The sequence below is a fragment of the Manihot esculenta genome, chromosome 7 (assembly GCF_001659605.2).
Source record: "Manihot esculenta cultivar AM560-2 chromosome 7, M.esculenta_v8, whole genome shotgun sequence".
Lineage (NCBI taxonomy): Eukaryota > Viridiplantae > Streptophyta > Magnoliopsida > Malpighiales > Euphorbiaceae > Manihot > Manihot esculenta.
This window is the reverse complement of record NC_035167.2, coordinates 30971101-31086301: the sequence shown is the minus strand read 5'-3', so window position 1 is coordinate 31086301 and position 115201 is coordinate 30971101. Positions and strand designations below refer to the sequence as shown.

General features: G+C 30.5%; 9 protein-coding genes across 20 annotated transcripts; 2 read left to right on the top strand and 7 right to left on the bottom strand.

Annotated features, from left to right (window-relative positions):
* Positions 1–17005: 17005 nt before the first annotated feature.
* On the bottom strand, positions 17006–24717 carry LOC110619466 (probable adenylate kinase 6, chloroplastic). 2 transcript variants are annotated; one of them, XR_006351270.1, is made up of 5 exons: positions 24202–24717; positions 23847–23987; positions 23082–23354; positions 17867–17984; positions 17442–17572 (listed from the first exon to the last, which is right to left on the bottom strand). XR_006351270.1 is itself a non-coding variant. In XM_021762937.2 (4 exons), exons 1-4 carry the CDS (start codon positions 24505–24507, stop codon positions 17429–17431), a joined length of 864 nt encoding a protein of 287 aa, XP_021618629.1. In that variant the 5' UTR covers positions 24508–24700; the 3' UTR covers positions 17006–17428. The 2 variants fall into 2 exon arrangements, 1 of the variants encoding a protein (XP_021618629.1); XM_021762937.2 differs by lacking the exon at positions 17867–17984 and having other exon boundaries at positions 17006–17572; positions 24202–24700.
* Positions 24718–27063: 2346 nt separating this feature from the next.
* LOC110619542 (protein TONNEAU 1a) lies at positions 27064–35158 on the bottom strand. Its single transcript, XM_021763054.2, has 8 exons — positions 34926–35158; positions 34008–34140; positions 32886–32974; positions 32652–32774; positions 28728–28855; positions 28571–28593; positions 28332–28488; positions 27064–27383 (listed from the first exon to the last, which is right to left on the bottom strand). The coding sequence occupies exons 1-8, from the start codon at positions 35010–35012 to the stop codon at positions 27332–27334; spliced, it is 792 nt and encodes a 263-aa protein (XP_021618746.1). The 5' UTR covers positions 35013–35158; the 3' UTR covers positions 27064–27331.
* Positions 35159–40744: 5586 nt separating this feature from the next.
* On the bottom strand, positions 40745–42054 carry LOC110618614 (chlorophyll a-b binding protein 6, chloroplastic). The gene is made up of 4 exons (XM_021761790.2): positions 41755–42054; positions 41556–41658; positions 41181–41469; positions 40745–40976 (listed from the first exon to the last, which is right to left on the bottom strand). Exons 1-4 carry the CDS (start codon positions 41940–41942, stop codon positions 40825–40827), a joined length of 732 nt encoding a protein of 243 aa, XP_021617482.1. The 5' UTR covers positions 41943–42054; the 3' UTR covers positions 40745–40824.
* Positions 42055–50698: 8644 nt separating this feature from the next.
* On the top strand, positions 50699–73271 carry LOC110619575 (uncharacterized protein slr1919). Of its 10 annotated transcripts, none has more exons than XM_043958485.1 (16): positions 50711–52237; positions 53892–54067; positions 55348–55513; positions 55696–55748; positions 56712–56855; positions 56988–57092; positions 57216–57341; positions 66923–67123; positions 67299–67432; positions 67690–67852; positions 68058–68123; positions 68799–68892; positions 70856–70968; positions 71503–71573; positions 71950–72106; positions 72373–73271. In XM_043958485.1, exons 1-16 carry the CDS (start codon positions 51913–51915, stop codon positions 72811–72813), a joined length of 2535 nt encoding a protein of 844 aa, XP_043814420.1. In that variant the 5' UTR covers positions 50711–51912; the 3' UTR covers positions 72814–73271. The 10 variants fall into 10 exon arrangements, 6 of the variants coding, with proteins under 6 accessions (XP_043814423.1, XP_043814424.1, XP_043814421.1 ...); XM_021763087.2 differs by having other exon boundaries at positions 50713–52237; positions 67326–67432; XM_043958487.1 differs by having other exon boundaries at positions 52092–52237; positions 53573–54067.
* Positions 73272–74022: 751 nt separating this feature from the next.
* On the top strand, positions 74023–80789 carry LOC110619677 (rhomboid-like protein 19). The gene is made up of 8 exons (XM_021763215.2): positions 74023–74234; positions 74473–74597; positions 78051–78111; positions 78237–78403; positions 78712–78817; positions 78922–79124; positions 79225–79362; positions 80455–80789. Exons 1-8 carry the CDS (start codon positions 74211–74213, stop codon positions 80558–80560), a joined length of 930 nt encoding a protein of 309 aa, XP_021618907.1. The 5' UTR covers positions 74023–74210; the 3' UTR covers positions 80561–80789.
* A 1727-nt stretch (positions 80790–82516) lies between these two features.
* Positions 82517–85535, bottom strand: LOC110618395 (probable ubiquitin-conjugating enzyme E2 C). The gene is made up of 6 exons (XM_021761516.2): positions 85071–85535; positions 84812–84839; positions 84040–84270; positions 83594–83657; positions 83457–83516; positions 82517–82843 (listed from the first exon to the last, which is right to left on the bottom strand). Exons 1-6 carry the CDS (start codon positions 85199–85201, stop codon positions 82788–82790), a joined length of 570 nt encoding a protein of 189 aa, XP_021617208.1. The 5' UTR covers positions 85202–85535; the 3' UTR covers positions 82517–82787.
* Positions 85536–89909: 4374 nt separating this feature from the next.
* Positions 89910–93689, bottom strand: LOC110619604 (MLO-like protein 12). Of its 2 annotated transcripts, XM_021763112.2 has the most exons (15): positions 93357–93685; positions 93149–93206; positions 92814–93052; positions 92552–92668; positions 92400–92460; positions 92230–92318; positions 92062–92136; positions 91871–91965; positions 91722–91771; positions 91589–91629; positions 91321–91494; positions 91190–91225; positions 91006–91073; positions 90845–90905; positions 89910–90669 (listed from the first exon to the last, which is right to left on the bottom strand). In XM_021763112.2, exons 1-15 carry the CDS (start codon positions 93477–93479, stop codon positions 90229–90231), a joined length of 1728 nt encoding a protein of 575 aa, XP_021618804.1. In that variant the 5' UTR covers positions 93480–93685; the 3' UTR covers positions 89910–90228. The 2 variants fall into 2 exon arrangements, with proteins under 2 accessions (XP_021618804.1, XP_043813912.1); XM_043957977.1 differs by lacking the exon at positions 91190–91225 and having other exon boundaries at positions 93357–93689.
* A 9698-nt stretch (positions 93690–103387) lies between these two features.
* Positions 103388–105081, bottom strand: LOC110618748 (tetraspanin-6). Its single transcript, XM_021761983.2, has 3 exons — positions 104453–105081; positions 104049–104365; positions 103388–103739 (listed from the first exon to the last, which is right to left on the bottom strand). The coding sequence occupies exons 1-3, from the start codon at positions 104942–104944 to the stop codon at positions 103700–103702; spliced, it is 849 nt and encodes a 282-aa protein (XP_021617675.1). The 5' UTR covers positions 104945–105081; the 3' UTR covers positions 103388–103699.
* A 2668-nt stretch (positions 105082–107749) lies between these two features.
* Positions 107750–112307, bottom strand: LOC110619614 (serine carboxypeptidase-like 28). The gene is made up of 9 exons (XM_021763127.2): positions 111847–112307; positions 111681–111776; positions 111487–111579; positions 111316–111401; positions 110964–111212; positions 110037–110164; positions 109728–109823; positions 109526–109634; positions 107750–108108 (listed from the first exon to the last, which is right to left on the bottom strand). Exons 1-9 carry the CDS (start codon positions 112229–112231, stop codon positions 107959–107961), a joined length of 1392 nt encoding a protein of 463 aa, XP_021618819.1. The 5' UTR covers positions 112232–112307; the 3' UTR covers positions 107750–107958.
* Between the last annotated feature and the right edge of the window lie 2894 nt (positions 112308–115201).

Sequence of the window (115201 nt, the reverse complement as noted above, 5' to 3'; positions counted from 1 at the left end):
CTCATAAGAAAACTATAGAAAAATAGACTTTCATTGCTGCCCAACTTATTTCACTAATGATAATATCCAGGGGCGGAGGGAGGGTACAGCAAGGGGCACGTGCCGTACCGGCGACCGAAAAATGCTTTGAAGGGAATGAAGGTGCCGCAGCGGCGCAGCTTGTGGTACCGCAGCGGCGCAGCTGGTGGTGCCGCAGTAGTGCGCAGCGGTGCCCTACCAAAGGGAAGCTCCTCCCTCCGCCCCTGATAATATCTACCATCATCATCACAAATCAACGGAAAAAAATATCTTCATCAATGCCACATCACCTAAAAGTTCCCCTTTGACAACGAGAACGACAAACAAATCCAACTTGTCATTGCCAACTTATCTTTTAAGTTTCATTCACTAATTTTTGAACGTAGATAGTGTTATTATAATTTTTTTTTTAAAATAAATAATAATTTTGAGATAATTAAAAAAAGAAAAATAAAAGAAAATTATGAGAAAGTTAATATATAAATTTCTAATACCACATCATAGTGATTTTAATGTTTTCAAATTAAAATTTAAGTAATTTTTATCATACAACTTGAAGTTAAAATTGGAGAAAAATGAATGAAAATAACTCAATTTAGAGACCCTTCGAAAGTTGGCATGAATCCAACGGCCACCAGCTGCCCCACACAATCGACGCTAAAGAAGCCTGTCCACATAAGTATCACGTTACAATGCAACAAAAGGAGGGCCTCCCATGGTATGACTCAACTAGTCACCATCACTATTTGTGAAAAGGTCCTTGGGATGGTAAGCAAGATTGTTAGAAACAGACCGAGGTTAACTAATGGAATTAAGTGGAAAATTAGGGACTTGATGTTAATTAGGATTCAAAGAAGACTAAAATACTTTTAAAAAAATTATATTTATATTTTAAAAAAATTCATTAATTAATTTTTCATTATTAGATTATATTAAAATTAAATTAACTTTTTATTATAGAAAAACTCATTAATTAATTTTTTATTATAGAAAAACTCATTAAAATTAAATTAACTTTTCATTATTACATCATATTAAAATTAACATATATATATATATATTTTCAAAATTTTAAAAAATTAATAATTTAATCTCTAGATTTTAAGTTTATTAAAATAAAAAAATAAATAAAACCCTTGAATTTTAAAAATTAAAAATTATATATGTTAATTTTGATTAGTTCGCTTTTTGGCACATATATATTAAACCATGGTATTATTTTATTTTTATGAACTAATAAAATGCCTATCATTTATTATAAAATAAATTATCTATAATTTTTTATTAAAAGATGAACAGATTTGATAATTAACATTTTTTTTACTAATTTTATACGAATTTTTTTGAACCATCAAAATATTTAAATTTATTTTTTACTTTTAAATAAAAGATATAATATTTTTTATATAGATTTATGAGTTTAAGCAAAAAAACAATATAATTTGATATTATTGATTAATATTTTTTTATAGATTTATTTTTTGAAAATATAGACAAAATTGCTCTTAAATGCAAAATTATGGGTTTGATGGGCCTAAAACTCAACTTTATCATAGTTTGGTCATCATGCACAAGTTTAAACCTGAATAAAGTCATTTTTTTTTTTAAAAAAAATCTAATTTCTCTTATTTATTTTATTCTAATAGTAAAGATGAAATTATTTATAAATGAATTTCACTAGTCTCCAAATTTAAATTTTATGAATTGTAAGTCAGAATTTTAATAAATAATTACTAATTATTTATATTAATGCATAGTTAACAAAAAATAATTTTAACACATTTTATATTATTTTATTATATATAAACATATTTTGTGAAAGGGAAATATAAAAACTTTCCAAAGACATACGGATAATTGATATTACTGAAATACAAGTATTTAAATTCACACTGAATTAAAATTGAATCAAAAAGTTGAAAACTTAAGTGAATGTCAAAAAAAAAAATCAAACTCAAATTAACACTGAATAATCAAATCAAATTAATTAAAAAATTTAAATATATTTAATATCCATTTATTTAAAAAATATATATGTTATAAGTTTTCTAACATTTAAGATATTCAGAATAATCGGTTAATATAATATATTTTTTAATTAAAAAAATAAAAAATTATTTTTAAATGAAATTTCTACCTCTTTTCAAAAAAAGATATTATTTTCTGAATTTGTTAATATTCAATTTTCTGAATTTGTTAATATTATTATGTATGAATTTCTTACTCTTTTAGTCTCATAATTTTTTTCATTTTATTTTACACATATATTAAGAGAGATTATTTTTTTATTAGTTTTTTAATTATATACATTTTAAATATATTAAATTTTATTAAATATTAAAAGATACTTTAAATACTCAATTACAAAAAATAATGAGAGAGATTATTTTGAAAATAAAATTATAATAGTTAATTTATATATTAATTATATATAAAAAGTAAAATAAACAATAAATTTAAAATAATTAAAAAAATAAATAAAAATTATAAAATAGAGGCATTGAACACGCAACTGTTGTCAGTGATACGCTAAGCATGGTTAGCCTGTACGGTAAAACTTCTTTTTAAAAAAAAATTAAATAAAAATAAATTATTTTAATATGTAATGTTTTGAAAAAAATATAAAAAAATATTTTTACATAATAAATTATTTTTCACAAATAAAAAAACACTAATTGAATTTAATTTTAGTAGAAAATTAAAATTCAATCAATTTGAAACACTCTTACCAATAATTATAGCGCCAACTTTCAATCAACGATCCCACCAATCATAATTAGATAAATTTTTATCCCATTGGGATAAACTCCTTCTGCATGTGAAATGATTTGATTTGTGACTCACTCATAATTGATGATCCATACTCTAAAATCGAATACATAAATAAAAATTATATATATATATATATATATATATATATTATTTTTTTCATTAATAATTAACTATTGTAATCGTTATCGCTTTTTCTACCTTTTTTTTTTGTTAATATAATACTTGTATAGTCTACTAAAAAAAGAAATCGAATGAGTTTGTTTTCAATTGTTTTTATGTCTTTCTTATTAATGGAGGGAGTTGCTTTACTTGGACAACTTCTTCAATCATAATCTATATAATATTTTTCACCATCCATGATTTTATGTGAGATGTAGTCTAAATATGAATTTTTTGTATGGTGCTGAGATCTTTGCTTTAGCATTTAGTTAGTTGTTCTTGAATACGTTGATGGTCAATGAGATTGATATCAAATATCTTATATGCTCTTGAATAGTTGTTTCTTTCCTACTATAGACTATAAATGTTATGGGCCGAATTTACAATCAGCAATGGTTTAGGTTTTAGAACCTGACAGGATTTAATAGGAAGAATTATGCTTTTTCGAGTTTTAGCTATTGGTGAAGTTTTGTTGTCAGATTCATATACTAAGGCATTTAGTGGAGATGCATATTTTTATTTTGTTCAGTATTTTTTTAGAGTTTTACATTTTTTAGACATATGATGGATAGATAGAGGTATCCAAAGGATTGTTGTTTTCTAGTATTTTTCTTCTTATAGAGTCGGTGTGTTTACTTCCACCGGTGAGTTTTAAATCCCACCAATCATAAGTAAATGAATTTTCATCCCATTGGGATAAACCCCTTCTATCCGTGAAATGATTTGATTTGTGACCCACCCATGGTTGATGACTCATACTCTAAAATCAGATATATAAATAAAAATTATGTATATATACATATATTATTTATTTATTAATAATTAATTATTATAATTGTTATCCCTTCTTCTTAGTATATGTTGAGAGTTTTTCTTTTTTGTTAATATGATATTTGTATAGTCTACTAAAAACAAGAGATTGAGATAAATGAAAGGACATTTAAGAGTTTGTTTTCAATTGTTTTTATATCTTTTGATTAGTAGAGGAAGTTGCTTTACTTCGGCGACTCCTTCAACTATGATCTACGTAATCTTTTTCACCATCCATGATTCTCGGTGAGGTATAATTCAGATATAAATTCTTTGCATGGTACTAAAATCTTTGCTTTAGCATTTTAGCTAGTTGTTCTTGGAGATGTTGATGGTCAATGAGATTGACATCAAATTGCTTATATGCTTTTGAATAGCTGCTTCATGCCTACTATAGACTACAAATGTCATGGGCCAAATTTACCATCAGCAGTGGTTTATGTTTTTTAGTATGACAGAATTTAATGGAAAGAATTGTGCTTTTTTGGGTTTTGGCTATTGGTGAGGTTTTGTTGTCAAGTTCATATACTGAGGCATTTGGTGGAGATGCATATTTTTATTTTATGCGGTATTTTTTTAGAGTTTTGCATTTTTTATATATGTTATGGATAGAGATATCCAAACGATTGTTGTTTTCTAGCATTTTTCTTCTTATAGAGTTTGTGTGTTTACTTCCACCGGTGAGTTTTAGATGGCTTAGATTTGGGTTGGATGACCAAATGACTTGTTAGGCTTGTTAATTGTGAGATTGAGTTTTTAATCGATTGTATTTTTAGCCCTTTATAAGAGACTTTTGACACAGAAATATAAAATAAATAAATAAATCTACATCATTAGTTGGGAGAAGAAATCTTTCTAGATAAAATTACCATGCAATCACGTTTCAAAAACGCTTTAAGAATCCCTTAAATGCAATAAGACTTATTGCATTTTTAGATAAGTTGCATACAAAAGATAAAAAAAAAAAAAATTAATCAAGACTTATTGAAGTCAAACTCGATAAGCCTCAAGATATTCTCTCTCCTCTAATAATCCTCTCTTCTCTAGCTACGAGACAATTCTAAAAGGAAAGAACCTTCAATGATTTACCAAATTTAATTATTTTTTATTTTTATTTTTTATATGCAATAGTGTTTTAAATACACAATAAATCTTATCAGATTGTATAATAATTTACTCTAATTTGAGAAAATCTTTTTCTCCATATTTGTTTTTTTATCACATTTCTGCGTGTTAAAAAAATCTTTTATGAGGCTACTGAACAAGTAAACAATTTGCATAGTAAAAGAATATAGAACTTTTTATTATAAGCTATAAATATATAGTTAAACATTTTACTATTATTACTAACGTAGAAATTAACTAATATTTTTTAATTTGTAAAATTCAGTCATTTCATATATGTATTTTAATTTTATTAAATTAAAACAATTTCTGTTTTCAATCGAAAGTTTCTTCACCCATATTTAAAAAATTTAGGAAATATATGTGTTTGAAAATTTTTGAAAAAAAAGTCAAAAATAAATCATCTCTAAAGGTATTTTAATTATTTTTTCCAATAATTAATGGAAACCTGAACAAATTTTCTGTTTGGGAGAATTAAATATAATAATTAAATAATTAATAATTTTAAAAATTGAGAAACATATAATTAAAAAAAAAAATCCAATTTTACATCAATAACAACTTAGCCAAAGTTGAGCCGCGAAAATAACCCAAGCAACATTATGCTGCCTTTTTTTAATCCGAATGAATTTTTTAATTTATTAATAATGAAAAGCTTATGCTTGATTTGAAATTTTATAATTTCAAAAATAATTTTACTGAATAAGTAAAGTTATCCCAGTAGTAACAGTTCTAATTAAGGGGTTATGAATTAGTTCAGATCTATAAAATTCAACTAATTCAATCCAATTAAAATCAATAAATTTAGTTAAATAATTAGATTTAATTGGTTTAAATATTTTATTTAATTTATATTTTTTTATTGATTAACCAATAAATAATCATTTTATATCTAATTATATATTTTAATTCTAACTTTATCTTCTCTTCCTTAATTTTTGTATTTGGTTTGAATATAATACTAATTATATTTTTTATATTTTTATTATTATTAGAAATATAATATATTAATTTAATTATTTTTATTTTTTAATTTTTAAAAATTAAAATTAATCATATTTTTGCATATTTTATAGACATTATTTTATTTTTTACAATTGTTTTAGTTGGAATAATTTTTTAATTTCTGCAAAATTAAAATTAGTTACATTTTCAAAAAAAATTAAAATAATGTACATAATTTTTTTTAATTTTTATAAAATTAAAATTAATCATATTTCTAAAAAAAAAATTAAAAGAAGTTATGTTTCTAAAAAAGTGTTAAAATAATATCCAAAATATATCTTATTTTTTAATTTTATAAAATTAAAATTAGTCACATTTCTAAAAAAATTAAAATAATATGTAAAATTATTTTAATTATTTTAATTTAAAAAAAAAATCAAAATTAAAGTTATAATTTTTATTCTAAAGTTATTTTTTTTAGTTTATATTAACAAATTTACATTGAGACTTAAATGATTTTTTATTGTATTTTATAAGTAATATAATATTAATTAGTAAAATTTATTTTAATAATTAATGGGATATGGGATTATTAGATGGTTTGAATAGTTAACCAATGAATAAAATATATATATAGATTGGATTGAGTTATTACAAAATAAAGTAATTATATGTTATAATAAATAAAAATGATTTGAATTCAAATTTAATTCTAATAAACCATTCAACACCCCTAATTTTAATATTTAAATCCGTCCATCAAATGTTTTATTAGTCAAATTTGAGCGGATCAGTAGTAACGGAAGCTGCATAATTCATGATTATTCATTGGCAAAAATCTCTTTTTGCCCATATTTTTTCATAAATTGTCATTTTATCCCTTTATTTTTATTTTTTTACCTCTTCAACTTTATAAAAGTGATATTTATTAATTTTTAAATTTTTAATTAGCAAGTCTTACGGATGCATGTGACTTCATGCGAGTGTTGAATTATTTAAATGATGACATGGATTAAAAATAAAAAAATTATATATATACACATACAACCGTTAAAATTAAATATTTAAATGTCTTTCACCAGAAAACACGACAACTACAACTCTAAAAAAATTTAGTTTTTTTATTACGTTCATCTCTAAGACATTTATCACCACTTCTTTATCTTCTATATTTTTCGCCTTCACCCTTTTTTCTTGCCCTTTCTGCTTCACATTCTACGATAAATGTCTCTCTTGCTCCAATTGCTCCTCTATCGCTCACTTGAAATGTGTCCTCTCTCATTAATAATGTCAAAATGGACTCGAATCCGCATACGGCTTGAGATAGCCAGAATTTTGTTATGTGAACAAAAATTTTGAGATCTGTTTTCAAAATTTTTTTTTTTATCCGATCCCTTTTAGGATCGAGTCCGTACAAACTGTACTACTGACTTTAAAAATACTAAAATAATATCATTTTATTTTTTATAAATAAAAATTAAAACGTGGATGATAATAAAAGACTGAATAGAGAAAATGTGTTAATTTTTAAATAAAATTTAAATATTGTTGATTTGATAAAAGATTATATTAATTGATGTTTTCTTATTTTATATAATTTTTAGTAAGTTTATTTTATTATTTGTATAATTTTAATAGGTTTTGTTTATATTTTAGTTTAATTATATGTTAGTATTTTTTTTTTACTTTAGAGTTTTAAATGGAGAAAGTCATTAAATTATGATTTTTTTTTTTACTTTTTTACGTGAATTTCTATAAATATGCGATGCATGATGGATAATTATAGTATATGATTGGATTTACAGAATAAAAAATATAAAATTGAAATTTATTTATTGATTATAGTGTTTTTTTTATTTGTTTATTATGGTTGGTATGAAACTTTTGTAAATTAAGTTGATAGTGTCAATTTAATTAAATTTTTTAGTCCCATTACAATTATTTTAAAAAATAAGAACATTTTCGTATTTGTTCATGTACGTCCAATTGAGTCTAAATATTAAAATTCATTTTTTAACGGGCTTTTTAATAACTTATAGTGCTTATTAATTTAGATTTTCATACTCCGCATTTGGCACGAATAATTTTTAAAAAAAATTCAAATGAATTATTACAAGATTATTTATGATTTTATCTACCTACACAATAAAAAAATTTCGAGTTAAAAAATTTTAAATTATTTTATTTTAAATTAAAATTTTATTTAAAAAATTTAATTAAATTAAATTTTATAAGATTTTTTTATTTTAAACACATAATAAATTTTTATTTTTCAACATTTTCAGGAACATTCACTCTCAAATCTCCTTTTACCTTTTCATCTTACATTACTCATCAAAAGTTTATTAGAAAGAGTATTTGGGATTGCGTATCTATAAAGCTTGTATTTTGTGGATTCAAAATTCTACGACTGGATTTGGCATAGGATTAAAAGAAGCCAAGCAACTCCATGTCAAAGGTGCTAAAAACCCTTTCTTGCCACTCTTGTTACTCAGATTCAACGAACTATTTCTTATTTTATAGAAAACAAAAATCCACATAAAAAGATAATCGAAAAGAAATTAAATGAGAATGATAAATTTTGTTTAAAAGAAAATTGGGTTGGATATAAAATGCATTATAACAAATTTCAATTTAAATATTATTTTATCGTTGAATTACTGTTGAAGTTTAAAATATTATTATTTGATACTCTATAATCTAGAAAATATGATTTACAATAATTGTGTAAAGTCGGTTGGAGATAAAAATATTCTCTAACCGCCCTTCTACTATAATGTCATATGTCTTTGTCATTCAGATTATGTGTAAAAGTCACTCTCCATATTAGACGACCATTTAATTTCTTTCAACACGCATGCGGATAGAGCTGCGAGGTGACTGGGCCTGCTCCCTACTTCTTGTCACGTCACTGAATTAAACTTGGGTCTGCTCCCTACCTCTTGTCATATCACCAGACTAAACTTTTTTCAGATGGATCCGCACGTATAGCGGTCTGGTTTGCTTTTCATCACTGAGTTGGACGCGCTGCATAGGCTGATTTGCTTTGGAAAAGGCCGGGTAAGCCTTGAATCTGCATTTTTTTTCTAAGATCTGTCCTTACTCCAGGCAGTCATCATTATTGAATCTAGTCATAGAAGGTTTGAAATCATTAATAAGTTAGAATTGGTCATACAGTAGTCTTTTCTTTGATATTCCAGTTAATTCTTTTAAAATTATGTATAAATAAAAAATAATTAAATTAAATTAATTTTTTATGAAAATTTTAATTATAAACAAAGGATAAGGATAAATTATTTTTATATTCAAATTAATCTTTAAAAACACACAAAAATAACTTTTAATCTCGAATATAATTTAAAATAATTTATCGGTAATGAGAATTTTTGTTCCAATACAGTAATTAAGCAATATAGTAAGTTATATATTTTTTAATTATATTTTTATTTTAGTAAGGAAAAAAAAAAGAAGAGGACGAACAAATTTAGAGAACACATTTTTTAATTTGGCACCACGTCAATCCACTTGTACTGATGCCACTTTTAGAATTATTTGCAGGTGTACGGTACCACACAATAATTTGAAAATTATTCTATGTATTTCTGCATATATTTTTCAAGAAAAGTATAAAAAAATATTTTATAATTTTTTTTATTTTTTATTTTAAAATTTATAATTTAATTTATATTAAAATAATATTTATAGTATCATATCGTTAATAAATAATGATAATTTATAATTGCTGTAAAAATTATTGAAATAAAAATTATATCATAATAAATTAAATTATAAATTCTGAAATAGATAAAGTGTAATTATAAAATATTTTTTATATATTTTTTAATTAATAATTATATTTAATTTATCACATTAATATTTATTAACATATTTATAAAATTATCACTATTTATTAATAATGTGATATTATAAATATTATTTTAATATAAATTAAATTATAAATTTAAAAATAAATAAAATTACATAATAATTTTTTATATTTCTTCCTATCTTTTATTAGTAACCTGAATTTATATGAATTTAACACTGAAAGGAAGTTTTAAAAAGTAAAATAATGATTTCTAAAATAATGATTATGTTTGAAAGGAAGGTTTTTTTAAAAAACTAATACTTTTTAAGGGTTTAGAATTTATAAAAATATCACTTTTTAAAATTAAATTAGAATGTGTTTGTACACTCACATATTTAATCTGATAATAAGTATATTTAAATAAATCTGATAAGTGTCAGATTCTCCTCCTCTAATCCACAATCTCCATTTAAAAAAAAAAAAAAGAATATGTTTGTAAAAGTGTTTATAAACTCTAATATTAATTTTCAGATATATATTAAAATTGTTTTGAACTGAAATTCAAATTTAATATCTCTCGGCTCTGAAAATATTATAAGGCTGAATTTATTTGAAATTTTATATATTTAAAAAAAATATTGTGTTAAATTAATTTAAGAAAATGGTATCGAATTATTCATCTCAATTTTTTTTTGTTAGTTTAAAAAAAATTGAATTAAGCATGAATATATATTTGAATATGCGAAATATGTAGATATAAATGCTGATTAAGCAATGATGGGAACAAGTGAGATGTTTCTTTTTTGGTAAAAGAGAAGGGAAGGAAAAATGCTAGTTGTGAGGTGGTGATTTTTTTAACTTTTTCCAAATTAACCTTTGCATCTTATGCCTCCTCTTGTGGCTTTGGTTTCAAGTTTTATTCTCCAAACTTTGTTTTTTTTGTTTTCCAACCAATTACTTTCATCCTAAAAGCCAAGATTCCTCTCACCTTTTCTTCTTTGAATCTTACATAACAGCTAGCACAGCTCTATCCACTTTGCTTTTTTTAGCCACCCTCACTCTCCATCCTTCCTAAATTCCTTCATTCTTTTGCATCATATTGATGTTATATTTCCATTTTGACTTGCCTTGGAAAGTCTTCTCTCCGTCTTCAAATTTTTAATTAATTTTTTAGTTATAGTTAAAATATTTTATCACTACAAATATATCATTTAACAGTATGTTTTATATATAATTAAAAATTTAAAAATAATATTAACGAGTGTTGAGATAAATAGTTTAATATTTTTTTTTAAATGAGACAGCGAGTTTAATTTTTACAAATAAAATAAAAAATACTCTTTCCATTCTAATTAAAAGAGCATATTTATTTTTAAAAAATAAAAAATAATTTTTTAAAAATACTCTACCTTGTTGCAACTAGAAATGAAAATAATTAATTCAGCATATTATTTTTCTACCATTTTCTCCCTATTATTTTTTTTTTCATTCATCTCTATGGCCAAATTAATTTATTAGTATTTATTAATAAAATTATTTTATTTAAACAAATTATTTAAATAATTCAATAAAAAGGTTAATAATCTGTCGTTATTTTTAGCTAATTATGAGCTTTACTCTCTTATTTCTAATGGTGAAAGTGATTTTTTGAAAATTTAAAATAATTAATTTTTAATAACAAAAATATCATGCTATTTGATTGTAGAATTTATTAAATAGAAATTATTAATAAGTTGCAAATCTATTATAATATTATAAAATGGTTTTTTGAAATAAAATTAAAATAAAATAGTTTTATTACAATAAATTATAATTGAGTGATAAAAATAAAACTATCAAAGGAGAAGGATTTTGGCCATCCCACATCGATTCTTCAATTTTCGGTGATGGCTTGAATCCCCCAATTATAAGTTTTGTTAATAACAGTCTGATTTTGTAGTCAAAATTTTCAAAAATGAAATTACTATTGGTGAATTAATTTTTGTATATTCAAAAAATATAATAAATAATTTTAAAAATTTAACTAAGACCCATCACGATAAGTTTTAACATGGTTACTGTTAATTTCTCAAAACTCTATAACTTAAATTACTCTTTTATTTATAATAATATAATAAATTTATAAGTATAAAAAAAATTGGTTCTTAATCTTTATTTTGATATAAAATTTTATATATTCCAAGCTAAAGAATAAAATGTAAATATCTATAGAAATATTAAAATTTTAAAATAAAATTATTAATGAAACATTTATTTCTATATAGAATATTAAGTAAAATGAGATTAGACAGTTAAAATAATTATTTTAATAATAATTGGATTTAAAATAAAATCAAATAAAAATAGAATTAAATAGAATAAATTTTAATCGAATTTTGAAACCGTGTCTTAACCAACACCAAGTCTAGTAAAAGTAAGCCAAAAAATAAATAAATAAATAAATTTACCTATAAATTATATAATAGGATCAGAAATGCTGAAAATTTATATTTTTCTTTATAAAATTTATACATAAATTATGATTAAAAATTTAAGTAAATTCAAATAAAATAAAATAAATCGAGAATAATATAACTGGTAATTTAAAATTATCATAAATGATAATTTTATTTAAATTTTTAATAATAATATAAAAATAAACTTAAATTTAAAAAATGAAGTTTGATATTTTTAATTATAATTTAGAGATAAATTTAATTATTTAAACAATTAAAGTAAGCTCAATGGCCAACTCAACCGCAATAATAGAAGCAGTGAAAACCGATGAAAAATATAAAGTTTTAAATGCTAAGGCAAACTATAATTATTATAAAAAAAAAATCCATGAGGCACCTTTTGCTGTAAATGTATGATATTTTATTTAAATATTTTATTTATTTTATAATTTTTTATTTTTTATATTTATTTTAAAATTATTATTATTATTTTTAAATGATAGTAATATATAAATTAATTAATATAATATTATTTTATTTTAAAAAAAATTAAAATATCTTTAATATTTAATAAAATTTAATATAATATATTTAAAAGGTGTATAACTGAAAGTAAATAAAAAATTATATTTTTTAATATATATAAAAAAATAAAGTAAATAAAAATTATTATAATATTTTAATGTCATGTGTTAGTACATTTAAAAGAGTTTTATAATATTTTACATCAAATATTTACGTATTTTTAACAATTAATTATTAAATTTTCAGGTATTTTATTGAACTTTTAATAAAAATTTCTTATATTATTTTTATTTTATTTATTAACGTTCATGTTTCACATATACATATATCTTTTAATTATACATAGTAAGGTCGATTAATAAATTTAAATTTTTTTAAAAATAAAATATAATTATATATAATACTTGTGAATAATTTTTTTATATCATATGATAACATTTTGTATAATTAATTTGAATAATATCCATTATTTTAACAAAAATTCCGTCTAGAGTATATTAATAAAAAAATATTTTTTAAATTTTATTATATTAATATTTTATTTCTCTTTTAATGATATAATTTAGAAAAAAAATTAATATTTAGTTTCTATAATATGAAAAAATATATTAGTTGGTCTATTAATTTTAAAAAATATATTAAAATATTTTTTATATTTTAAAAAGTCTACTAATTAGTTTCTCTTATTAATTTTAATCATTATTTAATTTTTATAATTTTAAAAAACTCATCTCTTAAATTTTTAAAAAATTCATTAATTAATCTCTTTTATATTAATGACATTTTAGATTTTTTTATAATACTCCAAGTTAAAATTAATGAAAACACTAATTAGTAAATTTTTTAAAATATAATAAAAATTTTAATATATTTTTTAAAATTAAAAAAACGATTAATAAATTTTTTTCATAATATATAAACTAAATCATAAATTTCTCTTCAATTTAATTTAAAATTAACAAATATTATAACTTATGCAAATAAAATTAACAAATGATATATTCTCATAACTAATTGAATTTAATTTTATACACTTTATTTTTTAAAATATATTAAAAAATATATTTTTTATTAATTTTAATTATATTCATTTTAAATATATATTAAATTTTATTAAATATTAAAAAATATTTTATTTTTTTTAAATAAGACATAATTAAATAGAGATATAATAATTAATTTATATATTATTATAGTCTAAGAAAAAAAGTTGACAATAATTTTGAAACAATAAAAAAAATGAATAAAAATTATAAAATGGAAAAATAATTTTTTTTCATCCTATTTTTTTAAGATAAAAATATATATAGACCGAATATATATTTATATCTTTATACCAGTTGAATTATCCTTTTAAATAAATGAATTAAAATCATATCATAATAATCAAATATTAATTAACTATATTACTGATAATTTATAAAATGATGTAATATTAATCTAAATAATAAATATAATAGAAACGAAATAATTAAGGTTATACTTTGCTGAGGAAGTAAGTTTTATTTGTAAATTTAAAACCCATTTACACCTTGTTTGTTTGGAATGATTAATTTCATGGGATTTCATTGAATTTTTTTAAATTTAATTTTTGTGTTTGACAAGATTTATAATTTAAGAATTCAATTCTTTTAATTTTTTTGTAAGAATTAATTTTATACTAAAAATAAATAAATTAATTTTAATTAAATTTTAAAAAAATAATTTAAATTAAGAATATTAATTTCAAAATTATTTAATTACCCATTAAAACTCATTTCATTTCTTTATCATTCCCATTCTCCTCTTTTTGTTATTTTTCTCTTTTTTCATCCACTTTTCTCTTATACCCAACACTCCAAAAAGAAATCACAACTTTTCCATTTCTAGATTAAAACATTAAAGGTAATAAAATAAATATTTAACTTAAAAGATAATTAAAGGTAATAAAATAAATAAATTAGTTTCAAATCATTTTTAATTTATTCTAAATAAACAAATTTTATTTTTTTCAAATTTATTTTAAACAAGAAAATTTTTTTAGAAATGAATTGAATTCCATTAATCGAATTCAATTCATTTCTTGTAAGAATTATATTCTAAATGAGTATAAGGATAAATTTATAAAAGAATTGTATATAAATTAAAAATGTATTATTATGAGTTTAAATAATTCAAATGAGAGTCTCCATAAGTGATTAAAAAAATTTAAATGAATTACTGTAAAATTATTCATAATTTCATTTTCATACATAATAAAAAATTTTTAAGTTAAAAAAATTTTAAATTTTCATATTTAAAAAAAAATAAAAAAAATTAAATTTTTATAAAACTTTTTATTTTAAAAGGAGGAATATAGGAAATTTTTTAATGAATAAGACAGAAATATGAAAATTTTTAATTAAAAAATTTACTATATAATAATTTTTAATTTAAAAAATATATTAAAATATTTTAAAATTAAAATTCAGTAATTAACCATTCAATTCATTTTATTATTTAATCTCTGTATTATAAAAAAATTCATTAATCAATCTTTTAATTTTATAAAATATCTACTTTAATAGTATATTAAATTATTATGTAATATTTAACGTTTAAAATTAATAAAATATTAAATATTAAATTTTTAAAATTTAAAAAATATTTTAATATATTTTTATAAAATCAATATACTAAGTGATAAGTTTATATGATGAGTTTGTAATGCTGATCTACATAATAATTTTCCTATGAATTATTTATTTTAAAAAAGTTGACCGATGTTTTCTGGGCAGATGATTCTGACCGATACGTACGAAAAAAAGTTCAAACTTAATAATGCATGCTAGATTCCAAGCGTGGTATAATGCTTTGTAGGAGGGAAAAAAAACAAACAAACAAATAAACACTAACCTTTTGTCCGGTAATGGGTGAAAGCGATGAGTTGAAGAAGAAGCCGATGACATGCTGAAAAGAAATTCAAAATTATTTTAGGTCCAATTCGAGTTGCTATTCGGCCCAGTTCAAAATTTTTTGAAACCAACGATATGTATATAATACATTATTAGTTTCTAAAGTAAAAACGACGCAAAAAAATCTATTTTAATAGTATTTGTCATAGTTAAATAAATCCTTAACTTGTCCTTAAAATTCTGTAAAATAGATCAAATATACCTTAGATGTATATATATACTCTTCAAAATTTAAAATGGGACATATAAGCTTTCAACTTTTTAAAATAGAGAAAAAAAATACGTTATCAATTGCTTCAATTTAATCCGGGTAAAGCCATGCACAAATTTTTTCTAAGCATAAGGTTGTCATAAATTATTTTATTACTTGATATATAATATTATGATGAAGATTTTGATCTAAAATAAAATAAAAAAATAATTGACTCGTTATTGAATGATTCAAATTTTGTTTTTTTGAGTTTACTAACTTTTTTATAATTTAATATGACCTGAAATATGATATATTATTCTATTGATAAATTAGTTAATAATATAAATTAATAGAGAACAATGTGATAAAATATGAAAAAAAATTAAATTAGAAATAAAGGTAAAATGACATATTTTAAAAATTTAAAAAACTTTATTTACCATTTTTTAGAATTTAAATAACTTATAAGAGCAAATTTAATCTATAACTAAAATTTAAAAGTTTTATTTAAAGGGCTTTTTTGGACAAAAAGAGTTTTAAGAATTTATCTAATTATTGACGAATATTTTAAAGGCTAAAATACACATTTTAGATAAAAACACACAAATAAATAATAAAAGAAACCAACCCAATATCAATTGCTAAAAACATAAAAAAGAAATCAGACCAATTCTGCCAGTTCCGACCCAAGGTCCGCCGTTTGAAATCAAACTATGGCCAAATCTACTTTTCTAGTAGACTTAATTCATGACGGCTCAAAATACAACTTATAGATCTATTTATATCTCTTTCATAATCGTCAGCAATTTGCTACTCTAAATTTGGGCTGGCATCCGATCAACTGAACGAAATCAAGAATCTAGATTGAATAATTTGTATTATATTTAAAACTTGCATGAGAATGATATAAAAGAAGAAGAATACATTAACCTAAACAACTAAAACAAAGTGGTAAAGTTCATCTGTAGCACATAAGCAAAATCCATAATGGTCAAACATAAATGGCTTAGTAATCAATCTCACAGAAAAATAAGTAGAACTCCATACAAGCACGACATGTCGAGTAATCATTCCTAAAAGGGTATTTAACTTTTGTTTTTGAAAAAAAAAAAAACAATCATAAATGAATGAAACATAAAAATATTTAGAATGTGTTTGCACAAGTGCAAGGAAAAGAATGACAAAACTGTTTAAGGTGGGACTAAATGCGTGCATATCCAAAGATTTTTTTTTTTAATTTTTAAAAAAAGAAAGAAAGAAAGAAAAACTACTTTGTTTCCCATGATGTAAACGTTTTCATTTTATTTGCTTTTCCAGTTTGGAATTTCCAAGACCAAAGAATCCTGAAACGAAATTACATAATCAAATAATACAACAAAATTGAATGGCAATGACAGTTGGCCACAATATCATTATTATGGACTAAACCAACTGTCATCAAATAATACTGTCAACGGTAAAATTGAAGGGCACTGACAGTTTGCCACGACATAATAACCTCGGAATAAACCATTAATCGAAAAATAATATAATCAAAAAGAGTGCAGCGTCTCCCTGCTCTCTAAACAATATCACAGCTTCTAATTGATTTAGACTATGCTTATTGTGCAGACCTCTTTTGCCTTTGATTTTAATAATATCACATCCCTCACTTGAAAAGAATGACCTAACTTACCTTGTAAATATGCTAAAGAACTATTGGAACTCATGCGGCTGCAGATTGTTTAATTTCATGGTCTTCAAGATTCAGAGCTTCTAGCAGCTTTGGCCAAGATTCTGGGATTCCTCCAGGAAGATTGAACTCCAATAACTTCCCACGTTTGTGGTAGAACTCTTCAACAGGTCGACTCTGCACAAACAAAATATTTTGCAAACAGGTCACCAAATGAACCAAAAATTGCAATGCTACTTCACTGACAAAATGGTTAAAGTATTCATTTCTTGATAATGTCAGGTAGAACCACAGTTTGCTTTGTGGTCCAACAGGATGCTGATTGCTTCATGGTCAGAAAGGTTAATGGTCTACCATGATGCGTTGTCGACGATAAATTCAAGGAAGCAATTCGGATAAGAACGTCTATATATTATTACCAGTTAAACAAGAAAAGTGTAGAAGATAAGAGAAGGAATAGAAAAAACATACATCTCAAACTAATGAGGTAAGTTATAGATTAATAGCCAACTGAAACATCCAGAAATCCAAAAATAAAACACGGCATGCATTGGGATGACTAAACTAGCATTTACATTGAGCAAGACACCTGCAAATAAATTTCAAAAATTAGTAACCAACTCATTTGAATTGGATATTCCCAAGAACACCATTTCAGCATCTCAAGGGCACATAGGAATCACAATGGATTCAGGGAAAAATGTAAATTAATGTGGCAATATAAATACATTAAAGTTTGCATTTTTCACATGTAAATTATCATTAAATGTTATATGAAAATGTGTAAGATTTTGAATAATACCAGTTAAAATTTGAGGAAGGAAAAAAAAAAATCAAAATAATGAATGATATATCTTCAAAGATAAATAAATTTATGTTGAAGTTTGTACTAATAAAAAAAAAATTCTCTTTAAAAAAATTTCCAGGAAAAATACGAGCAGGGTGGCCTGAATCCATCTCTTCCACTGCCTGCAGTATTTCCTTGCAGGGTCCAAGGCAGAGCAGATAAACCAGGTGACTTACAATCGTCATCTCTAGCAAGTAAATGCCCAATTCATAACCATTTGCTAAGTCAAACAAATTTGGAATGTATATTACCCAATAGAAGAGAATTATGCAAACAATAACAATGACCACTATAAATCAGCAATTACAAGAATATATTAACAATATGGCCACAGGCTAAACTAGAACAAAGCAATTATTTGAGCAATATATGGGGTAATTTTTACCAATAGTACCTCAACTTTGAGAGTTGTTTCAATTTTGTCCCTCAATTTTAATTTGTTACCAAAATAACCCCTCAACATTAATTTTGTTTTAAAAAATACCCGCAACAGCAATAACAGATTTACAAGTTAAAAAGTATAAATTATGCCTTTTTCCCTTCTCTCAAACATGCTGAGAAATCAACATTCTGCTTCCTTCCCTTCTCTTCCTCATATTTATAATCAAATATTTTAGTTCATTAATAAAATTATTACTTATATATTTTCATTTATTATTTGTAACAGCTGATTTTTTTTTTAAATAGAACTTCTACAAAATATTTAGTATTGTTTTATTAATATGTTACTTATATTATTAATTTTAATTTAATTACATATGTTATACTATTAGTTTACTGTTTTGATTAAAATACTTCATGTAATCTTATAATTTGCAACAACCCCCAACATTCATCACCCTCTCCCCTTTTTGTGTTCTATCAGACCTTCCACAATATAGTTACAACAGTGCCACCCCCTCGCCGCGTCTGGTTGAGGTAAGGCACGCTTCATAGGGGCAACTAGGTGCCAAGCAAGGGGTGCCAAAGACGCTGCCTTTTTTTGTTTTAAATGCTTTTAAAAGCAAAATAAAAACCCTAGCCTCTCTTTATCAGCTTCAGCAGAAACCAAAAGCCCCAAAGACTATCTTCTTCCTCTCTCTTGCTCTCCTAATAGCATTCACCTGGTATGTCTCTGTTAGCAGACCCTTGCTAATATACAAGAGATTCACACACTGAGAAAGAAAAACATTAAAATATAAGACCAAGTCAAAATCACCAATGCGGTTGAGAAAAACTAGCTCCATATGCTGTTACTACCCATGATATTTTACTTGCTAGTAGTGTTGTCTCCTATGTGTTGATGGTGCTGTTAATGGTTAATAGTGCTATTAGTAGTGGTGTTAGTATTTTGTTTTATTTTCTTCTACTTTCTTTAATTGTAGGAGGGTGATTCTCCATGTTCTGATCGTGCTAATAACTTCCTTATTTATAAGAAGACGTTATCTATTCCCTTTGTATTTAAGTTCAGTTGAGATAATAAAGCAGACATGATTAATTTGCCAAAAGTCAATCGAGTACTTAACTCGAGATTTTCAAGTTCTCTCTTAACGAGCTTGTACAACCTTTATCATAGGTCAAAAAAGAAACAAGTTGTTTCTTTCTTCTTCATCCATTGATCCACCTTCTCCCATAACTCGATCCCATTTCTAAGGACCCTAACATTCGGTATTATGCTAGGAGTTATGGGAGATTCAATCCAACACCAACTCAATAGAATTTTAGCCTTGTTTCTTAAAGAACAGACTGTCAAGAAATCCCCTACAGGAGGAACTCAATACAAAATCGAGAAATCTCACAAGAGCTGTTGCTAGTGCCAAACAGTCTGCATCCATCTCAGATGACAATACCCAAAGTCGAGCTTCTTCAAAATTAAAAGGGGCAACCAATTTAATTTGTGCAGCATTTGATCCTTCCAATAGTGCTCCTATAGTCCCTAAATTTGCTATATTGGATTTTCCACGATTCAATGGGCAAGAAGATCCTCTGGTTTGGTTAACTCGTTGTGAGCATTTTTTTCATCATTAACAAATGGGAAACGATGAGAAGGATCCATCTTGAGAAACTACCATTCAATTGAAACGACGATTCCTGCTCTCGTGCTTGAGAATAAGCATGTCAACATGGGAGAGAGTAATGTTAGTGGACCCTTGCTAATATACAAGAGATTCACACACGGAGAAAGAAAAATATTGAAATATAATACCAAGTCAAAGTCACTAATGCAGTTGAGAAAAACTAGCTCCATATGCTGTTACTACCCACGATCCTACTTGCTAGTAGTGTTGTCTTCTATGTGTTGATGGTGCTGTTAGTAGTTAACGGTGCTATTAGTAGTGGTGTTAGTGTTTTGCTTTGTTTTGTTCCACTTTCCTTAATTGTAGGAGGGTGATCCTCTATATTCTGATCATGCTAATAACTTTCTTTATTTATAGGAAGAGGTTATCTCTTTGTATTTAAGTTCAATTGAGATAATAAAAGAGACATGATTAATTTGTCAAAAATTGTTGAGTACTTAAGTCAAGAGATTTTCAAGTTTCTCTTGATAAGCTTGCACAACCTTCATCATAGGTCAAAAAAGAAACAACCACTTTCTTCTTCATCCATTGATTCACCTCGTCCCATAACTCGATCTCATTTCTAAGGACCTTAACAATCTCTCTTTTGCCTTCTCCCCCTCCCCTTTTTTCTCTCCACTTCTGCTTCCTTTCCCTTTCTCTTCCCCTCTTTCTCCCTGTATGACCTGGTGCAACAACAAATTTTTTAAAAAAATTCTTCTTCCATTCTCTTATTCCTAGAACCACATTATGGCAACATGTTTCTATTTTACTTACTACGTATGAGTGTACAAATGTGTATGTGCATATATATTTGTGTGTGAGTGCGTGTGTGTGTGTAAATTTAGGCTACGGAAAACTCAATCTAGAAAGGCCCTCACCTGGCCTCGCTTGAGGCCATAAGATACCCTATTGCCTTAATGTTAGCCTCTCACCTTAATAGAACTGCCCATATTAAATGATTTCACTAAAATTTTACATATGGAGTGCAGCTCATTATGGTAAGATCCTAAATGGATTGGGAAAAAAAATGCTCTAATAAGAAGAAATCTAATAAATAGTTGGGCAATCTATATGTCTATGGAATATGGATCTAAATGTGCACATTCAAATTACCATATCCATAATCACTAGCATAAATAGCTTCAATTTTGACGAGCCTCCATGCGTCATATATATGCACCATAACAATAATCATATCCATATTTATTTGAATCAATAACACTTTTTCCCTATCATTGGGATGTATCACAATCATAAGTGTAGTTTAATTGCTCTCCCTTTAAATAAACCTTCACTTTGTACATTTTATTTGATGATTCTCGAATCAAGAAATAAAGATGAAAATTTGAGGATTTGTATAGATGAGAAATTTGAGAGAAAGAGGTCCTTGGAGAATAGGAGAAGTGGAAACTATGGAGAAACTAGACAAAATAGAATGTGAAGTTGTATTTGCACAAAAGAAGAAGGGGAGAATTACTATGTAGTCCCTCTATTTTTTTAAAAGCACACTAAATTGTTCGTCTTTTCAAATTGTTAACTAATTAATCTCTCCCATTAATTGTAGGAACTAATCAATGTTATAAAGGCGAGAGGCGATGCTAAGGCGATAGGGTCCCTTATGTCGTTAGGCGAGAGAAAATGTGACACCTTTTTGAAGTGAGACGCCATACTTATATGTATACATATATGGTACAAATTCCCTCTTAATTAGTTAATTAGTTAATTAGTTAACATAATTATAAGGATATATATTCCTAATTAGTTAGCTGAACAATAGGTATATTTGTATATAAATATGTAATCTTTTTCAATATTGGAATATACTTGAATATTGGACATCAATTATATAGATGTTATATTATTTCTTTCCTAATTAGTTAAGATATATATATATCTATATCTATATCCCCATAATTATGCTAAGTAATTAGGGATATAAGGATGTACATCTCTAACTAATCAGCCTAATTATAGGATATAAATGCCTAATTAATTAGCATAATTATGGAGATACATCCTCCAATTAGTACCTAAAATTTAGTTCTCCAACCAGCTGCTTCAAAAAGAAGTATGGATTACAATTTAGTTTTTAAAAAGAAAGGGAAAAAAGCCATGCAAGTTATTTCAAGAGGCGACGCTTGCCTAGCACCTCGCATGGCGCAAACACTAGAAATAATAATTATTATTTTAAAATTACAAGGATAAAATAGTTAAGTTTTGAAATTATAGGGAAGAAACAATTGTCGCTTTTAAAATTATAGCAACTAAGGAGTTATATTTTAAAATTACAGATACTAATTAAAAATAAGCGCATTTTAGTTATCTTTACATAGCATTAACTGTTCAAGTAAATGGAAGGACTAAATAGTTACCGCATTGAACTGAAACTGACTAATAGTAAGGGGTTCTAAAAATATAGGGACTATTAAGTGTATTTTTAAAAATAGAGGAACTAAATAGCTAGTTACACTAGACCACAAGGACTAAATAGTTAATTTCTCTAAAAGAAAAAGAAGATTCTCCACTTACAATGGTTGTTGCCATACCATGAGGACCATTAACAATCCCAAAATTTATACCCATTACTCTTCCTTCTTCACTTAATGGTTAGTGTTTCTATTGTCTTCTTCTCACAACTAATGTCACATAATGGATCTTTAAGGTGCTATGCAAAAGGTTATAGTAAAGTGTCTAGCATAGAACTTAAATATTATAAGTGGCTGATAACTTATCTATCATAAAGGTTGGCCAACACATATTTGATTTTATTACTGTTAATTAAACGTTGAAGCAGAAATACCATTTCATCGTAAACACGAAGTCGCTCCTTAACAACTTCTTCTGTATCATCAGATCGCTGGATAAGTTTTGAAGCACAATGAGGAGGAGGAAGAAGCGGAGCCATATACATTCCAGGTTTCCCATTCTCACCCTTGATGTCAATGCTAGCGACATTGTAATTTCCTCCACATTCACTACATATCCTTCTTCCAAGGCATTTTGCAAGTAATGCTTCTTCCTGAATCTTTAGGTTAACCACCACGTCAATATCTGTTACTCCTTCCAATATTTCCTGGAGTATAACCAGAATATAAACATCAGACTGAAGCAGTGGAAACATGAAAATGTCCAAAGAGGAAAGGGGGAAAAAAGAAGAATCACATGATAAGTAAAATATGTTTTACAGTGTATGCCAACAAGCAAATAATAATAATCAATCATAGATGTTTTTCTTTTGTCAAGTATCAATATCAGTAAGTCTTTTCCTCACTCCTCTCCCAAGTCCCACCTGTTCCCAAACTAAGAAAGCACCAAATCTACACAACACTTATTTTATTAACCTATGATAAACCTCCAATTCATTTTAGTCACAGTAAACAAGCGTGATAAATAGCCAATATATTATCACGAATAAACAATCAAATGCAGGTAAAGTCTTGGTTCTGCAGCTCGCCAATTCAATGCTTATAACAATAGTGTTAATAATCTGATCATAATAAAACATTCCCAGCTCAGGAATTACGTTTGACTATTTCAAAAACAACAGATCATATGAACTGCTCACCGCTTGTCTGACAGTTCGAGGAAAACCATCCAAAATAAAACCAGATTCGCCCTTGGCTTCTCCGGCTTCAAGACGCTTGGACAGTAAATTTATAATAATTTCATCTGAAACTAATTGCCCTTGGTTCACAATCTCCTTCAGCTGCAAGATACAGCCACAAACAAACAAAATTAAAGATGCTCAAATTTTGAGCTTTCCAACTAATCAAAGCTAGTCCTTACCGCGACAATCTTTACTTAAACAGACACAAAAAGACATCATAATGCTACAATTTCTATATCCAACCATGAAAACGCAATTAAATTGTCTAGAACTCAATCCAAAAGCAACGAAATTGAAGACTTAAATCCAGTACCAGAGAAGCAAGAGGACCAGAGGAATTGAGTTCCTCGCGAACAAGATCACCGGTGGCGATGTGAGGGACGCCGAGAAGATTGGAGAGGCGAGAAGCATAAGTACCTTTACCAACGCCAGGGCAACCGAGGAAAACCCACTGGACATTTCTATCCCTGGGATCCGGACGAAGAGGCAGAGACTTTCTCTGAGCGAAAAAGGGAGCAGATTTGAGGTCAGCTTGGGAATTTAAAGAAGCAGAAGAGAAGGTACGAGATAGAAGAGAAGAAAACGACATCGTTCTGGTTGCTCTTAAAGAAACTGCCATGGCTGAGGAGGAGGAATGATTGGAATGGGGGAGTGTGGAGGCTTCTTTCCTTCAAGAGAGGGTAGAGACTAAGGGAGAAGGAGATCACGTGATTACAATTAAGGAAAGGCAAGACGTTGAATTAAGCCACGAGGTGAAGTTAGGGTTTTTTTTTAGTATTCCTAGGGACGGACAAAGACAAACACGTGACGTTAGCTAAGGAGACGGGAGTTTGGGCTTCCCCGACTGAAATTTCCAATTGGCATTTTGTCCAAATGTGTAAGCAAGAAACGAAGTGTACTCTTTTTCCCTTTTTCTTTAAGAAAATAAATAAATAAAATAAAGTTACGTTTGCTTTCAAAAATATTTTTTATTATTTAATTTTAATTTAAAAAATAAAATATATTTGAAGTTTTATTTGAATTTTTAAAATATAAAAATACTTTTTATTAAAAAAAATTATTTTTTTAAAAATTATTTTTTTTATAAATTAATATTTTAAATATCTTAAATACTAAAAAATATAAAAAATATTTTTCTTGAAAATTATTTTTCATGAACGGAAACTAAGTTGAAAAAACAAAATCCGCACATTCCAACAATTGGTGGTCGGTATTACTCCGGTCTCTCATGAATTCTATCATACCATCGAATACATGTCCATCGTTTCCATGGATCTCACTTCGATCTACTATCATTTCTTCAAGATTTGCCAAACTATAGTTCTGGTGCTTGGAGATTCTATTTGTTAGTTATTTAAAGAGGAGATATTTTCAATGATCTTCTGGCTTTCTTCCCTTGGCAGTTGGTAGCCCTATGGACTGACAGTGCTTCTTTATCTCTCTTCTGTTTAGTGCGAAGGTCCTCTTCAATTCGGATTATTCATCCGATAGACCTAGGGTTTGTTATAAGCTGAAGAAGTTTTTACCTTTTGAGCCAAGTTTCTTTGAGCTCTGGTTCAGAACTTGAGGTTGGGCTTTTCTTACTTAGGCCTAATTAGACTCGAGTTTAATTCATTTTGAGAATAAATCAAGACTTAAAACAATTTAAGTTCAGACAACCCAACCCATTCCTACCATGAATAATGGGCACTACACTCTTAAGTTCAACATTTTTATAGTCCAAGTTTAAAACAAAGCCATCAAATATATCCACTAACCCAGAGTATATAACTGCATTATGAAAAATTCTTAATTTCATGCTAGGTGAATAAATTATTTTATATACTCAACAAATTAAAAATTAAAAAACAAGTAAAAATATGTGATATTTTCTGGTAGATTCTACAATTTTTTTAATGATAGTTATTATCTGAACAGATATATACATCATAGTATAGACAAACATATACCTTAATCGCTTCACAAAATTACAACACCCAGTTGTTATTGTCTATAATTAAGCCACCACAAGAAGCAAAGTTGTTCATGTTCCCCGAATTGCCACATCCAAATACAATTTGACCTCTCAAATTATAAAGAGAGAAACCTTTCTAAGTTTTCTTCTTTTCTAAGGCCGGCCAGTCCTCCTTTCCTGCCGAATTTTGCAGCTGTAAGAGCTTTTTCTAGACAGGAATGACTCCTTACATTGAGATTGTATATATGCTTTTATATTATTTTTATTGTTTTTTGCAGGCTGAGTTTCGTTGTGTGGGAGATCGGGAATCCTATTTTCTATATGGGTAAATTATGAAAGAGTTATATTTTATTGATAGTTTAACTCTTGGGATCAAGCATCATGCTTGCATGCTGCAAATGGTAACCCTTAAGGCTTTTGGTCGCCATAGATCTCTGGCTATTATGCTCTTCTGGTTGATTTGAAGCTTGTGGTTGCTGCTTCTCCGACCTCCATGGTTGAGCTCTCTTTCAACTTTGCTTGTGTTTCTTTTTCGATTGTGTTGGATTTGTTTACCCCTTTTAGAAGTTCTGTTGGGTTTAGTCAATAGGTATATTTGCAAGGAGGATTTCCAAAGCTTCAAGGAATGATTTCTTCCCCAAGCCACGGGGGTTCCTAGTCCAATGACATTCTTGAAGTGTTTCTTTGTTTTTGGTCGGGTCCTTCAATCGGGTAATATGAGTTTTAAGGATCCAGTTCTATTTGGCTGATTTCTTTGTTCTGGAGGTGGTTTGCAGTTTGGACAGGAATCTTGTAATATTAGGATCTGCCCATGTATTCCCCCATTATAATGACATCTATCTTTGAAAAAAAAAATCAATTTAATCCAATGTACCTTCTCTTAAATAGCTTGACTAACATCTAAGAATCCTCTGCACTTGCAAACAAGAATCCTTATTTTTGATAAATTATCTTTAATATAACTCATCCTTAGTTTTATAACACTTAAAAAATCATAACAATTAAACACAAATTAATTTTACAATTTATAAAAAAATTAAAAAAAAATTAAATTAATTGTTAACTGTATTGGTCAACAATATTGTAATCGATTTTTCTTATTTTCGATAAATTATCATTAATATAACTAATTTATATTTAATTTTTATATTTTTTTATAAATTCAGCTGTTTAACTGTTCAAGGGGTTACTCCTCCATTTTAATATAGAGGCATCAGTACATATTCAGCCAAAAGTTGATTATATAAATAGATGGAGCAAAGCTTATCAAATATTAAAATGGATTCCACAAGGGAAACAAAGGAAGCTCATGCAAAACACTAAATCACCTCACAATATATTTTTTTGAGGGGACGAAAGGAAATAGGAAAAAAAAAAGACTTACATAAAATCACTACCCTCTTTTCCTGATAATAGAACATTGGATAGATCAGAAAAAAAAAATAAATAAAAAATTCACATGGACCTATAGGTGCAGGATGCCATTCAGCTAAACACGGTCACCCCTGCCATCATCATCACTCATTCCATCCCCAGCATGCCTGCAACATAATCCAACACAGGGATTTAGGAGGCTAACCCATACAATGAACATCAACTATGAGATTACTCCACTGAATCAAATCTTGAACAGATAAGCAGAACTCAAAAGCAGCTATATAGCCTCCGTTATGTTTTTCATGAAAAATATTTTGTGGAAAAGGTTTTTCATTGAAAATATTTTTCAATAAAATAATTTATTTTTCATTACTAAATTTTAATTTAAAAAATAAAATATATTAACAAATTTATATAAAGAAATCTTAATAAAATATTTGAAGTGCGAAAGATGACTACAGAAGTAATTTTCTTTTGACCGTTAATTAATTTCTTTTAGTGTCCAAAACGTCAAAAAATACGAAAAATGTTTTACTGAAAAATATATTTTCCGTGAAACGAAGGAAAAATATAAAAAATCAAATTCCAGAAAGTTGTAAGACCTAGAAAGGGTAGGCATACCTTTGCCCCCAATTGTTAGTACAGAACCAAAATCTTATTAGCTATGAAAATTATCTATATAACACAGCAGAGAGAGGGAAAGAAATGGAGATGAAGGGGATAGAAAGGGGGGAAAGGCAACTTAAATATAAAAATGTACAAATTAGCAAGAACGGATCACAAAACAAAGATGAGCAAGAAAATAGGAGAAAAATGATAAGCGTGGTTGATGAATGCTAGGCTTTGAAATACCTCATTTTGTTGGCAGAATAAAAAGGCATAGACTAGGTGCTATTGATACTCTTTTCAATAGTATCAACTAAGCTCAGGGAAATAAAGCATAAAAAATTCCACCATATGAAGTAGTCTTTTCCCCTGGTACTACCAGATTTTACAACTCCTTGATGAAAGGCCATTTCCTTATCCCCCAGGTTATACTCATTACAACACATACAAAAGTTGCAATTCCAACAAGGGAGGAATTTTGATTCCCCAGGGATGAGAAAACTTACCGCCAAGATGTAGTTAGATTGCGAGCCTTCCTATCCAACTGAAGGTTTTCCAGTGCAGCTGAGGCTCGTATTACATCTTCCGGGAGTTCATCACTGTCATATCTCCAATTGTATTCATCTTTCCTGTAACCAGACATGGAGGATCCTGCTCTCCTATCTAGATAATATAGATTACGGCATCAGACAAAGGATCAAGAAACAAGGATATAGAAGGAAAATGACACAGACTAATAACTCACCAGATGTCTGAGAAGAAGCTGGCCTGGCAAAAACATGCCATAAAACAAAAATAAACATTACTGGCTCAAAGGAAGAGAAATGGCAGAGAGTTTATTCAAAGAAAGCTAACAGAGAAGAAAAAATGGGAAAAATTCGCAAGTAGGATAGGACCACCACCTTCCTAATGGAGGTAAACCACCAGCAAGAGAAGATGAAGAGGGTCTTCGGACGCTCCTTGAATCTAAACTAGACAAGGACTCGGCTTCTGATACTCTCCTTCCGGCACCCCTTCCTTGGGATAAATTCTGTCAAAATAGGTTCTACAGAATGAGTAATAGTTCTTCTAGAATAACTTCAGAAAAATAATAAATGGGAAAAAAATATCACGAACAAGGAAAGGCTACTGAAATTTTTGGATAAGGCTTGGGACAACATTGGTATAGGAACAACACCCACCGGAAGCAAACGGGTATTGTATTTAATTGAAATAAAAAATCAAGAACTATGAACATGCAATCCAAGCCTGCTTAGGTAAAAGTTAAAACGAGAATATTAACAATAAGAGATGCAATTATAAGCTGGAGGAAACTTCCTACTATAAGATATAGAAAAGAAACAAAACAGAAGGAAAACTCTTTGGAAAGCTCCAGATATAAGCACCATAGAGAAGCAACTTCCCTAAACTGAATTAGCTTCAAAAATAAATAATGATACATGAAACTCTTGTATTTTGCTCCAACCAAACAACAATGACAAAATTGATCCCAAAAAAAGGGGAAAAAAAAACTTGAATTTTGCTCCAACCACGCACACAAACTGCCTCAAGTATGCGATATCTCAATGGCATCTTCCCTCTTTCTCTCTACCAGAACCACAGGAATGAATGAACAAATAATTGTTCAGAGTTTCCCAATACTTGTATATAATTGTCCAGAGTTTCCCAATACTTGTATATCTTTGGCTGTAATTTTCAGTCTCTCCTTTTCTTCTGTTTATATTCTCTTCAGTAATCCATCCTCTGCTCAGAGCATCCAAACCATTCAAAGAAGTCCTTTTTACACTAAGATGTCATGGATTCTTCAAATAACATTTAAAAGAAAAAAAAGAAAAATCAACTGATCCTCAGCCCTGTAGCTCATTTGCTTTATAACCAGATAAAGCATTTTTAACTCACCAATATATTATTTTATATTACCAGTTGGCAGTTATACATTTCATTCTGCTTGAGACGTGCTCCCACCTTCGACCATTGTAGAAAGCATTAGAAAGCATGGTGTATACTGTCTTTAGTTAAATGAATCACAATAACTAGAGAACCCTACTAATACACATGGCAAGCATATGAATAAAGGAATTTATCAATGATTAGCTTCTGATTTTGCAAGTCATGATGTGATAGAGAGAAGAAGTCTAATAAAATCAACTTTTGGAAACCTATTGCAAGACCTTTACAATTTTTAAATATTTAAGCTAGGATGTTGTATTCCCTCTGTTGTTCAGGAGAACTAGATGATACTAGAATGCACAACTGCACATTAAGGTCACCACTGTCAAAAATGCTGAGGCTACATGCATCTTGCAGCCATTTCAGTCCCAAGTCTGCAGACAACGAAAGTGATCACCACATCCATGTAAGATGTGGCAAAAAGCAAAAGAGCACTCATCCATGTTATTTTAGTATTAGGGAAAGGATGTATGTGCACGGTTCTTGAGAGTCCTGAACCAAACAGTATCAAACTGAACCGAAGAACCGTATCGAACTGAACCGAAACTCAAAAAAACTAATGGTGTAGGAACTGAATCGTATTTAGCTATGATTCTCGTTAAGAACTGCACCTAAGAACTGAATCTATATATATGTTTTTTAAATAATTTATAGTGATATTTTGATTTTATTATAGTTTCAATAATATGTTTTATATATTATATAATTTTAATAAAATTATTGCAACATTATTTAATTATTAAATATTTCTTATCATTTTATTAATAGATTATAATTTAACTAATTTAATAATTTTAACTAATTTAATAATTTATAGTGATATTATTTATAGTCATGATTCTAATATATAGTTCCAATAATTTAATAATAATAATATAAAGATTATAGTTTAACTAAGTTAACTAATTTAATAATTATTTTTAACTAATTTAATAATTTGTAGTGATATAATATTTTTAATATATAGTTCCAATAATATGTTTTATATATTATATAATTTCAATAAAATTACACACATATAATTGCAATATTATTTAATTATTAAATATTTCTTATCATTTTATTAATAGATTATAATTTAATTTTAACTAATTTAATAGACCAATAGATTATAGTTTGCCACTTTATTAATAGGTTTATAATGATATAATTTAACTAATTTAATCAATTAATTATAGTTCATTCTATATTAATAGATTATATACATACACTTCCTCTATATTAATAGAATTATACTAATAGAATATAAAAACTCACTTAATTGGAGTTCGGTTCTTGTGAAAAAATTGCAACAAAGCTTTTGGAAGCTCTATTGGGAGTTCTTTTTTTTCCTTCTCCTTTTTTTCAAGGGTTTGAAATAGCGAAAACTATATTATGTTTGGTTATTTAGTGCCTTCATATATTTTAGATGGAAATACTATATGATATTGTGGATATTTAATATTATTTTGATATTGGAATATGATTTTTGTTAATTTAATATAAATAATATTAGTACTAAGTTAAAAGTACTTAATTGTTTTGGTGAAATTTAAATTTTATTATAGGAACCGAGAACTTTACCGGAACCGTAATAAAACCGAAATAAGAATCAATACTAGAATCGAACCGGAATCGAAAACATATAGACTGTATCAAATTTCGATTCTGATTTCGATTTAAAAAAAATTCAAAGAGCCGACTTCCAGTTTCGATTCCTACAAGCAACCGTCCCGAAACCAAAACCGCACACCCCTAATTAGGAGTGTGCAGTTCCAATTCGGAGTTTCCCTAAGAATCAGAACCAAACTGAAGTCAATACGCTTCTGGTCTGGTTCTTTGTAGTTTCAATTTCAATTTGCTACAATTTCTGGTTTGGTTCTTTGTAGTTTCAATTTCAATTTGCTACGATTCTCAATTCTTCAGCTCCAGTTCGATTTTTTTTTTTGTTCCGGTTCTCAGCTCTTAAAGCAAATTTATGCAATTTTTTCATGAAAATTCATATTTGAATTACTGTTTAAGTTTTAAAGTTAGTTATTAATACAAATTATATTATTAACATAATACACATTTAAATTATTTATAATTTATATAAAGTGTATGTGTATATATATAGATAAAATATAACATAAAAATAATAATATATCATTACATTTTTATTATCTTTTTATCATATAATATTTAATTATAGGACATATATGTAACAAATGATTAAATATATTATACATATTGTAATACAATTGTAATTATGAATGATAAAATGATTTAATATTTTCATAGCTAAAGTTATTAAGAAAAGGTAGATGAATAAAAGATCACAATAGCATGTAAATTCTTTACAATTATAACATGTATATACATTATGATATTAGTTGATAAAAATAGATATAATTACATTTATAATACATAACATACCTAAAAAATTATAAAAAAAACATCATATAAAATCAATTTTCAGTTCCAATACAGTATGAGTCAGTTTCAATTTGGTTCTTAGTGAAGAATCAGAACTGTAAAATAAGTCTGATTTGGTACGGTGCTTAACAGTTCGGTACAATTCTTGGTGAGATTCGGGACCCCTAAGAACCGTGCACAATATTCATAAACATGGTCCCAATTTCTCAAAGGTCTTACCAAAACATCTTTATAGAACTTAATAGAACGCTACAAAACCACAAGTTTACGCATTAATGATTACAACAAACTTAGATATTGTAAAGAAAATTAATAATAATTTCTCATCACACGAGAATTTTCATTGTTCAATATTAATAAGAAATCAAACTGCATCAGGTTGCAATTATGATTGGTCTGGATAAAATATTGATGGACTTCTTTTTCCCTAGCAAATTCAGCCTGAAAAGTTTGGCATCCAATAGAAGACTTTATGAACAAACCTCAAACTTCAAGAATCCTTCAAGAACATCCAAAAGTAAAGGACCACTATCACCATTTCTGTTAAGATCATATCCATTCTTGCTACTAAATTCCTTCAACTCGGATTTCCAAAAATCCTTTTGCTGCAATGCAAAAATAAGAAAAATAATTTAACACTCACAAAAGAGAAAAAGTAGAATTAAAAATGGTGTTAAGAAATCTTGCAATAATACATTGAAAAATTGCTTGATTACCAAATTGCACTCTGGAAGATAAACTTTATGCGTATGATTTAATTGTGCCCAGTCCAAATATTCACATACTAGTGCAGTTAGCAACCTCCCTGAATTTGGAAAGAAAAATCAAAACATGATGTGTGATAATTAGTAACTTCACTGCATTTGAAAAGAAAGATGAAAATATAATGTATGAAAAATGATAGGATTTCTTGTTAGACCAGACAAGAACACAAACAGATGTTTAAATTAGAAAATGAATTATCAATCTTTAAATAACATGGTAAAATTTGTATAAGGTTGCCACTTTGATGAATGCAAAGCAAGAAAGTCCATAGCTCCTAGTGGACAATTTAATGGTTTATAAATATCAGCATCAATACAATATAGAAGACCACCACTTTTAACTTCTAAAATTACAGCAACTCAAGGAGCTATGGACTTTCTTGCTTTGCATTCATCAAAGTGGCAACCTTATACAAATTTTACCATGTTATTTAAAGATTGATAATTCATTTTCTAATTTAAACATCTGTTTGTGTTCTTGTCTGGTCTAACAAGAAATCCTATCATTTTTCATGGTAAAATTTGTATAAGGTTGCCACTTTGATGAATGCAAAGCAAGAAAGTCCATAGCTCCTAGTGGACAATTTAATGGTTTATAAATATCAGCATCAATACAATATAGAAGACCACCACTTTTAACTTCTAAAATTACAGCAACTCAAGGAGCTTAAATCTCCTGATACAGAGAAATTCTAAATGCAAATTTTGTTCTACCAGGAAAATTTGTTTACAAAAACACCATGCAACTTTCCTTCAGACATTGCATCAGCCCTCACATACCCAACACACAATTGGCTTAACAAATACAACAATAACATCAAGGATTACAGCTCAGGAAACCACCTGCAGGAATTCCCATTACAAATAAAAAGGACATAGTGGCCAAAAAGCTTTCTGAACATATAACTTTATTCCAGAGGAACCACATCCTTATAGCTGATACAAATAGTTTGGGATTGAGGCCTCTTTGGTTGAGTTTTTAGAAAAAAAAAATCCCATGGTAGAAAATGAAAAGTTTCAGTGCACCCAAATTTTTGAATCAAAGATATTAAAGGCTGAAATTGAAGGAGCAACCTGAAGGAGAAGCATGAAGCTGCTTTGCACGTTCATTGCAGCTCCCCAATAATGCAGGAGGTAAGCCCTCATCCTTTTCAATTACTCTATCCTCCTCTTCAATTGCCTCAAATACACTTGCCCTGAGTTCAGCCTGGGAGCCAAGAAGAAACCAAGAAATGAAAAGAGAAATATGCACAAAAAATAAAAAGATACTAAGAAGTATAAACTACAAAATACGGAAGACAAAAGCACCATTAGTCATAAACCAAATATCAGTTTACATGCCAAATTACATTTTCTCTATTCCACACAATAACTACACCTCCGAGAAAAAGCAACAGAAAATTGCTTCCTGAAATGCTCACGGAACAATAACCTCAACCCGAAATCCACATTCATTCAATTTTAAAACAGGAAATTAAAAAAAGATTGCGCGTTGGTTCCGCACAATCACGCACAGAAATTTAAAATTGGAGCCTTACATGCGTCCAGAACAACTTTTGGACAAAGCACAAAACCCTAGCAACAACCTACAATCATTATATTTCATAAAATTAATCATTCTCCTTGTCCTAACCAAAATAAGCAAGAGCAATAATCATGATCCAAAATACAACAAAAACAAGATCTACAATACATCAATACCAAAACGATTAAACACGCAGAGGAAAAAATGATAAAAACAAAAGAATCTTCGATGTTATTTCATGGCACGAGATCCGAGTCAAGGGCCTCCATTGTAATCATACTTGCAATTGACGACAAAAGAAGAAATTCAAGTGGTCCTGCCCCCCGAACCAATTGGCTAAGGAGAGAAGAATTGGCCGTACCTCAAATCGTTACTCATTTATTGGATCATACAAGTTTCTCAGCAACCAAACATAGATGTAGAAAAGGAAATGGAAGATTGATTTGTATTTCGAAGGAAAATTTTACCCGGATCTTAGCGAGGACGCCCTTCTTCTCCAGGGTTCGAGTGACAAGAGTCTTGAGGTCCATCATTTCTCTGGTGTAATCGTCCATTTTCGAGTTCCTTTCTTCTCTCCTCACTCTCTCTCGTTTTGTGATTTTCTGTTCTTTTTTTTTTCTTTGAAAATTTTGATTTTCGGGTGATAACAAGGGGAGATGATGAAACAGAAAAGTTGCTGAGGCACGGGTAAGAAATGGACGCTCTGTCAATTACTATTACATCCTAATTTTTTTTTTAAGAAAGTAATAATTTCTCACCATTTTAAAATAATTCAATTAAAATCTATGTATTTTGAAAAAAAAATTAATTATTTAGTTTTTCTATTAAAAATCCTTAATTAAATTTTTATAATTTTAATTATATATTATTTAATTTTTATAATTTTATAATCAAAGATCTAACTACAGTACATTTATAATTATATTCGAAAACTCTCAAAATTCAATTAAATATATTTATATATATGTAAGTGCAATATTATAAATTATATAAAATTAATTATAACGTATTTTATTTTATAAAAATATAATTTAAAAAAATTATATTATCAAAATGATAGAATAATTTTATTTATTTATAGAATTAACTAAACTATAAACAAATTAATATTTTAATTTAAATAATTAAAAGACTCGTGTTTTGCTTGACACATACTAGTAAAACCCAAGCTTCTTATCTCTGATTAAGGCCCGGAAAAAATAATGTTGCTCATGAAAATGAGTAAATGAAAGTGAAGATCATATAACAACACTTCACATTTTGATTATTTTTCATGTAATTGAAAGGTTGCCAAATAAATTTGGGCTTCTATATAATTTTTATATATGGCTATTGATTCGGCCGAAAGGAGAATTGTGTTGTAATCGGCTAAACTAAATAATGCGATTGAAAAAATAATTATGGTGTGATTGACTAAACCTGTAAAAAAGAGAATGTGAGGTGGTTGACATCTACGACAGCCACTCTGATGCTTAAGTCCGTAAACTGAATAATAGGATAAATGTAAAACTTGAGAGTAGTTATGTAAGAGAATTGATACTTTTGTCTATGTGATTATTGTCTTTAATACTCTAAGAGGACGGAGTTAAATATAATATTTTCTAATAATCCGATGATAATGTGACCGATTATTTGATAAGGGATCTCGCCAGTTTAATTGGTCGATGATCTCGTGATTACAAGCATAACGAGAGTCTGTTGGATTGTGTTTGCTAACGGTAATTTTATGTGAAAATTCGATTTCTTCAGAGAAAAGCGAGTTTTAATGGAGAACCGAGTATAGAAGTGTTCGAGTCTTCTTTTCCTTGAGTGGGACTGTCTTATAAGATGCTTTCTTCTTCTCTAAATATCATTTTTGCTCACAACTGTAATATAATATAATTGAATAACTATATACTAATTTTTCAATGTTTGAATATTAAATTATTTTTAAATATATGAAATATTACCATATTTTTTATTTTTTAAAAATAGTTTTTACTTTTTTTAATCAAACATTCTTTTATTAATCAAACTATATCCGGGGAAATTTTAATCAAATCAAATTCATACTAAGCCGAGCCATTAGACTTCCTCAAAATATTCATCCTAAGACCTGAAGTGTTAAGTAAAAATCCTGAAAAAACATCATAGTCTAAAACATTACATAAAAAACTAGGAGGCATATGCTAAATAGTGAAATTAACGTGTAATCTAGCTACCCTCTTAAATAGTGAGACTGGCATGTAACCTAGCTACCCTGTGAAGGTAGTGAGCAGCTAAATTAACTTGTCGCCTAATCCAAGATAAAGACCGAAAGGACTTTTGAGTTAACAAAGATCTACAATCATTTATAATTTGTTCAAATTCTGACCAATCAACATCCGCAACAACTTTTGCATCAAATTTCACATACACATTTGTGAGATGGTTTTTCTAGATCCAAAAAAGAAACTCTCTAAGAGCTAAGGCTTCTGCAAGTTTAATGGGAAGGATACACCCATAGAAATCGGTCATACCCATAAGAAAAGAGTATCTAACATGTCTAATAATTGCAGCATAAGTTGAACAATCACTGTGATTATGGATACTAGCATCAACATTACATTTTAGCATGCATTGCATAGGAGAATCCCAGTTCTTAGTGATGATACTCCTATTTGCAAGCACTATTGGTTCCTGAGAGTGCACATTCTTCCAATCACCTAAAATTTGAAGGCGCGATGATACAATCATATATGCAGTAGATGTCTTATTATGCGATACTAACTAATTTCGTCGAGATCAAATACTCCAAAGAACTACACAAATTTTTTCCATAAGGTTCTAATAAACAGATTTCCAAAGATGGTGCAAATAAGCCTTCACCTTATCATACCTACTCGGACTAATCGGTAACTCCAAAATATCCAATCATTTTTGTGCATGAAGGCAATGAAGAAAAATATGCGCTGAATCTCATTTTCTGAATAGTAAGGGCAAAAGGCAGAGATATTAACAGATTTCTGTTGCCATTTGAGTTTTGTGAGTAGGATATCTCTAAGGAGTCTCCACATGAAATTTTTAAATTTTGGAGGCATGTGTAACTTACAGAACTTACTCCAATCCCCAAATATGTCATTGCAAGCAATCTGAGTTATCATTAACGACCTGGAAACCGGACCGCTACCGGCGCTAGGATTCAGATCGACTTAAGGTCGCCAGAACCCGTAGCAAGCCTAACATACATCCTGTCATACCTAATAAATCCCATACATGATTATACATTTTCATAAAAACTTTAAACTTTTTCATATACCAAGCTTGACCTGTGCATGCACCATAACTTTATACATACAAACCCCATACTAAAGCCCTCATCAAATGCTCTAGTTGGGTCAACATTACATACATCAAGCTTGGTTCAACATATGTCATCATTAAAACATTTACATAAAGATCATGTACAACAGGGATTTTAACCATACATTAGGGCCAAGCACAATACTAATCCTCATTACAGTACTTTACATTATATCATTTTACATATCATGTCCACTACTAGACTATTACATAACATAGCCTTTACCCTTGCTGACTTCCTGAGCTATCTCTGGCCCTACAACCTAGGGGTTAGGGGAAAAGGGGTGAGCTACTAAAGCTCAGTGAGCAGAACCATAAAAACAGTTTATAAACATATGCCATCATAAAATGCATCACATCACGGATGGACTTGTTACCAATAACCCTCTACATAGTCCAATTGTGCCAGAGGCGTAGTGCAGGCCACACCTGGTCTTTCTCTTACATATACATATCATAACATATTCAATCGTGCCGGGGGCGTAGTGTAGGCCACACCCAGACTTTCTCTTACATATTGCCAGGGGCATAGTGCAGGTCACACCTGGACTTCCACATCATAATATATCATATCATATCGAGGGTTAGTGGGTCATCCAATATCCATCCACATCAACAGCAATTTATGCAATGCATCATATTCGTGAATTCTAATGCAAGCAACCTATTACATAACATGGCATTCGTGATGCATGAACATGCTCAAAAAGTTTGATTACTTTAAAACAAGAGATTTGTTCAGTTCTACTCACCTCTGGCTGACTCTGAAACAGCTAACACTGCTGGCCTCCTCGGTTTCTCGGGTTTGAACCTACACCGGTGGACTCAAATGAGGGACCAAACAAACTCTAACATGACTCTAAACATCTCCTCAAAAACCCCCTAAAACACCATAAAACATGCATAGAAAACAGGCAAAGGAAGGTTGGGCAGGGGACTTTCGGCGGCAGATTCGGCGGCCGAAGGTCCCTCCAGATCCGAAAGTCAGGCACTTTCGGGGGCAGGTTCGGCAGCCGAAACTCCCTCCAGATTCGAAAGTCACTAACCTTCGGGGGCAGGTTCGGCGGCCGAAACTCCCCTCCAGAGCCGAAAGTCCAACTTTCGGGGGCGAGTTTAGGCGGCCTAAAACTGCCTCCACAGGCAGGTTCGGCGGCCGAATATGGCTTCGGCGGCCGAACATTGCTTCGGCGGCCGAACCTGGGTTCTCCAGAATGGCAGAACCTGATTCGCCTCTCTCATCTAGCCTCCCAAAACCCTCTAAACTCATACTCAACACCCAAAAGCATGCATAAACACATCATCAAGCATATAGGGGCATAAAACTAGCCTAAACCCCAACAAACATCAACATATCATCACTTTAAGCATAAAGGGTACATAAACCCTAACATTTTACATCTACTCTAAACATGCATCAATACCCCTTAACCCTTCACAAAACTTAATTAAAATACAAAAGAAGGCAAGGATCTACACTTACCTCTTGAAGATCGAGAGGAGATGTGATCCAAACTTGGAGATTGGGAGAAATCGAGCTCCGGGGGTCTCCAAGCTTCAAGACTTTGATTTTGAGCTTAAAAACTTCAAAACAAGATAAAACCTTGTCAAAAACTTGAAAGATTTGAAGGAAAACATAAAATCAACCACGGGAGGGTGAAATCTCACCTATGCCTGAAAATAGAGAGAGAAAACTCGCCCATTTTCGGACAAGGGACCTTTTATAGGTGGCTGGCCAGACCACCTTCGGGGGCCAAAGGTGCTTCCGCAAGGGCCCAATGTTCGGCGGCCGAACCTGGGTTTTCCTTCCTTGGTCTTTTCTTTCAAAACTCCATTTATTTCTTCATTTAAACCATAAAAACATATAAAAATATTTTAGAAAACTTTTATTTTACCCTTCTAGAAGGCTCCGACATCCTAGAATTCCGAATTCCAACATTTTGCCGGAAGGTAGGAATTCCAATGCCGGAGTCTAGGCGGGTATTACAAAAATGTACAACAACATGATAACCAAGACGAAAAGTTCTTTTATAAGGTCAAAATTCCATTTCCTCCCATCCTCCATGATCAAACCAGACAGTGTGAGATCCTCTATGCCTTCAATACTTGGAGTTTCTAAATAAAAGTGTCGATCTTCAATCAATCATGAGTTTTTCCAAACTCTTATGTCCTGATTGTTCCCTACTCTCCATCTTAACTCTTTAGTCAGCAAATTCTTGAATTGCAGTAAGTTTTTCCAAACAAAACTAAGATTACTCCCTTCTTTTGCACACAAAAAATTTCTCTTAAAAAATATTTAGCTTTAAAAATTCTACTAAGAAAAATATATGGATCGGAGATAGGTTTTCAACCCTGCCAGCCAAGCAATGCAAGATTAAAGTGGTGAAGATTTCGAAAATTCATCCTTCCGTATTCTTTTTCAAGACCCATAGATTTCCATGAAAACTAGTGCATGTGCCTTTTGCTAGCCTCCTTTGTCCTCTACCAAAAGGAATTCATCATTTTTTTTATGCTCATCACACATCGAAACAGGATAGCAAATACACTCATGTAGTATGAAGGAATAACCTGTGTCATTGATTTTAAAAGAATCTCTTCACCTGCACTAAAGAGAAACCTATCTTGCCAATTATTTAATCGTCTCCAAAGCCTTTTCCTTGAGAAAAGAAAAAACCTGCTTTCTATTCCATCCTATAAGAGATGAGAGCCCCAGATATCTTCCATGATTGAAAGAAAAGGTGACCCCCTTACTCATCTTGAATCACAGTTTAACCTCAATGGTGACGATGGGGCTAAAAAAGATTTCAGATTTATGAAAATTAATGGCTTGACCGGACGCGTACTCATAAACATGCAAAATATATTCGCCAGGGTACTTAATGATGTTGCAAATTCTGCATTGTCATTTTAATTCACAGCACACTTACTAGAAAAGAAAAGACTTCAAATTCTACAGAGGCCAAAGATATGAGATGGAAATTTCTGTTTCATTACAGATGGTTATATGGGAATTTTACAGTGAATTGAATATATTAACTAAATTTCTCTTCAAGGCGAAAGCGTTCTGGGGATGATAATATCCCCAATGTTGTTGTGCCATGGATCAGCCAAGTGAGTTGCCAAGTTCTCCAATGGTCCAGTTCCTGGGTAAGCTGATTGTTGCACACAGAACCCAACAAAAGCCAACAAAGCTAGCCGACCTACACATCAAATTAATGCAACCCATTAGTATGGCTAAACCAAATCTTCAAGTTTTTCTTTTTCTTATTACACTAGATATTATCTAGTTTGCACTGGTTCGGCCAATTATGAATTAAATTACTTTCAATCTTTGAAAAATAGTGTGGAATCACTCATCTTGACGCTTCTTGAACTTACTATTATAGAGTTTTAGAGAAGCTTACCATTCTTGATTTCTTTGACCTTGTATTCATGGAACTTTGCAGGGTCCTTGGAGTAGCCCAAAGGATCAAAAGCACCACCAGGGTACTTTCTCTTCTCAGGATCTTTCTCCATGCTGCGTTGATGCTCAACAAAGGCAATGGCAAGGAACTCAATGACTAAAATGGTTGGAAGTGTTCCCCATGGAACTGGTTGGCCCAAGTAGGTTGCTTGACCACCAGGAACTGCAGCCCACTCTTGTGCCTGCACCCAGTTGCCTAATCCCAAGGCCTCTGGTACTAGGATTCCAGGCTGTAACAATTCCCACACAAAATCATGAAACAAACAACTCCAAGAAAGCTGAAAAAAAAAAAAAATACACAAGACTAGAAACTTACAACAGCAAGCATAGCCCATCTGCAGTGGATGAGCTCAGACTCCTTGAATCTCTCAAGGTTCTCAGGAACCTCACCTAGCCGAAGGGGGTCGAACCCAAAGTCACTGAAACACAAACCAACTAATAAGTTTGTACTCTATTCATAGGTTTACTACAAGAAAAATGCCTTTGTTAATACTCGATGAGCTTGGATAGCTTACCCAGGAGCGGAGCCGTCGAGATAAGGAGGGCGGGGCTGGCCGGGCATCCAATCAGCAGACATGGTGAAACGAGAGAAGCCATTGACACTAGGAAGAGGGAGTGAAGAGGAGAATTTGGACTTAGAAGAAGAGAGAAGAGAAGGGAAGGCAGTGGCAATGCCACAACTCATCAATGTGTTAGTGGCCATTCTCAGAATCTGAAACTGAGTTTGTTGAGAATGGATGAAGAAGTGGAGGAGAATGAGAAGTGAAAGAGATTACAAGTATATGGAAATTGAAGATGCAGGCAAAATCTAAATTTGGATTGTAATTGGCTAAGGAGACTTACTTGGGATATGTTATCGGGCCACGTTGGATTTGTTAATCCAATTGCTTGGCTATGTGGAATATCCGGTACATGTGTGGTGGAGGTTGATGAGTGACAGCTGCAAAAATCGGGCGTGCTTTTTTCAAGGGAAAGAAAATGGAATTTTTAAAAAAAAAAAAAAAATCAACTTTATGACTGGCGAAACAATATCGTCGATTTTTGGCTCATTTTAAATTTGGTAATATTAATTAACTGTTTTAATAAATAAAATTTATTTTAATAATAATTAATCAAATATTATAAAAAGTAATTTTTTTAATTTTTAAATATCAGCTACATCAAAATTTTAAATATTATTTTCAAAATTATTAGGGAATAAAATTATAAAATAATTCTAATAATTGAGTAAAATTTAATTATTATCACTATTATATAACATCTATTTTTTTTAGAGATTGATCAATTAAGTTATTAATTAAATATTTATGAATGAAAGTTTAGACTGAGAAAAATGTTTGTAAAAGAAAATTTTGATGAATTGGAGTCAAAGTTTCTAGCTTGGAGAAAGATACGATATGATGAGTTTTTGGGTGATGGACTTCCATAATTCCTACTGTGTTTGGAGAGTTTATGGCTAAGAATGATTCACTAAAAGGATAAATTTGTTTCTGAATCGTAGTGTGAGATAAAAAAAAATACTAAATTTCATTTTTCATTTTAAATTTATTTTTAAATTAAGATTATCACTTACTTAGATTTCAAGATGGTAAGGTGCAATTTTTTTATATTTAATTTTAAAAAAAATTATTATTTAATCTCTATATTATAAAATTTTTAAGCTACGTGTGTTATGGAAATAGATATTTTCTGTTTCATATCTATTTCTAACCAAAATTAGAAATTGATTTCCATGAATTTTTTTAATAAAATGTATTAGAGATTTCATTAAGACTGGACTTAAGCGCGAATAACATAAGACAAGCTTGGAAAATAGAAATAAGGCTCCCAAATAAGACCCACCGCTTACATCCATCCCAAACCCATAACTTTGCTTGTCATCCCCAAACCCTAACTGAGCTGGAGATTTTGGAAGAAGCTCTTTATTGCTTGTCAACACCAGCCATTAGGTACAATGATATCAACATTTAGAGCCATCGGAGATGCAACACAACTCCACATCAAAAATCCCAACTAGAAAAAGACATATAGACACCAAGACTAGCAACCACAGACCACACCATCAACACAGGAGGAAAAAGACAACAAGTGAAAGAAAGCAAGGCTCTATCTATAGAGCCAAGCAGCTAACAGCATAATGGGGAACAAAAAACCCAACTTGAAAAGCCTTTCCCTATCATCGATGGTGAGATTGGAGCCAAAGTTATGGAGCTTCCAAGCCTAATGTCATCATGGATGAGGTGGAGCAAGGTGGGGGGATTAGAACCGCCCAAGAAAGAGGTTACGGATGAAATGCCACCGCGAGAGGGTGACAATCAGAGCTCCATATGCCATCTATGTTGAAGGGTCACCATGAAAGCAATATGCTACGTACCAACCCTTAGAGGTACCCACCCATAAAGGAATTCTCTCTTCGATCTAGCCACCTCTATAGAAAAACAATAGGAAAACAAAATGCTCCTTCTCATAAAACCACCTCCTATCATCACAAAACTAGATCCAATAAAAAAAACCAAAAACGGTGGTGGTAAGGGCAATCCACGTCCAGTGTCACGACCCTTTTGTAATCAACACACAAACAGCTCCAAAATGGTGCAGAACCATGCGACACTTAGCCTTCCCTCAAGACTAAGTCAGGCTTACCACCAAATTCTAGCCAAACTCAATCCAAGGAGCTACAAGACTACGGATTCCAACCAAACTCAATTCAAGGAGCTACAAGACTATGGGACTTACCTTAGTTCAACTCAAGAAGCTCAAGATCAAAGAGCGGCACAAGCGAAAGGAACATAATACTTGAGAGGGTTGGAAAGGATTGTGGAAGGTTAGAAAAGATGTTGCAAGAGACTAATTAACATGGGTGAAGGAAGCTAAACATGCCTTAAGGAGAGTCATTTGGGGGAAAAATCAACTTTATTACAATTAGGAGAAATTACAAGAAAGATATTACAAAGAATCCCAAAAACTATAATCCCAAAAACTAGCCCATTAGCTTATAAAAAAGACTTAAGTGCCGCAAACCTTGAAGTTAGGCAATTTAACAAACTAACTTACAGGTGACGGGACACTAAGCTGTTAGAAAGGGAGCTCCCCTATTTGAAAGGAGCAGAAAAGCCACTTGCCAATGCTAAAAGAGGATTTGCTTCTCAAATAAAAAAAAATATATATAGACGGAAAAGAGGAAACTAGAGAGAGACAACGGTTTTCCATTGAGTTTAGATTTCCCATGATGAGAAGAAATGGACTTGTGGTATCTGGTGAATGGACTATAGGTCCAAATACTTTTATATTCTTAGGTGAATTTAAAATTTTTAACGGTTTCATTCGATTTTTATTTTTTTAACGGTTTCATTCAATTTTTATTTTATTTTTATTAGTTATTTATATATTTGTATTATTCAATAAGTTTAGATTTAAGATATCTCAAAAAGCAAGTTAAAATAGTACTAATTTCTTTTTCTTGAATCGATGATAAAAAAAAAGAGAATTATAATTTAAATTTTAAATTTTAAATATGGAACGCTTTTAAAACTTAAAAGAGAGTGCGAATATTATGTCTTTTTAGTAGGCTTGCTCGGTACAAATTTAATTTAGAGGATTAATGAATTTTAGATATCAAGTGGTCTAGAAAAAAAAAATTTGGTTTTAAAATCTTATCATCTTTTATAATGTTGATGGTTTACATTATATACAAAAGGATTATTAACTTTTATTTTATTTTCAATTCTATCTTATTTTTGCATGACACAATTTATGATATTCCTTTATTTTTTATTGATTTTAAGTATATGAGTATTTATCAGAAATTTATTTATCATGCCTACTATTTTTTCTTCAGTTTTCTCATCTTTAATTTGACTACATAAAAATATTTGCGCTTTTTTTTTTAAAGATATTTCTAGATCATGCAAATTTGCACTACTCTAGGCATACTTTAAACTGACTAATGTCAATAGTTTTCTTTTTTTAACTGATAGACCACGAAGAAGTTCCAGAATTCCTATTAAAAATATGAAATATTTTGACTAAGTCTTCATTACTTATGCTGCTATAGTTACTTGGTCTGATATTTTTTATTCATTAATAATTAGTCAAAGCTGTTGAGATCTTTCTGCAATAGTGGCTAGAATAATGCACTTGTTGCCTTTAGAATAGGTGTGCATCTGTTATTCATTTCTTTCCTATTTATTCTATATAATAGCAGCTGAATTTTCATAAAATAGAAATACAATCAATTTCTTACTTTGAGAATCAATTTTCTTTGGCTTTGACTGGGACCTATCATTGGTATCAGAGCCAACCAGTATTCTTTTCCTTTTCTTCTCTAATGGCTACTAACAAGGAGCGGATTGAAAATGTGGAAGTTGGCCTTGGTCAGCTCCAAGATCGCATGACAAAAATGTAAAGGGGAATTAGTGACCCTCTCCAACATAGAAGCTACCAGCAGCGCTAATGATCAAGTTGGTCGAACCCAGAGACGAGGCAAAACCATTGTATTATGCTAAAATAGCAAAACTGAAATTTCCGAATTATGCAGGAGACGACCCAACGGAATGGTTTCCCGGAATTGATAAGTTTTTCGAGTATCAAGGAACACCAGAATCCGAGAAAGTGTTATTGGCTTCCTATCACCTTCGGGGAGAAGCCAACGAGTGGTGGCAGTGGCTACGCAGGACTCACACTGAGGCAGGAAGAAGGGTCACATGGGAAATCTTTTCTGCCGAATTATGGTCACGATTCAGGCCAACTGATTGCGAGGATTTTGATGAATCATTATCCAAAATCCGGCAAACAGGACCCCTACGAGAATACCAGCGAGAATTCGAACGATTGGGCAACCGAGTCAAAGGCTAGACCCAGAAGGCATTAGTGGAAACTTTTATGGGCGGACTGAAGCCAGAAATTTCCGAGGGCATTCGAATGTTCAAACCGCAGACTCTTAAAGATGCAATCAACTTAGCTCGAATGAGGGATGAGCAATTGCTGCGTCAAAAGAAGGCAATTCGCCCATCTTATCAACCGAGTTTTCCTTCACCAACGAAAGCAAAACAAAATACGTCAATTAAACGACTTTCTTGGGAAGAGATGCAGAACCGTCGGGCTAAAGGGTTGTGCTTCAATTGTGATGAGCGATTTGTTTTTGGACACAGATGCTCCAAGCCGCAACTCCTTCTACTTGATGGAGGATTTGGATTTGAAGAAGAGGACAATGACGGTGAACCTGAGATTTTGCTCCATGCTTTGTCGGGTTGGTCCTTAGCTGGTACTATGCGGGTTAAAATTCAAATTCAGTCGATGGAATTTATTGATAGTGGGTCCACCCACAATTTCATTAATACGAAGATCGTTGGCTTATTGAAACTCCCAGTAGAACCCACTACGCCATTCAATGTGAAAGTCGCCAACGGTGAACCTTTGCAGTGCTGTGGGAAGTTTCGCAATACTCCAGTTCTTATCCAAGGCATTTCCTTTTCCATTACACTATATTCCTTACCTATTCTAGGGTTGGATGTGGTGTTAGGGATTCAATGGCTTCGCAAATTGGGAGCAGTACAGTGTAATTGAGACAGCCTAACGATGGACTTTCTTTGGGAAGGGGAGTTAAGCCAGCTACAGGGGATTACCAATCAACCAATTCAAGCAGTTTCTCTGAAAGCGATGGCCAAGGACTTGAAACAACACAGTTCGCTATTTGCTCTCTGCGTAGAATCATCAGTCACATCTTCTGATAGTATTCACCCTGAGATGCAGAACTTATTGGATCAATTTAAAAATCAACCCAGCTTCCCCAGAACGAGAAATCAACCACAAGATTAACCTCAAGGAAGGCACTGATCCTATTAATGTTCGACCATACAGATATGCTCACTTCCAGAAGGCAGAAATCGAGAAACAAGTCAAGATATGTTGCGCTCGGGATTCATTCAGGCTAGTACCAGCCCTTTCTCTTCCACTGTATTGCTTGCACGTAAAAAAGATGGAACTTGGCGATTTTGTACAGATTATAGGGCACTTAATGAGGCAACAATCGAGGACAGATTTCCCATCCCAACTGTTGATGATATGCTGGATGAACTTTATGGAGCAGCCTACTTCACAAAGCTCGACTTTATTGTCGGCTTCATTCTGCTGACGTCTATAAAACAGCTTTCCGCACTCACAACGGACACTACGAATATCTGATAATGCCCTTCGGCCTGTGCAATGCTCCCTCTACTTTTCAGGCACTAATGAACACAATTTTCCGTCCTTACTTGCAAAAATTTGTGTTAGTTTTCTTCGACGATGTGTTCATTTACAGTCCAAATTGGAGTTTGCACCTATAACATGTCCGTTCTGCTCTTGAATTATTGTGGCACCATAAATTTTTTATTAAACTCAGCAAGTGTGCTTTCGGGCAGCAACAAATAGAGTATTTAGGACACATCGTTTCCTGTAACAGTGTCCAGGTGGATCAGAGAAAGATACAGGTGATGCTTGACTGGCCTCAACCCACTACTGTTACTGAATTACATGGATTTTTGGGTTTGACAGGGTACTACAGGAAATTTATCCGTGATTATGGAATTATTGCTCAGCCTTTAACTAATCTATTAAGGAAGGGACAATTTCTCTAGAATTCGGAAGCTAATGATTCTTTTCTTGCCTTGAAAAAGGCCATGGCCTCTACACCAATACTAGCAATGCCGAATTTTGATGTTGCTTTTGTCATCACTACAGATGCCTCCAACAATGGCATAGGAGCTGTCTTATCACAACAAGACCGACCCATTGCATTTATGAGTCGTGCCTTAGGGATTACTAAACAATCCTGGTCTACCTATGCTAAAGAGATGCTGGCGATACTACAGGCTATCAAGACTTTGCGGCCTTATTTGCTTGGCCGAAAATTCTACATCCAAACAGATCAGTGAAGTCTGAAATTCATGGTGGCGCAGCGTGTTATTACGCCTGAACAACAAAAATGGGTCTCTAAGTTATTGGGGTCGATTATGAGATCATCTATAAATCAGGAAAGGAGAATAAAGTCACCGATGCCTTGTCCAGAGTTCATGGCAGCCTGAGTCTCAATGCTCTATTCGTTCCTCATACTTCACTTTGGGATCAAATACGAGCAACTATCACCACTCATCCATACATGATTAAAATTGGTGGCTTGGCTACAGACAAACTAGGAGACCCTTACTCTTGGCGGCATGGCTTGATCTTTTACAAAAATCGGGTTGTGGTACCCCCTAATTCTGATTTGACTTTCAAGATTTTGCAGGAATTCCATGATTCACCTTGTGGAGGGCATTCCGGAGGCTTGCACACTTATAAACGCATTGCCCAACAATTTTATTGGCCCTCAATGCGGAAACAAATTCAAAGTTACATTGCTGAATGTTCTGTTTGCCAGAAAAACAAATCATCCACCTCTCCGCCGGCGGGTCTCCTTCAACCATTGCCAATACCACACCAAGTCTGGGAGGACATAGCAATGAATTTCATAGATGGTCTTCCTACTTCTTTTGGGATTAATTCCATTCTAGTGGTGATTGATAGACTCAGCAAATACGCACACTTCCTGCTGCTGTCTCATCCATATTCCGCAAAGGTTATTGCTGACAAATTTGTGGAAGGGGTTGTTAAACTTCATGGCATGCCTCGTTCCATAATCAGTGATAGAGACCCTATTTTTACAAGCAATTTCTGGCTTGAATTTTTCAAGCTTTCGAGTACCTAGCTAAATATGAGTTCTTCTTACCACTCGGAGACTGATGGCCAATCTGAAGTCACTAATTGCTGTCTGGAACAGTATCTTTGCTACTTTGCTTCTCAGCAGCCGCGTCGTTGGAGTAAATTTTTACCATGGGCAGAGTACTGGTATAATATTTCGTTCCATACCTCCATTGGTATGACTCCATTTCTGACTTTATATGGCAGGCCACCACCTTCAGTACCCCGTTATGAAGTTGATCATTCCTTATTTCATGAAGTGGATCAGATGCTTGCATCGCGCGATGAAATTTTACAGGAATTAAAAATTCATCTTTCGCGTACTGCTAACTATATGAAGCAGGTCGCTGATTCTAAACGCCGGGATGTTGAATTTCAAGTTGGAGACCTTGTCTATCTAAAGCTCCAACCATACCGCCAGCATTCTGTTTTTCGCAGAGCTTCTCATAAATTGTCCAGCTTCTTTTATGGACCTTATTTGGTCGAAGAGAAGATTGGTAAATTGGCTTATAAATTACAGCTTCCTACTGGATCAAGGATCCATCTCGTTTTTCATGTTTCACTTCTCAAGAAACATGTTGGCCCTGCTATACCTGTCTCTGCTGGTTTCCCTTACTTTTCTGCGGATGGGGATGTTGTTTTGGAGCCAGAAACAATACTCAAAACAAGGCTGATTCAGTCGGGTTCCACATTTGTTCATGAAAGTTTAGTTCAGTGGAAGCACTTGCCTGCTGAGGATGCTACTTAGGAACGCACCGCTGACATCAGTTTGCGCTTTCCAACTCTGAACCTTGAGGACAAGGTTCCTTCTAATGGGAGATGCAATGATAGACCACGAAATATTTCCAGAATTCCTATTAAAAATAGGAAATATTTTGACTAAGTCTTCATTACTTATGTTGCTATAGTTACTTGGTTTCTGATATTTTTTATTCATTAATAATTAGTCAAAACTGTTGAGATCTTTCTGCAATAGTGGCTAGAATAATGCACTTGTTGCCTTTAGAATAGATGTGCATCTGTTATTCATTCATTTCCTATTTATTCTATATAATAGCAGCTGAATTTTCATAAAATAGAAATACAACCAATTTCTCACTTTGAGAATTAATTTTCTTTGGCTTTGACTGGGACCTATCATTAACCTTTAGAGTCCATTTGATTTGCTTGAAAATAATTTATATTTGAAAAATATTTTTCATGAAAAATATTATTTATGAAAAATATTTTTTAACAGGATAATTATTTTTTATTATTTAATTTTAATTTAAAAAATAAAATTTATTAATAAATTTATATACAAAAATCTTAATAAGGATCTTAACGTATCAAAAGAGAAAGTTATTTTTCTTAAAATAATTTATTTTTTCATTTAATTTGAAAAATATTTTCTATTGATTAAATTTCTGAGCACTCAGAAAATATAAAAAATATTTTTCGTGAAATAAATAGAGTTTTAGAAATATTTTTTCTTACATTTTGCAGCTAAATGTAAAATCTACATTCTTTGTGTTTATAAATGTATATGATAACTTATTTAGAATATTTTGTAAAGGAATTTTTTTTTGAACTTTTAACTCCTATTGTGTTTTATGAGGATCAAGATTATTGATGTCGCCTGAATTTCTGTTGAACTATTCCCAAGTGATTAATATGTAAAATCATAATATGGAGCTAGTTGTTACCAAATAGCGCAATCATAAAAATGAGAAGTTACGATTTATTTTAATAACATTTTACGAACTCAGCAAGATGCTCTCTTTTTTTCTTCTTCCTTTGGTTCTACAGCCTAGTTCTTTTCTTATCTGCTGCCTTGAGAGTGGACTCCTCACTTTTAAGCGGGATTTATTGATAAATAATATTCTTTTTATTATTCCTTTTCTATAGATCTAAACTTCAGAGAGAGATTTTTAGTTGGTATCTATTGTGTTTTCTTCTTGTTGTTGTCTTATATGTGGCTTTGTTTATGTATGCAGACTGATCTATATCGGTGAATATAGTGACAATACTTCAGAGCTTTTGGATCTCTCTTGCCACGAGGCTTTCTCAAAAATCTTCAATCCTTTCGTCTTTATGCTTCAGTGTGGCCCAAATCTGCTTTAGCAATATAAAGAGTGTCCTTCTATTTCTGAGGTTGAGATCCTCGGGAATGTTTCACCGTCGCTTTTGGGCTATTGATTCTTAGGCGCGAAGATGGCCGATGAGTTCTTCTCTTCTTCTTTTTCCTTGGCCTAACAAAGTTTGGCTGGATTTCCCTATTTTTAGCTTCAACAGTCCTTATGTGTCTGCTGGTTTCCTTTCATGTCATTGGTTGCATGCAATGGTTGTCTTGTGCTTCAGCTTAATTTTTCTCTGTTTTCAGCGACCTCTTGACCTTATTCAGGCTCTCACGTTTCCGGTGGCGGTGGTTCCAAATTGTTGTTATTCTCCTTGCAAGCTAGGGTTTTTGGTGGGCTTGGACTTGTTTATTGTAGGCTATGGGGTGAGGGTCTGAATTTTATATTGTCTTAGCTTGGAGTGAGTTAGGCCTTTAAAGCCTTTTTCTGTTTGGATTGTTTTTGCCTTTTATCAATATATATTACCTTCTGACAAAAAAAATGATTTTAATAAAATTTCGGCGGAAATATGCTTGGTAACTGACACTATAATATTCTAAATTTCTAATCAATATTTGACACGTGACAAACTCCACATAAGAGTATCCTCACCCGATTTCCACTCTCCACTGCCGTGGCTCTCCACGCACCACAGGTCCACAGGTTCACTGATTCGATACTAAAGTAATGGGCGCAAAAAGATCCAAAAGAAAAACAAGAACAACACATTTCCACTGCTTTAAACGCTGCTCCAATTTCTGCCTCTAATTTCCTTTTTCTTTCTTCTTCTCAATTTAATCACAACAATTAAGCTAAGTAAATTAAGATTCTAATCATTTTCTAAAATTGTCAAACGAAATGGCTGCTGTAGCTGCTTCTCTTTCGTCTCCGGCGACGGCTGCTTGCTTTCTGCGCGGGTCGCCGAAGTCCAAAACGGCGGTGAATAAGGGGATGAAGCAAGAAGTGCCGGTTATAGGGGATTTCAGTCACTTTGGAATTGCGGTCCGGAAGGATTTCGAGTTCATGAAGAAAGGAATCGGTAAAGGAGTTGGTTGGGCAAACGAAACATTCCGGCTTCCGCAGGTTTTTAAAGCCTTAGATGATGTTTTGTGGCTAAGGAATCTTGAGGATCCTCAAGCTCCTCCACTAGAGCCTCAGTCTTGGCCTCAACCTTCATATCCAGGTCAAGCTCAAATGTGTTTGCGTACTTGCTGATGTTTGTGCATTTTTAATTAATGCGTACTGACTGTTTTGAGGGCTAATTTCTAATTTCTTATTTGGATGTTTGAGTGGATTCTTCTTCTTTTTTTAAATCCAATTTCAGATCATTTATGTCGTCTGCTTTGTTTTTGAAAATTTATTAAGGATAGGCTGGTTTGATTGACTAATCAGTATAAAAATTTAATTTTAATAAAGCATTTCGGTTAGGGAAGCATTACTTTATGTCGAAGCAAATTTAAACTAGAGATTATTTCTACTTGGACTCCAGAAATGTGGTGCTGAATGTGTTTTAGAGATCAGTTGCGGGATATGTATTGCCTTTGAATAGACATGAATTGAGCATGTTGGGTTTACTTAAGCAAATGTTTGCAAATGGGGACTGAGATGAGTAAATTTGTTGAATAGCAGTGAGCAACCGGTATATTTATGGTGTAATTTCACCTAATTGTTGGCTGGATGAATAGATGATGATTCTACAAATGCTAGTGCCTTATCTTTCATCAGCGAGGACTTTGCATTTTACCAGGAGAGACAAAAGTGGGTTTGTAGTTGGTTACATAAACCAACATCTTATGTTCTAATTAATTTATACAGACAAAACCCTTCCGACTTTCTCTAGTATTCTCTGTAGAAGTTAGTGATTGACCAGAAGAGATATAGTGTTGTTTGCTTGATTTTAAAATTGGTTCAGCTAGTTGACTACATAATTTAGATACAATTACCTTTCATTTAATTAATATTGTCAGCCTGTGAAATTCATCTGTAGTTTATCAGGCATTAGAGTGCTCTGTCTTTTGGATTAAACTGATGATCTTTTGTTGGTTTTTCTTTAGGTCTTAACTTAACCAGACGTTAGGTTATGTTTAACTTTTCTTTGAAATAAACTTGAGGAATTTCTTCTTATCATAGGGTAATATAAGACTTGCACAGGACTCTATGGAACATAAGACAATTCAGTTTCTTCTTGAAGATGTTTCAAGTTCTGCATCTTCTTCTTCACGCAGCCAGTGCCGGGCTGCAGTTGGTGGATGGCCAGTGTTATGATTTTAAGTATATGCTACTTTTAATACGAGATTGAGGGAAACATAGACAAAAACATTCTGTCTGGATGGCTAATTCCACTATTCCACATGGCTGAGAAGACTCTTAACACTCCCTCATACACACACAAAAAGCACACACAGATACAGAGATAATATGCATTCTTGTATGCATCATATGCTTGTGTGCACCTTATGGACCAGAAAGTTATGGTTTCATTAATTGCTACTGATAGGATGTAGCATATCTTCAACAGGACTTTCTGGAGTAGATTTATTCATGGCTGATCTCAAAGCCTTGGTGGATGGCCAGTGACATGATTTTAAGTATATGCTGCTTTTAATACGAGATTGAGGGAAACATAGACAAAAATATTCTGTCTGGATGGCTAACTCCACTATTTCACATGGCTGGGAAGACTCTAACACTCCCTCATACACACACAACATGCACACACAGATACAGAGAGAATATACATTCTTGTATGCATCATATGCTTGTGTGCACCATATGGACCAGAAAGTTATGGTTTCATTAATTGCTTCTTATATTAGGATGTAACATATCTTCAACAGGACTTTCTGGAGTAGATTTATTCATGGCTGATCTCAAAGCCTTGGAAGCATATGCGAGTTATTTCTACCATGCATCTAAGATTTGGTCCAAGCCACTTCCTGAGGTCTACGATCCCCAAGACATTGCTGATTATTTCAGTTGCAGACCTCATGTAGTGGCCCTTCGACTTCTCGAGGTATACCTAAAAAACTAGCTACCATATGACACACAAATTTTTGATGTTATAAATACCACGACATATGATTTTGCATTTTTCTTGATAAAATGATGAGAGATCCTTCATCGAATTTCAGTTCATGTATGTTTGTATTTGTTTGTCATGTAAATCCATACATAAGAACATGGTGGTGCATGAAACACTATTTCACTTGCTAACTACTTTTTCAATTCAAAATAAATTCATTCTTTACCATCTGTGTCTAAATACTTACATGAGAACATGGTGTTTTCTGAGGTTGTCTTTACTATTTTTGCAATTCATCACTCTTTCTGGGAGGAGGGGTGGGGGACTGTAGAAATTTAGGGCAAAAATACATTTCATCCTCTCATTTCATGCAATAGCATTTTCCTACCATGAAACTTACTATGTAGGAGCATGTATGTTAAGTCTTAACAAAACTATAATTATTACCCTAATCCAGAGCTTCTTTTATGTTCTGTTAAATTAAATTTAATAGCTAAACACTTCCTGTCATTGACCTCAATGGTCCATTTTTACTTGATGTATTATTATCTACGTAAAGCAAAGATGTACAAATAAGTGCATTCATATCTCACGAACCACATAACTGGTTCCTAGAATTGGGTGGGGGGGGGGGGGGGCAGGGGGATAAAAATGGCAATATGCCCTATTCTTACTTTTTTTTTTTTTCTTTTTATACTTCCATTTCCTCTCATTTTGAGTAATGTAACTGAGCATAAGCTTGAGTTTTTTCCTTTGTGCTCATTCATCTTTCTAGACTCTGCTGTATTCAACTTATATCCGACAATAATTTCTTATTTATGTTATGCTCCTATTCATATATTGATGAGGTACAATTTCTGCTAACCCGCACTCACATAATCCTCTCTTATAGGCGAGTAGTGATATTCACATACTCACATGTCTACCATTTGGTTTAATTTGGACAAACTGTAAGTAAATTTGGGCTAATTTGGTTCATTTTAAGATGTGAGGAGCCTATTTGACTGCAAAATTTTTTCAGGGGCTAAAATGACTATTAGACCTTAATTATAGAGACGATTTGGGCCTTTTGCCTAAACAAAAATAATTCCTGAATCTAGTCTTCCTTGACTGCATCATCATGTCATGGACAAGCTGTTATATAAGTCATTATTAAATATATCCATGTAGGGCTACATTCTTGTTCTTTAGGCTATATTGTTATCAAGTGCTAATTTACTTAATACTTTGAACTATATTCTTATTGGGCTTACAACATTGCATACTGGAAGGTGTTTTCAGCCTTTGCTTTTGTCACGATCAAAATTCGGACCTCAAGGATCAAAAGGTCTCTAAGGACAATTTCAAATAAGGACATAAATGGAAACATCTCACAGTATGATTTTGGACTGGTCTTAAAAGAAACAATGCTAAGCTTGGGTCCCACTTTTATCAAAGGTCAGGAGTCTAATTTTATTGAAATATGAATTTCAAATGTTTCACACTTCTCGTTTTGCTAATCCTTCTTTTCTCCCCTCCTTATAAGGTCATTCAGTTAAAAATATATGGTGAATATTATTCTCCCTTGCAGTCACAACTTTTCCAATAATCTAATCACATACCTTTGGTTGATGATTCAGTTGGTCAATCCCTTTCCACAAGACCAGACATAATTGGTACTGAAATTTCCAAGGTAAGATGTTTTTTTTATTTGTTTATATTTTTTCTTTTTAATCCTTTCAATAAGTTTATCTTTGCTGGTACTTAGTCCTTGATAGTAGCACACAACACTTGCGAAACTAAAATTAGCTTCTGGTGATGGAATTAACTCTCTTGTTTGCCTTTCTAGTGTGCATTGTATTTGCATCTTGTTGTTCTCATGCTTTTCTAGTTAAATGGACACTCATCAAGTGTTGTTGGGTGCCAAAAATGTCTAAATAGTTAATGTTGGCTATGTTTTTCCGTTAGTTGCTATGAGCAATGAATCAGCTTAAAATAATAGGCAGAGGCAGACAACAAAGAAAGAAGAAGAGAGTTGGATAGGAAAGAGAAGCACAGTACACACAAAAGCATCTCAAGTCATTTCTTTTGAGGATGCTCTCAAATAAGACTATAAACTTGTAATTATTATATCAAAAACCTAAACAATGGCTATTTATCTTTCCTAAATGACAGAAATTCCTAATATTCATGAAATAAGGACCAAATAAGTTCCTAAATAATTTAGACCTTGTATATTCTAAATAGGAAGATCTTAAAGTTGCATAATATTCCTAAATAGAAAGTGCATATATTTCATAACTATAAGAATTAAGTAAAAATAATTCTGAAGTTTTTAATTTCCGTTGACTACATCACTTTCAAATTACCTAAACACATAAATTAGTAGTTTACTAAAATATTTTTAGTAAGTTTCTTAAGTATTGATGCTGCTAATTCTATGTGAAAGTGCCTTGCTGCCTCCTTTCTGTGCATGTGGCAAAGGTGATGATAGTATTGTTACTATCAGGAAATGGGGTGAATAGTGCATCAACATTTTCTTCCGCCTGTATCATCGATAACCCTTATAAAGTTTATTGTGATTGCATGGTGAAATTTTATTGCTGAAGTACAGTTTTAATTTCTAGGAATTTTTGTTTTTGAGTTATGATTGCAGGCGCTTTCTGAGCTGCATGATCAAATCCCTCCTTTTCCTAGGACCATGGCTATGAAAATTATCGAGGAAGAGTTAGATTCTCCCATTAAATCTCTCTTTAGCTACATCTCTGAGGAACCTGTAGCTGCAGCATCATTCGGTCAGGTGCCTCTTTTAACTTTTATTTAGTAGATTAAAAATTTATTAGTTGTGCTAACATTTTGTATGAGATTGTTGTTCCCAAGTACCAAGATTTTCATTTTTTTTTCTCATTTATTTTTATGTGGCATATTTTAGGTTTATCGTGGAAACACTCTTGATGGTCATAATGTTGCTGTGAAAGTTCAGCGTCCTAATTTGCGCCATGTCGTAGTTCGAGATATCTATATACTTCGCCTTGGGGTTTGTACCATTCTAAATTGTCCTATGTATCATTTATTTTTATTTTTTTAATTTTTTTCCTTTTCAGTTTAAAGCTCATATATTTTTTAGTTTTTAAATGTTTTCAGTTTTCACTCTTTTCAGCTGGGTCTGTTGCAAAAGATAGCAAAAAGAAAAAGTGACCTTCGCCTCTATGCCGATGAGCTTGGGAAAGGTTTAGTTGGAGAATTGGATTACTCTCTAGAGGCTGCCAATGCCTCCAAGTTTCTGGTATTATTTGGTTTTACATTCAAATCAACTGCCCTTTTAATTTTACTGTAGTAAGGCTTCATAGAAAAAAGTTTGTGTTACACTTGAGCCACCATGGAGGTGGATTTTGCCATTTTGGTGAAAGTTGGCAATGGAACAAATTTTGTAGTCTTGCCTACCCTGCATCATACTGGAAAGGGGATCATTAGGTTGATCATTGATAATTGTGGTGGGTATGGATCTATATTCTTCAATTTAAGTGGTTTGTGATAATGTGATTGTGACAGGTGGGACTTATCACCTGCCAGAACCAATAATGTTTAATATTCAACTAAATGTTATACCGCGGCAAGTGGCAACAATTAAATCTTAGTCCCAAACTAGTTGGAGTTGGTTTCGTGCATATTTTTTTCACCATTCAGCTCATTTTACATCAAATCTGCATCAATATCCAACTATTATTAATCTTTGGATATACTTTTCCTCGCATCATTTTAAGTCTTCCTCTTTTCCTTCGTACTACTTCCACTATCAACTTGCTACACTTCTATTATGGGTGTTATAGATTATAGGAAGTAAATATATTAATATAGGAAGTAAATATTGATAGATGGGTTAGTTGCTTAATCTTAGGGATTGTATAATCATAGACTTGATTTTCTTTCCTGTTTAGATACCGTCTTTTATATATAAATAGGTTGTAATCTTTATTATGAAATACAACAACAATAACAAATATTATCTTTCTACAATGGGCATTCTACACTCTAGGTTGGACATGACTGAATCATATTAATAGACTGTCTCTCATATGCTAAATCATATTAACTTGACTCTCTCTCAGTTCATCTCCAATTGTGCTACATGCACTCTTTGGAATGTTTATCATTCATTAACCTTATCTTTCTACATGGTATCAGAGCCAGGTTCGTAGAAATTTATTTTTTTCTCTCTCGTCAAGTCTTAAATATTTGGAGACTTAGAACTTTGTTCATTTGGATTACCCATAAAGGATAACATTTGGAGACTTAGGGCTTTGTTCATTTGGGTTACTCATAAAGAGTAACATTTGGAGACCTAGGGCTCTGTTCATTTGGGTTACTCATAAAGGGTAACATTTGGAGACTCAAGGCTCTGTTCATTTGGGTTACTCATAAACATTTGGAGACTCAGGGCTCTGTTCATTTGGGTTACTCATAAAGGGTAACATTTGGAGACTCAGGGCTCTGTTCATTTGGGTTACTCGTAAAGGGTAACATTTGGAGACTTAGAACTCTGTTCATTTGGGTTACTCATAAAGGATAACATTTGGAGACTTAGGGTTCTGTTCATCAAGTACTGTTCACGGGAATTATTCATCGGGTACTGTTCACGGGAATTATTCATCGGGTACTGTTCACGAGTACTGTTCATCGAGTACTGTTCAAGGATTTGAAATTCTATTCACAGTAAGGTGATTAGTCTTATTAATCATTCTGAATTTGTTAAAGAATTAATGGAGTATTTGGAATTTCTATATTTTGGCAAAGGGAATATTTCTCATATTTATGATGTGTGTAAGGCATTTTACCAAGTTGAGAAAATGTGGTCTCTCGTTCTAGTGCTGAACCTGAATGTCGAGTCATGGCAAAAACCGTTTGTGAAGTTTTGTGGGTACGTCAATTATCGGAAGAAGTTGGGTTCACAAATTCGGTGTCTGCTAAGTTGTATGGGACGAGTTGAGTATATGTAACAAGTTGGGCATGATTAACATTTATGCTCCAACTTGAGGGGGAGTGTTATAGATTATAGGAAGTAAATATATTAATATAGGAAGTAAATATTGATAGATGGGTAGTTGCTTAATCTTAGGGATTGTATAATCATAGACTTGATTTTCCTTCCTGTTTAGATACCGTCTTTTGTATATAAATAGGTCATAATCTTTATTATGAAATACAACAACAATAACAAATATTATCTTTCTACAATGGGCATTCTACACTCTAGGTTGGACATGACTGAATCATATTAATAGACTGTCTCTCATATGCTAAATCATATTAACTTGACTCTCTCTCAGTTCATCTCCAATTGTGCTACATGCACTCTTTGGAATGTTTATCATTCATTAACCTTATCTATTATCGTGTTACCAAACATTTATATCAAAATCCATATTTCTGCCACAACCATATTGTCGGTATATTGTACCTTAGATGCCCATCATTTACTCCCATGTAATGCAGTTGGTCTAGCCATAATTCTATAGAACTTACCTTATGGTCATATACCACACCCGCCATATTGTTTTATTTTATTCATCATGTTTTGAGCTTAGGAGTCACTTTGACGCGGAACCTTATGGATCAAGTCGAAAAGCTTTGTGATAAAATGGAATAGCTCCAAAGATCAATAATAAACTACACTCTATGGCATCACAAAGGACAGCAAGAACACCAATAATTGAGGATTAAAGAAACAAGCCAAACGCCACAATTGAATTGAGAAGTTTACCTTTACCTTAATTGTTGATTTAATTGGAAGAATGCAATCTCATACTCTCACAATAACAAAGACATGCAAATAGTATGAATAATTCTGAATTTTGATTAAAGAAGTTGTATGATGCAAAGGACGGCTTGAGTTTACATAGAGAAAACTAAACTTAATCCTAAGAGAATGATAAACTAAACTCTAATGTGCTCAAACAAGACTGACTAAATTTAATAGTCCATGGCAAAGGAGCAGCACACTAAGTTTCAAAACTAAGCCCAAACAACTAAACTAGTAATACTAAAGCAAATAAGATAGCATAAACTTAACTCCAAATAAATGGGCTTACAAAATATATCATTAAGTAGGGGTATACAATCGGTTTGTTCGGTTCGGTTTCGAACCAAACTAAATTTGAAAAATCGAAAAGCATAATATTGTAAACTGAAACCGAACCGAATATATAGTGAAATCGAATCAAACCAAATCGAAAAATATCAGTTCGGTTCAATTTAATCGACCGGTTTGAGGCCTTCTTTACAATCAGTAGGAAGATATTGGGATTTCTCCATAACAAACTAAAACATAACTTACAAGGGCTACTAAAGAAATTAACACTTATCTTGATAGCTGTCAAAACTACAAAAAATAACTTATTAAAAACCAACAAATATGAATTGTGTATAGAGTGAATAGGGTCAAATCTGCAGGAAATTGACACTAAGAATTTTCAAACAATGAACTAGAAAAATAGAGAATAAAAGTAAAAAGGGGGATTTTGATGATGAGTTAAAATAAAAATCAAAGCAATTAAAGGAAGTGATAATCAAAGGAGAATGAAATCAATGCAAGTAAATTTTAGTTGAAGATTAAAATCCATTTCAGTTTTGGGAATTGATCATAAAAATAAAAATACTTTTATTTATTCCAATAAATTACCTCTAGTTATGGAAGATGTTTCTCATAACCAATCTCTCCTTAGGTGTAAATTAATTAGGAAACATTCGCTAATTAACCTGAGTCAACAAATCGCCCAAAGAACGTCTTTGGAATTTTAACTTATCAATTGCGTTAAGAATTAGAGAGATCCAATTCTAACTAACTAACCAAACAAACCAAACCGCGTGGTGAGTTCAAGTTAGATCATGCAATTTCTTAATGGGTTACACTAATTATTACTTGTTGTTGAATAACTTAAGCAATTATGGACTTCAAGCATCCAAATTAACAATATACCACTTTGAAAATATAAACAATGGGCTCTATTGATCAAATAACAAAACAATAATAATATTAAGAATTGAAATTGTATAAATATTGGAAGAATAAAATATGAACAATTATGTTTAGATCTCACAATCCATGTAAAAACTGAAATTTCAACCTAACTCTAATTAGAAATAAAGAGTTTAGCCACTCATAGCTTTGAAAGAAAATAAAAGAAAAAAAGAAGGGAAGAAATTCTGCTGGAAGCGATGGTGATCCAAGATATCCTGCGGCTGTCCACAAAGATGGGCTTAAATAGGTGTTGAATTCTAATAGAATCCTTTTACAAATAGGAAATCTTTTTTGCTTCAAATTAAGAATCTTTCTTTTAATATGTTTCCATTTAGGAGGGAACTCCTTGATTTGAGGAGGATATCATGCCGCACTGAAGGAGGGGAAATCAAGTGGGGTCCGTGGCTTTGATTGAGGAGACCTAGTCTTTTATTTCAAATTTGAATTATTTTCCCGCTCATTGTTAGGTTTCTGCACAGACTTTTGATTTGCCCAGTGATTTGTCCTCCAATCTTCTTATCGGCATATGGTCAACTCAGCTCGAGAGTCTGGATAATTCTGAATTCTGTGAAGCACGATTATCTGGTAGGTTTGTCCAAATCGCTGATCAAATCAATTTCAGCACTTTTTAACACTTTTTTATCAAATCCATTTTTTTTTGCTTTTCTACGAAATACAACAAAAAAAATACAAAATTAGTTAGAAAAATACTCAAATCAATGCTAAGAATAGTATGAAAAATATGTTGAAATTACGTTCGATCAACACTCAATAAAAATACAATTCATACAACTCACCTGTACCAAAAACTAAGATCTTCAATCAAATGGAAAATTTTTATTAAATCACATATACATGAAAGGATCTCCTTTCACTGCTCTAACTAACAATTTCAATATCTAGAATGAAAAAGAATTTTTACACAACTCATGATCGTTTACCCATAAAGAAAAAGCAACAAAATTATCAAAATTAATTTCAATACATCAAAATTAATTTCAGTACATAGTTCCAAAAAGCATACAAGTTAGTTGTGTGATGTACTCACAAACACCCAAAATACAAAGATATTGTGATTAGGATCGCTTGATCAGCATCACAAAATTGATAGAACTCGCGTAAGCAGTAGTTCACCTTCGTCGCATGGTCAGCATCACAAAATTGATAGAACTCGCGTAAGCAGTAGTCCACCTTCATTGCAGGGAGCAACGACTATCTTCTTTACAAGGAGATGCTATTTTTTTCGTCTATGAAGCAGTCATCTTCTTGGTCACAAGGGCTAAAGAGTGAGAAGAAGAAGAAGAAGAAGAAGAAGAAGAAAGGAAGAGAAGCATGGAGGCGTTGGGTGGGGGGGGGAGGTTTCGTGAGGTGAGAGAGTGTCAAGGCTTGAGGGAGAAAGAAAGGCGGCAGAAAAATGAATGAGATGTAGGATTTTGTTATGTTGTATATATATTGGCGGTTTGGTTCAATTTTTTCCATTGATTTCAGTTAATTAACCAAATTGAACTGATAATCAGAATGTTTTGAAATCACTAACCGAACCAAATCGAATAGACTAAATAATCAAACTAAATATTAATTTTGGTTTGGTTCGGTTTTTTAGTTTAAACTGAAAAGTGCTCACCCCTATCATTAAGACTCAAATAACATGTATAACACATGCCCCAAGGCTGCTCATGAGTTGTGCACATGCTCTTTAAGTTGCATATGTTTCTTTAAATATGTCCACTTAGTTTGATGGACTTGTGCACCTTCTAATTAGGCCCAATAGACTTGAATCTTCATAAAAGCCTTCCTTGATCTTCAGTTTAGACTTTCCTTTGTGTAGTTTTGGACCATAGGTTTGATTATGCTCCTTAAATTCATAATTGCAAGTGTTGCACTAAATCTGCTTCACATTAATTGAAGTACATCCAAAAGTGTATTTGGATCATATGAATATGAGACCGATTTGAATGATATAAGGTTGCTCCACATCTTTATTGCAAATCTGCCCTATTGGATTTGTATCATTGCCTCCTTCTTTAGAAAGATTCGTCCTTGAATCTTTATCATGTTCATATCAGGAATGGAAGCTTTAGGAGCCAATACATCTTCAAAAACCTCGTCTTGAATAGGTGGAATTAGCATGAAACTCTCTTCATGGATGTTCTCATTAATAACTTGCACATCAAGAATAAAAAAACTAGGCATAACAATGTTAGTCATAGAAAGATTATGTGGATATAACTCATTCTCCTTTACAACTTTCAAAACAGCCCCATTTGCCTTCCCCACCTCATCAATCATGTCCTCCCATGTGTTCACAACCTCTTCTTTAAGCTCAATGATGGAATTTTCAGCAACAACTTCACTAACTTCATGTATTACAACTTTCTCTTCAATTTTAATCTCTATGAAAGTTGAAATTGGAACTTTAGCCTCGTCTTTCTCCTTTTCTTTCTCCATCTTCCTCTTTCTTATCTCTTCTCTTTTCTCAGCAACAAACCTCTTCATCTCCAACTTTGTTTCACGTAAATTCTCTTCATAACCATGAAGCTCCTCAAGTAACAATATAACTTCTCTAAAGCTATATGTAACTTCCTTATCCATCCGTTTTCGGTGATGCTGAATATAATCTTTAAAGTTATTTATTGCAAAATCAAGCATAAGATAAGAAATATTTTCCTTAATCTCCATCTCAAGTTTATATCCATCATCTCTGTGCTTATCCAAACTCATAGTTAAAAAACAAAAACAAAAATCACAAGAAAGAAAAATAGAGTTAGTGGTAAAGCACTCCCTGACATGTTTGCACTCTTTTACCACTCTTTACAATTAGTCCAATTGAACTTCAAAACTTAGACCAACCAACCAGCTCAAAAGAAATGTTTAGAAATAAAGAATAAAACTATAACAAAAAAAAAAGTAAGCTCAAACACACTAGAAAGAAGACACAAGACAAAATGGATGGTAGCTCAAGGATAAAATTATGTACTACTTGATTATATCAACTTAGAGTGTAAACATAATCAAATAATACTCTAACAGTGTGAAGGAAACAAAGATGACAAGACTCAAAAAAATTCAACAAAGAGGAATTGAGAAATAGACAATTTAGGCCAAAATGTAAGAAATTGAATTATTACAAAGTAAATCAAATATTGAACATAAATATTTTTATCCAACAAAGCAAGAAAGCAATAATACCTAAATTAATTACACTAAATCAAAATTCTCATGTATAATTAATTTTGGAGTTAAATTAATTATTTTGTGTCGAAGAAATTTATTTTAAGTGCTAAAGATGTACAAGTGTGTGTGATCAAATATGACATCAAATTAATTAAAATAAGAGAGTCAATTCAAATAGCCCCTAAAATAATAAGAATCCGAAAATTAGGGCAAAAGAAGCAATTTAGGCATCTCTATCTTTTAGAATGTCTTTAGGCACAAGAAACCTCAAGTCTTAATTCAACAAAAACAAGGAAAACGAATCCAACAAGAAGAATTCCTCCAAAACACTCCTAGGGTTACCTCAAGTCCTACTTCAACAAGGACAAGAAAAATAAATCTAACAAGGAGAATGATTCTTCCAAAAATATGCCTAAAGTTACCTCAAGTCCTACTTCAACAAGGATAAGGAAAACAAATCGAACAAGAGGAAGGATTTTTCCAAGTAACACGCCTAGGATTATCTCTTTCTTCTTCTTTCTCTTTTGTTTTTTTTGTTTTTTCTCTTTGATATGGAACTTGAATTGACCGAGAAAGAAAATTAACTAATTTAACAACCAAAATTAAATCAACAAACGCTCAAACAAGTTTAGATCCTAAACAAATTAAACTAGCACAAGACCGAGACTCTGGAAATAAAAAATACAAGAAAACTTAAATTTAAATCCTAAATATAAGATAAATCAGAATTTACCTTAACTTTTAGCTCTGATACCAATTGACGCGGAATCCTATGGATGAAGTCCAAGAACTCTAACACTAATAATTGAGTATTAGAGAAACAAGACAAATGCCACAATTGAATTGATAAGTTTAGCTTGATTCTTTATACAATTGGAAAAATGCAATCTTACACTCTCATAATAACAAAGGCACGCAAATAGCATGAATAATTCTCATTTTTTATTAATGAAGTTGTCTCATACAAAGGACGACTTGAGTTTATATAAAGAAAATTAAACCTAACACTAAGAAAGTAAGGATAAACTAAACCATCAAGTTCCCAAACAAGACTGACCAAATTTAATAGTTCATAGCAAGGAGAGGCACACTAAGTCTCAAAACTAGACATAAATAACTAAACTAGCAATATTAAAGCAAATAATATAGCATAAGTTTAACTCAAACAAATAGACTTATAAAATACATCGTTAAGGAACACATCCCCTAAGACTGCCTTGCACAAACTCCTTAAGTAGCACATACATTGCGCATGTTTTTTCAAATCTGTCCACTTGATTTAATGGACCTGTGCACCTTCTAATTAGGTCCAATGGACTTGAACCTTCACAAAAACCTTTCTTGATTTTCACTTTAGGCTTCCCTTTGTGTAGCTTTGGTCCATATGTTTCATTATACTCCTTAAGCGCGTAATTGCAAGTATTGCACTAAATTTGCCATATATGAATTGAAACACGCTCCAAGTGTATTTGGATCATATGAATATGATTTTGAATTCCTTTTAGACCGATTTGAATGATATAAGACTGCCACACTTTTGTTGCAAATCTGCCCTATTGTATCCGTATCGCACATCCCCATTTATTGCTTTTTTTCTTTTAGGTGATAGAACCTAAATACTTGAGTAGGTTATATTTGGACACTAAAACTCCATTCCAATCTCACCTTCATTCCTTTTATGAAAGCTAAACATGTGTTGCTTTTATTTTGTTTTACTTCTATGTAGCTTGAAATTCTTACTTTCAAGAGTCCTCCACAACTCTAGCTTTTGGTTAACTATTTTAACTAGTTTTATCCACTAAGACAGCATTATTTTCAAATAACGTACACCGCTATACAAAAATTTGAATATGAATGATTAGCTCATCGACGACCAAGAAAAATACAGACAGAAAGCTGATATTTGGTGTAAATCAAATGTTAATTGGAAATCGTTCATATCTCTTTTCGCTGTTCTTATACTTGTGAATGCTCACTTGTACATGTGCTTAATGATATTTATGTATTTGAGGTAAGGTCTTTTCCTCTTTAGCATCCACCGAAGAACTTCACCTTGTTAATATATCATATTTCTTTTCTAGCCAAATGAATACCATAAGGAGACCCTTATTCATCTTTCTTATATTTTTTTTTTGATATTTTTAACAAAATTATTTGACTTCATTGCTGATTCTACCTGGCATAAATCCAGACTGGTTCTCTAATACTTTAGTAGTTTCCTTGGGTCTGCATTCAATCATTATTTCCCTAGTTTCATCGTGTGACTCATTAGTTTAATGATGTGATAGTTGATAGTTATATACAACTTTGGATGTCTCTTCTGTTATTAAAGATAGGAACCAAAGTGCTCTTTCTCCGCTCATTTGGCATCTTTCCAAATGTTAATATGCCATTGAATATCTTGGTTACTTGAACCTCGTGAAGGCACTTGTATATTTCTAAGGGATACCATCATGTATTCTTGTCAAAAGTGGGGAAAAAAAAAAAGAAAAGAAAAAGAAGGGATTTTGAAGGAAATATGCATTTATTTTCACCTGGTTAACTACTTTGATTTTCCGAATTGAACAGAACTTTAATGATATGAAGAAATAGGTACATGCAACCCAATATATTTTAGTGGATGATTTTGTGGGAAGTTCTCTGCCTGGTGTTAACTATATGTTGCTTTTCTGCAGGATGCTCATTCATCCTTTAGGTTTATGCATGTTCCAAAAGTGTATCATCATTTAAGTCGAAAGAGAGTTCTGACAATGGAGTGGGTGATTGGTGAGAGCCCAACTAATTTACTCTCTCTATCTACTGGTGATACTGTTGATCAAGATTCTGAATATTCAGAAAGGCATAAAATTGAAGCTAAAAGGAGACTTCTCGATCTGGTGTGTGTTATGGCTATATCACCCCCCTTTCCTTGTTTCTATGAAGTTCTATGAAGTCTCGGACTCCCAAACCTCTATTTTGTTTATGTGGCTTAGATAAGGATCCCTAAACGTTTTCCCTTTATAATAGAGTGCTCCATTATCACAATATGGCCATATTTTATATGCAACTCAGGAAGAAAAAAAATTCCATTTTGGTCAGGTTAGCAAAGGAGTGGAATCATCACTGGTTCAGCTTCTTGAAACAGGCTTATTGCATGCTGATCCCCATCCAGGAAACTTGCGTTACACACCATCAGGACAAATAGGGTATCGTTTTCCCTTCCAGGTCTTGGACTAGATAAAATTATTATATTGCCATGCTAACTGAAGTAGCTTCATTGTGTGATTTTATTATTGTACATATCCATTATTGAATTGTGGCTTCAAAATGACCCTTAATCCCAATATGCAGACATCAAACAGTTCAAATTTGGAATTGAGATTGGAAGAACTCAAGATCCAGTTTGTATCTATCATTCTAGTGCTTATTCACAGTTCAGCTCTCTTGTCAATTTTGCTGCCAGGTTTCTGGATTTTGGTTTACTTTGCCAAATGGAAAAGAAGCATCAGTTTGCTATGCTTGCATCCATAGTGCACATAGTAAATGGGGATTGGGCATCGCTTGTCCATTCTCTTACAGAAATGGATGTCATAAGGCCAGGGACTAACATTCGGCGGGTCACAATGGTAACATATCTGTTTCTGTGCCAGATACTGTCTAAATATTCTGCTATTGGGCCAAAACTTTTAGCTGAAAATAGTAAGATATTCAGTAAGATAAACATATTTTCTGGCATTTATCATACTGAAAAGTTCCTGTTATTTTTTTTCCTTCAAGCACTCAACTATAAGACTTCTGTTGGTCTTGCTGACTGTTGTGTAAATAATACAGGAACTGGAAAATTCCTTGGGGGAGGTGGAATTTAGGGATGGAATTCCTAATGTCAAGTTCAGTAGGGTAAGATTTGTGTACAGAGAATGCAAGTAATTTGTATTACTGTGATTTGATATCCTTGAGGGAAGAGCTCAATATGAGAGTATTGAGAGCCAAACACGTGGTTATCTATTCTAAAAGTCAGTTAGTCTGATTGGTATGAGTTGGTTATAAGTGAAAATTTAACCCTGGAACCTATGAACTTCAATTTGATGCTATAATGAAGTCTGATTGTCCACCTTTCAAGGCACTATGGCCTATAAGTCTGTAACCTGGAACATTCCTGAGACCAAAAGTGCACTGTTAGATGACCAGTGTTTTTTGCCTGTTTATTAGATGATTGTGATCATTGATATTTTATATCCTCGTGATTTATGGTAATAAGAATATAGGTAAACATCTTCTTATGGGTTGACATTTTCATGAGATTCTCAAACTAGATAATGGAAATGAATATTCCTACTTTTCCTGAATTATTTTACTTATTAATGTTAAATCACAAGGTATTGAAGATGTATTTTAGTCATCCATATTTCATATGTTTGAGCGGTTATTATCAAATAAACAAATCCTTTCATTAACTTGTTGGTACTGGCTCTTAGTTTTAAGGGATCCCTGTTTTGATTTTATGCTAATCTGTGCTCTATTATATTTTTATACATGAGTTGTACTAGCTGATTGATACAATAATTTTTCAAGGTTCTGAGCAAAATATGGTCTGTAGCCCTCAAATTTCACTTCCGCATGCCACCATACTACACGCTTGTTCTAAGATCTCTTGCATCCCTGGAAGGTAACATGCTGAATGCTATATTCTGAGTATTCATCTTTACTTGTATTATTTGTAAGTGTTAAATTTGAGTCAGACCTAACTCACCTCAAAAGCTAGTTCAAGGGGGAAGAGTGCCTATGACCCATATAAGGGGTACATTACCCATTTCCACATCGCCACAACCGATGTGGGATTCAACACACCCCCTCACGCTCAGAATTTTACTGATGCGTGACATATTTATAGGAGGCCCAATATCGGATAGGAAGGCTCTAATACCATGTTAAATTTGAGTCAGGCCTAACTCACCTCAAAAGCTAGCTCAAAGGGGAGAAGTGCCTATGACCCATATAAGGGGCACATTACCCTTTCCACAACCGATGTTGAATTGAGGATAGCATGATTTGTACTTTTTTATGCATCCCATTTATCTATGTAAGACAATGCATAATTACTGTTCTTTTGAAATTGTTGAATCTCAGTAGAGATAATGTGCTTTTTATAAGGGTCTTAGGCATTTCTCGCTCTTGAACTAGTTTTGCTAGTTTTTGGATAAGTTAGACTTGATCCAAATTTAACGCGCTAAAAGAGTCTCTCCATCCAATATTGAGCTTTCCATAAGTATTTCACGCTCTAGTATAGCTCTAGTGTAACTCTGAACACAAAGGGTATGTTGAATTCCACATTGGTTGGATATAGAGGTAATGTATTCCTTATACAGGTTTTGGGCACTCCTTATGCAGGTTTTGGACACTCCTCTTTAGGTCCGGTCTAAATTTAACAGAAATGAAGTAACAATGAGAACAATTGATCCCAAAGTCAGATTTCTGTCTGTAATATATATATATATATATATATATATGTTAAATTTGGGCCAGGCCTAACTCACCCCAAAAGCTAGCTCAAGGGGGAGGATTGCCTATGACTCATATAAGGGGCACATTACCCTTTCCACAACCGATGTGGAATTCAACACACCCCCTCACGCCCAGATTTTTTAACCGGTGCGTGGCACATTTATGGGGCGCCCAACATCGGATGGAGAGGCTCTGATACCATGTTAAATTTGGGCCAGGCCTAACTCACCCCAAAAGCTAACTCAAGGGGGAGGATTGCCTATGACTCATATAAGGGGCACATTACCCCTTTCTACAACCGATGTGGGATTCAACAATATATATATATATATATATATATATATATATATATTGTGTAGATGATCTGAATTCAAGAGACATAGTATGAATTTGTAACAAGAAGCATTGAACAACAAGAATTCAGATGCATTTCTCATCTCCACATGATAGCTTGCTTGCTTAATAATTACCAAATCAATGTAGCATGATTTATTCAATAGATGCAGCCCACTACCCCATCCGGCCAGAGACCATATCCATGTGAGTGCAAAGCTTCATGGAAGAGAAAAGTTATGCATAATAACTCTTGGTACACCCTAGTACAAGAATAGATACAGTAATAGGATGTGCATTAATTTCAATTTTTGATATGTAGCAACGGAACCTTTTTCTTGACAAAGAAATGGGAGAAAGATGCATGAGAAGCACTCAAGGATATAGTATTACTGGAGAGGATGGCGAGAAAGTTTGCTATGAAGTTCTGACATGTCAAGATGGCCTCAAATCTTAACCTCCAACTCTTAATGAGATAGGGCTGCATTTTTTCTTTCCTTTTTTATCATGGGTCAGATCACCCTTAACGTTAGAAGTGGAATGCTGCTTTGAAAACTTGGTCAGATGAAATTCCCTCCTGATCCTGGCATATTCTTTGTATTCCCACTAAATGCAAGTTTATGTGGACATAAAGGCAACTAAAAGACACATGATAAGAACTCAACGTGTTTCATGTATTTCTCAAATTGATAATTTTTTTACATATTTATGAAGCTTAACAGCAGTTCTTTCATGTCCCGTGCTGCTAAAAACTGTTGATCATTGTGATTTTATGTTCGATAATGCTCTCTCAGGTCTGGCAGTGGCGGCAGATCCGAACTTTAAGACATTTGAAGCTGCATACCCATATGTTGTCAGAAAACTACTCACTGAAAATTCAGCTGAAACAAGGAAAATTTTACATTCGGTATCAAATGCTTAACCATATATTCATAATACTTATTGTGTTACACCATATCTTCATGGTGCATTATCATTCTAGGCTCCCTCCGCACTTTGTCAAATTCTTTATTCCACATTAAATGTAGTGTCAAATGCAAAACGTCAAATGAAGACTGTAATATTAGCTGGGTTTGGGTATCTAGATGATCTACAGACAGGAAATCAGAAGTTTGACTTGATGAGTCTCAAGGCTTTTGGGATTGTGGTTGTCACCCAAAAGCTGTTGGACTCATCTTTGCTTGGTAAGGTTAAGCTGGCAGGAATAAACATTCGCCAAGACTGAAAAGATTTGTTGGTTCATTATGTAATATTTAAGTGGAATAACTTAATTATGAAGTTTGAACTCATCTCAGTTTTGTACAATTTTAGGCACATACACATTCTTTCAAAATGACGTTTTCTACTCTAATTGTAATTACTACATAGAATGCTGCTCTTCAGAAAACTTTATATTTATTGTAATTTGCTGTGTTGTATGTCATTTTTTTTTTCTATCCAGGCGATCTTAAACAGAAGGAAAGAATTCCGATGGGACAGGCTTGCACTTTTCTTGAAAGTAGGATCGACTAGGTATGTCAAGAAATCTGTGATTGTATCCCCAAAGGCTCTACCTACTACTTTAACTTAACCTGTCTGAGTCAAAGTGAAGACAATCATCTTATCATAATCATTGTTATGTGAAATCTGATTCAGAAAAACAAAAACCAAGAATAACAAAAGTCAAAATTTTTAATTGCATTCTAACTAACTAAAAGATATTTTAGCATATCAACGTTGTGAATGCCTTGGAAGTTCCTGCATCATTTTTGGCATATTTTCAGTTTTGGAGAACTGCAAAAGACCTTCATAGATTTTACTACATATAACTTAGAACTTTTCTTCCTATTGTTTTCCTTGTGTCACTATCAAATCATCTAATCTGTATGAATACTGGTATTTTCTGCAGGAAAGTCTTGAGTACAGAAACAGCAATAAAGCATGAAAGTTCCCTTGATTATTTAACAAATAGATCATCCTCAGGTGTTTTTGATGTTGCCCACTTAGTCTTGATGCTTTTGCCATCCAGAGATGGTGTTGTTCTCAGGAAGCTTTTAATGACTGCAGTGAGTGACTTTAAACTAAACCTTTTTTCCTTGTATACCAATTATTGTTCTTGCTATTTCTTTTTTACTGCAAGTTCCATTCTGGATGATGAAATATCATGTGCCCTGAATGGATTCCCATTATGTCGCTCATGGTTTCTCATTGTTAATGATATGAGTTTGGCTGTTGAGGCCTCGTAATGATGTAAGAGGATCTTACGGCTTTATTTTGGGCATCATCCTTATTTCTCTTATATGCTAGACTCATTTTTCATTTCAACGAACAGGATGGAGCTTCATTAGTCCGAGCAATGGTTTCCAAGGAGGCAGTTCAGTTTAGACAGCAACTTTGCAAGATCATTGCTGACCTACTATATCAATGGACGGTTCAAACTCTTGGACTAGGCATTACGGCAACCCAGTATAGTTCCCAAGTAAGATTGATTAATGAGCCTGACAACAGAGAGCTAGGTCCATCTTCCAGACTGTCCATGCCCCTATACAAGTATCAGTCCATCTTTAGAGACCGGCGGCTCAAAGTGATCTTTTACAGGATAATAATTTCTGCAAGGAAAGATCCAGTGCTGATGCTAAAATTCTGCTGGACTTCTTTTATTATGGTTGTTGCAGCTTCAGCGCTGGCTTGTCATCGAGTTTTCGTCTCTTTGTCTGAAGTCTACATCAGTCCTCTATTACTTGCTCCCAAGAGAGCGGCAGTCGGCGCGTGAAATCTGTACTTTCCCCTGGATAACCTCTCTGGATAAAGCTTAGATGCAAATACACACCTAGATTGTAATATTCTGCAATAGAGAAGATTAAATAGCGAGGAATAGTTTACAGCTCGAGTTTGATCGGATCGAATCATGCTGGACTTTATCTAACATATTTTTAGTACAGCAGTTCTAAGACGAGATTCAAGTACATGCATTCCAAAATTCTCTAAAAACAGCAAATCAAAGGATGTGCAGCAGGCTGTGGAAAGGTATATATAGAACTGTAAAAAACTTTTCGCCAGAATTAAATCGAGGTCTTTTAGCTTGTAGTTCTGATATGGTGCAAGAGGCCAAGAGTTTATAAATGCCTGTGACTTTGTCTTAATGTAAGCTGTAAATTTTGAGCTGTGTAGAAAAATTAACGGACAATTTTTTAGTTAAAATTAAGAATGAAAATTACATGTTTTCTTAGATATTATGAAGTCCCATATCTCTGTGTGTGGGCCAACTATGCTCTTTTGTTGCAGTTATTTGGATGTTACCTCACTGGACCTTAATAAATGTGCGACAGAAATCCGTTTCTATGTTCTTATTGTGACCGAGTTTTACTTATTTCCAGTCCATTTAAAGACGCCGCAACTATTGGAGTAAATTTAGAAGATATTTTATTCAATTGCCTCAATTTCCATCCCTTTATAACTTTAATAAAAAGAAAAAAGTCCATTTAAAAATACCACATTATCTAAAATTATGTTAAGTCTTACTTGACAATAGGTCCATAAAATATGGAAAAATATTAGAGGTATTATGGTCTTTTAAGTAAAAATAAATTATAAATTACATTTAATTCCTAAATTTGAATGATAATTTACATTACCCTTATTATTTTATTTTAATTTTAAATGTAAATTACCCTCTAACATTTTGATTTTAAATACTTGTTCAATTAAAATTCAATTTTTTTTAATTTAAAAAATTTTTATTTTCAAAGAATATGAATCAAATGAAGGATTAAATGAATGTCCCAATAAAAGAAAACTCAATCTTTTTTTCAGATAAATATATATTTAGAGTTTTTAACTTTTTTTTTAAGAAAATTATCACTTAAAATCAATGGATTTTCCATTTTAATGTCAGCATTTTTTCGAATTTCGGTTATACGAAATTGGGACCGACGACGGATAAAAAGTTGAGTATTTCATACTATAAATTGAAGTTACAGTGGTGAAATTACGCATTCGTTCATGATCTGCAAATCCGTACAAATTTAAAACCCCTTCCCTGTTCTCCGCTAGACGAGACGAGGGAAGTCGCATCTACCATCCCCAGGCGAACATCTCCCACCAAATCACCGTCGTTTTCCACCATTTCCAAGCTCACTTCTTCTAAATCAACATCCTAGTCCCTTCATAATGAGCTCTCCGGCAATTCCTGGAGTAATCCCTCTCTCTCTCTCTCTCTCTCTCTCTCTCTCTGTGTGTGTGTATGTGTGTGTGTGGTTGTGTGTTGGATCTTGAATTTGATCCGAAGTTAAATGTCTAATTACGGTGTTTTTTCCTCCCTCGGATCTTGCTTGAGCTGATTACCTTAATTTGATTTTCCTTGTTTTTTTGAACGCCTTTGATTGAGATTGGTTTGGTTGTAATATGTTAATAGCTTTTCGTTATTGTGCAGGGCACTAGATTCTGTTCTGGATTCACGAGACTATGCAAGGGTCTGGCCGTGGTTCTTGTTGCCGGCCACATTGTGGTTCAGATTTTGCCTTCGGCTGTTTCCTATCTCGCCCTCATCCCTGCCAAGTAAATTTCAATTTGCTAATTATAATTTTTTTTTCACTTCTTTTCATTTTAATAATAGTTCATAAAATCAAATACCTGTTTCATAATGTGTTACCAAGTGGTAATTAGAGAATACAATGTATGGCATAGTTGCATACAGATTCTCCATTAATTCCAGGGAACACTTTTTGATCTCATAAGTAAATATGTTTTGTTTTTTTTTTTCCTTGTTTCTATGAACTCGTGAAATTGAGGATCCATCCAGAATGAGTTGCCTTCAGCAGTAGGTTGGTTTAATACTAGTTAAGAAGATTACTGGGAAAGATGAGGATATGTAGGACAAATAGAATTTGCAAGTAGCTTGGATGCTTGTTTCTTTCCTAAAATTCTTAGGTGACCGGTACAGAATACCTTTTTTCTGGTTGTTATAAGTTACAGGGAGTAAATACTTTAATATAGAAAGTAAATATTGATAGATGTGGATCAGTCCCTTAATCTTAGGGATTATATAATCATAGACTTGATATACCTTTCTGTTTAGATATCGTCTCTCATGTATAAATAGATTATAATCTCTATTGTGAAATACAATACAACAACAAATATTATCCTTTTACATGGTATCATAGTCTCACCCATAGAGATGATTTAAATTTTGGAGATTTAGGACTCTATTCGTTTGGGTTACCCATAAAGAGTAATATTTGGAGATTTAGGACTCTACTCATTTGGGTTACCACAAAGGTTAACATTTGAAGACTTAGAACTCTGTTCATCGGGGGTTACCCATAAAGGGTAATATTTGGAGATTTAGGGCTCTGTTCATTTGGATTATCCATAAAGAATAACATTTAGAGATTTAGGATTTTGTTCATCGGGATTACTCATAAAGGGTAACATTTAGAGATTTAGGGTTTTATGCATTTGGGTTAACCATAAAGGGTAACATTTGGAGACATCGGGCACTGTTCATCAGTTATTGATCACGGGTTCTGTTCTTCTGATCCTTTGTTTATTTTGATTATTTTGGGTTGATTATTCTTATGGCTGAAATTGATTATATATGTAACAAGTTGGGTATGATTAACATTTATGTTCCAACTTGAGAGGGAGTGTTATAAGTTAATATGTTAATATAGAAAATAAATATTGATAGATGGATCAGTTGCTTAATCTTAGGGATTCTATAATCATAGACTTGATTTTCCTTCCTGTTTAGATACCGTCTCTCATGTATAAATAGATTGTAATCTCTATTATGAAATACAACACAACAACAAATATTATCCTTTTACACTGGTATTTAAGATTGTGTAGATTTGGTTACTGAAGTTCCTATATGTAAATTTTAGTGAAGCTGATAATGCCATTGTTGGATCTGATTTTGAGATTTATCAATCATTTACATCCCTGTAGATTCATAAATTCAAATTCCTTCAGATCTTTCTATGGAGGGAATTGGATTGTTGTCTTTTGCTGGTAATTTTCTTTTCATGATAAGAATCACCAGAAAAAGGGAGCCTATCCACAGTAGAAGGAAGGGTTATTGGAAACCCATAAGGTGAATGAAGTAATGAAACTTTTAAGTTCCAAAAAATGAAATATACTAGATTTTAGAGGAGTGAACTTAATAAAAAAAAAATTAGAGTTTGTGGAATCACCATAGTGAACAATTGACATGCAAGTGGCAATCCCGCACCTTCAACAAACTTTGGTGTTATTGTCTCATTTTCTCAATAACCTTATTTAGAAATGATGTAACAGTGAAGAAAAAAGAAGATTTTGTTGGAAAAGTTTGATTATTCCCCCAAGTTGATGGGGTTTATATACTGCTAAAATTACTAGTATGGAAATACAATCAATTCTATCATTCCTAAAACCATTGCATGTTTCTAGCACTAAACGATAGATACCATTACTGCACAATACTACCTCTTCTGCTGATATCTCAACTCTCCCTCATTCTAGAGCATACATATCATATGCACCAAGCTTGTTACAAATGTAATTAATTTGAGAACCTTTTAGTGATTTTGTGAGGATGCCTTCTAAATGGCTGTTTGAATTGTAAAAGCTAGTAGCATTACATCCTGACTCAATGTTTCGCTTGATATAAGTGACAATCATCTACATATGTTTTGTCCTTAACATAAAAAAACTAGATTTGAGTCAATATATTGTGCTATTGAATTGTCACAGATCATTCTTATTTATTTGACACCTCTATATCTTAATTATTAAGTTGCTTCCATTAGAGAAGCTCACTTGTCACTAAGGCTATAGCTCGATATTTTGCTTCTTCACTCAATCTAGCTAGTAGCTGCTACATCCTACTTTTTATCATCTAATATATCTTATTCTTGATAAAAAAAAAAAAATCTTATTCCCCTAATTAGAGCACAATTAGAGTAAATCATCAATCAAAGGGAAATCTACCTGATTTGCTTCAAAATATCCAACAATCGTTGTATATCCGTGAAGATGTGGATTACTGCATCTGATGAATGTCACATAGAGCTTGAAGAAGCTAGTTAACCAAACTTGGTCAATATTTCTTGCTGTATATTTATTTATTTTTTTCATCTTGAAAAAATAAAGAAATTACTGTATGTAAATATATCTAATTTATGATGAAAAAAAAATTGAGGGGGTCAGGGCCTTCCAACTTTGCCTTCGGTCCACCTGTGCATGAATTGATTTTTAGCACAATCAATACGTTATTTATCTTCGCTACAAATGCATATCAGTTGAGATTAAATTGAAGCCCTTTACCAACTTAAAACTAGTTAGCGTATAAATTCCTGGCTTCCTATGTTTTTTTTCCCTAAGTGAAGAGTCTCAAAGTGAGTTATTTCATTACAACACATCAGTTTGTGCATGTAGTGTTCTTCAAATGAGTTACTAGAAGTTAATGCAATTATGGCAACATCTGGGACAAATTTTAGAAGTTGCTAAGCTGAATGTGTACCAAGTGTGCAATTGTGACTGTTTATCACTTTGGACCACGAAATCTTCTTGATGTGCAATGCAATATTTTTTCCTGACAGGTCCTTTTAGAACACAGGATTGGGCGGGGTTTAAAAGACCAAAAGCTGTGGACGCAGAGCTCAGAATCCTGGCTTCTGCTTTAGTTTATTATTCTTCTGATAGAAATTCAACATTGGTCTTATATCTTCTTTTGCTTTTCCACACATACATTCTGCATCTGATTGTAGCATATTTACTCGTCATCAATACTACATACTTGTGACCTTCTTATGGTAACTATGGTATACAGCTAATCTGGGATAGTTCTGCATTGACCAATGAAAATGAGTCCAGAATATATTTATCAAGAGCACAAAATTTGTAAATACTGTACTTGATTAATCCTGCTATGCAGGAAAATGAGATATTGTGTGTGCACGATATGTTGTAATTAGGATATATGTAAGTGATCAGGAAACCTCACGTTCTTGCAAATTTGTCTTGTAGGACGATTCCTTTTGCGTGGAACCTCATAACAGCTGGTTACATTGAACAATCAATACATGGGGTATGCAGTGCAGTTCTCTGTAAACATGGCTTACTGTATTTTTCTTGCAATTTCTTGTGTAAAATGTCCTTCAGCTTTTCAGTTAGCTTCATAAGATTGTCCTGATGACTAGTCATATTTTCTAGGTGGTTGTCAGCACTTTATGCCTCCTTGTCATGGGGAAGCTACTTGAACCTGTGTGGGGTTCTAAGGAGTTCTTGAAGTTCATTTTCATAGTCAACTTTCTTACTTCGGTGTGTGTTTTCATTACAACTATTGCCTTGTACTACATAATGAGGCAGGAAAATTACCTGTAAGTCACTTGATTACAAAAAATGTAGTTATTTTGCTTGCTTCTGCTGCCTATGCTCAACCTGCCTTTTTCCCTGCATTTATTTTCTCCTCACCTATGCCTTCTAGTATCCTTTAGCACTCTGTTTGACTTCATATTAGTAAAAGAAATCACAGGTTAACTAGTTTTCTTTTATTCTAATTGAATTGGTATATTTTAGGTATGATTGTAACATTTGCTGAGAGTCTTACCTATATCAATGTTGAATGATATATTCATGCTTTATTAAATACTTATTTTCCTTTTTCTTTTACTTCTATTCTTGGTAGTTATTTGCCCATTTCTGGCTTCCAAGGGGTCCTGTCAGGTTTCTTGGTTGGCATGAAGCAAATTATACCTGACCAGGAACTGTCCTTATTGAGAATAAAGGCAAAGGTGAATCTGTCACTTGTAGTTCACTTCTTGCCTTCAAATATCAATAATATGGTATTTACAAGCTGTGGAGGTTTCTCTTAAATTCTGTTTTGACTGCTATGCAGTGGCTTCCATCTATTGCAGTATTGCTAGCTACCGCTGTAAGCTTATTTACGCCTGATTCAACGGCATATCTCCCAACCATTATTTTTGGCACGTACATGAGCTGGATTTATCTGAGATACCTACAGAGGAAACCAGAAGCAAAACTAAGGGGTGATCCAAATGATGATTTTGCATTCTCTACTTTCTTTCCTGAATTTCTTAGGTATTTTGATTTTCCTAAACATGCTTTTCTTTAAACCGAGGAGATTCCGAGTTTGTTTAAATGCTGCTGCCTCTTACTCTCTCCATCTCTCTGAATGCAGACCAGTTATTGATCCTATTGCTTCAATATTCCATCGGATGCTTTGTGGAATATCTGAAACTTCAACTGAAGCACATGGTTATACTTTGGGAGGTGCTCCATTGCCTGGTTCAGACCCCATTGAGGCGTCTAGGAGGAGGTAAGAATCCAAGATCTTGCTGCAATAACTATTTATAAGGCAAGAGTCATTCAGGACACCCTCCCCCTTTGTACCCCAAAGCGCACACATACACAGAGTTAGTTTTGCCCTTCCCTGTCCCATAGATGTGGTGGGGGTAATGATGCATTAGTCTGACTTGCAAGAGTGATCTAGACTTAGATTTTGAACATATATGCTTGTTTGAATAAACAGGCATATGCATATATAAAAATTTTGGAAAAAAATCCCATTTTTTCTCTTGAATTTTAGGGTGAATGTCCATATTTTTATCCAAAATTAAGTTTTCGGCCCAATTTGCCCAAAACGTTCTATTTAGGATCATCTTAGTCCATTTTCTACAAAAAAGATAAAATTTTATTTTTATTTTTTTAGTATTAAAATATTAATTTTACATCGTCAATATTGAAAGTTAATTGCAATATTTTATTATTTTATGTTAAATTATAAATTAATATTTTATTGTTAAAAGTTTAAAATTATTATTTTAATATTTTCTGGTTAATAATAGGCTAATATTGATCCAAAATAAAAAAATTTGGATAAATTATGCCAAAAACTTGATTTTTGACAAAATTGGATATCATCTCAAAGTTTTAAGGGAAAAATCATATTTCTTTCTACGACAGAAAGTGTAGGTGACTTTGTTGAGTTCTTACAAACACAATTCAAAAGTAAAATTATGCACTAAATGTGTTAGATAATCTTGTTTGAATATGATGTGTGCCTTCTGAGGTCGCCAGATCATTTCGCTAAAATAATAAAGGATGCACCAGCATGAAGCTAATTGAAAGCTGCAGATTGCACAGATCAATTGACCTAGGGTTGTATCCAATCTCTTGAACAGTTTATACATTAGCCATAAAAGTGTCATTGGTAATATTGACTGCAAAAAGGCAAGTGATATATTATTCGTGTACAGGATGCTAATCATACTGATAGCTCAGGAAAATAATAGGAAAACGAAATCAAGAGGCAATAACAGTGATACTCTTGAAAAGCTAATAGATAAAAGAGATGAAGATTTATATAATAGTAAAAAAAAATTGTTTGTAACCTATCTGCCACTTGCAGGGAAAGGGGAGCTAGAGCACTGGAAGAAAGATTGGCAGCTGAGAGGTTGGCTGCTGCTGCAAGGAGCGAAGAGGAGTCAAAAAAAGATGCTTTGGAGAATGTTTGATAGCTTGGTCATATTCTTATGGAGAACTCAAAGTTGTATTTTGATGACTGCTGATAGAATTTTGTGCAGTGTTTGGAGATCAGTTTTCTATTCTGATTTCTGGATGACATTTTTGTGATACGTGTTTGCTGTGGATTATTATTTTATTCATATAGTGAAATTTGTAGCTGTAATGAGCATATTGTTTCATCATTCCTCAAAGCTCAAGAAATATAAATTTCTTTCCATAGCTATATTTCTATTTTCTAGAAAGAGAATTTTTCTCTCCAATTCCTGCATCTGCTCTCTTGGAGAGGCCGAGCTTTGGGTTTCCGGTGAGGGAAGGCTTAGTTCCTGTATATGTTTGCTTTCTCTCATTGAATGATGGTCCCCTCTTCTTCAGGAGATGGGCTTTCTTTGGAGTGCCTTGTGGTCTAGATCTGAGCTGTTGTCGTAGGGGTTTTTCCTTGAGATCTTGGGGCTCAGCTTGGAGAGGTTTGTTGGCTCTAGATTTTCTCCGATTATCTTCAGCGTTTAAGGAGAGCCATGGAGAGTTGGTGATGGCACTGGAAGCCTGAGCAGAAATCGCTCCCTCCCTGGCTATTATGAGACTGCGAGTGTTGGGCGTAACCTCTCCTTGTTTTGCCTACTTTGCTATCTTTTGTCGGCCTTGTTCGGGGTGCGGCAAGTACAGCTGATAGTAGAGTTGTTCCCCTCTCTGGTGGAAAATAAGTTGGCTGGGTTGGAGTAGCTTTTAGCCTGATCGGCCTCGGCCAGGCAAGGTTTGGTGATATGGAGTTCCCCTTCCAATGGCCCATGGTGGATGGTGTTTCCTGTGGTTGTGGCTTCTCTCTTGGTGGTGATCTGCTGGAAGAACCTCCTCGCTCTAGAGGCAAGGGTTGGCAGTAAGGGGGTTGGGCTGCTCTTTGGGTGTGTTCTCTTTGTAAAATCAGGCCTTCAGCCTTATGTTGTATGTTTGCCCTTTAGACTTTGATGCAAAAATATTGCAATGCGAAAAAAATATTTATATATCAATATAAACCAGAAATTCTAACAATTGTCACCTAATATTCAATTCTCACGGATTAGATGAAATTATGATAATCTCACGATTTTTTTTAACAAGTATATAATGTTTTAACATATTTTTACCCCATTTAAATTCAGAGTAAAATCTTCGACTATAAAAAAGTATAATTAGTCGAAAAAGTATGATGATTTTTAAATTTACAATTCATATGATGTGTCGGATTATTATTATTATTAATGATAAATTTAAATAATAATTTATTATTTGCAGTATATATCAATGTATTTATAGTTTAAAGTAAATTTAAGACTGATAGTGCAAAATATATAGTGTACTATTAAATACCTAGAAACTTTTGCAAAACATACGCGGGATCATCAGATTGTGATAATTTTCTAAGAAATCCCAACGTTACTGAGAGCCTCCCACATCATTTTTTGTCAAATAATAAATTAATTTACAGAAAAAGGTTCCAGATTCCCAAAATTAGCAATTTTGTCTTTCCTTTCATTAAACTATTCTTAATATATTTTTTTTATGCATGTCGCACATTATTTATATTCGTTATACATATTAATTTTGTATATACAATTTTAAATCAAAATGGTAATTAGCTAAAAAAAACCTTGAACTGAAAAATTTTCGCTCAAACCAAGTATAATGATATACCAAAATTCAGAAAACTAAAGAGTCAAATCAAAAACTATGTTTGCATAACATGCATATAAAAAAAATTTAACTTATACCATTATTAGAAGTAAAGGGGAAAAAAAAATCTTCCATAGGAGCCTCAAACGATGGTGAAGACGAAAGTCTTTCTTAACAGAAAAATCCTGTCCAAGTGAAAATACAGACGTAAATGATCTTCACACAAAAACCCTGTCCAAGTATGAGTATCCAGCCAGGACAATCCATAAACAATCACAAACATAAATGATTTCCACAAGTACAAATGAACTGAAATATTTTAATTTGATTTTGAAAAATTTACAACTCTTTGCATGAGTTTATTTTGCAGTTACATCAAAGAAATATCAACCAATTTTGATCAGAGGTGAAGAGAAACAGACAAATTTATATGCAATAGCATCTGTTTCATATGACAAGTTTTCATTTGAGGGAGAACTACAAATATATGAACTCGCTCAAGACCTCACTTGAAACATTACAAGCAAAAGCAAGGATTTGAGATGTCATCAGTTATAAGAATTCTGCAGATCAGCTCTCAAATACTTCTCCAGCATAGTACTGTTTGTGGACCATTTTCTTGTATTCTGCACCAAAAACAACACCCTCTTTCAATTTGTACCCACATGCCATTATTACTTCCTAAAATGGAAAAGTTAAATCCTACACCATCTTCCCTCACAGAAACGAAACATAATTGTGTCATATGTTTTCTAGCAATTACATGGCATCATCAAATAATACAAGTCTTTGATAAGAATCTGGAACTGCAGTGTTGTCATCATCTCATATTATCATACCATTATCATGTTTGGTACTACCAAGTTTTCCGTAGGCTAGGAAGCATTGATTTGACTCTTCTGTGTCTATTAAGTCTTTGTTTAGAGAACATAATCCCCAATTAACGACAACAAAAGAGAGGAGAAAGCTCAGATAGAAATAGCAGAAACCAGAGATAGCATTCTTTTTGCTCAAGTAATAAAAGGATTTGTTTTAGTAGCCCAATCCACAAACCAGCAATACAGATTGGCATGCTATCAATTGCCTAACCAAAATATTTATATGAGCTCTCAACATGTTTCTTTCTTTTTTAATTTTTAATAGAAGAAGAAAATGAGATTAGAAGGCATGAAATCCTCACGAGCAAGAAAAAAATGAAACAAAAAAAAAAAGAGCTTTCTAGTGTTATATACATCTAACCTTCCTTATTATTCCATAATTTTGCAGCATAGCTGTTAAGAGGACTATCTGGATTAGGTTCTGCACAAGAACTAAATGATCAGATAAAGACATCAACAAAAACAAAGCTCAAACATTTCAACAAATAGGAAACGGACCTCCCAATAGACTTTGGATGGACAAAAGGATTGTTCTGCAATCGTAAGCTGAAGACCACTTCTCCTAAGAGACATAAATTAAAGCTTTCCTCAGTATCACAAGAAAAAACATATATAGAAATTTAAAATAGCAATTAAGCAGCCAACAAAATATAATCATTGTTCCAGCTAAATAAGGGCAGAACTTAGCTTTGACAATCGTGACAAGGTTTATTCAACAATTATTGAAAAGTTAATGAACTGACAACTAAAAGAACCTTTTTTGTATGAAGCATTTCACAAAGAAACTATTTATGATTGCGGAGTTAAATTTTAGGGCAACCTCTTCATCATCCTATGCAAGTGATCTATGTCACACGATACACCACAAAATAGTTCTCTCATTGTGTCCTCAAAGCTATGAGCACAAAGCTTAAAAACAAAGGCTACTGCCACATTGATTGTACCTGGAGTATGTCTAGGCATATATTGCCATACTGATCAACATTTGGATGAAAGCAATTTGTCTCAAATTTGACTTGTGGTGGTTTAAAGGGATAGTCCAGAGGAAATCGCAAAGAAAGCTTATATGATAAACCCTCGTATGCAGTTCCCTTTCCACCCTCAATTGTTCCACACCATGTAAAGATACTCTCACCTTCAGGAAATGCTGACACACCAAGATCTCCTCCACTCATCTGCACAAATAAAAACTGTTTAATGCTCATAAAAGTATATACTCTTCCCGGCTAAAGCTTTGGGAAAAGACAGAAAAATGTACATTTAGCTTGCGAAAGCTGTTTCTAGAAAATTCCCACAATGTACACACAACAAATTGAATTGCAAATTCATCCCAAAAATTTACAAAAGAGAAATGGCATGCCAAAAATATTATATAAACTATCCAAGTAATGCAGTCAAGAAGAAACTTTCTTGGATAAGCCCATGCCATCATGACAACATGGCAATAAATAGAACTCGAGTTGAGTTTCAGAAATTATACATATAACCTCTATATAGACATCTGATTACATATCTTTCCAGAATAGCTATTTCCAATACAACTGACAGATATGCGCATAATTCATACTATATTATGAATAAGTTTCTACAAAAAGAGAACCATTACAATGGGAAGAAAACAGCAAGTTCTCAAAATTATTACTCTCTCTCTCTCATATACATATATATATATATAAGAAATTGAGACGCAAGAAATGTGAAAAGATTATGACATACCATGAGAGACATCAATTCCTTCTGTAACCTGAAAATTTAATCAGAAAACATGAGAAATTGTATCATGAAACAACAGCATATATCACCAAAATTACTTTTATTATTATTGTCACTTTTATCTTGTTCTTTATAAAATTTTCTTGGAAACAAAATACGAAGTTCAAGAAAAATATTTTTTTGCAAAACAGAAAAAAAGAACATTAACAAAAAAGATTCACAAGTCCACTAGGACTAAGCACGAGAAATTGAAGAAAACAACCTCTGAGAAACGGAGGAAGTATCGACCGGGTTAGGAGGAGCAGCGGGCTGCTTCGATGGAGTCGCAGGTGCATGGCGCTGATACTGGTGCTGGTGCGAGTTATCGACCGTGGGATTTGGCCTCATCTCCATGATTACAAAATCAAGAATTAATCTACCCTACTGATCAAAATCAACAGCTGATATCCGAGCGATCAATCAATGACTTTTTTAGCAGATGTTGATCATTTTCACGGGAATAGAATCAAGGATGGACGAATTTGGGGTAATAATTCTCCCTTTTTGTTTCAGAAGGTAGAGGTAGTGGCGGCAGTGATGGTGGTCGGCGGTTGCTGTGGAGGTTGCGTCGATTAGTCCGTGGAGAAGGAAAACGATGAGAGAGAGAGAGCGAGAGATTATAATACAGAGAGCCACAAGACGCGCTCTGCTCAAGCAGAAGCCTTTTCCTTTTTTTTTTTTTTCTTTAATAAAGTTCAAGGAATGTTTATTTTAAAAATCACACAAAAGAAAATAAAGTAATAAATGAGCAGAAATAATTATTTTTATATAAAAAGTAATAACTTTTTTAAGCTGTAGCCAAATATCAAAAAATTATTTAAAATATAATAAAACTTATATATTAATATATAATTTTAGCTTTTCATTATTGGATATTTAAATCAATTAAATAATTAAATAATAAAATATAAAGATATTTTAATTGAATAATTTAAATTAATAATAAATTAATAATTTTTTTAAAAACTCAATACTCAAGCAGTAATTCTCTCCAAAAGATAATATTATCTACCCTCTAATTTTTTTCTTTTTAAAAAATTAATTTCTATTTAATAAAATAATTATTCTTTTAATAAAAAAAATGCATATGGTTGTTTGTTAATTATTGACTAAAAATTATATATTTTTTAAAGGCTAAAATACTCTCTAAGTGGATAATATTTTTTTATAGTAAAAAATTTTTTGAGAAATTACTATTTTAATTTTTTAGTGAATTTGTGAATTTTCCATTATTTTTTCTTATTTGTTATTATAGTAAATCTTTAAATATAAAAATTAATATTTTGTAAGTATAAAAATTAATAATTAATAATTTTTTTCTTAAAAATTAATTTCTATATTATGTAAATATAAAAATTACAGATTTTAAAAATTAAAAATTAATTTTATACTTAATTAAAAATTAAAATTGATTTTTATAAATATAAAAAACTTTATACTTGGTTATTTAGATTTTTATAAGTATAAAAATTTTTATATTTACAGAATAATAATTTTTATATTAGATAATAAATAAGAAAAATAATGGATAAAACTCACAAATTTATCAATTTTTAAATTAAAATAGTAATTTATCAATTTTTTATTATTAAAATAATAGATAAAATAAATTTTTTACTATAAAAATATTGCCCATTTAAAGAGGTATTTTGGTCATTAAAAATATATAATTTTACCTTTTTATTAACAGAAAAATTATTTTATTAAATAAAAATTAAATTGTTATAAAAAATTTAATGAGTTTTGTGAAAGGTAAATACCAAAGAAAAAAAAGGAATGAAGCTAGTTGGCCTTGGCCCAACAGCATCTATCTCTAAAAATTGCACTGTTTCACTTGGAAACGGAACCAATACTAAGGCATCAATCAAACATCAATTTAGGTTAGATCATCAAATTTCAGCACCAGTGAGCTATCACACTTATTGTTTCTTATCTTAAAGCTTCTAATTTTCATTGCTCAATAATAACCAAAGTCCAACCACTAAATCCAAAAGATGGAGAGATTTTTTCTACATGGTTTGCTTGTATTGTCATTGCTGGTGGATGGTTATTTCGGGAGCGCTCAGGGTGCCACTGCTAAGGTCTTAGTTGGTGTTTGGTCCCTAAAAGGCTAAAAGAAAATTAGATTGTTGGAGCTCTAGCTACCATGTATTTACTTTAATGCTTTTGGGTCCATTCTCAATCTATTGGGAGCTCTCGGATTGTTTTATAGGGAAGCTTTTCCTAGTGTTGTTCCCTGCGTGGCTCCTCTGTCAATCTCAACCCCTCTCCCTTGAAGATTTTCATCGAATGGCGACGGCATGCTGCAGATTTGGTTCAGATTCTATAGTTTGGAAGTATTTTAAAAATCTGTTTAGTTTAACGGTTTGAATACAACTAATAGTCAATAACTAAGTAGTTGATCTTAATTGTAATTAAAATATCTTTAACTGTTTAATAAATTATGTTTAATGTTACTATTAATATATAAAATGGATGATTATTTATTATTATAATATACATAAAATTAAGAAAGATTTAATATTTAGTTTCTAGATATTGTTATTATTAATAAATAAATTCTTACATTTTTAAAAACTTATTAAAACGTATTTATATTTTCTTTCATTCAACGAAATAGTCATTTTATCTTCTTTCCTATTAAAAGTAGATGAGAGAAAAAAATTTTAAAATTCAAATTTGCTTTCAAATAAAATTTTTTATTTGATTTTTGGATATTACCGTTATTAACAAATCAATCCCTACATTTTTAGAAATCTATTAAAAGTTCTTATTTCTTTTCAGATCTATTAAAAATGTTCTTATTTTTTCTTAGATCTAATAAAAAGATTTTATCATTTCTCTACATTAATAAAATAGTCAATCATCCTTTTCTTCCTTCTCAAAAAAGAAAAATAAGAAAAAAACGATGAAGAATCGAAGAATCAGAGAATTGAAGAATAAAAAAATCGAAGAAAAAGAAGAACCGAAAAAGAAGAAGAGAATGAGGAAGAAGAATGAGAAAGAGAATGAGAAAAAGGGTAATTTATTTTTTTTATATTTTTAACAAAAAAAATATATGGAATAACTATTTTGTTGACGAAATGAAAAGATAAGAATATTTTAATAAATTTTTAAAAATACAGAAATTAATTTGTTAATAATGATAATATTTAGAGACTAAATTATAAATTTCTCTAAAATTAATAATTTATTATAAAAATATATATATATATAAAAGATTTAAAAATGTGATTGTTAATAAAATATATTTTCTTTTTTATTTATATATATATTTTTATTATACAAAATAAATAAATATTATAACTAATATGTCTATTTATAAAATATTTTATGTTTGTTTTATACATATAAATAATTTATTAATATATTAAAATTTATTTGAATATTAACATTTTACAATTAATAAATATTAAAATATTAATATAAATAATAAATAAAATTTTAGAAAAAACTCTGAAATTAGAGTTAATTAAAAAGATAACTGACCAGCACCTGTCGGCTAATTTTATTTGTATGACTTTATATGTATTTTTATTATCAAAAATAAATATTATTTTTATAATATTTTTTGTTCATATATATTAAAATTTAGAGTGAATGATTACTAAATTTTTAATTTTTTATAAAATTAATTTATTTATTTTTATTTTAAAATTAATCTATTAAAATATCACTATATTTTATAAAATTTAATTTTAAAATCATTTTATCAGAAAAATCATTAGTTTCATCAAATTATTTATTATATTTAGTTGTTATAATTTTAATTATATATAATATTTAATTTAATTATTTTAAATATTTATGTTATTTAATAATTTCGATTAAAGTTAAAATAAATTAATAATAGTTTTTTATAAAAAAAATTAAAAAACTTTATTTTATAAAATATAAAAACTTTTAATTAAATGCTTTCAAAAAAAACAGTAATTAATTAATAATTTTTTAAAAAATTTAGAGAATTACCAATAATTATTTTTAAATTTTTTTTTTAAAAATTATTTTTTAATTTTTTAAATATAATATAATTAAATATTTTAATCTTTAAATTATTGGACTAAATCGAATATCCATCAATTAAAATTATCCTTAATAAAATATGAAATGAGGATAAAACTCTAGTTAACTTTTGAAATTCCTAAAAAACCACTTATGACCATTAATCTCTCGCCCACCAAAAATGGGTGACACAATATTCTTAGAGGCCTTTCATCAAACGATACACATGCATTACAACATATAATTCCACCAATATCCATAAACATAATTTCCAGCAAAGACAAACAAAATTTTACACTCTTCGCACGATTCTTATTCTGCACAAGATCTACCGAGTACAAACATAAACACAGAAGACAACCCCATTACAACCCAATTCCTCCATAAGCATAATTTTCAGGATGTAAAAATTTGGAACCATAGAAATAGAAGCCGGGTTGTTGGGGTTTGGGAAGCCATTATCATTTTTGAATCTCTAAAGTTTAGCTTGCTAGTGAATCCATGGAGTTTAACTTCCTCTCCTTTCCCTCCACATGGGATTCCTTCATGCAAATGGACGAACCCAAATCCAAAGCTCAAATCCACCTCCAGCTCTGTGTCCATGTGCTATTATCCGATAAAGCTAGTGTCTCTGTTTATTTCTTCTAATAGTCCTACCACTTCCTCTTCTTCTCTTGTTGTTTTGAAACATAATCCGAATTCTGAATCTTCTTATTTAGTCTCCTTTTAGTGATAATTAATTTGAAATCATAAATTTCCTTTATCAACCATCTTTTACCTTTGGATTTTTCAGATTTGCAGTTGTATGATGATGATGGCTTCACATTGGAAGTTGGGGACAACGATGAGAAGCTAGTGGGGGTGTTGGGCCAAATGCAGTTTATCTGTCATCGTTGCTTAGACTTCTAGTCATATAATTTCAGTTAATTTGATTTGTATGGCTTTTGGCTTCTTGCATCTATTTCTTTTGGCTCCCTATTAGATCCTCTTCCTCTGTGTTGGGCCTGATCTATTCACATATTGGAACAAAAATTGTAAATACAAGCTAACAGAATCCTAATTCTTGAAAAAAAAAAAATTATTGAAAAAGAAGTACTTTACAGTATAAATACAAGATCTTTGATCTCAAAATAAAAATAAGACAAATACAATGTGATGCCTTAAAATACATAAAAACAAGAGAAAAGAAATCCGAGAAATCTGGTATCTTGAATTATTTCAGCCTCCATCACTGGCTTAACCTTATGGTAGTTGCACTACTCGGCTGGAGTAAAACCCATCAGAATTCTCCTCTCCTTGTATTCTCATGTACAAGTAATGTACACTTGCAATAAACAAGATTTAGCCTGCAAAATAATCTTAATTCCAAGTATGCTTCATCAATTCCTGAATGTAAACTCCCTTGAACCAGTTTCATGTTGGGTTCCTTGAGGCAATTGCAATATTGAATTTGAGTTTGGCTCTTCAACTTGAATGCTTTGAATTTGGTCCTCAACCTCAGGATGTTCATTGTCATGAGAGGAATCATCAGATTCCAGGTTTTGCATTGTGTTCAGTGCTTCAGGGTCCCAATTATCTGCGTCATAGTTATAATTTCTTGGAGAATTCTGCAAGCTATCAGGAGCAGTACTGCTACGGTAGTTATGCAAGAGATGGACAGGCGACATGCCGTATGTTGGAGTTGCTGTCCTGCTTGACATTGGTGTATGAGACTCAGAATGTTTGCTGTGTTTAGCATGTTTTTTGGCTGTATGGTGCCAGTTCTTGAGCGCTGTCGCTACTCGGTCGTTAAAGATGGTTGGCCTCATGCTAGAACCCATCTGCAATATCATGCACAACATTAGTGTTCCACTATAGTATTTGTGGTTCGTCAGTGTTTCGTGCAACTCCACTTCGTCTCACGAGTAACACGCTACCATAACGGACGATGTGTGTGGTTTCGACAAGCTGGGAATGTTACAGTTATGCCAAGAGTTTAATAGAAAAATTGCTCACCTGTGTCACTAGAGCATACAGAGGCAGAGTCACATAACTGCAGAGAACTTGTATGATGACCCTGAAATGTTTACAATTTTCGGTTATGTCAGGAATGCTTGAAGCTACGAAATCGATTTAAACAAGTGAAAAGAAGCCGATGTTATGGTAATAGAACTCACCCCATTGTGACTTTGATTACAATGTCTTCTATGCGATCATGGTAACAAGAGTCAGGTCCAATTTTCCACTGAAAAAAGAAGGCAAAAAAATAGCTAAGTCAAGATAAAATAGTCTAGTATTTAAGAATCTGAACTTGTAATGCACAATTGAAAGAAATGAATGATTCTTAATTTGAATGCTTACCACACTCCAAATGAAGAAAGCCAGCTGAAATGCATTCTGCAATGCAGAAATTGAAAATGCAAAAAGAGTAAGTACAAGCAAAATGAGGCATAGAGTTGCTGTGTTTTTGAATGGGGAGAGTTTGCAAGTACCTGAAAGAGAACCAAGTGAATAAGGAAGAGAATGAGGCGTGGGCGACCGAACCAGAAGAGGTCATCGCCCAGTTGAACCACCGGAGCACCCTTAACTACATCTCCTCTCTCTTGAATCCTTAGCCCCATTTTAGTTATGATCACTTGTAGCTTAGCCCCTATTACCAAAATTACCTGCAAAAAATTCCCAATTCGGAGTATGAGCTCCTCATTCTCGCAGACTAAATACCAGGCATGAATCAAACATAAAGGAAGGACTTGTCCTTACAACTAGGGGGATGAATGGTAACCACAGATAAGCATACCAACCTGAAACAAACAGAAAATTTTTTTTATGAGTTCTTGAATCATATAACATTTTTTTCTGACATCTGGGGATTTAGCAGAAAACTAGAACTTACCATTTGTGCTGGTTAACATCATCAAACAGGCAAGGAACCATATGAGTGGACTGCATAGGACACGAATTAAGGTTAGGATTCTGAAAGAATCAATCAACCAAAGTCATGTAATGTATGCCTTTGAATGCTTAAAAGGTAGCAGCACCAACCTGATCCCCACCACACTTTTGAAGTCATCTTCAAGTGATCTGTTAATGTATTTCTGGAAGTCAAAACTTGTTTCGCTTCCGGGTGGTAAATGTGCCTGAAACGAAAAAATAGCAGAACATTGCAACTCTTAGTACCGATGAGAATTTGGTATTATTACTCGGAGTAATCGGGTATTATATGTTAAACTTACCATGATAAATCCATGTCTGAGTGTCAGGTAATCAACCTTGGTGACTGATCCAAAGAATTGTCTAAAGAAACACACCTGAAATTCAGACAACCATAAATTTCTAGTCCAGAGATAAACTCTATTTCCCAGAACAACTCCATAATTTCAGGTAATCAGTCGAAAACTTACAATCCAAACGAAAACTGTCGAACGGCTCCATAACTTCAGATGTCTTTTTCCGAATGATGTATCCCTTGCAAACCTAAACCTCTCTGGATCTGCAAGACAAAATCCCTTCAATAATTAGCCTGAGATGCATAATTTCCCAGATATTCATAAACTTTGAAGAAGGCTATTACCATTATGGTATTGGTACTCAATTGTCCTTGTCTCGTTCTCCCAAGTCTTCCATTTTCTCATCTGCAGCACAAATATTTAAAGCATTTTAAGGGACAAGAGTTCATCATCAGACAAGAGATGAGCATTTGAGAGATACTAGGTACTCCATTACCTTGGTTCTGCCCAAAATATATGTGATTATGCAGTAGAGAACATGGAAAACTGCTAATACAAAGATGAAATAGTGGAGCTGGTCAATCCCATATGCTGATATTAAGGTTACTTTACCCTGAACCATTTGCAAAACCAACCAATGTTACACAATTAAACTATATAACCGAGTCCAAAACTACTCGGGGCTCAGACGAAAGAGGGTTCAAAATTATTTAGGCCGGTTGAAGCTCGGCTGTTAGGAATAATGATAGTTTATATACCTCGTCTGCGCATTTATCCCCAGATTTTGCTGCTAAAACACGTCTATTACTTGCTCCAGAATCTAGGAACTGAAAAAGTCTTCGACGATTATTACTAGAATCTGTTTCTGTCTTGCTGTTTCCCTTCTTCTTGTTGCAAGGATGCCAGGTGGATGCAATACTCTCCGAAACGCAGATTCCGGAGATAGGACCTTGTAGTACAGTTAGCAGCAAAGATATAAATCCCATAAGCATCAGCTCTGCAGAAAAAGAACAATTTAAAAACTGAGAGCTAGCTCTTGATGAACATAAACCGGCAAGATCTAAGTTGACTTAAAAAAATTAAAAAGGGTCACCTTCTTTAATCTTTTCAAGAGCTTCCACAAGAGCTGGCTTGTGTATCTTCTTGAACCACTGAAAAAACACAGCAAAATTCAGGTAAATGAACTAAAACAAACTAAACCTGCTCTAAAAGTTCAGTTGCAGAGAAAATATTCTTTAGACAACAACCAAAGAACATCAACGTACTAAGATTAAAGTGTATGTAAGAGCACACGCACACACCTTTTCTATGAAATGAATCACTTTCTCGATGAAGATTGAAATAGCAATCATCACAAGACAGACCACAGCAACAGCCCATGTCGGCGTCTCCCCAAGAGAACGTTCTTTAGAAGTATCAGACATGGTAACAAAAAGCTGCTTCTTGATTCAAAGACTACTCTCCAATAAAATTTCAAAGGACTTGTTGGCTAATTCACCTCTTACGTATCCAAACCTCTATTATGTTCCCTGCAAATTTTCCTGCATAAGTGCAGAAGAGATGAAGAGATTGTGTCTGGTTATAGAAGAGTATATAGGAATTTATATATATATATTTATAATCCGATAATAATTATTATGTGGAATGAGCAACTGCAGAAAAAAAAGACTTTGACTATTTCAGAGAGAGTATGAGAGAATAGAGAAGAGAGAGAGAGTGGATAAGCGTGTCTCCATTCAACTTTATTCCAAGTTTGAACGAAAAAAAAAAAACAAAAACTAAGTACATGAAACAAAGACATTACACACAGAAAATAAAGGAGGGCGGAAATTATTTGTAAAATTAAAATTTAGTCCCTATAAGTTAAAAATAAATATTCACTCTATCCATAATTTTTATTATTTATTTCTTTTGCTTATCTTAAATTTATTTTTTTACATATATTTAATATATAAATTGATTAATATAATTCTATTTAATTTTACTTTATTCCCAATAAACTATCAAAATAAGTCTTAACATTTAATCCTATAATTTTTCTCAATATTTATTTTTTATTTATTCTAAATTATTATTCACTTTACTTTTTTATTATAATAACATATAAATTTACTATTATAATTATATTTTATTTTATTTTTAATATAATCTCTCATTAATTATTATTTTTTAATATTTAAAATATTAATTTTATCACTTAATTTTAAAATTTTTTCAAATTATATAAATTAAATAATAAAACACTTAACAGATAAAATTATCAACTTGACTAATTAGTAGACTTGTTTTTTTAACTAAAAATTAAGGATTGAATAATAGAATTTGAAATCTCTCAAATTTGCTCGGATGCATTTACTACCAAGTGTTAATTAGTAGACTTTTTAAAAAGACAAAAATGTTTTAATATCTTTTTTAAAATTAAAAGATTAATTAATAAATTTTTTATTAATATAGAGTTTAAATAGTAATTTTTTTATAAATAATATATTGATATTTATTATTATTTTTTAATTAAAAGGATTAAATTGCTTTATTTTCAAAATATATAGACTAATATGTAAATTTTACCACACTAAACAATTAGCCCGTAAATTTGAGACTGCCGTGGACGTGACAAGGCAAATGGAAATCTGAGGATCTTTCAATTTCAACAACTCAACATGGATATGCATGCATCACTTTTCACTTTACCGTCAATTTCTATTTCAAACTTTCTCTTAAGCTTCCATCTTCTTGGAGTCAAGTATAATTACTGTCATTGAAAATTTGAGAATTATTAATTTTTTAAGAAATTTATTAATTTTTTATATTTTAAAATCATTAAATTAGAATGTTTTTGTATTTTATAAAGTTAATTTTTTCAATTTATTACAACTTTAATTAAATAAATTAAATAGTATAAATACTTAAAATTATAGTGATTAAATATATATATAATTAAAATTATAGCACTATACAGTATACATACTAAAAATAATTAACAAATTTTAAAAAATAATTAAAGAATTTAATTTTATAAAATACATGATATTTTTTAATTAAATCATTTTCAATGAGAACAAAAAATGCAAACAAAAATAACAACGCCTAAGCACAAAATCAACATAAATCTATTTCTCATGCAAGCACACCTCTTTGGCTACCCTTCTTCATCGAATCACTTTGTCAAGATTTTCTCTCCCCACTTTCTCTCTCTCTATTCCATTAGCTTTTTAACGGTCTCATTAAAGTGGAGTATAATTGGATAATCATAAAAGGTTTATAGTCTAATTAATAATTTATTTAATTATGGTAGAACCACAAAATTTAAAAATTTGGACATTTTATAATTTTTTATATTAACTAAAATATAGAAAATAAGTTCATAAATATAAATATTGAATTTTTATAATTAATAAAATGCCCAAATAATGAAGATTAATATTTCTAATCATCCTTATGGGTTTTTTTTATATATAAATTGGACAGATAGTTCACATCTGTTAAAAAACAAATATTTAATTGAAAACTAATTTTTTAAATAATTTTTTTAGCAATGGGTTAAAACAATTTATGTTAAATTATTAATCGCCGTACGTCTTTTCTTAAGCAAACTAGATCAACTACATGCACGGGTTTATCCATATAAAATTTAGCCCGGTGATATGATATAAAGTAAGAAAGTGAATTCAGTCACTTTGCAGTCCTGCTAGCATTCACGTCAGAGGAAATTAAATAACTGTCTGATATAAAGAGAAATTTTGACGCATCCATACGTATGAATCTGAATAATAAAAATAAATAATACTGTAATATAAAAATATAGTTAAACAGCAAATAAAAAAAATAAAAGAAAAGAAACATATTACCCCAATCAAATTTATACGCCCAGTGTAAATCATAACATCAATAATAATTTAAATTTTACTATTTTAAATTAAGATAGCATTTATTAATGCTGAAATGTCTTGTAGGTTAGCTATAAATAATAAATGTCAGCGTTATTGGTCAATTACTTAATATGTGGAAAATTCTACAGGATTTAACACGCAAATATATAGATTTTACGAATTTTTTATAACTGTTAAAATTTTTTATTTAGTCCAATAATTATTTTTATTCATATAAATTCAGTATTTTGATAGTCAATAATACTGCCATTTGCTTTAGAATAATTACTATTTAATCCTTTTAGTTTAACGAAATTAACTATTTAATTACTACACTAAATAATTTTTATTTTTTTATATAATTAATTACTTAATTTCTGTCAACAATTGTATAAATTAAATAATTGTTATTTTTAAATTAAAATTACTAAATAAATACATTTTAAAAGTTATATAAATTAGTTTTGAAATTATAAATATTGATAATTTTAAAAATATAAAAAAATTTAATGTATTTTTAAAAATAAAGGAGTTAAATAGTTAATTTTATTAAATTATAAAAATTAAATAATTAATTTTTATTTATTTTATTTTTATATATGTATATAATTTGGATAAATTATTGCTTAGTTAGTCCGAGTCAACAAGCAATCAAAAACTACCAAATTGTATTTATCACATTTATTTTTGAAATATTAGCCAGCCTGGTACGTTGACTATGGTTAGTAATTTTAATTTTATTTTAATTAATAGAAAGATTATTAATATTAAATAAATTAAGAGAGATAAAAGAGTAATTTATTTATATTAAAAAATATATGATAATATGATATTCAGAAAATAGAATTTTATAAGGGATTTTGTGAATTTAGCTTGACAAGAAAATGATTCTCTCCTTTTATTTTTTTCTTTTGTTTATCCGTGACGTGTAACAGTCTCACGTCATTGATTTTTATCCTACGGATACGGACGTATAAGAATATCAGATCTCTGCTCCATGTATAACGGTCATTTAATTTTTTTCATGACACACATGCAGATGGACCCATTAGATGAATGGATTGGCTACCTTTTCTCCTCTGACTGGGCTGATTAGTGAGATTAGGACTGAAACCCAAGGGAGGTCTAATTTTAGGGCCGAAAGGACTGAACCGGTTCGATTGAGAGATTTTAGGAGAGTCCAGTCTTAAGACCGAGCGGGCTGGACCTAATTTATTTGGGAGGCTTAAGGGCCTTCGAGTAAAAGACTTTGATCATAAGTCCAGCCTCAAATCAGAATGGTAAAATCCAGCGGTTATCAACATATATACTAATTTGATTACATTTAACTCTAATTAAAAAAATTTTAGAACTCCAATTTTAAAATTTCAATTATGTGCTTTCACCAATTTTGAATCGAAACATAATTAAATTTATTATTTAATTAAACCAAGATTTAAAACAAATAAATAAATAAATAAAATTGATTTGGCAGTCAACTTGGGTGTCCAAAGCAACCTCAGCTAGGAAAGGTCAACTTACGGACAATAGCCAATTATCATCCCCACTTGGCCAAGTCCAGTGACCCACAACGTGGACTCCCTGCGTAGGGGAAGGGGACCATTCCCTCTTTGCCCATTGGTAGCTGTGCAGTAAAGTCTCAGCTTGGGATTTTTTTTTTTTTCGAAAAAAAGAAAACATACAAGCACTGAAGCACACAGTAAAGTTTCGTTTATTTCATGTGAGATATTTTTCAAGAAAAATTTGGCTTAAATTTTTTATATTTAGGACACTTGAAAAAATTAATAAAAAATATATTTAAATAAAAAATTAAATTATTTTTTATAAATATAGAATTTCGATCTCAATTTGATTTTACTTTAATTATATTTAATGGTTGAAAATTTTTTGAATTTTTATTTTTAATAAATTAAAAATGGAATTTATATAAAAAAAATTAAATCAATCCATTTTTAATTTAATTTTTATTTTTAATAGGGAAACCTCAAAAGGTCTCTATTTAAGAGAGGCGGGAGTGCACGTCTGCTTTGGTTTGCTTGTACAGAAGAGAGAGAAAAGGACACAAGTGGCCAACATTAATTAATTCAATTGATTAAATATAAAATTATTATTTGCTTTTTTCCCTGAACTTTCGCATTATTCATTTTTTTGCCCCACAATTTTAGCATTGCTCGGTAAGAATCACTTATGGAAAAATATATATATATATTAAATTATTATTACATAAGTATACATTTGCTATTTATTATAAAATTAAAAAAATTTAAATAAAAAAGGATTTAATTCTTTCATAAAAGAAATATATCAAAATTATTTTAAATGATAAAGATGACTTAAAAAATAAAAATTCTATCTTATATAAAATACAAACTTAACAACTATTAATTTAAATGTTTATATAAAAATTATTTAATTTAAAATAATTATCATTCCCATAATAAAATATAAATATTTAATTTAAAATAATTATCATTCCCATAAGATAGGGGTGAGCATTCGGTCGGTTCGGTTCAAAATCGAACCGAACTGAATAAACCGAAAATCGAAATTTGAGTGTTTATAAAAACCGAACCGAACCGATTTTGATCAGAAACCGACTCGAATCGAACCGGTCTGATTCGGTTCGATTCGATTCGGTTTGATTGGTTGCGATTTTTAATAATTTTTTTATTTTTTACACTTTATTTTTAATATTTTAAAATTTAATTAAAATATTTTAATTTTAATATGATTTAATTTCTATATATTATTGAAAAAATATATTATTATTACTAATCGGTTCGGTTTTTTCGATTTTTTTCTGATTAAAACCGAACCGAAATAACCGAAATTTTTAAAATTGAAAACCGAACCGAACCAAAATATATAAAAAACCGAACTAAATTTTCAAATCGATTCGGTTCGATCGATTTTTTCGATTTAAACCGAATACTGCTCACCCCTACCATCAGAGCAAAAACTCTGCTTAACCTTACCCAATTGAATAATTGCAGTAGGCAAATTTGATCCACTTGAGGCTCGTTAAGGCAAAAGTTTGATCAATTAATTGTGGACAGTGCCAGGTTTTGCAAGTGGGATGTATCATTTATTAAGCTTGTCTTCCTAAAAAATATCTCCATTTCTAATTTTAACAAATATGTATTTAGATTGAGATGGATTCGATTAAATAAATTAAAAATTAAAATTTTAATATTTATAAAAATTAAATTAAATTAATTTTAATTAAAAATTAAATTAAATTAAATGGTCCGATTTAAATTAAATCGACATCCACCGCTAATAATATTTTATTTAGTTAAAAGTAATTTATTTATGAACAAATTTAAAAATAATAATTAATATCGTCATTAATTTAAAATTTTTAAATAATAAAAAAATATTTTTTATTGTTCAAAGTATTTTTAAAAAAATTAATGTTTATGATTTATGCAATAATATATTTAAACTATAAAATTTATTTTTTATTATTTAATTATTAAATATAAAGAGTATATAATTTTATTAAATTTAAATAGTGAAGTATAATTTATTAAATCTCAATTAAATAAATTATTTCACTTAAATATAAAAAGTAAAGAATTAATTTAATAGTGTAAGTTAAATAAGAGAAATTTTTGCTAATCAAATAATATTTAAATAAATAAAATTTGTGTTATTAAATAAGTTAAATTAATGAGTTTTATTTATTTAATATATATTAATTAAAAAAAATTTATTTTTTTATATAAAAAATTTGAAATAAAATAAAATGTTAAAAAAATCTTGGTTTGAGAAAGAGGAATGATTAATGGTTAGGAAATGAACGAGGGAGAGGTCAAAGATGTTGGGAAAGTAGAGGAGAGATTTTGTCGTTTAGGGAGCGAGTCAAGCTCATTCTGCTTGACTTTTGCATTCCATGTCGTCGGCCTATCAAATTTCTGTTATGCTCATCTCACTTGACCTCCTTCATTTTGTTTTTTTTTTTCATGCAAAACTGATTTAAAAAATAATAATTTTAAAAAATAAAATATTAAAGTGATTATCTTAAGTTTAAATATTAGTAATTTTAATATGACTTAAATAATTAAAAACTGATTTTATTTGATAATTAATTAATATTTAAATATATCTTAATAATTATTATATTAAATATTTCAACCACTTCATACATTCAAAATTTTGATTTTTTTAACAAATCAAACAATAAATTAAATTATTATAAAATTATCACCATATGATAATTAAATTAAAACAATTGAAATTTTTGAGATAAGATTATTAACTAACAAACTTAAATATTATTTTAAAATATTAAAATAATTATCATAATATTGAAATATTAGATAATAAATTCAAATTTAAAAGATAAAAATGGTAAGGTTACAAAATGATTATCAACAAATTAATAATTAAAAAACAAGATAGTAAAGTGATTATCTTAATTTTAAACACTATTTTAATTTTAAATATGAATTATTTTAATATTATTTATATACTTAAAAAATTTTAAAATACTTAAAAAAATTATCATATTATCTATTTGTTTTAACTCGAAGCAACAAAAACTTAATAAGACGTTAACTTTATATATTTGAAAATTTTTAATAAATATATTAAAAATTTTAAATATTTTTAAAAAAAAATTGATGAAAGAAATTTAATATTAAATTTAAAAATCTTTAGATAAAATATTAAAATTTATTAAGATAATAAGTAATTTGAAAATTAATAAAATAAGTAATTAATAACTAATTAAATTATAATTTAAATATAATAGGACTCATTCATTACGCCTTATAAAAATCTACTAAAATTTATTATTTTCTCCCATTCTTTTTTTCTATTTCTTTAACTATACTATATTATTATAGTAAATTTTAATCAATTTTATTAAATAATAATAATAATAACATAATTTGATTAGTATTATAATTTGTTGGTATATATTATTTTTTATTTGAATTTATATAATAATATAATTACTTAAAATTTAGCGACTATATTTATTATTGTTGAATAAGGTGAAAAAAAAAATTTTCATACTGCTACTTAAAAAGAATTTTAAGCTAAATGTTAATACTGCATAATTTTTATATTTGGGAGTGGGTTGTGTCTTAGGAGGAGAGAATGATTAGTTTAATGCGGTACGTTAACAATAAATTCTTGATAATTTTGATACTTTTACGGTTGAAATTATAGCTTTTTGAGAAGTTTTAAGTTGATTTAAAGATGATAGTTGATTTTCGATTATTGTAGAATCAAACGCTTAACTTTCGGTTCGAGTTATAGCTGTCCCAATTATCAGGATTTGTCATCATTTGGTACTCTTTTTTTTATTGTAAGTTTCTTATGTCAGAGATGATTTTTATTTCTATTAACTTTGTTCGTAGGTTTACGAATGGTGTAGTTCATACACTTGCTTAAGCTAATCATGGCATTTCGCGCCTGGTTGAAGCACCTCCTAATTATATTTCTGATTTGTTCATTGTTGAAATTTAATGAAGTTTACGTTTAGATGTTCTGAGATTCAGATAATAGGGTTTACAGTACGTGTGTGTGAGTTTGTCCTATAAGAAGGGTGTCCCTTTTCTTTTATTATTTTTTTCTTACTTGCCAGTGACGCCTAACAGTTTTTCTGCTACCCGTACGTATAGAGGCGTCAGTCCCTTTATCTATGTTAAGCGACCATTTAATTCCCCTAGTACGTATGCGAACAAGCTGCGAAGGGACCGAGTCTACCTGTTTCTTGCCACGTCCCATCACTGGACCAGTTTTTTTTTGCCGAGTTTGGGCTCGCGAGCGACCCGACCTGTCATGTATACCGGAGCCCAGACTTAGACTGCGAGGCAGGTCTGCCTAGAAGCATTTCGAACTCTAAATCTGATATGCTTTCGTGGATTCTCACTCGATTCAGGATATAAAACCCATCAGTTATCACGTTTTATTCAAAAAAAGAATAATAATAACATCAGAAGTTAACTTGAGAAAAGTCGAGCTAATCTCTTGTAATTAAGATTTTTGATAATGATTTTTCTCCTGATTATTGTATTTATTTTTATACATATTGTAATGACTGATCGGCTATAATTTATAATAAAAATTAACAAATATTTTTTATAAGTAAATTAAAATAATATAAATATTAATATAGTTATAATTAATAATTGTTATAAGCTTATTATACTAAGTAAAATTAATTTCTAATGTTATTAGTTTTAAGTTTAAAAGAATTAAATTACTTATCATAACAAAAATAATTTATTGAATTTAATATAAATTTTAATATTTAAAAATTTTAATTATAAATATATAATATGTAAATTCTACATTTATCTAATTATATAATTAAAATTTAAGTAGATAATAATTTTATTATTCAAATTAATTTAAAGTTAATAAAATTTGAAATCTATATATATTTAAATTTATAAGTGAATGATAATTTTATAATTGAATTTAAATTTATAGTGAATGATAAATTAAGTAGATAATTATTTCATTATTTAAATTAATTTAACATAAATAAAAAAAAAATTAAATTTTGAGTTATATATAAATACTAAAAATTTAAATATATTTTTCTAAAAAATAAAATTTATACCATAAAATTATTAAAATAACACATTTAAATATTAAATAACATTAAAAAAATAAAAAGTAATATATAAAATTTTTAAATAATAATAATAATTATATATATAATATAAGATGACCGCTGGATTTCTTCGCCCCGTCTAAGGCCAGACCCATTAGGACAGCCCATAATCTGAGGACTTCTAAGTCTACTCCAAGAGTCAGGTCCAGCCCGCTCAGCTCAAAGACCGGGCTCCAGTCAGATTCTTCAATCAGGCCGGCCCAGCTCTTTCGACCCAATGAACAGATCTCCTCTGAGCCTAATCTTAACCTTATTTTCCGGTCCAGCTCGGAATCAGGAAGGAATGCAACCCATTCGTCTTGTGGGACCATCCACATGCGTGTCCAGGGAGAATCAGAGGCCGTTACGCATGGGGTAACGATCTGATTTCCTCGTACGTCCATATCAATGTGACAGGGACAGGTAGCCCAATGACGCACATTCTGTTACACGTCACTAGCAGACAAAAGAAAACATATAAAAGGAGAAATACTATCCTCTAAATCTAAACTTTTTTTTTTAATTTTATAGAATTCATTGTAAAATCTTATTTTCTGGATAACAGATTATCAATATATATATCTATAAATATAATTTATTTATATTATAAAAAATATTAAACCTAAAACTCTCGTTAATAAAAACTAATTATAATTAATAGCACGTTGTTATCATCCACTTCAATAATTTTCTGTTTTCAAGCACGTCTCAATTTTCTGTAGGATATTTAACTCTACGACAATAACGTTATCCAATAATTTTATTGGATATTGAATAAAAATAAAATTTACACTTATTAAATTAAATATTTAATTTAAATATAATTCAGAATACTTCAGTTTGAATTCAATAGACAAAAAGAAGATGAAGTAGCATTAAAAGGCAGAAGGAGAAAGAAAATGAGTATGGGATATACAATTTTTTTAAAATTAAAAAGAAAGCATATCCCTATTTGTACAAAGAAAAGAAAAGAAAAGAAAAGAAAAGAAAAGAAAAAGCAGACAAAGAGAAAGACTGTGTAAAAAGAAAGTGGGTGAGATTGAAATTTCCAAGACGGCCACCAGTTTTCACTGCAAAACAACTGAATTCTCTCGTGTTTAAGGCAACAGCAAACAAAACCCACTGAAATTTTTAAGACAACCATTACAACTTTTTGTTTGTGTTAATAAAGTAGGTCTCTCTTGTCGTGCCACCATCTCCACCTGTTCAAAGACAAGGCCCACTTTTAAATTTTATATAACTGAGGCCCACAAGGCCCTTCCAATTCTTTAAAAAACAAAATTGTAGAAAATTAAAAAAAATTAATATTTAATTTTATAATATAAAAAATTTATTAATTAATTTTTCAATTTTAAAAAATATATTAAAAAATTTTAATATAATAATTATTTTATTAATAAAATAAAATTTTAAAGACTATTTTATTTTAAAAATTTTAAAAATTAATAAATAATTTTTTCGTAGTAATTTTTGGAAAGCAAAATTAAGGAGGGGAGTTTGATTTGACTAACCAATAATAATCCCATCTGGGTCTGACTTTGCTCATCCTGTTTTCTCCATAAGGGTAATCAGTTTCAGCTCTTCTTGTATTTCTGAAAGCACAACATCCAATTGAATAGATCCCAATGAGAAGCACAAGCATCACAATATTAAGAACAGAGAGCTTGTGCCAATCTCTTCTCACATCTTCAAGCACTCCTGCTTTGCAAGATTCACACTCATAACACAGTAACGTTGGGGAATTGTTCCATCTATAGCAATCTGCCTCTTGTGGCACTAGTGTTTCCATGTTGTAGTTGCATGAAGTTGGTGGCTTGCAACACCCAGACTTCACCCCAAAAATGAACAAAAAAATCTTATTCATCATTTTACTGTATTCATTAAAATAAGGAAAAAAAAAAAAAAAAAGATTTACCTGGATGGGAGACATGTCTCTCTCAGAATAATCAAGAGGAGTCCAAGAGGCAAGCTTAGCACAAGTCTTTGAACCCAATATGCAGCTTCTAATGGTTCTCCAATACTCAGGATCCTTAACCCTATCTCTCAACCATGGTGAATAATCTTGAAGTCTATACTCTTTATAAACCCTACCAGGAACCTCGACACCGCCACCTTGGCTCGTCACAACGAACCCAAAAATTGTCAAACCCATTAAGGTTGCAATAATGAAGAGCATGATCACAAGGTAGACCCAAAGTGCCCATGCAACGTGGAAGCAAGCTCCAATGAACCCAGCCAGTGAAATTATCAGAACAACAAAACCCACCACAAGAAGTGGTGTCTGAAGGAAGCTTTCGCAGGTTGTGCTGCTTCTTGCCATCCATAAGCCTCCACCAATGATGGGGATTGAAGCTAAGAGAGTGAAGAGATTCAAGAAACCTATGACTGTGTTGCTGAATCTATACATTTCTTTGATCTAAGTACTTGTTTTTAGACTGTCTCCTTTTGTATTTGTCTCTGCAGAGAGCTTCTTTTTCTTGTTATGGTGTGTTTTATTCAGCTTTTGATCTCTTTTAATGTGTGGCAATGGTTTGCTTTATTATTTTATGTTCCTTAAAAGATTCAAGAAATTCAAAATGCTTAATCAAACTTTCTTTCTATTCGCTTTTTCCTGTATTAGTCTAGAATTAATGGGTTCTTGAATTATACTTCTTAGCGAGTAAGGAACTTTGTTAAGCATGTGAAATTACTAAATTGCCCTTTATACAATAATCAATCAATTTGTACCCCAATTTTTCTTTCCGATATTTACTATTTAATTTCTGAGTATTGCCATTATTAATAAAATATTCTTATTTTTTCTCTCTATCAACAAAATAGTCATTCCGTCCTCTTTTCCGTTAAAAATAGATAAAGGACATGAGTGAAAAATTATAAAATTCAATTTTGTCCTCAAAAAAATCTCTTATTTAGTTCTTTAATATTGCTATTATTAACAAGTCAGTCCCTACATTTTCAAAAATCTATTAAAACGTTCTTATCTTTTCTCGTATCTATTAAAACATTCTTATCGTTTCTTTCCGTCAACGAAATAGTCCCTCCTCATCGTTTCTTTCCGTTAATGAAATAGTCTCTCCCTACATTTTTAAAAATCTATTAAAACGTCTTTATCTTTTCTCATATCTATTAAACGTCGTTATCATTTCTTTCCGTCAACGAAATAGTTCCTCCCTACATTTTTAGAAATCTATTAAAACGTCTTTATCTTTTCTCATATCTATTAAAACGCCATTATTGTTTCTTTCCGTCAACGAAATAGTCTCTCCTCCTCATTAAAGAAGAAGAATAAAAAGAAAAACTGAAGTAGAATTAAAGAAGAACCAAAGAAGTAGAAGAGGAGGAGGAGGAGGAAGAATCGATGAAGAAGAAGAAAAAATAAAAGAGGAAAAAAATAGGGTAATTTAGTCTTTTACTATATTTTTAACGGCAGAAATAGACGGAATGACTATTTTGTTAACGGAAAGAAAAAATAAAGACGTTTTAATAGGTTTCTGAAAATATAAGAATTACCTTGTTAATATGACAATACCCAGGAACTAAATTATAAATATCACATCTTCTTTTACACAAAATTCCTAATTTCATTTTATTTTATATGAGAAAGAATAAAAGAAAGCTCATTAAAAAATGGCATCAATTCAATGTGCAAAGGCCAAGGCAAGAAAAGAATAATGGGCAGGCATTTAGGTAATTTAACTTCAAAGCATAAGGCTAAGTGAGTTGCCTTTTGGATATGGATCCCTTCTTTTTTTTTTTCTCTAGCTTTATTTTAAAGCATGATCAGAATCAGAATTAGGTTTATGTCTTTGAGTGAGAGAAAGAGATCATAGAATATATTTTGATGCTTTTACTTCTCTTATCTCCTCAAATTCTTTAGCCTAAATGCCCTTTTTTATTCTCTTTAGCTCCACTTGACTCTCCTTTCTTAATACACAAGGAAAAAAAAAATATTTCCACCAAGTCTTTTGTCCCATCCCATATTAATCATTGAATATTAAATATAAAGAAAAAAATTAAAAAATATATGTATTATTTCCTTAGTTTTCTAGTAGCTATAATAACTATATGAAAATACTAGAGAACTTTGTCCATGTCCTTTTTTTATTCTTGCCACGTTTGAAAGAAACTAGTGTAAGATAGAAAGAGGCTCTAAAGAATGCCAAAGTTTATGAGAGAATTACTATTACATCCCTAAACTTTTAAAAATTTATTACTTCATTTGTATTTTAAAAAGTCCAATTAAAATCAAACTTTTTAGTGTTTTTATCAAAGAAATCATTAATTAATTTATTTTAAAATTAATTAAATAGATTAAATAGCATAAATATTTAAAATTATAAGAACTAAATTATAATATTAACTCAAAACTACTCGATGTTTTGAGATCGAGAGAAAATAAGATTTTTGAGTGTGTAAGCTTGGTCTGAAGGGTTAGGTTTCTTTTTTCCTTATTTTCTAGTGATGCATAACCGCCATCTACAGTTTCTATCACGCAGAGTCATACATATGGGCATATTTGCTTGTTCATCCTCGTCAGACGACCATTTAATTCTCCTCCGATGCGCATGCTGATAGAATCATAGTATAACTGAGCCTGCTTTCCTAATCTCTATCATATCAAACGAGTTAGACTCCTTTCTAGCAGGTTTGGATCCTCGATCAGCCCGACCAGCTTTAACCGCGGGTGAAATGGTGTGTTGATGGATCAATGGGTCGGCCTGATTAGTAGACTCTAATGGGATTTGGACCTGTCTTTTTCTCCTGAGTCCGACTTTAGTTTGAGTGTCAGAAATCCAACAGTCATCACTACTAAATAATTTAAATTATTATTTTGAATATAATTAAAAAAAGAGATTCAAAAGTTATTTAAACTAATTGAAAATCAACTGCTATAATTGAAATTAAAAGTAATTTAATGTAAAAAAAACATATAGAGTTAATAGACTTGTAAAAAGAGAAATAAAATTCAAAATACTATAAAACTTATGATTATATTTTTTAGGTTTGTAACAAATCGAGTTCACTTAAAAATCTCTAGGTAGAAAAATAGCTACTCGTAGAATGAATCGATGCTATTTAAAGTACTAATAAACTATAAATATCAAATAGTTGGAAAGATTTTTTTATAATAATGCATTAAATAATTTACTTTTTATACAAACAAATTTACATTCAAAAATTATTTTTTTGCACTAAAGAGGAATACAAAATAAAATAATAAACTACTTTTAGTATCATGATACTCGATTACAAATTACAATAATGAAAGTTGTAATTATAATACATAAATAAAGAAGGGATTATACACCAATCATTATTTAGCTAAATTATACAAAAAAAAATTAATGATTTTGAATAGAAAGTAAAAAGAAAATTAATTAATTAAAAATGAGTCTTAACAGAAAAAACCTAGTGAGCCCTCTAAGATAAAGATGGAGGCATGGGCTTATTTTTCAGAAACTGTGTAAAGAGTAAAAAAGCTAGCCGCGGCTGAGACAGAGGAACCTCATGCCCTGCCCCCCTCACTGTCACATACGTTAATCCTTCGTACACTTGGCTCCATCCTCCAACCTACGCCATCCAAATAATAATAATTTAATTTTACATAAACTTATCATTTAAAAATTAGTTTATATTTTAAAATTTAATAATTCAATAAAATAACTAAAGTCTATTTATTTAATGTATAATATGTATAAAAATATATAAAATATATCTGATTAATTATTTATATAAATGAATTTGAGTAATGGGATATTTAATATATAAAATTTGAATATGAAATACTTATTATTTTTAAATTCAAATCTATATTAAATTTAATTATATATTAATCAAATTCATTATGGTTTGATTAAAATTTAATTCGCGAATATTCTAACTAAAATGTGATAAAATACATTAACTTAATTATAAAATATTATCAAATATATTTCAATTGTTTGAAATAAATATTTTATTAAAAACTAATAGGTATAATTTTTAGATTAATTAAATCTTATGTAACTAATCTATTTAAATTATGTTGGAAAGCAAATATTTTATTGAATTTAAAAATTAAATATGGGTAACAAAGCTAAATATCTAGTCAAATTAAGTTATAGGTATTAAATTAAGAGTTTTTCCTTTAATAATTTATTATTATTATTATTATTATTATTATTATTATTATTATTTAGTTGAAAATGAATTGCATTCTGCAAATAAAAAAAAGTGAGATAGTTGACGCACATAGACAGTCCTCCAATGCTTAAATTAGTAAATTGTTAAAAAAAGTGAGCGTAATTAATTTCTTTAAATTTAGAATAAGGATATAAAAATATGTTCTTTATCCATGTGCATATTTATTTTTATACCGTAAAAAGATGAAATTTATTATCGAATATTCTAAAAATTTAAGTAATATCAACGGATAAATAAGAGATTATGTGATTATAAACGTAATGAATATATACTAAATTATATACTCTAATGATAACTTTGTTTCATAAAAAACTCGACCGACACAACAGAGAACGAGTTTTGATATTTTGAGCATCGAGTGTTATAATATTCTCGTATTTTTTTTATAGGTAATTCTATGACAGCATGTTAATTTATCATACTCTCTTACCAAATAATTCTATTCTATGATTTCTATTCATAATTTAATTTGATGGCAAGAATTCTATTCTATAATGTCAGTTCATAATTTAATTTAAACGATTATTTTAACGTATCATATAATAAATTGTGTCTATATGCATAAGCCAGTAGATTTAACTAGCTTATAAATTAGTCTAAAACCCCCATAATTTACTTTACTAGAAAAAACATAAACTTGAATAGTTAAAAATAAATATTCCAATAAATCATTAAAAAATATGAAAATAATACATTTAAATTTAACTTGATTAATTCTAATTTAATTTGAATTAAATTATTTTATAATTAAATTATTATAATTAAGTAAATATAAAATATAATTAAATTAGAAACAGCAGCTAACCTTACGATGATCGTAGTACCAAGGGTACCAGGTTTTGTTGATCCGCAGATTTAGAGCATTGATGGAGTATCGAGTTGCAGTCAACGGCAAAACCGCATCTATGTCACCGCTGCAGGTGCAGATAATTAATTAATTAATTAATTAGCCTTTGAAAATAATTAAGGAATTAATCTTTTTTAATTAATTAGTTTAATGTATTTACCTGAATACCCATATTCTAATTCCAGCTGCTATGAGTTTTTTGAAGATTGGCAACATGGATTTTGGGGAATCCCTCCAGTTCCCTCTAATTGCAGAACTGCAAAGTTCATAAAATAATAAATATTTTCAAAATTTCTCTCTGTATTTGAAAATTTTCTTAAACATTGATTTTTGAAAAATTGTGAGATTTTTGTTATGGTAACACAATCTAAAGATGAAAAAATAATTTATTTTTAAGTTCATTTGTTTCGAGGAATATAATTAATAGGAAAATATAGTATTTAGAAAAATTATGTATAATTAAATTTACCTGCAGGTGACCCAAGGATGAGGTATCTGAGTAACGTTAGCATGAAGAGCCTTTTGCACCTCTGGACGATTCATATATCTTCTTGTGTTCCTCACCACACACTCATCGTTCCCTCTGAATTTCCATGGCTATATCCCACCAATTTACAATCCCTCATCAATTCTCAAAACACCGTAATAATAATAATAATAATAATAATAATAATAATAATAATAATAATAATAATAATAATAATAATAATATTATTATTATTATTATTATTATTATTATTTAATCTCTATAATATATAAAAATTTATTAATTGATTTCTCAATTTTAAAAAATATATTAAAATATTTCTAATATTTTAAAAAATTTATTAATTAATTTATCCATTAATTTTAACTATTAAATATTATAAATAAATCTAAAATATTTTTAATATAGACGGTTAATTAATAAATTTTTAAAAATTTAAAACATCAATTAATAAATTTTTTAAAATTATAGAAATTAAATAGTAAAATATTTAATAATAAAATTAATAAAAAAAATAATTTATAGATTTTTTAAAATGTTAAAAATATTTTAATATATTTTTTAATATTGAGAGACTAATTAATTAATTTTTCTTTACCGTAAAGATTAAATAGAAATTTTCAATAATAATAATATTCATAATAAATAAATTTAATTTAATTTTGTAGGAAATTTATTTATTTCCTAAATTCAGTAGCATTCTAACAAAAAAATAAAATAAAGATTTGTATTTAATAGAAGTACAACAAATAAGTAAATTAAATGAACTATGAGGACAAAATTGAAAAGTTTAGTGAATTGTGGGCCAAAATTAATAAATTTAATGGCAAAAATAGAATATTTTAATAATAATAATAATAATTGAACACTTTGAAATAGGAAGCAAAATTGAGTGATCCAAGAGCTTACCAGCTGGGAAAGGTTAGTAGAGGTATAAAGGCAAGGAGAGCTAAAAATGCTGTAAGGATTGATATCTCCGAACTCTGAATAAGCTTGTTCTAAAGCAAAGTAACATTCATTTTTAGGGAACAAGAATGTGTCATTTGTGCATGATTTCTTCAGATCTTCATATGTAGAATCTGATATCAAACCATGATTCCACCAATACTCATGGGTCCCAATGTTATCATGATAATCATCTATAAGTGGATTTCCCAACTGCACCATCGCAAATAATTTTATCATAAATTATCGTATTTATATCTCGAATTCATGATAAATGCAGAATTAACGTTGATAATATGATAAAAATTCAACTTACCAAGAAACCTTGAAAATTAATGACAGGATTCTTGATACCCTTATTTCGCGAAACAATTATTTCTGATAATTCAGGGATGTAATGTCCTAAATATGAGTAAATAAGATATTAACACGAGAAGAATTAATATTTAAAGTGTTTGTTCGGCGATTTAATTAAAAATATTAGAACCTGCATAGCTTTCTCCAGCAATGTAGAAAGGTCTGTGCTTGTATTGAGGAAACCTCTCAAGCCAATTAATCAGAAATGTGTATGCATCTTTAGCTACAGTTTCAAATCCATTAACGTTTAAATTTTAGTTAGGTTAGGTAGCAAACTTTTGGCAGATAATCTATCTATAAGAAAAATTTTCTTGCATCATATACCTGTCCTTTTGTCACCAACTACGTATATATCTGATGAAGTATTCGAATAGGAAAATCCAACGCCGGCCGGCGAATCAAGAAACAACAAATTTGCCACTACAATAACCAAAACCACCATCAATATTGAGGTTAGAGATGAATTTGAAGATACTGGTCATATACTCACCTTTATTCCAAGCATATGGATTCAAATGAAGGGTCTTCCCATCAGACCGAACCCGAAATGGTCCTATTTCCTCAGAAGCCCCATAAGCTACAGATGAGCAACCAGGTCCACCATTGAGCCATAGAACCAAAGGCTGCAAGTTGGGCTTGACTGTCTTGTGGACTTCGATCAACCAGTAAAAAAGAGCTCGGCCTGCTGATGGATCTACAGTGATGTAGCCAGAGTATTGAGAGAAATTCACATTTGGAGGTTGTCCTGGTAGCCGTGTAATTCTATCTCTCTCTTGGTCTGTTAGGCGGTGGTGGTGATTGGAGGCCAAAGCAATAGTAGAAAGCAAAAGAGAAGCAAAAGTGAAGAGAAGGAGCAAATGGGAAGAAGAACACATGATGGGTATTGAGATTATTGAGGAATTGAAGTTATTTGAAGTGTTTGATGGGTGTTTTTTATTGGTTGTTAGTTGTGATAGGAGTAGAACTAAAGGAATGTATGCATTGTCCAAAGTCAGTTTTCTTGTTATGTGTTGACTTCTTTTCATGCAAACTCTCTACTTACTTTTGTTGAATTACATGCATGTTTACTATAAATTAATCTACACAACATTTAATTAAAATCTAATCTATTAATTACTCAAATTTCTAATATAGAAAATATTAATATTCTCTCCGTCCCATAATTTTTTTTTATTCATATTAAAAATTATAATTTATTCTATTAACTTTCTAATTATACTCACGTCCACGACACTATCTACCTCCACTAAATAGTCGCTATTTCAGGAACTTTCATCTACACACTCCACCAGATCTTCCATTGCCAAACACCTATGCGATCAAGACATGCTCCTGATCCAGCACATTTGTCACCCGCAATTATCTCGCCTTGCACGCAACACAGTCCAGCGCTTTCTCAGTGCCTACAGCACTGATGCACGTCCCATAAATATGCTACACATACCGCAAACCTAGTTGATAGAGATATTTTTCCGTAGGCCTACCACGCACCTATAACTTTTTGTGTGCTAACCAACTGTTTACCCTAGAGTTGCTGCCACCAATGCCCTTAAACACTCCATAAAATTATCAAATCCATATTTATTAAGCAGTTTTATTGAGATATTATAAAAAAGCAGTGAAATTAATTCTTAATTTAGTGGATTTAACAATAAAATTTTAATAAAAAGACAAAAAATTGGTGGAAGTAGTTTTTTTTAGGTGATTTTTTTCTTTTTGTACTATTCTAAAATTTCATCACAAACCAAAGAATTACAAATAAAATAAAATAATAGCATCAAACACAAATTGTTACTACTAACCATTACCTAATAAGTTTGAAACAAGAGAAAGGAGATTTATTTTTTATTTTTATTTTTTATTTTTATATATATATTTAAAAAAGAAAAAAGAAAAAAGAAAAAGGATGAGCAGAGTTGAGAAGAGTCGTGAGGTAATAAAGATAAGGAATACTAATGAAGAAGGATGAAGATCTGCCGCCCATTTGTTTGACCAAGAACAGAGGACCTTTTGATGGCATATTTGGCGCCGTGCATTCTCCAATAAGTAACATCCACGTGGGGCATGTGGTTTCTATCCACACCGTTGGATTAATGTAGTAATTACAAGTCCTCGATTTTGGGTAGGTATTTCTTGGATCGGAAGATAAAAGCAGGTACACGTACTTTCATCATTGCATAATTTATCCATAAATAAATGCTTTCTTTAATAAAATTATTGATAAATAATACTCATTCTATTCTAGAATGTTACATTTATTTTATTTTTTAATATATATTAAAAAATATTTTTTATTAAAATTTTTAATTATATTCATATTAAAAATATTAAATAAGAGATATTTTGAGAAAAATTTTTAAAGCAAAATAAAATTATATATGTTAGTTCCTTGCTTGATAAAGAAATATTAATTTTAAAAGGATTTTTTTTTCTCTTTAATGTTAAAAATTACAGTATTAACTTAAAAATTTAATGGTAGAGATTAACTAATAATTTTTTGAAAATATTATAAATATTTTAATATATATTTTAAAATAATGAACCAACAAATACATATTTTATATATATATATATATATTAGTTCCTTGTTTCTATTAAAATATTTATTTTTATTTATTAAATTTTTTTAGAAGTACTAAATATTATTTTTCAATATATATTAAATAAGAGTAATTAAAAATTAATAAATAAATTACCATATTAAAAAAATGCAGCAAAATATTTAACTTTTATTTATTTATAAAAAATAATTTGTATTTAAAAAAAATTTTAATAAAATAATTTATTTTTTATTATTTAATTTTAATTTAGAAAATAAAATTTATTAATAAATTTATATATATAAATATTTATAAGAATGATCTTCTGAAATTAATCTTTGTAAAATTACTTTTAAATAAATAATATAATATTTTAATTTAAAATTTTTGTCATAGTAGATCATCTATTATGAAGTTTATTAGAATTAAACGTTGCCGTCCATTGAACTGTTAAGTCCTAACAAATTTTATCACATCAGCAAATCTAATATTTTTCTTCAAAGATCTTCTCCGCTCACACTACAATCTAAGAACCTCTACCTGCAGCTTTTCTCGCTACTGTATTTTTAAATTTAGACAGTATTTTAATAATATATATTAAATTATTATAAAAAAATTTAGATTAAATGTGAGTATATTAAATACGTAAATATTCAATCTACTTTTATTTAAAAATTAAAATTTTAGAAAAAGCAAAAGCGGCTGTCAAATATTTATTTCAAGATTATATTTTGAAATATTATCATTATTTTTTTATTAATTTAATATATTTCCTGTAAGGTAACCTCAACATTCTATTCCAAACAATATCTCTTGTATGTCCTGATTAGGACTCATCATTCGGTCGGTACAGTTTCGAAAATTGAAATTTTAGTATTTATGAAAATCGAATCGATTTTAATCAGAAATTGAATCAAACTGAATCGGTCTGATTTGATTCGATTCGGTTCGGTTTTATAGATTTCGATTTTTAATAATTTTTTTTATTTTTTATACTTTATTTTTAATATTTTAAAATTTAATTAAAATATTTTAATTTTAATATAATTTAATTTCTCTATATTATTAAAAAAATATATTATTATCACTAATCGGTTCGGTTTGATTTTTTTGATTTTTTCTGATTAAAATCGAACCGAATTAAAATAACTAAAATTTCTGAAATTAAAAATTAAATCGAATCAAAATGTATAAAAAACTGAATTAAATTTTTAAATTGATTCGATTCGATTAATTTTTTTGATTTGAACTGAATACGGTGCAACATGCTTCAAAGAAAAAGAGGGCAAGGAAGAATATGAGAAA

What these genes read in the sequence shown, in the direction of transcription:
- LOC110619466 (XM_021762937.2), bottom strand. Translation starts at nt 24,507, where the DNA reads ATGGCAGTTTCTTTAAGAGCAACCAGAACGATGTCGTTTTCTTCTCTT. An exon ending in CTGGTCCTCTTGCTTCTCTG is followed by an intron (nt 23,988 to 24,201) that starts GTACTGGATTTA and finishes TGTATCTTGCAG; the next exon opens with CTGAAGGAGATTGTGAACCA. An exon ending in CTCGAACTGTCAGACAAGCG is followed by an intron (nt 23,355 to 23,846) that starts GTGAGCAGTTCA and finishes GTTATACTCCAG; the next exon opens with GAAATATTGGAAGGAGTAAC.
- LOC110619542 (XM_021763054.2), bottom strand. Translation starts at nt 35,012, where the DNA reads ATGGACGATTACACCAGAGAAATGATGGACCTCAAGACTCTTGTCACT. An exon ending in ATCTTCCAGAGTGCAATTTG is followed by an intron (nt 32,775 to 32,885) that starts GTAATCAAGCAA and finishes TTTGCATTGCAG; the next exon opens with CAAAAGGATTTTTGGAAATC. An exon ending in GGTTTACCTCCATTAGGAAG is followed by an intron (nt 28,594 to 28,727) that starts GTGGTGGTCCTA and finishes TGTTTTTGCCAG; the next exon opens with GCCAGCTTCTTCTCAGACAT.
- LOC110618614 (XM_021761790.2), bottom strand. Translation starts at nt 41,942, where the DNA reads ATGGCCACTAACACATTGATGAGTTGTGGCATTGCCACTGCCTTCCCT. An exon ending in CTCGACGGCTCCGCTCCTGG is followed by an intron (nt 41,659 to 41,754) that starts GTAAGCTATCCA and finishes TTTGTGTTTCAG; the next exon opens with TGACTTTGGGTTCGACCCCC. An exon ending in GGTCAAAGAAATCAAGAATG is followed by an intron (nt 40,977 to 41,180) that starts GTAAGCTTCTCT and finishes TTTGATGTGTAG; the next exon opens with GTCGGCTAGCTTTGTTGGCT.
- LOC110619575 (XM_043958485.1), top strand. Translation starts at nt 51,913, where the DNA reads ATGGCTGCTGTAGCTGCTTCTCTTTCGTCTCCGGCGACGGCTGCTTGC. An exon ending in ACATTCGGCGGGTCACAATG is followed by an intron (nt 67,853 to 68,057) that starts GTAACATATCTG and finishes TAAATAATACAG; the next exon opens with GAACTGGAAAATTCCTTGGG. An exon ending in CTAATGTCAAGTTCAGTAGG is followed by an intron (nt 68,124 to 68,798) that starts GTAAGATTTGTG and finishes TAATTTTTCAAG; the next exon opens with GTTCTGAGCAAAATATGGTC.
- LOC110619677 (XM_021763215.2), top strand. Translation starts at nt 74,211, where the DNA reads ATGAGCTCTCCGGCAATTCCTGGA. An exon ending in TTGAACAATCAATACATGGG is followed by an intron (nt 78,112 to 78,236) that starts GTATGCAGTGCA and finishes CATATTTTCTAG; the next exon opens with GTGGTTGTCAGCACTTTATG. An exon ending in TATTGAGAATAAAGGCAAAG is followed by an intron (nt 78,818 to 78,921) that starts GTGAATCTGTCA and finishes ACTGCTATGCAG; the next exon opens with TGGCTTCCATCTATTGCAGT.
- LOC110618395 (XM_021761516.2), bottom strand. Translation starts at nt 85,201, where the DNA reads ATGGAGATGAGGCCAAATCCCACGGTCGATAACTCGCACCAGCACCAG. An exon ending in ACTTCCTCCGTTTCTCAGAG is followed by an intron (nt 84,840 to 85,070) that starts GTTGTTTTCTTC and finishes TTAAATTTTCAG; the next exon opens with GTTACAGAAGGAATTGATGT. An exon ending in CATCCAAAGTCTATTGGGAG is followed by an intron (nt 83,517 to 83,593) that starts GTCCGTTTCCTA and finishes GTTCTTGTGCAG; the next exon opens with AACCTAATCCAGATAGTCCT.
- LOC110619604 (XM_021763112.2), bottom strand. Translation starts at nt 93,479, where the DNA reads ATGTCTGATACTTCTAAAGAACGTTCTCTTGGGGAGACGCCGACATGG. An exon ending in TGATTCATTTCATAGAAAAG is followed by an intron (nt 93,207 to 93,356) that starts GTGTGTGCGTGT and finishes GTGTTTTTTCAG; the next exon opens with TGGTTCAAGAAGATACACAA. An exon ending in CTTTCTTCATTTGGAGTGTG is followed by an intron (nt 91,074 to 91,189) that starts GTAAGCATTCAA and finishes TTCTTTTTTCAG; the next exon opens with TGGAAAATTGGACCTGACTC.
- LOC110618748 (XM_021761983.2), bottom strand. Translation starts at nt 104,944, where the DNA reads ATGTATAGATTCAGCAACACAGTCATAGGTTTCTTGAATCTCTTCACT. An exon ending in GAGACATGTCTCCCATCCAG is followed by an intron (nt 104,366 to 104,452) that starts GTAAATCTTTTT and finishes TTTGGGGTGAAG; the next exon opens with TCTGGGTGTTGCAAGCCACC. An exon ending in CCCAGATGGGATTATTATTG is followed by an intron (nt 103,740 to 104,048) that starts GTTAGTCAAATC and finishes GTCTTTGAACAG; the next exon opens with GTGGAGATGGTGGCACGACA.
- LOC110619614 (XM_021763127.2), bottom strand. Translation starts at nt 112,231, where the DNA reads ATGTGTTCTTCTTCCCATTTGCTCCTTCTCTTCACTTTTGCTTCTCTT. An exon ending in AGTTGGTGACAAAAGGACAG is followed by an intron (nt 111,580 to 111,680) that starts GTATATGATGCA and finishes TTGAAACTGTAG; the next exon opens with CTAAAGATGCATACACATTT. An exon ending in GGTACTACGATCATCGTAAG is followed by an intron (nt 108,109 to 109,525) that starts GTTAGCTGCTGT and finishes TGGATGGCGTAG; the next exon opens with GTTGGAGGATGGAGCCAAGT.